Source organism: Carassius auratus, chromosome 10 (assembly GCF_003368295.1).
Source record: "Carassius auratus strain Wakin chromosome 10, ASM336829v1, whole genome shotgun sequence".
In the NCBI taxonomy this organism is placed as follows: domain Eukaryota; kingdom Metazoa; phylum Chordata; class Actinopteri; order Cypriniformes; family Cyprinidae; genus Carassius; species Carassius auratus.
This window is the reverse complement of record NC_039252.1, coordinates 8,235,805-8,379,983: the sequence shown is the minus strand read 5'-3', so window position 1 is coordinate 8,379,983 and position 144,179 is coordinate 8,235,805. Positions and strand designations below refer to the sequence as shown.

The 144,179-nt window shown below is 36.2% G+C and overlaps 6 protein-coding genes across 12 annotated transcripts; 1 reads left to right on the top strand and 5 right to left on the bottom strand.

Moving 5' to 3' along the window:
• Window positions 1-29,766: 29,766 nt before the first annotated feature.
• LOC113109715 (protein turtle homolog A-like) lies at window positions 29,767-59,329 on the bottom strand. Of its 2 annotated transcripts, none has more exons than XM_026273459.1 (22): window positions 59,026-59,329; window positions 53,287-53,371; window positions 52,955-53,149; window positions 44,507-44,656; window positions 43,323-43,474; window positions 42,665-42,782; window positions 41,710-41,851; window positions 41,476-41,621; window positions 41,096-41,238; window positions 40,699-40,839; window positions 39,910-40,026; window positions 39,129-39,279; window positions 38,766-38,877; window positions 38,219-38,406; window positions 37,548-37,765; window positions 37,329-37,413; window positions 37,010-37,177; window positions 36,810-36,846; window positions 34,498-36,705; window positions 32,319-32,476; window positions 31,534-31,700; window positions 29,767-31,384 (listed from the first exon to the last, which is right to left on the bottom strand). In XM_026273459.1, exons 2-21 carry the CDS (start codon window positions 53,342-53,344, stop codon window positions 31,543-31,545), a joined length of 4,845 nt encoding a protein of 1,614 aa, XP_026129244.1. In that variant the 5' UTR covers window positions 53,345-53,371; window positions 59,026-59,329; the 3' UTR covers window positions 29,767-31,384; window positions 31,534-31,542. The 2 variants fall into 2 exon arrangements, with proteins under 2 accessions (XP_026129244.1, XP_026129243.1); XM_026273458.1 differs by having other exon boundaries at window positions 34,498-36,708; window positions 59,026-59,328.
• A 1,084-nt stretch (window positions 59,330-60,413) lies between these two features.
• On the bottom strand, window positions 60,414-62,250 carry LOC113109714 (transmembrane protein 230). 2 transcript variants are annotated; one of them, XM_026273454.1, is made up of 4 exons: window positions 62,022-62,250; window positions 61,525-61,726; window positions 61,323-61,445; window positions 60,414-61,250 (listed from the first exon to the last, which is right to left on the bottom strand). In XM_026273454.1, the coding sequence occupies exons 2-4, from the start codon at window positions 61,621-61,623 to the stop codon at window positions 61,110-61,112; spliced, it is 363 nt and encodes a 120-aa protein (XP_026129239.1). In that variant the 5' UTR covers window positions 61,624-61,726; window positions 62,022-62,250; the 3' UTR covers window positions 60,414-61,109. The 2 variants fall into 2 exon arrangements, with proteins under 2 accessions (XP_026129239.1, XP_026129240.1); XM_026273455.1 differs by lacking the exon at window positions 62,022-62,250 and adding an exon at window positions 61,823-62,010.
• Window positions 62,251-64,845: 2,595 nt separating this feature from the next.
• Window positions 64,846-72,802, top strand: adra1ab (adrenoceptor alpha 1Ab). Its single transcript, XM_026273453.1, has 3 exons — window positions 64,846-64,972; window positions 69,396-70,482; window positions 72,088-72,802. Exons 2-3 carry the CDS (start codon window positions 69,564-69,566, stop codon window positions 72,483-72,485), a joined length of 1,317 nt encoding a protein of 438 aa, XP_026129238.1. The 5' UTR covers window positions 64,846-64,972; window positions 69,396-69,563; the 3' UTR covers window positions 72,486-72,802.
• A 4,363-nt stretch (window positions 72,803-77,165) lies between these two features.
• LOC113109711 (dihydropyrimidinase-related protein 2) lies at window positions 77,166-101,397 on the bottom strand. 3 transcript variants are annotated; one of them, XM_026273451.1, is made up of 15 exons: window positions 100,781-101,397; window positions 100,047-100,313; window positions 91,051-91,139; window positions 90,673-90,857; window positions 89,432-89,596; window positions 89,231-89,292; window positions 87,922-88,002; window positions 87,502-87,570; window positions 85,660-85,780; window positions 85,155-85,311; window positions 83,798-83,939; window positions 83,410-83,580; window positions 80,064-80,243; window positions 79,242-79,407; window positions 77,166-79,110 (listed from the first exon to the last, which is right to left on the bottom strand). In XM_026273451.1, exons 2-15 carry the CDS (start codon window positions 100,296-100,298, stop codon window positions 79,019-79,021), a joined length of 1,932 nt encoding a protein of 643 aa, XP_026129236.1. In that variant the 5' UTR covers window positions 100,299-100,313; window positions 100,781-101,397; the 3' UTR covers window positions 77,166-79,018. The 3 variants fall into 3 exon arrangements, with proteins under 3 accessions (XP_026129236.1, XP_026129235.1, XP_026129237.1); XM_026273450.1 differs by having other exon boundaries at window positions 100,047-101,397; XM_026273452.1 differs by lacking the exons at window positions 100,047-100,313; window positions 100,781-101,397 and adding an exon at window positions 97,534-97,812.
• A 3,055-nt stretch (window positions 101,398-104,452) lies between these two features.
• Window positions 104,453-114,490, bottom strand: LOC113109710 (BCL2/adenovirus E1B 19 kDa protein-interacting protein 3-like). Its single transcript, XM_026273449.1, has 6 exons — window positions 114,335-114,490; window positions 108,589-108,808; window positions 107,828-107,900; window positions 107,637-107,734; window positions 107,335-107,484; window positions 104,453-106,403 (listed from the first exon to the last, which is right to left on the bottom strand). The coding sequence occupies exons 1-6, from the start codon at window positions 114,411-114,413 to the stop codon at window positions 106,355-106,357; spliced, it is 669 nt and encodes a 222-aa protein (XP_026129234.1). The 5' UTR covers window positions 114,414-114,490; the 3' UTR covers window positions 104,453-106,354.
• A 2,025-nt stretch (window positions 114,491-116,515) lies between these two features.
• Window positions 116,516-137,309, bottom strand: LOC113109709 (serine/threonine-protein phosphatase 2A 55 kDa regulatory subunit B alpha isoform). 3 transcript variants are annotated; one of them, XM_026273448.1, is made up of 11 exons: window positions 137,163-137,309; window positions 135,856-135,987; window positions 133,406-133,483; window positions 127,509-127,606; window positions 127,253-127,418; window positions 125,829-125,941; window positions 124,539-124,716; window positions 124,240-124,404; window positions 123,961-124,130; window positions 120,870-120,961; window positions 116,516-117,781 (listed from the first exon to the last, which is right to left on the bottom strand). In XM_026273448.1, exons 2-11 carry the CDS (start codon window positions 135,860-135,862, stop codon window positions 117,502-117,504), a joined length of 1,347 nt encoding a protein of 448 aa, XP_026129233.1. In that variant the 5' UTR covers window positions 135,863-135,987; window positions 137,163-137,309; the 3' UTR covers window positions 116,516-117,501. The 3 variants fall into 3 exon arrangements, with proteins under 3 accessions (XP_026129233.1, XP_026129232.1, XP_026129231.1); XM_026273447.1 differs by having other exon boundaries at window positions 137,061-137,304; XM_026273446.1 differs by lacking the exons at window positions 135,856-135,987; window positions 137,163-137,309 and having other exon boundaries at window positions 133,406-133,526.
• Between the last annotated feature and the right edge of the window lie 6,870 nt (window positions 137,310-144,179).

The window sequence follows — 144,179 nt, the reverse complement described above, 5'->3', positions numbered from 1 at the left end:
TCATAGGAGAAATGGTTTTCACCGGATTCAGCTAATAAATGCCCTGCTGTGATTGGATGCTGGGAGTATTTAAGCTGCAAACACCATCAGAGCCACATTGGCGGTGACTCGACTGTGTTCAGCAGCTTTCAGGTCCCATCTTCAGCCCCAGACCTGATACTTTGTTGAAACCAGTAATTAACGTTGTATCTCTACCTCATATTTTGTGTGCTACTCACTGAAGTGGTTTCCTCTTTTTAGTCTCTTTCTATTACTGTCGCAAGCCAGGCTAAAACTCAGGTCTGGAAAAAAACACATGGGAAAATAAAAACCTCTATGAGGAGAGAAAACAAAACTAGAGCACATAAACAATAAAATAACTAAGAACACCTTACTTGAGGTAGCTAGGAAGGATTTGGAAAACCAAAGCAGGTAGCACGCAGCCAAGATTCAAAAACCAAGTGTGGAACAAAGGGAACAACTCAGCTAAAATACTCTAGGAGAAACAAGGCACAGGTGACCTGGATAATGCTAACAAGAGTAAACAAGGAAGAATTAAGGCAGGTGGGAACACAGGGGACCTCTAGAGGCATGGAGACAAACTACAGGAGGTCAAATGCTGACAATTACACTTTATGATTGAGATTCAAAAGGCAGAAGTGAGTGTTATCTTTAATGAGTATACATCTGTTTTTCATTGGTTTATTTGATGTTTTCTAGTTAAACAGTTATTTCTTTATTTGTGTGGTTAGTAGGGAGGTGGGTGCCATTTATTTTTAATTTGACCTTTTCTCCTGTTTATATTAGTAAGGGAGTTAGCTTACTTTTCTTTTCTTTTTTTTTCTTTTAGTGTAAATAGTTTTGACAAGGAGTAAGACTGATTATGTTTATTGTTTTGGCAATTCCCCCTTCTGTTTTTGATACCCCCTTTTTTTTTGCCTAATTTGTAAATAAAAACTACTTTCTTTAATGAGATAACTATTTGGTTATTGTAAAACGACTCTTGGTCTGGAGATGGGGTGGTTTCATGCTGTTGCATATTAATTTCACCACCATACATTTTTGCTGTTTCATTCCTCCCCTAGACCAATTAGGAAAATGTAACAGCACATTTGGATAGTTTGTGGTTCAGTTTTAGTGACTTAGGAGTCCACTTCACTACTAATAATGTTTCACAGATTTAGGAGCTAGTTTTAGTGCTAAAATGCTTTGTGAAATACTCTTAGAGTAAACATTTAGGAGTCCTATATTTAGAACTGGCACGCCCATTATTTTTAAGATTTTCTCCTTAATTGGTGAGTAATGAGCTACTTAAAGCCTAAAGATGTTTTTTGAATACTAGTCTTTTTTTTCAGTCATCACAGTTGTAAACACAATGGCTTTCATCTTCCATGAGAGGGGTTTGGCATCACGGCGTCTTTGTTTCCAGGCAGAATTCTAAAAAACAAACATGACACACGTCTCCAAGAAATCCTGTAGAATTCAACCAATCAGATGAGGACTTTGAAACTCCGTAAGTGTTTGCAATTTTGAGTACTATATGCATTAGACATTCAGCCAGTGGTCCATGGGAATGACGTACTTTATGGGATAACAAATCTATTTTAATTGTCTTCCAAAACACCTCAAACTAAAAGAACTTCAAACTAACTGAATCCAGCAGGAAACAAAAAGCTGATGTTCTTGGAGTGTCTTTGTCCAACTACTATTATTACAGCAGTGTAATGATTTAGAACTGGACAAATCAAGTACAAGAGTCAAATAAATGAAATATGTTCTCTATCCAACAAAGCAGTTCCCAACAATTTTTCATTTTAGTGTATTTCTGGATGAATTAAAACATTCATTTCTATGAAACTGGCAACTTTTAAAATCATTTTCTCATAAGATCCATAGTGCATTTACAATATACATTTAATCAGTATTTGTGTTCCCTGGGAACCACGACATTGGCATATCTAGCACAAAGCACAGCAGGAACCTATGTGAGAGTGATGTTGCTAAATTCTTGCCCTTACCTTGTCTTTTTCAATTAAAGTCTATCTGGTCCACCACCATCACTGCAGATGGACATAACCTAGCATAACCTTAAAGCCTCACAGCATTACTGAACGCTTTCCAACTAACTGACAAGAATTTTTCTGAGTTATCTGAAGGCTTTAGGGGCCTAACATCTAACCGCTTTGCTTTGTTATTCCTGTAATGGTACAAACTCCCACATTCAGACAAGCAGTGAGGGTGGTGAACTTTACGCTTGATAGCATCTGCTCTTTTCTCCCCTAGAAACCATTTATTCTGGATTAAAGCAAGTTAGAGGAAGCGAGGGCGAGAGTGAGACTTTCATGTAGATGCCTCAAAAGCTGCTTCAGCACACAGAGAAAATCTTCGATGCATATATAGACAAAATATAAATAAAAACAATCTAAAGGGATTTACGAGTGTATCTATGTATATGAATCATAGGTAGGCAAAAGTTGCATAGCTAAAATTATGCAAAAAAATGAAATACAGAGACTTTTCAAAGTTTTTAATATTGAATTAAGCATATTTTCTTTCCCCATTGGCAAATAGTTTTCTGCTTCTTGTTATGTTAACGTCATGTGATTTTATCAAATTTAAAATGAAATCAAGAAAAAGAAAAACTTTATGGTGCTTTTCTTCCCAATATAAGTAATAATGTCTTTTGTTTTCATTTAGCATTAAATGAACACACTTGTTTTATACAGTTTTGAAAGCAGATCATTGCCAAACTAAGAAATATGTCAACAATACGATGAGAAGTTATATTAACGGATAATGCAACAAATATCTTACAGCCTCTTCATCCAAACAGAGAATAAACTGAATAAATTTGATTAAGAATTTCTTGGCTTATGATATCAGTTAGTTCCTGAAGCCAGAATAAACCAAGCTTCACAAACAGGGATTTGATGTGCATTATGAATATTTGGACTCAGTGTCAGATTTTACACATTAACAATAACAATGAGAGTATGATAACAGTATGTGTAACAGAGAGTGTAAACCGCTACAGGAAATAATTACATGCTGATTAGTATTACTCACTCCATACTCATATAATAAGTTAAATATAGACAAATTACTAATTTCATATACATTAATATAATATTAATATAAATTATAGTTCAAAGGTTTGAGGTCACACAAGAAATTAATACATTTATTCAGCAATGATGCATTAAACTGATCAAAGGTGACATTAAACATACAATGCTTCAATTTCTAATAAATGTTATTTATTTTTTTATCAAAATACTCTTTCTATTAATAATAAAAAAAAAAAGTTTCCAAGAACATTAATAATAATAAATGTTTCTTGAACAGCAAATCAGCATATTAGAATGATTTCTGAAAGGTCATGTGACACTGAAGACTGGAGTAATGGTGCAGAAAAATCAGGTTTAAATCACAGGAATAAATGACATTTTAAAATATATTAAAATAGAAAACAGTTGTTTTAAATTCATATTTAATATTTCACTATATATATATATATATATATATAATCTGCTAACATAATATAATCTGCTAACAAAGAAACCTGGAGCTACAATTAGATCTCTATGGACTTGTGTGATTTATTCAAAAACCACTGACTATGACAAGATTATACATCATTACAGCATAACGGCAGATTCCAACTCAAGTCAATGAAAGGAAGCGATGTGGCATGCATGTTATCAAATACAGATCCTGCAAATGCCTAGAAGAACTTCTCTGATTGGAGAAAAGCCAGAGATTTTAGATCCCCTAATAAATGGATTCAACGCCTAATGCATGTGCAGTTCACGTCAGCACTGACCTCTTTATAAAACTCCTACTAATCTCTCTAACGGAATATTGCCCCGTAGAGGTGATATTTTATTACTGAGCTATATTTTTCCAAGGGCCTTTCCTCCCTCAGAGCACTCACCAATTGACTATAAATCAAGCTGGTTTTTCTTGTTCTGAATGCAGAGCCAATTATACAAAGCAGTCATCTTCCTCAAGTTTGAAATGATAAGGGTTTAAACATAGAACCATGCTCAACTCTAGTGTGACTGTGGCAAGAGTCTTGGAATAAAAAGGCTTGTACAAAGCCATTTACAAACAACTGTAGTGAGAAATGAAGCTGTCAGGTATCCACTAACACTGTCTTGAAAGGTTAAAGTCTCAATGCATTCGCTGTCCGCACCATCCCGGGATTGCAAAAACATAAGCTCACGGTGGAGGCGAGAGGCGTGTAAGGTTGATCCAGTGATGGTTGTCGTAAATCTGCAGGGAATTTGCTTTTCTGCCTTTTTTTTTTTTTTTTTTTTTTTTTACTGTGAGGCTGTACAAGACAGTATGCAGTTTTAGACAGTGAATTCCAACCACAGCAATAATACATCTCTGTGCTTGTACAAATTAACTCATCCAATCTCAAGAAACATGTGCATCACAAATAGTGTAAAAGACCATTCTTAGATTATTCTCTAAATATAAAACACAAAAAGCTGCTCGCACCAGTAGCAGCAGCATACTGCTATTCCTTATTCAACAGAGCACAAAAGTGGCCGCCCACATTTTAACAAGCCTTGGTTCCGGAAGGATTTTTTCTCATTCATCTTCCTCCGAGACATAAAAACATTTCAATGAAGAGTTCTAGTCATAAAGCAGACCATCCATCACTGAGATGAGTCACAACAAACTTTGATTTGAAGCAAAAACAAACAAAAAAATGAAATGTGGTTGCTTAATGCCTTTTATGAGGGAATATACTACTTCTCCAATATAAGAATGTGATTGATGTAACAATCAAAAATATAAAGGTAAATGATAATTATAAGATACCATATAATATTTTATAATATCCTGTGTGTGTGTGTGTGTGTGTGAATTATATATATGGGAGGGGTTAACTGACCATTTGCAGGGAGTTTGATTGACAGGCGATCTGACCAATCATAACACTGAATTTGCCATTTTCAGGCAAAGAAACCAGACAGGAGAGTAAATTATCATAGGTGGTCTTAAACTTGTAAAACAGTGTATTGAAATCTGTCTGTGATTGAAATAAGATACCTTCTGATGTTAATTCTGTTTATTTCGCAGTATAACTAGTAAAGATGAAGAGATGATCGGTTCATGTGCCACTTAAACTGAGGCACTACTGTGACTGTCATGACACATTAAATAGCGAAAAATCTGTATTTCTTGAGTGAATTTCTTACAAAATGACAACATTTATAAGCTGACACTTGCATGGTAAAAGTAACCTGCTCTGTCTTGTCTGTCAGTGCGTCCTTCGCTCCACAATGTATTTTAACTGCGTGAGAACTAGTGCTGTCAAAATTAGTGTTTTAACGCAGGAGATTAACATGTACAGTTAACACCATTATTATTATTATTTATTTTATTTTGTTTTTTGAAGACTGAATGGGAAGTTATTTAATTATTATTATTATTATTATTATTTTATGAAGTGGATGCAAGTTCCTAAATAAACCTGCAGTATATTGTCTCTTAATTTCTGGGCACATAGTACATCTCTCTTGGCAATTTATACTTTATCACATAAAATCAGTTTCTCTTTGCAGGTAATGAATAGGTTTTCCTTCGAGAAGCCGACTGCTGTGCTCTATAAACATTGTTTAGCACTGCTAAGCAACATGGGAGGGATGTGGAATGCACTCATCGCCAAACCTCTTCTTCTCAAAAGGCTGTAATCAAATATAAGCGACATCAGATAAAATGTGGACTTCTGAGGGCATGAACAAACAAATGCTTTTTGAAAAATGCATCTGGGGTTCAAAGATATAATTATATTTTCCTTTGTGAGCTATTATGGAACAAGTTGATATAACAACAAGGTGTGAATGATATTAATTTCCACCAAAACTGAGCATTTTGTCTTCATTGTTGCATGTGCACACATTCCTTCACCATTCATAACATAATTGTATCATTATGCAAAATCCACTGTACAAACAATTTGATTTCCACATCAAATTGCTCCCTTGACAGCTCAGACTGCTAAATCTAAATTTGATGTAGCTTTTAGAGCGGTTGGATGGACTGTGACTATTCTCATTCATAGATCATCATGCATGGTGATGTTTATTGTGTTTATCTGCTATTCTATTGGATTATCTCTTATTGAGTTTTTTTGTTAAATATTGTTCACCGTCAGTTATTTGATAACCACACAATACATTTTCGTTAGCATATTTAATCTTTAAATATTTAATGCATTACAAATGTTATCTGTCTTTGAATCCGGAAAGTGTGGCTTACAATATGGTTGCCACATGCTGTGACCAATGAAACAAACATTCTCTTGAATAGGGATTAGAGGATTACTTTTGTTTTGGATCAATAAGAGAGTTGGATTGATCTGTATGAAAAGTTCCGCATATATTAAATCTCATCTATACACAGGGTGATAGGCAGATGTAAAATAGACCTTGATGTGTTAGAACTGTCGATCATGTGTCTCTGTGGTTCTCATTACTGCAGGACACAATAGATCTGAGCTCAGGATTACTCATTTCTGATTAAAAACTTAATAAAAACAGCACGCTTTTCTTAAAACAAGGTTTAAACAAACCTTTTGTGTGTGTGTGTGTGTGTGTGGTTTTAGTTCTGCATACATCTTAACAAAAGAGAAAACAAATTACAAACAACATTTGCAGGTTGGTGTCATTAATAATTTTGCCTGTAAATGCGAAACATATGTTGAAATTCACTTTATTGGTCTCTCAAGATAATCTAACTTTGTGAAAAGTTCTTTGAACTTTTGAATGACTAGGAGCTTCTAGCAGGTTTTAACTGAAGTGCATGCCACTTGTTTGTTTCTGTTTATTAAGTGAAGCCTCTGTCACCTTGATTGACACAGACATCTCTTAACAAATATATTTTGTAATTAGTCTAATTAACAGTTAATGTGGGAGTTGGGGAGTTGTTAAGTGCCAAACCATAAACAAGCTGATGATGAAAACATTTTCTGGTGGTTTTTGAATACCATTAATGTACTATTATAGTTTATGTACTATTATAATTGTTTATTTTTAGGTTTTACATTTTCATTTCAATTTTAATGGTTTTTAATGGGTTTCTTTTTATATGTCTACATAGTTTTATACATTTTCTGTTTTATTTTAAGCTGTTTTAGTACCACAAGTGAATGTTTCCTTGGCAACATTAATGTTTGTTTCATGTAATGTTTACTTAAAGTAACAAAAAAAATGTATCCCTTTCAGTTAACTAGAATAACACTGTTAATGTAATCCTGCTTTTACATTTACAGTGGCTTGCAAAAGGATTCATATAATTTGTTCATGTTTTGTTGCTGCCTTATGTTAAACTGCTTTAAATTACTTTACTCAATCTACATTCTACATACCATAATGACAAAGCAAAAACAGCATTGTCACAACTTCGTAAATGTAATAAGAAAATAAAAAATAACATAAATAAAAAAGTTCACTGCATAAGTATTCATACCCTTAACTCAGCACTTAGCTGAATAACATTTACATCCTCAAAGATTTTGGAGTATGATGCAACAAGCATTTGCCAATTATCTGCCATTCTTCTCCTCATCTCTTCACTTCTCAAGCTGTGTCAGATTGGATGGGGGCAGACACACATTTTCAGGTTTCTTCAGAAATATTTGATTGGGTTCAAGCTCAGGCTGTGGCTGGGCCATTCAAGGACATTCACAGAGTTGTCTATAAGCCACTCTTGCTGTGTTCTTAGGGTCATTGTCCTGTTGGAAAGTGAACCTTCTGCCCAGTCTGAGGTTCTGAATGCTCTGGACTGGGTTTTCATTAAGGCTGTCTCTATATTTTGGTGCACTGAGCATTTCTTCCACTCTGATGAGTCCCTCAGTCTCTGCGCTGACAAACAGACACACAGCATGAGGCTGCTACCAGCACACTTTACTTTTGGGATGCTACTCAGGTGATGAGCAGTTTCAGAGACTGGTTTCCTTCAAACATGATGCTTGGTTCATCAGACCAGAAAATCTTGTTTCTCACAGTCTGAAGGTCCTTTAGGTGTGTTTTTTTTTTTTTGGCCACACCTCCATAAAGCCCAGAGTGGTGGAGCATTGCAGCAATGTTTCTCCACATATGATCATGGAGCTCAACTCGAGTGACCATCAGCTTCTTGGTCAGCTCACTAACCAAAGCCCTTCTCCATCAATTGCTCAGTTTGTACAGGAGATCATCTCTGAAGAGTCCTAAAAGCATCTTAAGCTTAAGTTGATTGTATAGCTCCACTGCTGACAATGGAGCTACAATCAACTTAGGCTTACAATGCTTTTGGGAAACACAGCCCTGGTTTGTTTTAAACTTCGTCCATTACGGTTAACAGACACTACATGCTTCTGTGAACCCTCAGTGGAATAGAAAGTTTTCTGAACTCTTCCCCAGATGTGTGGCTTGATGCAGTCCTGTTTCTGAGCTCTAGAGGCAGGTTTTTCTTTTTCTTTTCTTTTTTTACCACAGGGCTTGGTTTTTGCTCTGATATGCATTTTCAGATGTTAGACCTTTTATTAAGATATGTTTGCCTTTCTAAATCATAAAGCTAAATTTCAACTGTATATATACAGTATTGTTCAAAATAATAGCAGTACAATGTGACTAACCAGAATAATCAAGGTTTTTAGTATATTTTTTATTGCTACGTGGCAAACAAGTTACCAGTAGGTTCAGTAGATTGTCAGAAAACAAACAAGACCCAGCATTCATGATATGCACGCTCTTAAGGCTGTGCAATTGGGCAATTAGTTGAAAGGGGTGTGTTCAAAAAAATAGCAGTGTCTACCTTTGACTGTACAAACTCAAAACTATTTTGTACAAACATTTTTTTTTTTTTTTTCTGGGATTTAGCAATCCTGTGAATCACTAAACTAATATTTAGTTGTATGACCACAGCTTTTTAAAACTGCTTGACATCTGTGTGGCATGGAGTCAACCAACTTGTGGCACCTCTCAGCTGTTATTCCACTCCATGATTCTTTAACAACATTCCACAATTCATTCACATTTCTTGGTTTTGCTTCAGAAACAGCATTTTTGATATCACCCCACAAGTTCTCAATTGGATTAAGGTCTGGAGATTGGGCTGGCCACTCCATAACATTAATTTTGTTGGTTTGGAACCAAGACTTTGGCCGTTTACTAGTGTGTTTTGGGTCATTATCTTGTTGAAACAACCATTTCAAGGGCATGTCCTCTTCAGCATAGGGCAACATGACCTCTTCAAGTATTTTAACATATGCAAACTGATCCATGATCCCTGGTATGCGATAAATAGGCCCAACACCATAGTAGGAGAAACATGCCCATATCATGATGCTTGCACCTCCATGCTTCACTGTCTTCACTGTGTACTGTGGCTTGAATTCAGAGTTTGGGGGTCGTCTCACAAACTGCCTGTGGCCCTTGGACCCAAAAAGAACAATTTTACTCTCATCAGTCCACAAAATGTTCCTCCATTTCTCTTTAGGCCAGTTGATGTGTTCTTTGGCAAATTGTAACCTCTTCTGCACATGCCTTTTTTTTAACAGAGGGACTTTGCGGGGGATTCTTGAAAATAGATTAGCTTCACACAGACGTCTTCTAACTGTCACAGTACTTACAGGTAACTCCAGACTGTCTTTGATCATCCTGGAGGTGATCATTGGCTGAGCCTTTGCCATTCTGGTTATTCTTCTATCCATTTTGATGGTTGTCTTCCGTTTTCTTCCACGTCTCTCTGGTTTTGCTCTCCATTTTAAGGCATTGGAGATCATTTTAGCTGAACAGCCTATAATTTTTTGCACCTCTTTATAGGTTTTCCCCTCTCTAATCAACTTTTTAATCAAAGTACGCTGTTCTTCTGAACAATGTCTTGAACGACCCATTTTCCTCAGCTTTCAAATGCATGTTCAACAAGTGTTGGCTTCATCCTTAAATAGGGGCCCCTGATTCACACCTGTTTCTTCACAAAATTGATGACCTCAGTGATTGAATGCCACACTGCTATTTTTTTGAACACACCCCTTTCAACTAATTGATAAAAAAAAAAAAAAAAAAGAATTGTACTTAAGTACAAAAAAAGTATAGTACAAAAATATAGTACAAATCTAAATCATTAACTTATTCAGGTAACAATTTGGGGCCTAATAAAAGCACAAAGCAATTGATAAGAGAGTCAAATTATTAACATATATACAAACTTTTTTTATGATTATTGCCTCTTAATTGCTCAAGTGACTGCACCATTTTCTCAATCTAAAATGAGCACTAACAAGCATGTTCATGTTGGTATTCAGTGATGCATTCTGTTTTTTGCATATTTATTTATTATTATCAGTTCTTTCCAGATATATTCTGACTGCCAGCTGTGTTTCAGTAAGCACATTAACCAACAGGGGCATGCCACCATCGTGGTTTAAGTAATGATGTAAAAATGTAATGTAATGTGCTTCGACTGACTCATGGATCTCTTACACCCTCAGAATTAGCATTGCAAGTCTACTCTTTACAGCAACTCAGTACACAGTACATAAATTAATGGGCTCCTCAATTCCAGGGAGGATACCATAGTTCGAGAAATAGACACAACAATGATTAGTGATTAGATTAGTTTGTTTCTGGCTACAGTTTTACAAATACATACCTCTTATTAAATTATTAAGTATAATAGTTATTCTCACCGACTTATTGCACTATTTTGCTGAATTAAGAGTACAGTCTGTCCCTGTGAGAACAGTAGCCTATATATGGTATCATCCCATCCTCGTCTAATATTAAACATTCTTTGTGTGATTCCTGGGCACTGGCACAAGAGGTCTGCTTGAGAGCTCATACATCAGCGGGACAAGCCAAAGGAGGATGTTTCAAACACAATGGCAAATAAAATCCTTCACTCAAACCACCAACTCAAACACATCTTTTCCAATGCCCACTTTAGCTAAGTATAAAAAACGTTTTCTCATAACGTCAAATTCTTTTGTTCTTCTAGTGAAAAGCACACTGAGGGAAACATTAATCATGGAGTGGTTTTAGCTCTGTCACTCCAATGTGTTTTTTTATTATATATATATATATATATATATATATATATATATATTATTTCATATTCTATGTGTACAGTTCAGTCTATTACATTACAATCTGTATGCGCTGTGGTTCAATGATGTGACACTTAGCCAATTCAAAGATGCATTAAAATGCTATTCATGCAGACAATGACTTTAATTACATGCTTTGGGTATATGTTTGCACTTGAATTGAATTGGCATACATTTATGGAGATGGAAGAAAAAAATACTCATTATGGATGAAATTCCAGAAAAATTGGCATTAGAACTTCCACAAAAAAAAAAAACCTTGCTGCAGAAAGGAAAGAACAACCTCAATCAGGCATCTCTGGGAGTCTTCTCAGCAAGAAGAACACCACGCGACAAACAGGTTCCACTTCATGGCGTTAGCGTGTCTCTTAGACGGTGCTCTCGCCGAAGTGATGGTGTTCGCTACCTCCTGGGGTAAGTCACCTAGAAACTCAGCATCCCGTCCAGGGACCAGACATGGAGTTTTTCAGAGGTCTGGACGTGGGTGCCAAATGGCTCCCTGTCTCTGAGTCAGTAGATCTCTCCTTAGAGGAATCGGTCAAGGAGGGACTGTCAGAAGGATCACTAGTTTGGGGAACCAGGTGTGACTAGGCCAATACGGTGCCACTAGCAAGACTTGTTCCTTGTCCTCCAGGATTTTGCACAGTGTCTGTGTGAGAAGGCTCACTGGGGGAAACACATATCTGCATAGGTCCCACGGCCAGCTGAGTGCCAGTGTGTCCATGCCAAGTGTTCCCTCGGTCAGGGAGTAGAACATCTGGCAATGAGAGGTCTCTGGAGAAGTAAACAGCTCTACCTGAGCAGCTCCAACACGCTTCCAAATAAGCTAGACCGTCTGGGGATGGAGTGGCTATACTTCTGGGAGCATTACTCGAGACAGCTTGTCTGCTGTCTGGTTGAGAAGGCCAAAATTGTGAACAGCACGAAGTGACCTCAGAACCTTCTGACTCCAAAGGAGATGGCGGTTGCAACATGCAACGGGAGCGCAGACTACCTTGTCGTTGATGTACACAACGGTCGCTGTGTTGTCTGTTCGGACCAGCACGTGCTTACCTCATAAGTGACCTTTAAGATGGTTTAAGACAAGGTTTACTGCCAACAACTCAATTATGTGACAATTTAGTGCCAATGCAGTGGGCCCATCCAAACCCCTGACGATGCATGCTCGTTGTATGTGGCCCCCCAGCCGGTGGTGGTGGAATCCATGTAAACCACAGCATGCCTGGAGATCTGTTCTAGGGGCACCCCTGCCCGGAGGAACATAAGATCTGACCACGGGGTGAGGGTTTGGCGACAGACCGGTGTAACTTGGACCCGGTGAGTGCCGTGCTTCCACGCCCATCTCGGGATTCGGTCATAAAGCCAGTGCTGGAATGCCAAGTCCCTTTGCTTGCATAACTGATCCCGAGACTGTGCTAGTATAAGTCAGTCATCTAGATAGTTGAGGATGCGAACAACTAACTCTCTGAGGGGGGCCAGAGCCCCCTCTGTGACCTTTGTGTAAACACGGGGAGACAGGGAAAGCCTGAAGGGCAGGAGCTTGTACTGATATGCCTGTAATGATGAGCAAACTGCAGAAATTGTTTGTGGCGCGGAAGAGTACGCGTCCTTCAAGTCGATCGCTGCGAACCAATCTCAGGGATGGACGCACCCAAAGATGAGTTTCTGCATCAACATCTTGAACGGTAGTCAATGAAGGGCCCAGTTCAAAACTCGCAGATCCAAGATTGGCTGTAACCCACCACCTTTCTTGGGTACAATGTATCAGCATTGCAAGTATCGCATCCTTTGCCAGTAGGACTGGGATTTCTGGCCGCAGAACAGGGGCATTGGCCGCATTTACTGTAGTGAAGCGGATACCGCAACAAATAGATTCAACGGATAGAAAGGAAAACATTTTAATACTCTCTCATATGTCGTCAGCATTAAGCAAATACATGTTTAAATCATTTAAACAAATCTTTGGCTAATGGCTAATGAACATTTAATTTCACAAACCCTGCAAACTTAGTCAACTCCAGCTGTGAGATCTTGTGAAGTGTGCATTTTTATCTAGCTCATTTTCACTGTCTGCTGTATTTAAAAATAGTGTTACCCTGAAAATATGATTCTTAATGCACATATATATATATATATATATATATATATATATATATATATATATATATATATATATATATATATATAACATATAATTGAACACTTAAAACATTAAAATGTTTTTTTTTTGAAAGTAAATTTTCTTATTGTATAAAACCAGCATAAACATTAAGATTTCTATGAATTTGGCTCCATTTGAACTCAGCACTTTTAATTGATTTATCTTTTTCATTATCTTACACATAATTATTTGTCATTGATGCAGACTCAAATATGATAGTATGTATTTTCATTGCATAGATCCTTGTCAAGCTGGATGATGTGGCCTCTTTAACTTGAGGAGAGTGAATCCTCCATGTGGAGGATGTTGACACACTGTCAAGTAATCAGAAAATGATAACTGCAGGTGCATGACATTTACAAATTTAAACAATTTGAGCTAAAGTCTCAGGGATAATTTGACAGTAAGTGAGTTAAAATGCCAGGAAATTTTCTGCAAAGATTTCATAATGCAAATCTAGGCACTTAAGTTAGTGAAAAATAAATGTAAAAATCTTCTTGTGTGAGAAATCAACTTTGCATCATTACCGGATTAAACTGTGCACTTAATAAATAGGTCAATTTATTTTTCACAAAAAAAATTCACAAAAAATTGCCTTCTGTGTGAATACAAACATGTCCCAGGATTGATTCAGGGATCGATCCCGTGTTGGAGACCTAGTAATATTGACGGGTTCAGTCCTGGAATGAGCTCTGTTTGAACAAAAACCAGAGCCAATGGCGTAAAGGGTGTTTTTTAGTGATGACGCACTATCGTACGACACTCTTACCGGGTGGCATATCAATGTCCGCAACAAAAAAATATGTGCAAACTGTAATAAAGAAGAGATTAGGTTGCTCCTCACTATCTGCGCTGAAGCTGAGATTGTTTGCCTGCTTAAAGGGTTAGTTCATTTAAAAATTCAAATCAGCCCATAAATTACTCACTCTCAAGTCATCCTAGGTGCATTCTTTCAAACAAACCCAGGGTTATAAAAATAAATGTTTTAGATCTTTCCAGCTGTTTAATGGCACTCAGCGGGTGTTGCAGTGCTTCAGTCCAACAGAATTTAAATAAAAAGTCCCTATCCTTAATAAAAAATTTCTCACATGGCTCTGGGGGTTGAACAAAGTCCTCTTGTAGCGAACTGATGCATTTTTGTAAGAAAAAAAAAAACATATTTAAATGTAATAAATGAATTCTAGCTTGCACTCAATGTTGTAAACAAAGCAGTTCCAGGGGAATATAGTATGAGGTCAGATTTCTGCATGCGCTTCTCAGAAGTGACGAAGGCGGAAGCAGAGGGGAGAGATCTAAACAAAACAACGGACACTAATTAGTAGGGCTGTAGTACTCAAGTCTGGACTCGAGACATTTTTCTATCATCTCGGACTTGTCTCGGACTCGTCGGACTTGATTTGGACTCAACAAAGCTGGACTTGATTACAGCTAAATCTACGAATTAGAAGTACAAAATGAGGATTTCCGTGCACTACTGTTGGCACAAGCTCCATTAAAGTGATTATTACGTTTTGAATATAAATATGTCTCTTGCAAATAGGCACCGATTTGCTACAGGAGGCCTTTGTTTACACCACACACGCGCCATTGCTGGCTGTGCTGATTTAAATCTAGCAGTTATTTTGTGTTTGTGTTGCAAGTTTAGTGGCGCAGGTAGTGACGTTTGTCTCCGGCCTATCCGTGATCAACAGAGTTTACATGTCATGTTTTGGTAACGGTACGGTTCACTTGAAACCTCAATCGAAGTGGTACTAAAAAAAGTACCAGGTACTGTACCCAGTGGAAAACCCCCCTAAAGTGAACCGTACCATGAAGTGGAAAAAAGCGCTATCCTTGACATTTTTACCAATTATATACTAGCGGTGACCCACTCCCTGAGAGGTTCTCCCAACCTACACCCCACAGGAAACTGAGAACAATGACACTTACATGATTTTTAAAAAGTGTGAAACTAATCATTGCATCTTCTCATTGTGTAACAGCATGACATCATTAGGTGAGATAACACACACCTAAAGGAATATGTTTATTAGTGTTTTGGCAGCTTTGAAGACTAGAAATTTAAAGAGGAGCTTGTCATTGTCAAGAAATATGCCTTACTACACTAAACATATTTTAGCATCATAAAGTATATATATATACTTATTTTCGACTAATAGAAGGGGTCATGAAAATAAAGAAAACTCTTTGAATGAGAAGGTGTGTCCAATATATATATATATATATTGTGTACCCACACACACACATATGCGCTGCACTACAAAATCACTAAACCTACACATTATTTTCTTCCTTAAAAATTAACTGAATGTGAAATACAATTAGTCGGACAAGTCGACAGGCTTTCTCAGGTGTTCAAAAAATGATGAGAAGTGAGTGCATTGTCATGTTTTTATGGTTCATGTGAAGCAGTTGGCTACTCCCCTTCTTGTTTATTTCAACACGCACATTGTTATATCTCAAAAGGACAGAACTATAAATCCAAGCATCCCAATATATACAAATGCTTATAGCTGTAGGCTATATATTAATTTATAATACCATTTATTTTTCAGTATTTTATTATATTTTACAATTTATTTCCTGTGATGCATTATTACTCCAGTCACATTATCCTTCAGAAATCAGCCTAATATGCTGATTTCCTGCTCAAGAAACATTTCCTTTTATCAATGTTGAAAACGGTTGTGCTGCTTAATATTTTATTTACCGGTATACATTTTTCCCAGACGTTATTTGATTTAACTGACATCTGGTTTCTTAAAGTAAACCAAACTCCCCAGTGCATCACATGAAAGTGTTAATTTTAAGCAAACCCATTTAACTCATTATATTCCTACATATAAAGCTTCTCTGTTTCGACAACAGCCTAACTACTGTCACGCTGCTGACAAATTCAATTTGTGGTATTGCTACTTTAACTTAGTAACTCCTTAACACTGTAAGTTACACACAGACTGAGTGTAAAAATAATCTTTTATTATTTTTCTTCAAAACAGAATGCACTTCACCTCATAACTGACAATGTGATTTAGTGCCTGTAGAAAAGCTTTTCATAATGCATCTTATGTGGGTGAGCTCTATTGTAGTTCCTCTCAGTCTATTTTCATTTCAGTTCAGATTGATAACTCTAATTAGAAAGATGAAAATGGCTAATTAGACGAGACTAGGCAAACATGTCAAGCAGGTAATTGATCATACGAACATGTGGGCCAGTATAGGAAGAAATTAGTTTGACTGACAACTCCATACAAATCTATATGCAAGCTTGGGTAGACATCCAGAATTCGATTTTTCATCTCATAATTCACATTAGGTTGTAAAAAATGTATTTGCATACATATGCGAATATAGACCTGCATTAAACATGCATTCCAGCCCAATGAAGTTGAATCTAGCTAACAGAAATGCTGGTTTGACATCATTCTGACATTTAAAAGACAATTATTTCTCTGGAAAGTAACAGACCAAGTCAACCGATCCTCCTTCTGACCAGCTCTCCAGCCGTTTTTCTGCTTTGATAAATGATTTTATGAGTAGGCATAATGCTGTGATGATGCAGGTCAAATGGCCAAGATGCTTATTTCTTTTAAGAGATATTAATCCTCACATACAGCAAATGAACGTTCTCCAGTTTTCTCTCAAAAAACGAAAATGTTGCTATCCAAGGTGTAAATGATTTTACCTATCCTCAGGCCATCCAAGATACCCATATACCCATATCGAACTAGGTAGATTACTTACAAATTGTTATCCATTACAGATTACAAATTACATGACAAATAGCGTAATCCAAACTGTGATGCTTAATATTAAGATGTTTATTTTAAAATCTTAAACACTTTTTTTTTAAATACACTAATCAACATTTGAAGTGGATCATAACTTTTAATCAGACTTGTCCTAAAACCTAAAACCAACATGCATTCTTGTCTTAGGACAATTTTGATGAACTTTTTTGTTCTACTTCAAATGTTGACTAATGAATTTGTTCATCTGAAGTTGATGCATTGTTGAAACAATTGTTAAGCCTGAAAGAATTTATTTAAATCCAGCGGTCAAATGCTTTGTAGCCACCTGACGGGTCTTTGTGTGAATGTTTTCAAAACTGGAAGACTTTCTGAGTGTATATAGGCTAAGTAGTAGGTTATTTAAGAAAGGAGCATTCAAAAGATGAAAATGAGGAATTAGGGAAAAATCTATATATTATGAATAATTTACTGCTACTTGTGCAAGCAATATTAAATAATGCAATCAATGAAAAAATAACCATAATTACAAGTTTTTTAACATTTTATTTAATTCAATTACAAATACTTTTTGGAATCTGATTATACATTATTCAGATTACATGTAATCAGTGAATACCAATCTTACATCTCTGTTCACCAATGGATCCTCTGCAGTGAATGGGTGCCGTCAGAATGAGAGTCCAAAGAGCTGATAAAAACATCACAGTAATTCTCAAGTAATCCACATTACTCCAGTCCATCAATTGACATTTTGTGAAGTGAAAATCTGCTTGTAAGAAGAAACACCATCATTAAGGCATTTCAACTTTAAACTGTTGGTTCTAGCCAAAATACAAGTCCATAATCCATTACGTTCTCCCAGTGATGGATTATTGTAATGTTTTTAGCAGCTATTTGGACTCTCATTCTGGCACCCAGTCACTAAAGATAATCTACTGATGAGCAAGTGATGTAAAGCTAAATCTGTCCAAATCTGTTCTGATAAACAAAGTTTCTACTTCTAAATCTTGGATGGCCTGAGGATGAGTAAACTGTCAGCAAACTGTCATTTGTGGATAAACTATTCCTTTAAATGGTTCAGTGTAACTCACGCTCAACTGACTGCACCAAAAAGAATTAAATCTTGTTCCTAAAATCAAGGTAACAATGAGGCACTTACAATAATAAGCAAATGGGGCAAATTTTAGAGGATTTAGAAGCAGAAATGTCAAGCGTATCGTTTTATAAAAGCACTTACATTAAGTGTTCTTTTCAAACTTGTTTATTTAAGCTGTGAAACATTATTTTACAGTCATTTTGAGGGTTATTGCATTGTGGAAAACTGGATATGATTTTGCACATACAAGTTTAGTTTTTTTTCACACAAAATTTATGTTAACATGAATATTGTTTACATTTTGTAGCTATACTATTAAACAGTGAGTAATGTAATGTTTACATATCCGCCCCATTCACTTCCATTGTAAGTGTTCCACTGTTACCCAGATTTATGCTTTTTTTTTTATTTTTTAAGAAACATTTTTATTTTTATTTTACATTGACACAAATGCTGCTGATTGACCTTGACTTTTATTAAACCCGGAAAAATCCTTTACTGTACCCATTTGCACATTAAAGGAATAGTTCATGACATAAGGGTGACTACATGACAGATTTCTTTTTGGAAGAACTTTGATCTCTACAAAAAAAGGTAGAATTTTGTAATTGCATTTCAAGTCAGCTTTGCAGATTTATTTTGACACCCAAGACGTTACATGAATTATGCAAAAGTAGCTGAAATATATTTTTCTGACTTACCAGACATTGCACTTCCTCATTCTGCTTCCCCTAACCTTGCCAACCAAGTTTAGGGGTTATGTTAACTAAAGCAGAGCTGATGACTGCAGGCATCTTGGCATCTGACTTCTGCCACCTTTTCCTTTGTTAGCTGCTTTTGTTTGTGCACGTGATTTATTGATCAGCTGAATGGCAAGCTATGTGGGTAAGCAATGTCTGGAACAAGCCAGACTGGCTCCCTAATTTCTAATTTGCACTTTTTTTTATTCATATGGTGGCCCAGTAGTGTAAAACACAGCAAAATCTTCACAAAACAACAAAATCGCCACAACAGAACAAAATTAGCACAACACAACAGAAAAAGCCACAGCACAATGGAAAAAAGCCACAAAACAATGGGGGAAAAAAACACCTAACACAAAAAAATTAGCACAACACAAAGGAAATGGTCCTATGCTTGCACACAAAAATATGAGTTATATTTGCTACCTTTAACTCTATATTTAACATAATATTATCAACCAATAAAATGGCACCGTTTCAATAATAAAAAAATAGAAAAAGAAAATTAGAAAATTAGAAAAAAATTAACTAGGAACGCATTTTTTATGAAAGTCATTGCTACTGTTGGTAAATATTTCTGCAATTTTGCTTCACAGGTCGTTGTTTCTATTCTAGATTCCGTAATGTAATAATATCAAAATAATGGTAAAGGAAATTTGGATTTTTCTTTTTTGCAACAGCGTATATGGCGTCATGTGGGTGAGCGGTTTGATGATGTCAATGTTGTGGATCGAGTGGCTCATGGTGGCAGTGGGGTTTTGGTATGGGCAGGCATACATTATGGCCAACGAACACAAGTGCATTTTATTGATGGCATTTTGAATGCACAGAAATACCTTGATGAGATCCTGAGGCCCATTGTTGTGTCATTCATCCAAGAGCAGCATGATAATGCACGGATCTGTACACAATTCCTGGAAGCTGAAAACATCCCAGTTCTTGCATGGCCAGCATACTCACCCATTGAGCATGTTTGGGATGCTCTGGATCGGCGTTTACAACAGCGTGTTCCAGTTCCTGCCAATATCCAGCCATTGAAGAGGAGTGGACCAACATTCCACAGGCCAAAGTCAACAACCTGATCAAGTCTATGCGAAGAAGATGTGTTGCACTGTGTGAGGCAAATTGTGGTCACACCAGATACTGACTGGTTTCCGGACCCCCATTACAGTAAAACTTCACATTTTAGAGTGTCCTTTTATTGTGGCCAGCCTAAGGCACACTGTGCAATAATCATGCTGTCTAATCAACAATGGCAGATCATGTGTAAGGCTTAGCCTTCCCCTGTCAATGGAGTCGCAAACAAATTAAATCTATGATGTCTTTTGCCACAAAAGTGAAAATGAACAGTGTCGATTGTGGCATCAAATTAAATTCTGCTCATGTTGCACCGTGTTTCATTTTAAAAACGTTTTTTTTGTGCATTTTAACCAATCACACACAATTATGTGTGTGAAAAATGTTCTCATCATAAAACAACAAAGTGCAGATGCACATACAATGTAAGAGATTAATTTCACATTGTATACAGCTACAGTTATTATAACTATATACATTTATTTTTTTTTTTTTTTATTTGAGAGAGAGTGCTTAAACTTGTGATAGATCAAAGTTAGTGATGATGCTATTTTCTATATATATATATATATATATATATATATATATATATATATATATATATATATATATATATATATATAAATGTATTCACTGTTTAAATATCCATGGAAAGGAAACGTTTTAGCCTAAATATTGATTTCTAAGGTTTTCATTAAATTTTAAACGTTAAATACAAATTCAGTCCTATTAAACATATTTTATTAAAGGGGGGGTTTTCACTCAATATCCTGTTAATCTTGAGTACCTATAGAGTAGCCCTGCATCCTTCATAACTCCAAAAAGTCTTTAGTTTTATTATATTCATAAGAGAAAGATAGTCTGTACCGATTTTTCCCGGAAAAACACGACCGGCTGGAGGCGTGACGTGTGGGCGGAGCTAAAGAATCACGAGCGCGAATAGGCTTTTGCGTTGAGAGCGTTTGGAAGCTGTGACAGCTGTGAAGGCTGAAACTGAACGAGAGCAGCAGCAGCAACGACTCACTGCGAGCGGGGCTCGAACCCGGGTCCCCGGCAGGGGAGGCGGATGCACTAACAAGGAGGCAGAGATATTTTAAGCAATTTTACTCACCGCATGCGGTTCCAACACACGATCGTGACCCTTTTTCGTTGGGATTGCATCATCCTTAAGAAATAAACGATGTGCAAATCCGGCGCCAAACTGGGCCTTGTTTGTAAAACAAGCATCTTCGAAATGCAGGGAACAAACAAAAACACTTGCACAACTCCGTTGATGCTCTGTAAAAATAAACTCCATCCACTGGTCCCTTAATGCTGTTTTTTTGGTAATCTGTGCAGGGTTGTCTTGCCCTGGCAACCAAAAACACACTCCTTTTGTGACATTTTGCAACGCTCTCGCTCTGATCAGTGAATGTCTGTGCTCTCAGTGCTCTGCTCTACGGGAGCGCGCGCTCTTCCGGCAGAAGTGCTCTTATAAGGAAATTCCGCTCCATCTAACGTCACACAGAGCCATACTCGAAAAAAACTTTCCGAAACTTGTGACAAACCGGAACCGGATTTTTGTTCCAAAAATACTCCTTCAAACGTACAACTTAATTTTTGAAACTTTGTCCATGTTTAGCATGGGAATCCAACTCTTTAACAGTGTAAAAAACTCAGTATGCATGAAATAGCATTTCACCCCCCCCTTTAACCTACATGACACCCATGTCTGTTTTTAGAATAAAAAGACAGGTTTATGATATTTAATACATTTGGCTGCTTTTAGCCTTACCCTGGAGTTGGTTCACCTTTCACCTATGCTAACCAGCCTCTTGATATGCCACACCTGTGAGGAGGATGCATTATCTCAGCAAAGGAGAAGTGCTCACTAACACAGATTTAGACAGATTTGTGAACAATATTTGAGAGAAATATGTCCTTTGTGTACATAGAAAAAGTCTTAGATCTTTGAGTTCAGCTCATGAAAAATGAAAAGTGTTCCATTTATAATTTTTTTTTTTTTAACTGTTTTTTTGCTGTGTTTTTATTTATTTATTTATTTTTTTGGTACTCTGTGAACAAAATGAGAGCCATTAATGCTGCTGTACCCTATAGTTAACGATTACATTCAGTCTATTTTTTTTCTTTGTATTATTTTAAACAGCAGGCTTAATAATAATCCTTGCAGAATGGATTTTGTTTATAAAGAATATTTAGAGCTATCTGGACAGTTTCAGAAAGCACTTCATGGAGTAAAAGGAAAAGTGCAGCGCTGGGATTTCCTGTCCATTAGCATAACTAGTGACTTTATTTATGATATTATGAAGAAGTCAATTTATCTCATAAGAATATAAGCGTAAGCGAAAGAATAAAAAGAATGCCAGTGATAAAATTAGCCCTTAGCAGAGGAGTTTTGCTTAATGAATAGGCCTACATTACAGAGCTTCCTTCCAGCTATCTTTAAAGAATGTACTGCACTTTGCCTTAAGCAATTACTTTCCCAAGATGCTGCCATCTAGAATTACACTCCAAATTACAGGTATGCATTTGGAGGTTAGAGTGTATCCCATCATTCAACACTGACAAATACAGAGTTAAATTAACAGCTCGGCAGACAACAGCGCCATAAACTCACATCTGCTGCAGTTCTTTTCCTACAGCAAACTCCACTGCCCCATATGCAAATGACTCTGATTATGTAAATGCTTCTAAATATGACAGCTATTCAGTGAGGAGACAATTAAAGTAGCATCGCTTTATGGAATCAAGCTCAATGCAACTGGAGCCAAAACATGAGGGGAACGTTTTACTCTGCGTGGGCCTTCCTGTTATTCAATGCAACGTTCTCTGCATGAGACTATGTTTATGATATTTCACACTATTTATATCACCAAATGAGATTGTGGAAGAAAACATAGGAGAGGTCAGCCAATGTCACTCAAAAAGAGTGGGAAAAGATATGCTGGTGAGAATATTATGATCCTTGGAGCCTTAGTATGCAAGTAGTAACAGACATATATTAGACTGTCCACATAGTTATAAATCAATATAAATATTTTTTTCATATAATACAAACATTCATTGTTTTGTGGAATGTAAATGTTCACCAAAATCTTAATACCAGAGTCAAAGTTAGATGCTGCCAATTAGCTGCTGGTGTTACTGTTTACTGTAGACTTTCTGTAAAGGCAGCCACAGTCAATAATGGTCTCAAATGCATTTGGGTTAACTAGTGAATGTTTGGTTGTAAATATACAGGTTTCTTAATGTGGACAGAGAGGATCTCTGCTGAGAGCTAAAGCTGTTAGTAAACACTGTAAATGTCATTGCAAGCACAAGGGGGAAGTCGTGGCCTAATGGTTAGAGGGTTGGACTCCCAATCAAAGGGTTGTGGGTTCTAGTCTCGGGCCGGACGGAATTGTGGGTGGGGGGAGTGCATGTACAGTTCTCTCTCCACCTTCAATACCACGACTTAGGTGTCCTTGAGCAAGGCATCGAACCCCCAACTGCTCCCCGGGCGCCGCAGCATAAATGGCTGCCCACTGCTCCGGGTGTGTGCTCACAGTGTGTGTGTGTGTGTGTTCACTGCTCTGTGTGTGTGCATTTCGGATGGGTTAAATGCAGAGCACAAATTCTGAGTATGGGTCACCATACTTGGCTGAATGTCACTTCACTTTCACTTTTTCACTTTCAAACAGCTTCACAGACAAGAACACAAGTTTTGCCTTGTGGCTTTGAATTGCAGGGAAGACTGGGGGTTGTCCTCATATCTAGCAAACATATTTATGAATTCTGTTATCCAAAAAAAATTAAGATATCATGTTTTCAGTCTTTGGTGAACATTAAAAATCACACGGACATAGGCTATCAGACAAGCCACTTGCTTACAATAATGAAGGCAGACTTTTACTGAAAGGTTGGAGTATGTGTTCAGATCAATAACTTTTTAAATGTACATGTTGTTTTACTTTACATTTTTTCATTCCATTAAATAAACTGGCTTTAGTAAGGTGTCCTATTGTATAGGCTGCGTTCACACAGCAGTGAAATATGGCTGTCAGTTCAGAGTAGCTACGGCTACATTCATGCAAATTTCGGATCTTCTGTTTATTTTATCCGAGGGTGTTGAATGCAGTGTTACACCAGACTTTGATGTCCAAATGCTGCACTTAAAACTCAGTAAAATGGATTCGAAATCTGCTGCGCATTCATTAAAATTAATATGGATGTCACGGACGTCGCCATTGTGGATATTCAGTCGTTAATGGATGAAAAAATATCAAATATTCATAAAAATGTTACAAATAGGCTGTATTTACATAAAAATGATAACAATATGTTTTTGTATATTTATTGAAAATAAATAAGTATATAAATTGTACAATCGTTAAAAAATATTTTGCCCTTTATATTTCAGAATATTCTAAGAAAATATATGATGTCTAATGTAAACATATATCATATAATTTGAATAAAAATCTGAAAGGAACATACTTTACAATGTTCCAAAAATAAATAAACAAACAAATAACTCAATTCTCTCGTGAAACTCTCTCTCTCTAAACTAAATGTGTGGATATTAAATCTTTATAAATGTTCATCTCTAGTAGGCACATCCACCTTTATATTAAGCCTAATACATTTTGAAATATATTTTGGTAGGCTATATAATGGTTGAACATTTTCAGTTTCAAAAATAGCCTATATTTTATTGAGCTTCACTCTTTCCAAAATAAAAATCTCACGTTATGATAATATCTCGATGTAAAGTCCTATACAATTTATATATATATATATATATATATATATATATATATATATATATATATATATATATATATATATATATATATTTTTTTTTTTTTTTTTTTTTTTTTTTTTTTTTCAAAGGACAAATGAAGACTTTGGACAAAAAAAATGCTAATTGTGTATATTTTAAAGTTAAATTACTTTATCTAATGCACTTTGTCTTTGAGCATTCAAAAGTAAAAGCTCCAATGTCTCCATGTCCTTAACTAAGAAAACTTCTAAGAAAAGAAATTTGCGAATTGACTTGCACCTGAACTTTAAAGGGGACTCAACCCTCTTTTTAGTTGAAGTATACTGTCTAAATACATACACTGCACATGTATTTAGGAGCGACATAATTTCCTCATTATCTTCAGCTGGGATGTTCCTGTGACAACGAAGCACGTGTCCGTCTGTAAATGTCGCTGTTTTACTGTCATAAATGTGTGTTATTGTTGTCAGCGTTACTGTTGCAAATAAACATCAATTTTAAATTTTCTAAAGTTTTTAAAATATACTATGTAATATATATCAAATGTATATTGTTTTTTATGACGGTGTCTATCAGCGAATCTGAACTAGACATTTCTGAGGGAGGGGCTTCATAAAACCAGGAAATTATCAAAGCCTTCATAAGAGAAGGGAAAGAGCGAAGTAGAATAAAGGTAAATTATGTGAAAATTATATATATATATATATAATTTTCAATCGTAAAAAACTGCGAGCTTAGAAAAGAAATGTGCATTGCATTTCAGAGCATTTGTATTGTATGTAAATTATATTTAATAAGAAGATATGACACGATATGAAAAACTCTCTCTCATTTTTAACCAATTTCTAATTATTTCATAACATGTTGTATGCATAGCTGAACACAGTAAATGCACTAGTGAGCATGCACGTGCACGTCTGTAATGAATGTGTATTAGCTACTCCAGGGAACGAGGCACGAGGTCACTCACCATTAAATCAATGACTAAGCGTGCACTGCAACGTCTCAAAACGGGCCTTTACATTGAGATCCCACTCAGAAGATGACAGGGTCCTCTGTCTGAAGCGATATGAATGTAGGACCAAAATAGAGAGAGATGGGAAAGAACAGTACACCCACAGGATGGTACCGTCACTTACTTTTTCGGTTCGCCTGTGTGCCAGTCCCCTGTGGCTACGTGGGGAATGATGGGAGAAGAATGGAGGTGACAGAAAGGACTGCGCCGTTACGCAATATCCATCCTTCGTGTACGCCAGTAGATCTAACATGCGGGGAAGGAATCACGGACAGCACTGGCATGTCAACAGACCGAGAAAACAACAGCGATAATGAGATCTCATTGTTTAGCAACAGGCCAAGATTCTGTAGCGACATATTTCTAGTAGTAATGCATTAAAAAATCTTCCATATTTTTAATTCTCATGTTACTATGAGGGCCTATACTTAAAGAGAGAAGATCAAAGATCAGTATTTTTACTGCTTGTCTCTCCATAAGGGAAGTTGAAGCATAAACTGACTTTTTATCAGATTAAATTATTAATATTACTGACCAAATAAAACTTTCTTTATGCTACATCATTACAAAATGTTGGATTTAATGTAGTGAGCATGTTTTAATTCAATTAGCATAGGTTTTGTGTTTTATTTTGGAACGGATTGGTCATAATATCTGAGCAAGAAAAACTAAAAAGTAAAAATAAATATAGCATTTTTGAGAATTTTATTATTTTACAAAGCCTTCAAAGTAGCACTGTGAAAAGAATCCGTCTGCAAAGGACTGAATGCATAAAAAAAAAAAAAAAATTCAGCCCGTATTTATTTTGGTTTTAATTAGTCTTAATTTGTGCATTCTATTAATTTAGTTGCATAGTCAAAAATCATCTGCAGCTCTCCTGAAAATACAACTTTTTTGGATGGTGAGTAGAGAGAATGTGCTGGAAATAAAGCAAGCGGTTTCTTTTATTGCGCCAGTTAAGCAACAATTTTACAGGTCCTTTGGGAATGAAGCCTAGCTCATTAGCATAAACACAGAGACACCTGTCTGCCACTTCAGGCCATTTTTGTTTATATTTAAGATGATTAATAATAATAATTATTAATATTACTATTATGTGTGAAAAACTTGAAAAACATATTTTCTTTCAAGAGAGCTGATATAACAAGCTGTGTATGAATATATATATATATATATATATATATATATATATATATATATATATATATAAAATGAAGATGGAATAATGTTTATTATCTTTGTTATTATTGACTAAGACATACACTTTCCGTAATAATAATGCGAATGATTGTGCTACTGTAGGACTGAAGAAGAGTGTCCAAAAAACACAAACTGACTTCATAAATTCATAATTTCTCAGTTCCAAATCTGTATAATTTTTTTTTTTTTTGTCACACTACACTTACAGACTGTGAATTTAATTTACCTCTGTTACGAAGTTTCTAATTTCCTATGCCTATCTCAGCATGCACCTGTTCTCACTTCTCAAGATTATGATTGTTACCAAAAATTAAGGTCAACATGAGGCACATTGAATAACCTTTAAATACTTGCTGCGATTTAATATACCAAAGAAAAAAAAGAAATAAATAATGATTTTTAAATCATTGCTTCCTGCAGATTCATTGCAACAGAGCAACTGAAGAGCAACTGACTTTGCTCCAGCAATATACTCACAGACACAGGGCTTTTCTTCATTTATTTATATTCAGTACCAATTCAGTCATGGAACCCTTTGCAGCCAGTCAGGATCTCAATAAGTTATCAGAGGAGGCACTGGATCTGGTAGATCTGTTTCTGTATGTCCGTGAATTGAATAGTCACTGAATGAGGTTTGCTATCAACGGAAACAGACGGACTGTCATCTTCCAGTCCTATTTAATCAGCCAAACCACAGGACACCAAGACCCGGAAGCCCCATACCGGGAGCCAATCTTTTTCAGCTTCAGCTCTACAAAACCTGGGAAGGAGAATATTAACATGCAAGTAACTATATTTGGATTTATAGAGGCACTTTCACAGACTTCCACAAGTCTGGCTCTTGACCAGAGAGTTGCAATAGAGTTGCACTGCAAAGTTCTTCACAGTCTTGAAATAATTAAACATGTCTCTAGATATTCACAGCGTTTCCACCTATGCATTTCTTCATAATTCATTCAGTTTACTCACCATGAAGAGCCACTTGCTGAGGCAATTCTGTATGAATAGTGAATTAAACAAATAAACAAAGGCATGTGTTCAATGACACGCTCACACTATATTTTATGTCTTGCACTATACCATATGCCTACTTGACAATGTGATTTAGAAAGGACCCAAGGCTGCTCAGAAAAGAATAATTGCAATGAGCCATATGGTGAACAGAGCTACATCTCAGCAAACACTGGCATTTTCTCTGCAAGAAAATGAAGTGGACACCGAGTTATTTTTCCTATCAAAAAGTCTGACCTCAATTTACTTTGCTGAACTATAAAATCTGCCTGTACACACTGCCTATATCAGTACTGGCCTGACAGCTTTAAGAATGATTGACATAGTCACACTTAGCCATATAAATCAATCTCTCAGTCTGTGTTGAGACATCATACTAAGATTCCAGCTTTTGTTGCCGTTTCTGTTTGGTCTCTGCATATAAAGTCAAGATCAAATATCACTAGCATAACAGTATTAGAATATATACTATACAACAATTTATAGTACTTTAAGCTTTTGGAATAGCAGGCGTACACACATTTTTTTGTGTGTACTTCATTTTCTCAGAATCACACACATTTGGGAAACGATCAATCTCATTTTAAAGATGCCCCAGATAACTTTGAATGTTCTTGGAGAGAACCTTTCCAGAACATCAGCTAAAGTTGTTAAAACCTTCCAACTGGGAAGAAATTGCAAATAGCACCAGACTTGCTTCAGGTCAAAAATCTGGCTACATGGTACTATTTTTGGATATGACCCGATGACTGCAGTTGCTCATTTTGCCCTAGATGTGTGTGTGGCCAAAGAGGGAAAGAATCAGTTTCCTAAATACTCTGACTGCATTCTCTTTTTGATGCAAACAGAAAGGTCATATATTCTTGTTATCAGAATGATATGTCACAGGGCAATTGGACGGTAATTCGTTTTAGGGCAGAGAAACAAAATGGCAAATGGCCACTTTTATACTGACATTTTGCATTTAGATTAATATGTCAGCAAAAGTAATTGCACGGAAAAGAGCCATCAGCATTACACAGAATTCTAAGTTTAAGTTTTGTGTTCCACTGAAAAGTCAAAGAAAGTCCAAATGGTTACAAGAGGGCAAGTTTCATTTTTTGGTTGAAGAATGTATGAATAGATGAAGTAGCCTTGGCGAACTGTGATATTCCTTTCACAATGAAGCGTTTATACGGCAATTCTGGTGCATGTTTGAAGGAGCGATCTTTAGTCATTATGTGTATGGTTAATTATTAATGTTATATTGTTGCAACTCATGCATACTAATTAAGCCTGCCATATTACACTAAAATTAGAAAAAAAAGAGGGCTAGAAGAATCGGAAACTGACAGAATGTTGGAGGGAAATGCAGTATGTGTGATTTTTGACACATCTCTGCCTTCACCTCAGCTGTGATTAATGCAGCATGTGGAATTGCTGCAAGCTTTAGATAATGATGGAGACTGTGCTCCTTATGTTCAGAACACACGCTAATGTGTCCGCCTGTAACCTGTCAGGATTTCACAGTCCACTCGATCACTAAAAGAGTTCACAAATGGAAAAAGGTCCATATCTTACTGCTCAACAGAGAGAGGAAAAAAAAAGAGAAAGAAATGAACTTTTTGTCCCCACAGCTTACAGCATTCAGAAGAAACATTTTGGTCAGGAAACAATAATCCTTCATGATTAGAAAATGTCAGACTTACGTTTTATATATTAGAAAACAGGTATATAATAAAACTTAAAGGTTTAGAGAATGCTTGCACTGCTTTCAAGATTATTCAGAAAAATAAAGATTATTTGTCAAAGTGCAGCAAATTCTAATGGATATAGAGGAACTCATCTCTGGTTTGGCTTTGTAGTATCTACACAACAACAAAAATCAATGTTTTGTTGTCTTTAATCAATGTATAAATCCACATACCTGAAATAAAATTAATAATCTGATGAAGTAACATTTTAAGTACAAATTGTTTCCTGAAAAGCAATGGGTTGCAAACAACTGGAACAATTCTCATTTCCTACAAAAATGGAGTTCATTTGTACAGTCTTGTTTGAATGGACTTTGATTAAAAAGCCAAAAATATAACAATTAATTACATATACACATATTTGCAAAGATTCTACATTCAGTGAGTAGGCAGTAGATACAGAGACATTTCACACTGGCAGAAAATAAAGATTTCTGTCAAGAAAATCAGGTTTAGCAACCTGAAGCAATAAAACATCCATACAAATCGTAATTGCTTTTAAAAATATAAATGGTTTGTTTTTGTTTTGTTTAATTATTAAAAAGAAAAGCATTTGAACCGAAAAACAAATGTTGGGTTTAAATGTAAACAGTTAAGCTCTGTTAGTTAGCATAACTCTTTATTGTCAGGCTCAGCAGACGGCCAGACCACAGTGTGCTGTGATATGTAATTAACTCCCATAACCTGCAGTGAATTTAATCATTTCCTTCCAGTTGCACTCTAAAAGAGTATCCGCTTATTAGATTCTTCCTAAAAAAAATGACATTGATGCAGATAATAAACTGATTTTATAAGATTTCTTTCTCATTAAATGGCTCAGACGTCATCGTCAGACACTAAGGCTCATTAAAACACACAAAAACATGAGCTAGGCAACATTACAAACTCGGAAACAAGAAGGCTGCACACCATTAACAAAAATGAAAAAAAATCTAAAACTGCAATACAAAACATTCAACTGGAGGTTAAAGGGTTAAATCTTCAAAGGGTTTTTATTGATCGTCAGTCTGTCAAGGACTAGTGATCAGTGTGCATTTTTCTTATTCTCTGTGAATATCAGTGTGAAATTTACATGAATGGTGTCATTGGGATTGTAGCGTGTATGAGGTAGGTACGAGTGGGTATAGGGAGGACCAATGATTGTCAAGAAAACTGCAGTTGCTGCCAAAGCACTACTTCAATCACAATTTTCAGTGAAACGAGATTCATGGAGGAATTTAAATGCAACTCCAATTCGCTTGACAACTTGAAGGTAGCTACAAATCATACTTTTCAACGTCCTGCTTCGCACAATAAAATATTCCTGTAACCAAGCATAAAAGAGCTTTGATGAGGTTTCCAAATCATAGTGTGCACTTACTGTCAAAACAGGAATTACAGAACAATCAAAAGCCTCTGCAAAAATCAACTTTGAAAGGGGGGGATCACTGAGACAGCTTGAACATTTTTATTTCAACTTCGGTTTCATCAGCAACAGCAGGGTGCAGAAAGCAAAGTCCTTGATTACTTATTCCCTCTTTGATTTGCATCTCCAGCACATAATGTAAACTCTTTAAATGACAGTTTTCTTCATTGTGCTTTGGCTCATCCATCAGATAATGTCATTTCCATTAGCTGGCCAGAGCAGTGTGTGTTCTTAGGTTGTATTGTGCTTGAGTGGTCCACAGACATCCAATTAATAGAGACACCCAGTGTCCCGTCTCATGCTGGCCATTCAGATGCGCGTTGATGGCAATCATGCTGTGTCCAATCTAGGTTTGAGAACATACTAACATTTGGCTGCAGTCTTGTCAAACAAATCTAATCATCTTAAGTGTTTCAACACAATTTCTGACTACTTAAGCGTATAAAAGCTCAAATGAAAACAGCACAGGCTAATCAGCATGAATGGTGTACTTACTCTCCTTCATCAGAAAAGCACAGTGTCGGGTTCTGGGTCTGGGAATGACGTGAAGCTCTTCCGAATCTCTCGAGGAAGGAGTGATTCTTGCTCGCAGTGAGGAGGAAGAACACTGGGAAGTTCAAAGAGTGGAACAGATCCCTTCAAACCAGCCGGAGGGTAAAGACCTCGGGTCAAAAAGACAATGGAAATGAATGAAACCAAAAAGAGCAGAATGCCTTGAATACACTATAGTCAAGACCCTTTGAACTGGTCTTCATAATGTAACTATTACAGTCCTAATCCATTCAAAAAGTGGTGTATTGTTAATGTATCATGATTACCATACTCATAAACCATGGTATTTGAATGGTACACCAAGGTATGTTTAAAAAACACCATGATAACACCATGGTACATGTCCGTAAAACCATGGTATTGCCAATGTAATATCACCAACAAAAAATAAAAATAAAATAAATAAAAAATGTTTTAATGTGGGTCAAATTGACCCAAACACAATAGGAGGGCCATACAACCTAATTGGAATTACTGAGAAAATGATGGTCTGATTTAGTAATTAATCTCCTGCTAAAATGTATCGAAGGATAACAGTAATAACATATCAACCACAGTTAAATTTTTGGCATTTAGGCGCAGGAAAATTTGAAATAGATATCACAATAACAATAAACCATCATGCAACAGTGAAGGAACAGGTTTTCTTGGTATCCCTAAAGATACTATTTCACAACCGTAAGACATTTTTGCTGAGCTACAATATACAGAGCAAGTATTTCTCTTACCTTTTTGTTTCAGGTCTAAATCTGGCTTTCCATAATCCTTAGTAGAGCCGATCTTCTTCTCTTGGTTCTGTAGACCTGACACTTTGGGGTCCACAGGATGCATTGCGACGTAAGCTGAATCCCACTCATAACTCTCATCCACAGAGCCTCTTCTAGATCTAAAGTCAGAAGATTAAGGAATGTGACATATAGTTAAGTCTAATGTGGATAACTTAAATCAGGGATCTCCAACCCTGCTCCTGAAGAGCTACTGTCCCGCAGACTTCTGCTGCGTTCAAGTGCTCCTGGGACGTTTGTACTTACAAGATGTATTAAAGTCACTTTGGTCACTTTTCTACATAAAATTTTTTTTTTTTTTACTCTACATCTAAATAATGATAAATAAAGAATGTACATCTTTATTCTGTTTTTATTCAATTTATGAAGGTGATGTAAATAGATTCATATATTCTATGGTAATTATACAATATTATAATATTTTGCATATATAACTTGTATAGTCTTATTTTACATTACAAAAATCCTTGAGGCTTAAAGAAAATGAAGAGATTCCCGCTCTTAATAACGACTTTGTGGTGGCGTTCATATGCATTCAACTCGTGAATATGATCTATTCAACAAGACTTAAACGCACCATTCATTTCCAACCCTGCTTCAACACACCTGCTTGTATTTATCAAAAAGCCCAATGATATTCTCCAATGATAGGTAATACAGACCCTCATATCTCCCAATAATAAGAGAAACTCTGCTCTGAACATCTTTAATAGCTCAATCAGGTGTGTTTGACTGGGGCTGGAGTTGAAATCTGTGGGATGGTAGATCTCCAGAAACAGGGTTGAAGTCCCCTACCTTAAATAAAAGACAATATAGTATTCCAAAAAAAAAAAAAAAAAAACTATTGTATTATCAGAGCAGTTGCCAAACATGGTATTACCTTTGGGGCTGGCAAAATGAATCGATGCATCTTAAATCGAGAAATGATTGAGCATGAATGAGTCGATTCTGAGCTTAGTTTTGAACAGCAGATGGGACTGCATGCTTTAGAAACAGCTGTACTCTGCTTGTTTCCAAATCCTTACGCACACTTGAATCTAAAATAATCATTCATAAAATTCAAAAAGGTTGACGCGAATTACACAGGTGTTCACAGTGGGCTGTTTACATTAATCTCATGTCATGAAAGCATTCTGAGCTGATGTGAAATACACGACTCCACCAGGGGGGCAGGGTTTCATATTATTTTGAAGCATCCCTGGGCTCCAATGTCAATGGACCCCCACCTGCTGTTAGCATTCCATTGACTCCCATTCATTTTTGCGTCACTTTGACAGCAATTAAAGACTCCATTTGTCTATTCATTATTTCTAAAGAAACACGAAAATGTATAAAAGGCCCCATTACCTTGTATCTTACGTTGTGGCCCCGTAGAAGCAGTTTTTGTAAAAAAATAGGCAAACGATTGCGTCATAACCTGCGACTCTCTGTCGCACAGTAGATAAATTACCGTATGGACAGGAGGAGAAGCTCGCAGACAATCTTTTACTGTCTATGAGGCTATCGGGGGGATGTGGAGACATGAAGTCAAGGGAGAAGCCCATAGAGAGTCCATAAAGGAACTGGACAAAATTATTCGACAACGTCTGCAAGATTCGGTGGGTGATTCAGATTTCTCTTGGCACAGCTATTAGAAGACTTACAGGTTGCTCACGTGACATTTACGTCATCAAGTTCAGTTTGAGTCTGCGCAGTACGCTCGACCCCCAGGAAGTGCTTGCTTATAATTGACTTCAATTGTCTCCGTTGAATCCAATGGAGTCGCTGTGTCCATTTCTTTTACTGTCTATGGACTCCACCAAATGCATGGGGACTCTTTAGCACTCTTCTTCGTGACCATTTAAGTGAGAAGATAAAAACTAGATTAAAGCGCCATCTGCTGTAAAAATCTAAGCTCAGAATGGATTCCAGACAGAATAGCAATGCATTCAGAAGATTTCAGAATCGATCCATGATTTTCCACCCTAATTACCATAGTATACACAAAACATGGTATATACAAACACATGGCAAAGAGTATCCATAGTACTTTTTGTAAGACGATCAATCATAATAATCAATTGAAATCATTATAAACAGCTTAAGATAAATATATGGAAAGGCAAAGAAGAGCCAGTTGTACCTTTCATGCCGTTCAGGCTCCTGTAGAACTGACTCATCTCTGTCACTGTCCTCTATGGTCTCTGGAGAGCTTGTCAGAGGAGGGCTGAGAGAGAACTGCCTGTTGTTAGGGGCATCCATGCTGCCTCTGCCACTGCTTTGGCTTGCATAACTTCTGTAACTTCCCTCTCTGGAACTCTTCTTGTATCTGTTCATTTCCACATCAACCTCCTGCCCATCTTCATCCTCTCTACCCCCCTCTTGGCTTTGGCTCTGTCTTCCAGATGGCAAGGCTGGTAGAGAGGGGCAATAAGGCCGAGGCCAGCTAGAACCCCCTGTTGATAAGGCAGCATGAGTGCTATGTCCCAACACTAGCTTTTTGCGGAACTGTGAGTTATTCCTCGAGTCATCATATGATTTAGAATCCTGATGATGGGGGTCTTTTGTTTGACCTTCTAAAGCCACAGATGAATCTGTTTGCAAACTAGGACTACTTTTAGGCTTATCTGCAACTGAGTTGGGTCTGCATGCAAAGGGGGGTGTCGTAGGATCTCGACCAAGTGTCAGCGAGTCTATCCAGGCATCAGGGGGCAAAAAATGGTCCTTGTATAATTTTGAGTCTAAACTTTGGGTGCTCTTGTGGCGATTACAGTTGTTTAATCCCAGACCCTTTGTTTTCCGAGGCATTGTTCCAGAGACATTGATTTGAGATACAGTTTTGCTCGACCATTTGTTTAACGTCTGCTGCTTCCTTAAACTTGCATGTCCTGACTCTACTGATCTATCTTTTACAATATCTGATAATCTGGGTCGGTCATAATCTAAAGTCTCATAACTGTGATCTGAGCCCAGCATGGACCTTGAATATGGAGATTTGCTCTCAAGATCAGGGCCATCTACACTCATCTCTGAATAAACACTAGTTGGATTTACCTGTCTAGTGCTTCTTTCTATGGTCTGCCTCTGCTGATTGTCTGACGATGAATAAATACAAGGGGCAAAATAATGTTGACTTCTGCTTGAGGTCCTCTGGCCTTTTTGCCCTTCAACATTTTTGGTATTTTCCAATTTGTAGATTAAGGGTTCATGCATTACACGACCAAGACTTGACTCAACAGGAGTTCTGCTTCGTCTTCGGTCCCAAGTTTGTGATTTTTGGTGGTCCCCTCTGTCTAGACTACGAGACCTTTGGTAGTTAGATCTCTGGATGGAATAGTAACCTTGTTGATTCTGCCTATACTTGGTATCCTTTCCATGAGAGGTATGTAGGGGCACCAAGCTTGCAGAAGAAATCTTGTGTCTTTCTTCCCATGGAATGCAAGAGGCAGCTCTTCCCTTCAACATGCTGGCATTCTCAGATAAAAGGCTTTGTCTAATGGCTTGGTAGTTACCCTGAGGAGTTGAGGTTTCTTGGAATTTCCAGATTCTTCCATACTCATCATCTGTTTGTTCATGACTATATGGATTTCGATCACCAGTGTACTTGCGTAGTTCCTTTTCAAGTTCCTCTCTCTCACGAGCTAAAGATAAACAGCGACTTAGGTTTCCTTGTTCCCTCTCATGCTCCATCTGCAAAACCAGGGTACTGGCTGTAGAGTGTTTGGTACCTTGTTTTACTGACTGCCGACCAAGAGTACTTTCTGAATGAGGATAGAGAAAAGAGCCACTACAATCTGATGAGGGACTTGTCTGGTCTGGTTCATTCAAGAACTCTTGCTCCAGAATGGGCATGTAATGGCCGTTCAACGAGAGGTGCTTAGCCATAACCCGTGTTCTGCTGGAAGAAGGGATATCTGATGCGAAAGGTGGAAGTTCCACAGAAAGGACAAAAGGTGGCTTTTGTCTTTCATTCCTGTAGGATCTCAAAGACTGGGATTTCTGGATTCTGCAGCTCCTGTTTCCTTCTGATGGCTGATGGGAGTTTTGACTTGGGTTTCTACTGATCTGAGAACTGACAATACTGGCGCCTTCACAAGAATCAACGTTAAAGCGTCCGTCAAGACCTCGGTGGATGAACTCCACAGAGGACACAGGAGCAAGTGATGCCCGTTGGAGATGGCTCTCAGGGAGGGAATGGTGGGATGGAGGGTGAGCTTGAGGCAGGAGATGTTGCCGCTGGGCATGACAATCACTGTGACTAGACTTTTCAAGGGAGGAGTGATTGGAAGAAGAGGAAGTGTAGGAGAGAGGACGAGCTGGTAGGAGCCTTTGGTTCAGGGTGTTGTTAGGGCTGCTAAGATCAAGGATAGGAATTTAGTACATTACAAAATGGTTGCAACAAATAGGAATTTTGGGCAATGAAAAAGGGTTTCATGAGACGGGTGGTGAACTTACTTCTCAGAAGGGTTATTATTTATTGTGGGAGGGAGATCTGAAAGTAGGGAACCAATATTACATTGGAATGAGTGTCAAGATAAATGATCATGCATGAAAAATAACAATATGAGGTAAAGGACTGAGAGCATCTTCAAAGATGGATACATTAAGGCAGATTGTTAGACAGTTCTAAGCAGTTCAAAGTGTTGTTTCTTTACCCTTGACATTCTGCCTACGCCTTCGGTTCTTTTTATGAAAAATGAAACAGACTATTGCCAGGGTCAGGATAAGAGCGAAACAAAGGAGTCCTACACCACCCATAACACCAGCCATTAGCCGGTCAGGAAAGTCCAGGAGGCGGGAACTGGCTGGGCGCATATTCATTCCTGCGGAACGCAAAGAACGGCTTTAATGGTTGGGTATGTTAAATACTTAGAGATTTTTGTATAAGTATAGCTTAGAGTAATACATTCTAACAATTTTTTAAGGAAATATTAGAGGGAGGTGATTAGAACATGAGATGTATGAAGCACTAACCGATGGTTGAGACACTGATTGATGGACTGGGCATGCTCAGCTGATCTCCATGTTGAGAGAGAAGCCTCAGTTCATACTTGCAATCCTTTAGAGAGTGATACATCGTGAGAAAAATGACAAAATAAGGATGAAAGCAAAGGAAGAAAGGGCTGCATTTATCAAATATGACAAGCTGACTGATTCGTGAAAATCTAAGATCATGTCTTTGAGAACATTTACCTTACATAACCCTGGAAGAAAGATTTGACTCTCAACTGGGCTAATGTTCTCTTTCAGATTAATCCATTCCCCTCCTTCAAGGCGTGACTGTATGACAAAACTGTCAATGTTAGGAGAATGGGACTGAGGCACTGACCACCACAGAAGAATTCCCTCTGAACTCTTATTTATTGAGAGATTTGTAGGTGGTTCCAGCTTAACCACAACAGGATGTGAATCTGTAAAATCAAATATTAAATGAGAGACTGAAATGAGCAGCTTGCTTTTATTCAATTATTCACAGTGTGTAGCATAAATACAGATGGTTTCAGATTGAAGTAGCCAGCACACAGACTAAGTGTTTTAAAGACCCAATTAAATCAAAATTTGATTTCTGTGGCTTTTAGACTATGTCTATTAGCTTTGAGGCCATCTATATGCTAGTACATTCACAGAAAATGACAGTAATGAATTAAAATTGATTAAACTGATAAGATAATCAAATTTAAATGTACATGCTTTCTCTTCTTTCAATGTACAATAGTTTGTTTAATAAAATGCCATCCTCCTAATATCCCATGTCACTTAATAGCAACAAAATGTAACAAATTATGGTTCATGGCCATGAAAACTAGGTTCATAAAACAATTTCATAGGGTCTTGAAAGTTTCTTGTGCATATCTAATGCTTACCAAGAGTTGTGATGGTGATGATCTCACTGAAGGGCCCAGTGCCAATTTTATTTTGGGCCATAACACTGAACTGGTACTCAGTAGCAGGAATAAGATTGGTGACTATCAGACTGTTCTCAGTGGAGACGTCTGGGAAGGACAACCACTCTTGCTTTTCTTCTTTCCTTTCTGCTGTCCCCTGCTTATACCTGAAAAAAGGTATTATTATTATTAATTTTTTTAATTGTTAAGACAGGCTTAAACCATCCAGTGAAAATTAGCAACATCACTACTAACACTCATTTTTTCAGTAGAATAAAATTAGCTAAAAATAGCAATGCTGCATGACAAAATATTAAAAAAAAATTCAGGTGGGTTATTTGTGCATCTTCTTGAGATTTGCATTGTGTATGCAGCTTTGTGATTCTGCTTTGCATTGTTTTGCATTTAGAGTAAATTTATTAGATAAATACTGTTCTTATTATAAAAAAATATATAATCTGACAGACTACAATTTCCAAAATACTTAAGATTTACAGAGACAAACTCTAACAAGACAGACACCAACCAGACAGTGAATTTCTGGGCATATCCTCCATCAAAGCCAGCTACCCAGGAAACATTGGCCTGGTTCATTCCTGGGATCACAGATACCGATGACACTGCATGTGGACTTGTACCTGTGAATCAGAAGGAAACAAGTTATGTGTGACATATGTCGTGTGATACATGAGGTGTGACAGCAAGTTGCAAATTCAATCTAGAGGAAGACTACTCAACTATCTCAGGAGCCACTAGACAATATTTCCTTTAGCCCCTTTAGGGCTTTTATTTAGCTAAAATTCAAGCCCAAAATGAACACAGAAGATGTCTGCTGTTACAGTAAACATCACAAGTGTGGTAGTAATGATCTAGATGCTTCAAGTCTTACCCAGCACAAGGACTGTTGTTCTGACAGATACAGTGGCTACTCGGTTGGTGGAGCTGCACTCCCATTCCCCCTGGTGGTCTTTACTGAGAGGACGCAGAAGGAGGGAGCCATTCGCTGCTACAGTGAACAGTGAGCGAGAGACTGTGCCAACCTAAGAGGAGCAGTGCCATAATAAAGCATATAATGAGATTAAACACCAATTTTAATTAAAACTTGATTTCCTGCTGTAAGGGGATGCATTATAATATTTGGAGAAAATGAAAAATATTTGTGCACAGGACTAATGCTTTTTTTTATTATTATGTTAATCAGCACAATTTTACACAATAAGCAGTTGTAAACTATTGCAGCTGAGTATTACACCTCATAACAGTACAGGAATGTTTTGGGTTAAATATGTGTTTAGCTCAGTCAACAACATCTGTGGTTTGCTGTTAACCATAGAAAATAATTTTTAATTGTCCCCTAGTTTGAAAGAACAAACATAAAACATGTATGGTAAGACACTTTCAATGGAAGTCTATGGAGTATTTAAAACAGTCAAGTCAAGTCACCTTTATTTATATAGTGCTTTAAACAAAAAAGATTGCGGCAAAGCAACTGAACAGTACAGTGTCCTAAAACGGTAAAATAAAATTATATTATATGGTATTTTTTTAATAGAATTATTGTTAGTTATAACCAAACCATGTTGTTTGTGATACAAAATATGGTAGAATACCATCACTTTGACAAATGAACCAAGAATTTAAATGTAAAGGCACAATATAATGACTTTTACCTTTTTCCAGCTGACTTTTGGAGCCGGATTACCATCCATCTGACATGGAATAACAAGCATGCCCCCAACATCCTGTCTGTACTCCTTACGAGGTGACACTTTCAATGATGGAGGATCCTAAAAGATGAAAACACTTATATTATGGCTTGAAAATTCACATTAACCATAACTAATTGTATTTCCTTCACATTCCATCACTTCTTCCCCACAACATTCCATCACGAATATCTGTTATATATGGCAGCTGTTTCTGCCACTGAATAAAAATAAAAAAGTAACTTTTTGTCTTACAATTCTGACTTTTTATATGTTTATATCTCACAAGTCTGACTTTATAACCCAGAATTGTGAACTTTAATTTTTAAGAAAAAAGCCAGTCTTGTTTGCCTTCAGAACTGGACTTTTTTTCAATTTGCAATTGATCTCACAACTGTGAGAAAAAAGTCAGAATTTCGAGTTTGTATCTCACAATTTATTTCTTGTAAATTTAAATTTAAGACTTTATTTCTTGCAATCGGGAGTTTTAATCATGCTTTTCTAAGAAAAAGTCAGATTTGTGAGTTTGTATCTCATATTTGTGAGAAAAAAAAGAACAACGAAATTTTGAGATGAAAAATCTGAATTACCTTTTTTTTAATTCTGTGGCAAAAATGGTCTTCCATAGTTATAAACATTTGTAATTTTACATATTTTATTATCTTTATCGCTATTTTTACATATTTTTACAAATAATTATTTACAGAAAACAAAAGAAAAAAAATGAAATGGCAACACTCTGTAAAGTCCCACCTGTAGTAAAACGGTGGTGGGCTCAGACTGTCCCATTGTCCCGAAGCTATTGTAGGGAGTACACGTGTATACACCTGCAGCATCATCATTAGCTGTCGCTATGATTATAGAGCCTTCTGAAGTCAGTGTCCATCCAGGATACTGTTGAAAGAAATTCACAGTTATTCTGAGTGTTTTCTGAAATAATGCTCTTTGGAAAGATGTGAGGTTGCGTCATCAAGAGAGGGGTATAAGTGTAAGCACAACATGGTGTCACCGAATTAAAATCAATATGTCAAGCATTAGTAGCAAAGAAAAAGCACTCAGGAAAGCACTTAGAAGTAGCAGTGTACAAACTGTGCGTATGAAATGTTAAAAAAGTTTTTTGAATGGATAGTGAGAAAAGTAAGTTACCCACCATGCCTAAATCGAGTGGTTGGTCGTCTTTGATCCAGTCGACATGTGATAATGGTGGTTCAGCTCTGACAGGACACGCTATGATGCCCCTCATGCCAGTGGGGAGGAAGGTCAAGGAGGGCATCTTCATCACCTGTGCTGGGTCTGTGAAAGAAGATATTGATTATTTTATTTTTTTATGCTTATTATAGCTTCATTTATATGATGTATATGTATATATATATATATATATATGTATATATCTCATGTATATACAAATTTGAAAATAAATGTGGTTGAAACTAGTGTTGTTTCTTGTTTATCTCGGAGTAGTGTGTGAAATTTATACCAGTGTAGGAAAAGGCAAATTCAATATTTCCATTTTGCAGTATTGACTCTTACGCTGCACAGTGAGGGTGGCTGAGGCAGACGGGGAGACGGGAAGTCCATTAGTGGGCATGCAGGTGTAGTTCCCAGAATCATCTGGAGTCAAACGCGATATGAGAAGTGTACCGTCCACTATGATCTTAACACGAGACTTCAGAGATCTAAATCAAACACACAGGAAAACTGCATAAGCTACATGTTCCCTGTAAATAATACGGTGGAGGTTCACAGTTTTAGAAGAGAACTCACTCAATGTGATAAATATCTTCTCCTTGTCTCTGCCACACATAGGTCATGTTGGGTGGATCAGCTTCAGCCTGGCACTTCAAATTGGCATCCTGGGACATGTTGAGCACAGTGTCCGTTGGAGGAATTATGATCACTGGAGGGCCTATTGTTAAAAAAAAAAATTCCATAATGCAGAAATATGAATAATACGTTTCACTTGCTTTTCCTTGTAAATAAAAATAAATAAATAAATAAATAAATAGCAAATTCTTTAGAATGAAATAATAAAATGGAAATAATATACTTTAAAAAGAATACACATGTGCAAAGTAAATATAGTGTTTTCAGAAACTTAAATGCATTTTATTTACAATTAAATAGAAATGTATTCCATTTAACTTTAAATTAAAAACAATTATTTAAACTTTTGAGGATTTTTTTTGACACCCAGGACTTACATGCATCTTTATATGTAATTTCATTATTACTCTATTGTCTTTGAAATGTGGTTAAAGTACTAGAAAATTAAGTGTGCTTAAAAGTAATGTCATAGACACCACCACTAGGTGGCGCCATTCAATCAGAAAAGTTTCTAATTTTCATGTAGAATATTATGGCATGAGCCAGGGGTTTCAAAACCATTTCAACTAGTGTGAAAATTGTCCCCCTTCCATTTTTTAGGGGGCAATAACCATATTTTAAGACAAAAAACAGAAAGCATCTGCCAAAGTTAAAAGCAAGTCGATCCAATACATGTGCAATCTGCATCAGTAATTCTAAAATAGCTTGCATTCACATACTTTACTTACAAATTAGTTATGAATAATAGACATTATACCATCTAATAAATATTCAAGAGCAAGACTGATAAGGTTTATAATGGTCTCCTCAATACCTCTCAAATCATTTCAATTACCTAACCTCAGCAATACAGATAATCATCCTAAATGAGGAGAAAACATCAGTACCGACTTACCAATGACTTTGAGCTTTGTGAGGTGAGTCACATTTCCTTCAGTGTTGGAGGCTTGACACTGATACTTGCCTGATGTCTCTCTGCTTACAGCATGGAAAGATAAACTTCCATCCATGATCTATAGGATCCAAATGAGAGATATGAAGTGTGTGAAAAGAGAGTGGAGGATAAATGTATTCTAGATCTGAATCCTCAATTGCATTGGTGAATCTGATGAAGCCAATTCATGTCTGTTAGCTTGTCTACGACAGACTTCGTACTTCCGCTCAATTTCAGTTCGCTTCTGTACTCTGTCTACAAAGCAAAGCGAAGTAGCAGAGTTAGGTTATACCAGACTTACATGTCTGTTAGCTTTAAGGTCAAAGTGATTACAGCCCCAAAGTTGACAAAACAAACTTCTTCCTTTTCCAGGAAAATGGATTAAAATTGCTTATTATTAATATTGTTTGGAGGGGTGTATACATATTTTGTCCACTCAAATGCTCTCCAAAATGAGCACTTGCAAGTACTAAATCAGTATTTTTCCAGCTGTGTGGTGAACTAAATGTTATTGTCTGTTTAAAAAAGGACAAGCACTTTGATATGTCCCACCCAACTTTACGTGGGAAATATATCTACACAGGGAAGATAATAATTTTTTAAATAACTAACAGCCCACCTTTACTTTGCTTTGAGGATTTATAGGTCGCCCATGTTTAGACCAGGTTATTGTAGGCCGGGGATTTCCCTGAGCTGCACACTTCAGGGTTACTGATCGCCCTGCAAACACTTCAACTCCAGGAGGGGAGGTCTCCGTAAACACAGGAGGCGCTAGACACAGGAGGAAGCAAAGAAAACTCAAATCATGATCTCAAATAAACTGAATAGATCATTTACAATCTAAAGAGCAGTTCATCAGCGAGTTATTCTTCATCTTGGAGAGTTACTGACAAAAAGACATTAGGTTTTGAATTACATACTCTAGTTAAACATTGTAAATATAAATCTACACTACTGTTTAACAGTTTTAGATCTGTAAGATTTTTTTATGATTTTGAAAAAAGTTTTAGAGAAATATACACTGCCATTCAAAATATTATTTTCTAACAATATACGTCTTTACTATCACTTTTTATCAATTCAGTTACACATCCTTTCTGAATAAAAGTATTTCTCTCAAAGTTTCCAAAAAATATTAAGCAGCACAACTGTTCCCAACACTGATAATAAATCAGCAAAACAGAATGATGTCTGAAGGATCACGTGACACTTTCATCAGTTATGGCTGATGAAAATTCAGATTTTCATAACACAAATAAATTACATTTTAAAGTATATTAAAATACAAAACCATTATTTTAAATTGCACTGTATATACCTTGTCATGAGTAGCGTACTGCATTGAATGCTTAAGTTGTTTTATTTACTTTACTTTAGTGAAAGCCACAGTGGAGTCCAGCCACGCTTGCAAGATGCTCTTTCTGCTTGGCGTCCTGTGGCTCAAAGAACTGACGAGTTGAAAACTGAACCTAATATCAGCACAGACCTCAAGTGGCTTCTGTAATCTGGCCAACAATGAGTCTGAGTGTCAGAAAATGGCCTAAAGGTGTGGCCGACAGAGACAGAGCGTACTCTTGAACAGGTGCATGAGGTAACAGGTGCATGTATTCATTCATTGTTCACTGCATGTTTGAATGGAGTCCTGTTTGAGTTGGAGACTGTGGGATGAGTATAATGGCATTGTCTCACTGATCTTACATAAAGAGAATTGCTGTTATGGTTCTAATTCAGACTACAGGTAAAATTGGATATCTTTTCTTTCTATAAATAATTCAGGTCTCCTCGTTGGATGGTGAGTCTCACCTGTAACGGAGAGTAGAGTCCAGCTCCCGCTGCTGCCAGTATCATCTGTGGTTTTGTCTAGCGGGAGGATTCGGCACTCATACCAGCCTTCGTCCTCCGGGAGAAGCCCCCTCATCTGCAGGGATGTTCCCCTGATGAGTGACACTCGACCTGGACACGATCAGAAGAGGGGAAGGGTCACAAATAACAAACATGAACAAAACTCACAAGAAGTGCATATTGCAGATGAATTTTCTAATATTGATTTAAAATCCACATGAGCACTCATGGGTTTGTACAAAAAAACGCATATCTGTTGCAGACTGCATATTTTTCAATGATCATATATATACTTTATTTGCATAATTCAACAAGCTACAAGAAAACAAGTTCATATAAACATGTAAATATGAAGTGCGTACATTGATAAATGTATTTTTTGAGTATTATTAGTATTTTTCTATATTAGTATTATTATTACTATATTAGTTTTATTTTTATATTATTATGCGCAAATGTAACTTAAGTTAACAATTTTAATCTCAATTTGTGAGTTTATACAAAACAAATGCAAAGTGTATATATGCTGCAGATATAAATGATTAAATTGTAATTAATTGTAACATGCTTCACACTTAAAAACATTTAATTATATTTAAAATATTACGGTATTGTTTTAGAAGTATATTTAAATTCTTTTGCTTTTAGTTTTAATCTTTTTTTCATACATAATGTCCATTTAAATTCAGTTTAAATGTTAATTAAAAAGTAATAATTAGAACAATTAAAATACATTGAGTTTGTATAAATGAAATATGTTTAAGTCAGACTTTTTCAGAACATTTTTAAATCAATAATGCAACAAAATATACTTGAATTTTTCATTTAAATATAAATTAATATAAATTCTAAAATACAAATTGTATATTTAAGTGTCATGCTGTACATTTCAGAGTCCATTATACTATTTAGTTTAGTTGGAGAAGGCACAGATAGATCTTTTTATCTCTCAGTTGCCAGGTGACTGCACCCCTGTAGCGACGGTGTTTGCTGACTCACCCCTCCCTCCTCTTTCGTCTCTCTCTCCCTGTCTTTATCTCTCTTTCATTCAGTGAAAAAAGCTTTTCAAAGACTCGCTTGTTTCTCAGACTCTCGAGTCATTTAAAGAGACCAGCGGTCAAAATCTCCACCACAGAAGCCACATCAAAGATCAAATGAACTCAAAACTGAAAATCCATCATCTGCAAACACGTGTGCGGTCGAAGCATGGAGTATAGCTATGATGTGTTTATGAAAATAGGCGGTGACAGTAATCATTAACCAAGCTCCCAAGAGGAGTGACTGTGGAAACAGAGCTCAGGCTGCGATAACAGCTGAGAGCATCACGGTCCATCCGCCCCTGTTTATTTTAAGCACATGAAAGCTGGAGGTCACGGAAATAGGGACACGGACACCATCATCCCTGGGGATTTGGGCTATACAACCTGTTCCTGTCCAGCCCAGACACCCAGGGCACAATCCAGCACTAAAATGTTGCCATGGTCACTCCTGCCAGTGGTTTGGATTTGAATTTAGTTGCCGTGGTGACAGGGATTAAAATCAGTTCGGGGCGGGGTTTACGAGGGATTTAAACTCTCAAGTTACTGGACACTCCTGGAAAAAAGCTGAAGAGAAAGTAATCTGTTTAGATTTGAAATGTCAGACCTGCTATAGTAAGAGGGAAATCACTGAGATCTCTCTAGTGTTTCTCCAAAAGATCAGTGAGATTAAATGAGAGCAAACTGAGACTTCTGTTCAATCTTCTGCTTCACAGATCTGTCTCCAGAAATAGGTTCCTTCTAATTATTATAAGTTACAATAAACACAACCTCTGCATTAAAACCACTCCTTTTCATGGTAAAACATGTACTTGATTTTTAAAAGTTAAAGGGTTACTTTACCCAATAATTACAATTCTGTCATTAATTACTCTCCCTTGTGTTGTTCCAAACCTGTAAGACCTTTATTAAGATGTTTTTGATGAAATCTGAGAGCTCTCTGACCCTGCATAGACAGCAAAGGTACTACCATCATCAAAGCACAGAAACTTGGTATGGACATATAATTTTATGAAGTTATATGATAATACATGTATCTGCAAAGAAAACAATGATGATGACTTTTTCAACAAGTCTTCTCCACATTACCCTGACCCCATTTCGGAGAGTACCACATCGCATGTTGTGATGAACAGTGATTACATGCAGACCAAAGGAGAAACATCTAGACCAATGTGATGCAAATCAAATGTAGAGAACTTAATTTCAGATCTGTGAAATAAAAACTCAGCAATAAAACTGCCCTTTGGGTATATTTTATGAGGAAAAACATAAGTAAATGAACCTTAGACATGAAAGTTAATGCCCATTTATGAATAACTAACCATCTATAGTTATTCTAATACATTAAAGCACAAAAAGCAACTTCTGTCTGTCTCCACCTGTTTCTAGTGCAGCAAAGATTTATCTAAAGTCTTCACACGCAAGTACAAACTCACTTGTTTATGACTGACTAACCATTTCCCACAGCAGCTGACAAACAAACGCTCATTCTGTTGCTTAGTCGACGGCGAATCAAATCTCCGGGGAAACTGTTATTAGACTCCTTAACATATGAAGTAACATGTGCTGTCATTTGTATCAACTTACTTCATCGTGTTATACCAGGTTTTTGCAAGAAGAATTACAATTATTTCAAGTGTTTTACAGCTGTTCAATCATGTTTTAAAACAAACTTAGGAATATTTAGAAAGAATGCCTTCAGTATAGTATAACACAGTTATAACACTTTTAAACTAATTATTATGACTATTATAAATCAAAGAGTAGATGAGCTCATGAAGGAAATACAAGAAAGTAGAACAGTTGAAATAAAATTACCTTGAAGAAACACATAGAATAGGAAAGATGTAAAATGGGAATTCTAAGAAGCAGTGCTGGAGAGAGCAAAATACCTCAAAGGCACAAACATATACTTGAAAGAGAGAGAGAGAGAGAGAGAGAGAGGAGAGATAGCTTATATTTGTTATGATAAATTAAACACACATCCACAATATAAATTAATCGGGGGTGACAGGGATTAAAAAATAGGGTTTTGACTAGAGGAAATCGGATGAAATTAAGTAAAATTTTCAATTAAGCAAAAAAAAAAAAAAAAAATCGTATATAAATATATGCGTGTGTTTGTGTGTCTGACAGTATTAATCAAGTTACCTAGGAAAGGATTAAAATGAGCTCATATGAATATGTGTAGCTTTAGGAATAAACTTTCCGAAATAACTGATGTTTTGATTACAACTAATATTTATGTTTCAGCAGTAACAGAAACACATGTTGATCAATCTCAATGATCAACAATCTCAGATGATGTAGTAAATATAAATGGTTATAATATTTACAGGAAAGAAAGAAATAGATATGGTGGAAGGGTTGCCATATATATTAAAAATCATATTCCAGCAAAGATAAGACGAGATTTAATGCCTGTAGATATAGGGGCTTTGTGGTTACAACAAGTACCGTTACCATTTGTCAAAACATTGTTTGTTGGTTGCTGCTATAGACCACCATGTGCAAACAGTTGTTATTTAAGTGGATTGTGTGATATGATTGATCATGTGTGTGATACTGGAAATGAAACCACAATTAAATTTGTCTGTTAAGAGTGTGCCTGTTGAACAGGTAGAGGAAATCAGACTTCTTGGAGTTACGCTAGACAGTATACTGAAGTTGTCAAAACAGATAGAATATATGGAAATAGTTATGGGAAGAGGTCTATCAGTTATTAAGAGATGTGCAAAGTTTTTACCACAGTATTGCATCCCTTACAAGTAACGGAAGTTACATAATCAGATTACTTTTTTCAAGTAACTAGTAAATTAACGCATTACTTTTTAATTTACAAGAAAATATCTGAGTTTCTTTTTTACTTTGACTTCCCATTTATTGACTGATAAATCTCCTCTCCCCATATTTGGAGAAATTGGAAGTACAGAGGCGTTGTGTGTGCTGTGTGAACATGATGTAGTTCTAGACTAAATGTGAATGTGCATTATTCATCCCACTCAAAAAAAAAAAGTATTCATCACAATGAATTAAAACAAATACAAACTCAGAAAATGATGGAAACCTGCAATAACTGAATATGTTAAATGACACAAATTTATCTAATCCACTGATCTATAATATAGAACCGGATTCCTCAAGACGTCATGAAAGTGAAGCCGCCGCGCCGCCATATTGTTAATTCCTAGTGTGCGAAAACGTTCTATTGAATTAATCGGAAACTGTATGATTTTAATGAGAAAACATCACCTAACAAGTCAGCGTTTATTAATATAAAGTATCTCTGTACATTATTACAATGCAAACACCCTAGGCTTGTAAACGGTTATTTTTTTAAATTTGGGGATTTTCTCCTACTTATTAAAAAGATACGTTCATTACAGTAGCGAACATCATGAACATGATAAACATCAGACGGACATGACCTCAAAATATAAAAACAAACGACAAAGTGCTCATTCTGAAATCGGAATTTATTCAGAGAAATAACTGAATAAATAAAGCTTTATATTCAAGATAGTAAGTTAAGCTTTTCATTTCACTATAGAGCAATATTAACAACATTATTGTATTATGCACTGTAATGTATTGAAATCCATTACATGTTTATTAATAAGTAAAATGATGTTAAATATTTCATGGCACAGTGTAGAGTAAATTGTTGATTTTTATGTTCTGAATGAATTTTGGGTTTGTATGAATAGGTTTTATTTAAGAATGGCCACTAATTTGAAAGTGGCTATAATGATCCAAATTATCGAATATATAGTTACACTCAAGTGATCACATCCACCTGTTCCTGTTCAAAAAGGTTGGTTCAAAGTTTGAAGGTTTGCTAGTTGAAGGTTATATTCAATTTAAGTCTTTGACTTAAGGCTATGAAACCTGGAGCCTAAATCCTATCCGCTGCCTTGTATCCAGAGACATTGTGTCACGTCTTGGCGTAGTTTCCAAGGTAGAGACTCTCCAGTTTCATCTCAGGAAAGGGAGGATTGGGTTTCACACCATAGTCATTAGCTGTATTCTTTTATTGTGTTTCAAGACACTGTTATCTTTTGAAATTTGAATCACCGCGATGGGCTACTGGGAAGGTGCTTGGTTTGATCGGACCAATGGCCTTTCAAGATAGCATGCTGCTAGTTAGAAAGAGTTTTGACTCAATTGAGTTTTTGAATGCTGATAGATGAGGGGGATGGGGGTAATTTGGAACAGAGAGCATCAGTAAAAAGTCCACTGATGGTCACACTTTTCACTGCAATCTATAGATCGCTACTACTTCACTACCAATGTTGCAAACTAGATTCTATTTAGGTAAGATATATATACACCATCACAAACCCTAAATGTGCCTGACTTTGTGGCATATAACAACTGTGACATATCACTATGAGCTCCAGAGTGGACACATGAGACACTATTTAGCCTAAGGTGACGAAATTCACACCAAGCTCACCCTTCACCTCTTCCCATGCTGCACCTGCCCCCCTCACTGCACAAAAAGTCCCAGGTTCAGACCTTTTGTTTCTCTTCTTTGTTTCTCATCACGTAAAACGACAGTTGTGACGCCCTCTAACCTTTATTGGGTTGTTGGTTTACGTGAGGCCATTCATTCCTTCTTTCAGTTCACAAGGAAGGAATGTGAATAAAATCAATATTTATTGGTGTTCAGTCTCGGAAACCACTGAAAATGCTACTGCAAAATGCTAGCACAAGCTAAAAGATGTGAATCCACTATTAACCAAAGATTTATGAACAGACTCTAGCACAAATAAATAGACATTATTTGTCGCACAAGTAAACAAATTTGTGCATAAACCATTATTTGTTGAATTAGTTAAAAAAAAAAAAAAAAAAAGAATTTGGTGGGTAATCCATTGCTTGCAACAAATTAACAAATAAACAATTGTTTAGTGCAAGACTCAATTAATTTGTTCATAAACTGTTGCTTGTTAAATTAATCAATTTTGCTTACATTATCATTTGTTTGTCCAAGAAAACAAACTTGTTTATAAACCACTGTGAATACACTTACCTATTGCATGTCGTGCAAGAACTGAAATTGGCTTATTAAGCATAGCAAATTCACATAAAAATGTTGTTTGTTGTTTATATTAACCGTTGCATATTTCAGAGGCAAACAAATTAAATTGTTTATTTTTGAACAAAAAAAATGCATGATTTGTGTATGATCTGTTGCTTGTCGCACAAGTAAATAAATGAGCTTACAAAGCATTGTGAAAATTCACTTAAAAAATATTGCCTGATGTAGATGTAAAGTTTGTGCGTGTAGTGTTGTGTTGCTCAAGTAAACAGATTCACCAAACTTTTCTTTCATGTACAAGTAAATAAATTAGCTTAAAAAGCCATCTAGATTCACTTAAAAATGTACTGCAAATTCATTTAAAAAACATTGCTTGTTGCAAATTTGCAAACAAATTTGTGTATTGCAAGTAAACAAATTCACTTATTAACTGTTGCTTGGTCATAAGTAAAGAAATTTGTATATTAAATTTTACTTGTAAACAAATTCGTACTTCTTTACACATTGCCACATAGACCATTGTTTGGTGCATGAGAAAATTAATTTGGCAATGAACCATGCTATAAGTTAACTTAACCAGTTATTGCTGATGGGTTCAGTAGGTTTGCATTCCATCACCCAGGCAACATCGTGATGAACAGGCGCAGTGCTGTCTTTGAGAATTAGTTTAATTGCGTAAAGACGCACTGTGCTCACGCATAAACTGCAGGGCTGAATCTGTCGTCCGCTCACTGCCTGGAAGGTGAGGCTCATCCATGCACAGAAAATTAGCAGTGCAACCAAGATAGCCTGTTTCTTTCTGAATTAGAGCCATTGCATTTTTTTAAATATGGGGAGGGAGTATCTTAAACCTATTGAAAGGCTATATTCCCCATAGACACTCTTTGTATTCCAGCTCCCAAAGACACAATAGGGACTTCAGCAGAGAGAGGGGGAGAAACTAGCAAGTCCCACAAGCACACAAAAGAGCAGAGTTTCTGTAAGCTGAGACAAGCTATGACCGAAATGGCACTCAGGAGAACGAATTACGAAAGAGGTGAGAGATACTGCATTGTCCATAGTTGGATGTGGTTTACAACATGGCAGTCCACACTTACAATGTAACTTCCATTTAAATTTACATTTAGTTAATCTGCAGACGTTTATCATACTTGACGATATACACAGTCCATACTTGGCAAGCTTTTCGAGAAAGCCCTATACCTGTCCCAACTGTCCTAACAGTGTAGGCGTTTAAATCCAAGACCAAAATGTAAATAAAATCTGTTGAAATAGTTTTCAGTTCATTGTAATAAAATTGAGCTGCAAATACTAACCAATTTCAATTAACAAAAAGCTGTATCCACATTTTGAGGTCAACCCTGTTACTGCATGATTTTTTTCAATAATACAAAAAAGAAGAAGAAAAAAACGTGTGGCATGAAAAATACCCCAAAAATAACATTATTTGAACTACTTTTACAGCAGGATGGGAAAACAAATACATGATCTCTTTCAATATCCTCAATATTCTCTGCATTTGTCAAGGTCAATTTAAAAAATAAATAATTAGGGATAAAAAAATGAGTAAGAATGAAATAATAATCATGTATTTTTCTTTAATTTATGGTACAAATAAATTAAGCAAATACAGCAAATCACAATCTAATCCAAAATTAGACATCCTTGACTGAGCAACAGCTTAATTTAGGCTTAATTTGCAACCCTGCTATTTATTATCAATTCATAATTTTTATTCAAATTTGTTTCATTTATTTATTTTTAATTTCATTTTAATACATCTGGTAACCCTTTATTTTAAGGACCAATTCTCACTACTGTCCAGTATTTAAAGTAAAGTCTGTCCTGTCTTCTTTTGTCCGGAATTATGACTGTTACCCTGTGTGTTAGACCCTCTTCATATTTGTGGATTACAACTAGAAGAATTTGTTTATGATTTCATAGTGCCTTCGTCTCTCTAACAGCGCTGTGTGTCAACAACTAGCTAATTGCTTATCAGCATGCATATTACTAGCATATTGTTTATTAGTATTTATAAAGCACACACTAATGGCATATTCGGCAGGACCATATTTTAGATCCCTTAATCTGCCCCATACCTAAATTTAACAACTACTGTTTTAATAGTTAATATTGGCAAATTAGGAGTTTATTAAAGGAAAACTAAAGTGTTCCTTTACATTTTATTTTTGATGCAATAAAAATTCCAACACTTGTATTTATTATCCATTTATAATTTCTTATCCAATTTTACTTGATTTTTACGTGTTAAAATACAACCCTTCATGTGCATAAGGTTGTTGACCCCTGTGTTTAGGCACTCACCGTCGTAGTTGGGATGCACCCTGGGATCGTGCACTCCAAACTGGATGAGGATGGGGATATCATAGCCCTGACGCACCCACTCTATGACATGCTGAGGAGCAGAGCTGCCCTCATCCAGGGCTGGAAGACTGCATGTCAACACTGCAGTGTCCCCTCTTTTGGCACGGACTTGGACTTCAGATGCACTTGTGTGATCTTATATTAGGAGAAAATATGTGGAAATCTTGTAAAAAAGAATAAAAACTATACATATATATTTAAACTAATGAGTAATAAAAAGAAGAAGGTTGCTGTGTATATCAATTGTAAAGTAATTACTGTATAATACTCACTGATTAGGGACAGAACTGCAACAATGACTTCCAACAGAGGAGGTTTCTTCAGTAGCATGATGGGTATTCATACAGATTCACATACCTGAAGAACATCAAACATACAAGATCAAACGACAGGCAAACAAACCTCAACCACAGAAAGCATTATGCCAAACACGACCTAGTGGATATGAGCTAAACCATATATAGTATGTCACAAACACATCCACCCCATCTTTTGCTTTGTGCCTGTTCCAGTAATCTCAGAACATACAGGAGGATTATATTATATTATGGGATCTCATGTACACATTGTATTGTATATTCACAGTAAGCTCAACAACATCTCTGAATCGATCTAATTCGTGGTGAAATGAGTTTGACTCATAAGCAATGAGTGAAACTTCAGGCTGGCATCTGATGTCTTAAACTCATGAGAGAATGCTCCTGAGTTTTCCAGCCGTAAATGTGATTAAATTCACTGTAACTACCAAAAGCCTCTGTCATTTATTACATATCTATGCAAAATTTAACATTTGCATTATGACTAGAGGTGGGCATAGATTAATTTTTTTAATCTAGATTATTCTCACTGTGATCTTGAAATTAATCTAGATTAAAATGGCTCATTCGAATTCGGCCGAAGGCATTCAGAATATGTTACACCCAAATAAAATTGACAAACAGTAAATCTTTGAGAAGGGGTTTATCAAGCTAGGTGGTGCATTAGAAAAGGGCTCATCTCCTGTTTCCAAAATGCATCACAAAGTTCTTGAAAAATCTGTAAACTAAATCCACGTTGCACAAGGTGCAAACAACCTTACGCCTGTTTCACACCAATGTTTAAGTTTTTTTCAAGTTTGTAGGTGTCAAGGTACAGAAACCAAATAATTAAATGTAAAATAGCACTGGATAGTTTTCAATGTAAAATATACAATCAAACCTACATTTATTCAGACACCTTCAACATTTCTCACATTTTTACAGTTTTGCTATATATATCAAAAATTATATCTGGTTTCTGAATAGTTTTTGGTTTGACTGTTAAAACTACAAAAATAGTCAGTCAAGAGCAGTGAATGATTTTCATTTTCATTTTGTTGGATTAACATTACAGCAGCCAGTAGCTAAATTAGGCGCGGTCCCTTTTAGAGACGATGAATGCATCCCATATAATACACATCCCATTTTTTTTCTCAACTGCTTACTTTAATTTAAGAAATAACCGACAGTTTTTTCGAGCATAATTTCCAAGGTGGATATTTTGACATATTTTGTATGTAGTTGTCGGCACAAGAGCAAAAATAAGCAAATTCGATGTTCAAGTGTTTTGAGGCGCCTTTCTCTGCGCGAGCCCTGAAGAACACTGTGAGTACTGAATTGGGCTCTTTCACATCTTTTTGTTTGTTCAAACTGTGATTTTTATTTGTTCAGGTGCAGGAGGGACTTCCAGGAGAACTTCGCAGAAGAGAGCTCGGTTCAGTGTCGCTGTCCGTGATACGCGGCTCTCTCTCTCGTACGCACCTAACACGACACGCGCTACTCTGTTCAGCTTTTCCGTGTCTTGTGTTTGGATGCTTTAATGTTTAAATCGACAAGCGGTAAGGCTTAATAACAGGTGAAAAAGATACGCTTTCATGACGATGCGCAGCTGTTCTGAGCGTCTTTTTAGGCTGGCCTCAACCAGTCGGTTATATAAAATATCAAGCTGAAAGTCATCATACCTTGCTTAGTATAGACCCAGCTCCCAACCCAACTTTGAGAATAGATTAACGGCGATATTTTTTTTTTATCGCCCGATAAGAGTCTCGCGTTAACGCAGCACGTTAACGCCGATAATGGCCCACCACTAATTATGACCTAATTCCACTACAAAGCCCTTTGTTTTAAAATCTCAATTATATATCCCATATCTAAATAGCACACTATATATAGTGAATATTACTGAATAAATTTACTGAATATTGTAAGAGACAGAAAACGACATTTTACAACAGAAATCATTACAATTAACGCTAGTTACGTAAACAGATTACTTTTTCAAGTAACTAGTAAAGTAACACAATACTTTTACATTTACAAGAAAATATCTGAGCTACTTTTTTCAAATAAGTATCACAAGTTACTTAGTTTTCAAATGTATTCCCTGACAGATCTCCTGTCCCCATGTTGAGAGAAACTGTGAGGCGAAGAGGTAGACGCACTTCCTTCAGCCCAAATCTTATTAATAGCACTTGCCAAAAATATAACTTCTGGGGGATTTGTTATTAAAATTAAATAAGTAAACCAAGCTCAGATGACAAAAAAGTAACGCAAAAGTAATGTAATGCATTACTTTCCATAAAAAGTTAGCAAGTAACGCAATTAGTTACTTTTTTTATTGAGAATTACTATATCGTAATGCATTACTGTTAAAAGTAACTTTCCCAAACACTGTTCAGGACCCTGGTGTCAATTCTTGACATGTCATGTTAGCTACTCGTATATAGATACTGATCTACTTAACCTGTGTAATGATGATATTACAAATGTGAATACCATCAACAATGATCATGTGGGTAGACAGGAAGTTGTGAGATCGGTGTAAATATGCCCTCAGTGAATGCCGAATTGTTGCATGTCTCCAGTAAATCATTAACACAGCAAGAAGCAATAGGTCTGTGGGGTGCCACTGGAAATACTAAAGCGTGTGACTTGTGCAAAGGGTAAGGCTAGCGCTCCACTTAGTTCACTGTGAGCCTGTGCGCTACACACCAGCACACAATGCAAACGCCTGCTCATTACCCTCCCGCGCAACGAGAGACAGCTATTCTTGAAGGATCCTGCAATGGGTCCCAGGACAATCCCACAGGTCACAGGTTTCTCACCGCACACCCGGCTACTTTGTTAGCATCTATTCAGCCATTCAGAGAACATGTGGTACAAAATCATGAGAACTTGAGTAATTAAGTCGAATTTTTGTACAAATTCAATGCATCAGCTCTATGGGATGCTGATAAACCTGTTTCTCTGAGAAAAGCTGGTAGGTTAGTGCTCTGTTACTGTTTGCCGTGTGTTCCCACAGCTAATGTTCTAGCAAGGTTTCCTCAACGTTTTTTGACTAGCATTCAAGTTGCTATTTACTACTTGTTTCAAAACATTTAGAGAACACTCAGAAGTAACATTCCCAAAATGTTTGCTAAAGGACAAAATTAAACATGCTGTTTTCTAGGCTATAAGGTTCTAATAACTAAAACTAAATGGTCATTTTAAACATTCACACAGACTGAGAAATAATGTTTTCAATCTTAACACCATCCCAGCTAGACCAAAGTCCTACATAAATTACTAAGCACACAAAGGCTGTCTTTCTGATTTACTGTTGTAGCGCCAGTAAAATCCTATTTCTTAACCTTCAAGGGCAAGGGTTACAGCACTTGATCATTATAAATCTCTTCTAACCAGGAAGCAAATGTTGAATTATACCATTTTCTGTCTTCAAATGACACCAAACTGGGACCGTATTGTGGGATATGCTAATTCGAGGCACTGAAAGAGTTCAATTTGGCAGTCCATTCATTCTTGGGGTTTACAAAGGACAGGCTGAACTCGTGTCAGTCTATAAATCTGGCTGTGATGAGAAGGAACTGGGCTAAATGGAGTGTGAAAGCTAAATATAGACAATTCGTTACAAGCTTGAGCTTAATGCAAAAGATCACCGGTCTTTCAATTATTCACATCTGACCTATTCTGCATTCAAGTAAAAAAGGACGACTATGAAACTCAGAAACGTTTTCAAAAATCTTTACTGCAGAACTCTACTCTATACGATACCTGCTTTAAATCTGTAAATTCCCAATTTATAATATTGAGTCACTGTATATTCTATTTCACTTGATGAATGTAAAAGGAGATTCTTCATGTTGACTTTAAATGAGGCCAAAGATGTAACAAAACCTCACATAATTGTGCTCCTCTGAGATGTGGCAAAGCAATAAACTAACCTGAGAAAACATAGTAAAGGATGAAACAAACAAGAAAAATCCCCACTAGCAACCTGCAACTATTTACTCTTCCAAAGCTTTTAAAACAGAAGTCGCGTCATACTGTGAAAGCGAGTCCTACTTTACAAACGCATTTGTTCACTAGAGCAAACAAACAGCTCATCTACAGCAGCTGGACCTGAAACTCAGAGGCTCAGAGCAGATTCCCTGCTGACGTGATCGCGGCTACACCGGAGCTCACGGATTTCATCAGCCAAATGGACTGGCCATTGATTTGTAGAGGTCAGAAAAGTTAACCGACTTTCCTTTTTTTACGAAAACTTAAAAAATACCCTTTTAATGAACTCAACAGATGATGCAGCCAGATGTGCACTTAAACATCCAAACACATTTTAGAAGGATAATAGAGATTTAGCTGCTATAGCTGGATTGCTTTAGTCAATTATAAACGTGTTAATCTTAAAAAATAATCATAATAATATAAATGAAAGGAATGAGATCACGGTTTGTTTAAGGAAAAACATGCAGTCAACCCAGGAGTTGACCATGAATTTGTCAGTCCTTAACCAACATGCAAATTCCTGCAGTGGTACAAACACAAACAAAACTAAGTGACGGAAATAAGAACGTACAAATTCAAAAGTGTCAAACCCCTTAAAAAATGTCTTCAGACGTTTGGTGAGGAGAGAAAGTGCCATGTCCACGATTGTGCTGATTACAGATTATCCACTGATAATAATTTAACACCATTGCATATGCATGCATCATAATCCATACATCGCATGGGGGTGTGCATGAATGCTCACTGATTCATGACAGCTGGGATCAGACACACTCTCGGTGTAATCCAGGATAATCTGGATTCAGTGAGCCTGGAAAAAGTGACCGATTAATATCACTGTAAATAAGAGCGATGTCCTTACATTCACTGTGGTGTACTGCGAATTTGACTACCTTACACACGACTGACTCAGGATGTACACGTGAGTCACACTGGGCTAACATCTGACCAAAAGGAAAATCCATTGTCACAACCATTGTTTACACTCAATAAGGGCTGTTTACACTCACTTAGGGAAGTTTGATCAATGAAGGCTTAATGAACTTCAATAATGGCAATACAATAAGAGTTAAATAATAAAAAATAATAACAAGATTAAATGTCCAAATACAGGACTGAATTCAGTTTGATTGGGACAGTTTTTGCCATGGAAATGACTGGGGAAAAGTGTCCCAATCAACCTGAATTCACCTCTATGTTGTACTGTAGATGAACAGGTCAGAAACTACAACATCTACAACATCCTGCCAGCCTCTGCTGGGTAGATACTGGAAATTTTCCTCAACCTGCCCCCACAAATCCACTTGGACCCCTTGCAGGGGCAATTAAAAACCCTTTCATTCGTCCTCACTGAAAGGCCACTGACAGTCAACGGTTAGATAAATCCCCCAGTACTCAAACAAACAGAAAAAAAAAAAAAAAAAAATGCCATTATCTTTGGATCAATAGAGCCAAATGAGCATACAAATGTAATTGCTTACTTTATACTACTTAACTTTGGCCAATGAACATGATCCTGTGCGTTATGATATGGAAAACTTTTTGATCTAAATGTTCCTTCTTTCCAACCTGGTCTATCTTAAAGAACGAAACTTGTAAGTCAAGTCAAGTCACCTTTATTTATATAGCGCTTTAAACAAAATACATTGCGTCAAAGCAACTGAACCACATTCATTAGGAAAACAGTCTGAGTAAACTGTTGTTAATACTCACCGGTATCACTTCATCTATCAGCTGTGGTAAGGAGCGCTGTTTTGCGTTGAAGACGGAAAAATACCAGGATGAGAATTATTCCAAAGTAAGAATTTATACTCTCTCAGCGTTAATTCCATATCACAATCCGTTCTCAAGGACAACTTCAAACATTTTGCCAGAGATATGTCGGTTGTCTCTTGTTTCTATGAATGTAGTGAGGAGAACGAAGCGCATAAACTTTGTCTCTATGGTAGGTGTGCGCTCGCGCATCAGCGCACCTCTCGCGTTGAGTTCACTCACTCCTCCCGCTGCTGTTTCACCAAACTAATGCAAACACGGACGCGCATGCGCAGAGCGCACACGGAGAAACAAATGGACCAGTGCACACATTAACACATAATCAGCTGTCACGTCTAAAGAAAGAATCGGTTTAGTAACACAGTTACACTTAATATGTTAAATGTTTTAACAGTCGCACGACAAATTACATTGAATAAAGAAAAACGTTTTATTCATCAGCATTTTTTTTTTTTTACAGCGTAGTGTTTCACTATAACTCTGACCTACTAATAAAGAGCAGAGGTGTGTCCGATGTTGTACTTTGGTCAAGATTCTAAACTTGTTTGTCATCTGGGCACACGGAAATCTCTCGTGAGACTGCAAAACAGCAGTAAACTAGTGATCTATGACGTCTCCAACAAGAGCTGGCACAGAATGTGGTGTGTGGATAAAATGATAGCTTAAGTTAAAGTTTGCCATGGGTGTTGCCATGAATTTCAGTCCAGCTAAACCATAGTATTCAAGTGTTGTATTGTCCAATACAAACACGTACTATAGTCTATTATGCTTTAATATCTTCTTAACAAAAATTATTACTAATATTATTTATCATCACGGTAAATAATACCAGTAGCCTAATGATTAATTGTTATAGCCCTAGTATAAATTAGGCAACTATGCCGTAAGTGTTTTCAAAGTTTTTCTTGACTTTTTAACTCTTATTGATATGAGTCACATGTAGTTGGTCCAACACTTTCAATTACTGCCCACTGGAGGGCAGTGAGTTTCTTGTGTTTTCTCTTCAGGACAGGGAGCGTCTCTGGCTGTTGGAACACTACCCTGTTGCATATTTCACAGTATATACTTTATGATACTATGTGAAACAGTACTATGCGTTATGCACAAATGCACGTTCCAATCAGCAGTATGCTGCTAACCCTTCGTCTGCTACAATAATAAATAAAGAAATACAAATAAATCAATACAGAATTAAATCAATACAAATAGATATCAAAAAATGTTTACTTCTCATAGCCTTTAGTGGATCTCAAAATATAACTTTTTGTTCATTCAAAAAATAAGAAGCGCAAGAAGGCGAACATTAATATTTGCTTCAAACACTTTCATGAAAATTAATAAAACCAGTTTATTCCACAAAAACAATACTGCATAGCAACTAAACTAGCAGTCAAACGTTTGGACACAACTGCTCAGACCAGTGATATGACACTTCAATATAATGCTAAGGTCATTAAAATTACAAAATAACAAATATGCAAGTGTGGGAACACAAATAAAAGTCTATGATGAAAAAAAATTTTTTTCCCAAAGTGGACGTAAGCTGTTTTCTGTTCATTAGTCGCTGTAGGGAAATAACGAAAAGTTTAACAAAGTGCAGTCAACTCTGAAACTTTAGTAAACACTCTTATGGGAAAAATAATGTGGATACTGAGGACTTCAAGAGGTGCATCCTGGGATACCTGTGTCCAAACATTTGACTGATAGTGTATATACAGTACATAACTGGCTTCATTACAGATAAATACATTTTCAAACTTTTAAAACAATACTTTTTCAAGTTTTATCAAAGCTACGAAAATACCAGCATATTTCTCATTGGCCTTTCATGTATTCAGCTAAAAAAAAAATATATTTTTTGCTTAATATTGCACTTCTGTTTTCTTTTGGTAAAATAAAGATAGCTTGATACGGTCTCTCCTAGAGAAACTCAGAGTAAAAAGAGAATTAAAGTCTAAAGGCAAATCATGCAACATCTGCAGAAAACACATCAAAGTCACAGCATTCGGTATGACCAGATCCGTTCAGTCATCAAAGTCCGGGATGTCCTCGTAAGAATAACCACGGTGACCCTTGGAAGCATGATAAGCAATCCGCAGGTGATAGATTCCGGGAAGAAAGATCAGTATGCCGATGATGAGAACAGGAATCGTGCGTTCTGGGTACTAGAACAAGACCATACATTACTTGCTAACATACTGAGAGATATTTGCATTACTGCAGTTTTGTTTACTCACCACGACATTAATGTATCCTGCCAAAAGAAGGGATCCAACAACTATCAATACAGAGCCAACAAGAAAGAGGAAGGTTGCCAGCGCAATAGCCTTGTAGGGTACTTTAGGTGGCGTTTTCTTAAACTATAAAACAGTGTTTATTAATTTATGCTACAAACAATATAATACAAATGAACTATTTTCTTGCATCAGTGTTCCTCACCTGTAGATCAATGTAGCCTTCATCACTATCAGCCAGCCTGGAGTATTTCGCCTTATCGTTTGGAGCAGCACTGGCTGTGTTGTTTTGACTTGCCATCATGATGATGTTTTAGCTTATTGGCACATGAAGATGATGAAAAGCAAGCAAACTAACGTTACACCGTGATTACCTGAGAGTGCATCCGCTTTTGATTTGGTTTATTCTGGAAACCAGAGAGAAAGTTTTTAGGCTATAATAACTTAAAACACAGTACATACATTGCTACTAGTGCAGCAAAACTCATGATGTCTTCTATTACTTTAAGACTGTCACGTTTACGGTCTAAATGCCAGTCCACGTTTTAGTTGATAACATCCTGGTGATAGTCTGTGTCAAGAGAAGTAATTCTTTAATAGATGCTATTTTATATTTAGATAACACACCCAAGAGGTTATTTATACAAACTGAGTCATATATTGTTTCTGATGGTGAGTTTATAGAAGCGTTTGTTTACTCACCAGCTCGTCCTTTTTAAGAAATAACATTTCACTAAGTGACAAACAAAAAGGGGACGCGGGGTAATTTGATGCCGTTTCGAGCCGACTGAGTTGATTTTTAACGGCTAACGTTACTTAGTACTTGCACCCCACTACGAAAACTTCGCTTTCTTTCCCTTGAAAACACATCTCATTCTCGTGTGGACATTGTTTACTTCCTTATTCCCATTCCAACATTCCTCTTCTTTATTTAATTTTTTTTGGCATACCCCACTTACCAGTACATTACTGCCATCTGCTGGTGAGTCGGATCACAAACACTTTCCTTAACACTTTCCTTGTTCCTTCCTGCCACAAAAGAGTCAAAAGCCCAAGCAGCGCTGCGTGTTCAGCTCCCCTGCTAGCAGCTCCAGCATCATGCTGCCCATAGAAAACAGAAGCATATATATATATATATATATATATATATATATATATATATATATATATATATATATATATATATATATATATATATATATATATATATATATATATATATATATATATATAGTCTTGCTGAACTTGCTAAACTCATTCTTCTCTGAACCAACAGGAAAAGTGAAAATATTAAGAGGAAGCTGTAACTAACTGGTAAAGCAGGAAAACACTTCAAACTCTTCCAATAATTTCCTGATAATTTTTAAATATGGCATTTGGTAACTTTTGATTATTATTATTATTATTTTATTTAATAAACTGCTTCTGAAATGCTTTGGACTGGTTTTGTAACTAACCTGAGTGCCATTGATCTTCACAGGAGTGGAATTTGCTTTTTCAATATGTGGTGAAGTAAGAAGCCTGGAAAAATTATGAAAAATCAACAACAACAACAACAAAAACATTAATCAGAAATTGCTTGTGACATATATTTCCCGCAAGAACAATAACTAAACTGGCTGTGGGTGTGAAGATTATATATTATACCTGAACACATTTATTATTATATTAATACAGTGCGAATATAAACACGTACTGGTATTTTTGCTCATTCTAATATTATGTAATGGATCCATTGGACCGCATGTGCTTTCTACAGGCCAAGACACCTTTCAGGTGCTAAACCTCATTCCCCTGATCTGTTGTTTGTAAAGCGTCTAAGCGAAGATTCATTCCTTCCTCTATATTCTTTATGGTTTGTGCAACTGCTGATGTTGGCTGGCTTCCAGAGTAACCCTACAACTAAACAATAAAGGAGCCTTAACATTCGCAGCACGTCTTGAGACTGCGGCTTTGAGGCAAGTGCTTCAATAGCTTAAATATTAAAGGGAGGAGATGGATGCCAAGGCATTCAAAATCAGTGCAAGCAATCTGTCATGCTTGCATTAAACTTCTGCATAAAGTTCTGCATCCAGCACTGCGGGGGGGAATGTGAAGAACATGAGAAAGAAAGCAAACAATAGATGGACAGTGTTCACTGTATTGATTTAAGGACACTAAAGCTCATAGACACATGATCGTGCATGAATAAGCCTTCTATGATGGACATGTAGCCAAACAAAAAGAGAACAAAGGGGATGCATATGTTCTTCATTCCTTTGTATTTGGAGGATTTTTTTTTTTTATGAAAATGAATTATTTGTTATTCAGAAAGTCTTCTGTTGAATACAAAAGTAGATGTTTGGATGAATGTTAATGCTGCTCTTTTTCATACAATGGAAGTGGATGGGAGATGTCAACTCCTAAAGAACACCATCACATTTACATGACACCTAATTTGTGTTCCCATGCAGTGACAATAGAGGCACATAACTTTTGAAGAGCTGGAGGACTTTGTTCTTTTCATAGATTAAGGGCATGGATTATTGTGGTAATAGTAATGAAACAAATCATGATGATGGATCTTTGAGAGAAAGCAATGGACAGTTAGAGAAACGCAAAGCGACATTCACAGCCACAAGTGGACAAGCCATTTCATAAAACATAAATCATTTATTTTCTTTAGCCGTGATATTCACTTTCATTACCAAAGCTGACCTTCAGGGACATCAAGGATCAGTGCTATTGAAGTGCACCATTCTCCACTGACTGTTCATGAAGAAACTAATTGTGTTCAGAAAGCTTCATCAAACCAACAAAAAGAAGACCTAAATCCTAAGAGGCTCAAAAAGCACTTAAGTTTTAAAATGCACATGGATCACTGACATTTATTATTATTATTATTATTATTATTATTATTATTATTATTATTATTATTATTATTATAGTTCAGATAGATTGATCATTAAAAATGCACTTAATTCAAACAATCACTTAAATAAAACATGAATAAACATTCTGAATTAAAATTCACTTTGATCATCTTTGGCAAACTAATTTGCATAATAGCAAGAAATGTTTCACCTGAAGTCTCAAATTCTTGAAAAAAAAAAGAATGTTGTCAAAACTATCATTTATTATAATTTATTAAATATGTGAGGCAAATTTCCATTATAAATATTTATATATATATTTAATATGTCTGTATTGAATGTGTCAGAAATAGCCTACAATGTTAATGTCTGTTCATACACTAATGTTTGAAAACATTTTAATTAATGATTTCATTGTATACTCATCTTTTAAAAGTGAACTTCAAGTATTTTCGCACTTAAAGTTTTAGAATACTTTTTTGTGGAAATTACTAGGTTATCTGTTTGTTTTTGCTTAAATACTTCATGATATGAGTATTTCTAAGAACCTGCTTCGTTTTTTTTATAAGAGTCGTTTTTTAATAATCTTTAAGTGAATGTTTATGTGTGTGTGTGTGTGTGTGTGTGAGAGAGAGAGAGAGAGAGAGAGAGAGAGAGAGAGAGAGAAGGTCGAAGTGAGTAGCCTATGAGATGTTTGCACACACACTGTTGCGTCCCATCAGATTCCTCATCAGACTCGTGTTATTTATTTTATTTTTTTCTCTCAAAACTCAGACGCTTTTACAGATGTTGCTCCGAACGGTAAGTGCAATTTAATTTGAGACGGATATTTATTCAGAGTGAAGAAAACACCCGCGAATTGTTTGTTTGATTGATTGAATGAATAATTGCGAACGAGATATGCGATTGTGGTAGGCTAGAAGAACCGGTGACTGAAATTGTATCCATTTGTTTAGCTCAATTACTGTTCAGTGTGAACAGCTGGTAGAACTAGCAGGCTACTCGTGTTGTCACAACTGTAATGTCTCAGTCAGGTTTTGAGTTAAATGTTCAGTCACAGTCACACAAATGCTTCCTCGTGCAGTGGTTTTGATGTATGAAAACGACACGTTTCTTAACTCTTTTAATCCCCATATTATTCTAGCTGTGTGAGAGCATTTCGCTCACAAAACTGCATCTGAAAAGGAGTTATTCCTGGTCTCATAATTAAAGACGGTGAGAAATTCCAAAGTAGCTCAATATGATGAAAAGAAAGTTGCAAACAAAACTATTTTCTAGTATCAGAAGTAAACCAACTATGCATAGGCTATTTATTTTTACTGTTACTGTGTTGCATTTAATGTAAAATATTTGTGATTTTCATAATGTGAATGAATCTGTTCATTCAAAGCTTGGATCACAAATACAAGTACAGTATTTACTGACATGTCTTGTGATAATGACTTATTTTACTACAACATTAATAATAGAGCATATAGCCAATGTATTACTCTGTTTTATGGCGCTTTAACATCATCTTTTGGAGACAGCAACTGGAATTAAACAGATATGGTCATGTGATCAGAATTGTGACCCTGGACCAAAACCAGATTTATAACAGTCTGAAAGCTGAATAAATAAGCTTTCCATCGATGTATGGTTCGTTATGATGGGACAATATTTGGCTGAGATACAGTATTTGGAAATCTGAAATCTGAGGGTGCAAAAAATCTATACATTGAAAAAAACTGCCTTTGAATTTGTCCAAATGAATTCCTTAGCAATGCTAATCAGTAGTCAAAAATGAAGTTTTTATATATTTATGGTAAGAAATTCACAAAATATTTTAATGTAACAGGATCTTTGCTTAATATCCTAATGATATTTACCATGAAATACATTTTTGACAATTGCTACAAATATCCTTGTGCTACTTATGACTATGTGTTACTTTTGTGGTCCAAGGTCACACACACATACGCACACACACACACACACACACACGCACACGCACACTCTTGTGACAACTTCCCATTTAAATGCCTTTGATTCTAACAAAAATAACACAGGAAGGCTTTTGGTCATAATATTTTGTCAAACATTACACTGTATAATGATATAATATAATCATTATCCTTAAGATCCCCTCTCATTTGATAGACAGACTGAGAGTCAGCACAATCCTGATTAAAACAAAACATGACTTTTGTTTAATCAGACATTTTATGGTTTGAATGTATTCACCTAGGTTATATTTGTAAGCACAGGGCATATTAACTTCCATGTTGCCATGGTTTGTTGAAATATTGCTCTTGCCAAGACATTATAGATGTCAGTGTTGCTGTGTATAAATCTTTAAATATATTTCCCCAAGCTTTGCTTAATTAGCTTAAAAGCTTTTTTTTCTGTATGATTTCTGGCAACACATCTTAAATGGCTTTTTCCTAAGGTTTTTGGAACAGGTGCTTAGTGAAATACATATATTTTGTCCTGTATATGAGCTCCTGCAGTTGGTTCATTACACCATATTGACGAAAAGATCTGTCCTAAATTGCTTTTGTGGACTGAGGCGCCTAAACATCCGCAGGACGTGACTGCTAAACTGAAACAGTAACGTGAAGAAACGGGCACTTTTCCATCTTATTACTTATTGCAGAGGGGTTAAGACTCAACTGCTTGGAGCTAAAAACATAAATGGTTCACAGCCAGATATTTAGACATTTTTATGATAATATATATAGGCCTATTTGATCTGAATTGTGAGACTTTGATAAGTAAGTGCCTCAAAATAATAAATACAACTTTCAATTGTGATCATTCATCTGGTTCCTTCTAATGAATCAGTCTGAACAGAACACAATGGCTGAATTCAGAATTGCATCCTAGCACACTGCTCTTACTATTTCTGCCATATGAATAAATGGAATGAAACCGATGCCTCCGTCTAAATTGAACGCATAAACCACAAACTGAAAAAAATCACATACTGTAGGTATTGAATAAGACACATAACTGTTACTGTTTGGAAAGCAATGCTAAAATACTTCAAACTTAAATCACTGTAGATATTTGAGTCATTCTATAATTAGGGGTACGTCATGATGTCCATGGACTCTATTATCAATTTTATACATTTTTAATAACTTTTGTTTATATATTTTATTGATGTATATATATCTTGCAAAAAATGGCATTTGCTGTTTTTGTTTTGTCCGATTTGGTAAATGTGAGTTTTTTTTTTTTTTTCTGTATATATTTCTTATAAATATTTGACCAAAATAATCATTCAATTATGAGAAAGGTGTTTTAAGAAATGTTTTGCTCATTCATCTTCATTAAATCATCCATTTTGTATATGTCCGGAAATCAGTGTCAACTGTGTTACTCCCTATAAAACCCCCTATAAATCAGCATTGGTTTGTTCCAAAGTCACATGTCCAACATCACCTGATCTATTTTCCTTTTTCTGAGGGAAATGTGAAGACAGTGTGGAAAGTCATAACTTCTCCACTTCAGTATTTGATCTTTATTATTGTCTACACATAGAGTAGATTAATTGACCGTAAACTGTGATGTTCTGGTGAACTTGCATCACATATGAAGAGAAAGAGTATAAAAACAGAAGTTAATGAAGGTCATGTACTAACTATTCCATGGTCAGCAGTTTGCACAAGGCTTACCTTACCTGTCAACCGTGTTACCCATTAACGGTAACACAGTTGACAAGGATTAACACAGTTGACAATATTGGCAGTTTAGTCACAATTTATGCTCCAACTGAGTGTTGTTGGTAAAATAAATATTCACAAACTATTTTCATTACACAGAATCTCCATAGGAATTGCCTAAAACCATGGAAAATAATGGATAAACTTAACTAATCTATCACAGCCACACTTTCTATGAACTATATATCCATATTATTATATACATATTATATTCACATATGTCAAGGGTTAAAAAGCATTCATAATTCCTAATGATTGACATAAACCTATATGATGTTATTGTATAGTCCTTACAACTTGAACTGGCATGATGCATTAGAAAACGTCATTTACCTTCGTAATAAAATAGATTTATTTATTTATTTACGTTATAATATATATTATTATAATGTGTGTGTGTTTAGAATGCTTTATGGATACTAAGTTCATTCTTACCTGTCAACTGTGTTACTTTTTCAGCTGTGTTATGGATGGTTTTTATGTTATAAATCTTTTAAATGTGAACTAATCCGTCAGAAAAAAAGATGAAGATATCGAGATGGATGACTTTGGTAAGGATGGTGAATAACACTAAATTCAGCCTACTGTGGATTTATGTTAAAGAAAAGTATCATCCTTCATGATAGCATCCCAATGTACACCCATTAAGAAGCTCCAATTCATATTTTCAAATCGGTTAGATAATCTCAAAAACTCCGGGAATAGACTCAAAAACTTTCAAACAAATGTGTAATCAAGTACGTGGGACTTCATTCATGTTTCATTTGACACAACATGTGTCTGTAACACACTTTACAAAATAATTAATCAAATGTTAATTTTAATTAACATATTTAAAAAGTCATTAGCGCTTAAGCTTGCCAAACAATTTATTTAGCACATTATATTATTCAACCACCTAATTTATTTATCAAAAAAGAATACTGATTTTCTGACTTTTTGGCTGTCAAGAAATGTACCCCTAAATATAGAATGACTCATTTATTAATTGTTGATATGTCAAGATGTAGGTAAAGATACATATCCACAGGGTTGCATTAAAAAAGTAAAAAATAAAATAAAATAAATCAAACTTTAGAAAAATAGCATTCTTTTTCATAAATCATACATCATATAGGTCATGGACTGATTCATTCAAATTTGTTTGTGAATCAGTCTAAATTCAATTTAGTTATTGAATGAATCATGGATTAAATCATCCAGACAACTCACTCTCTCACTGAACTGGATCATTCACTCACTGAACCACAGGTTATTTAGCTCGACTCAATTCAACAACTTTTACTGTTTTATTTGTACTTCTGGAAAGCAATGGTACAATTTGTATTCATTAAGATTAGGGCTAGGGTAAAAAAAAAAAACACACAAAAAAATAAACACATTGGAATAAAAAAATACTGTATGGGGAAAATAAATAACATTGTTAATTTAGCATGCTAGCATACACCAATTCCCACAGTGGCCTTTGGTCCTGCCAGAAACGGTGCTTATACTTTTTCTTTTCTTTTCTTTTTAAGGTTGCAATATCACAACAACTATGATGGCTAATGGCTGATATCAAAAGAGATCCCTGAGAAGATGAAATGTGAGTTTCAAGTGTTTTAAAGCGTGACACTACTAGCTTGTGTTGAAACCACAAACATATTAAAAGTCATGGATGGTTATTACTAGATCTTAACATAGAGATGACCAACGTGCTTCCAGCAGAAGATAACATAAATTTAACCTTTTTCCCTGAGACCTGTCCCAACTGTACTGCGATAGCTGCGTTTGACATAGACATCACCAAGACGCTGGCTCTGGGCCTGGTGCTGGTGCTCTTTATAATATTCGGTGTGATGGGGAACATCCTGGTCATCCTCTCTGTGGTGTGCCATCGCCACCTCCGTTCCGTGACGCATTATTTTATCGCCAATCTGGCTGTTGCAGACCTGCTTCTGAGCTCCGTGGTCCTCCCGTTCTCTGCTGCATCTGAAGCCTTGGGCCGTTGGGTGTTCGGCCGTCCTTTGTGTAACGCCTGGACTGCTCTTGATGTGCTGTGCTGCACGGCATCCATCCTCAGCCTCTGCATGATCTCTGTGGATCGCTGCATGGCCGTCAGTTACCCGCTGCGGTACCCTTCCTTGGCTACCGGTCGAAGGGCACTGGCTGTAGTGGCAGCTCTATGGGCTCTTTCGGCTGCCATCTCCGTCGGTCCACTGTTCGGATGGAGGGAGCCCATGCCGGAGGACGAGTCGGTGTGTAGAGTGAACGAAGAGCCAGGATATGCCATCTTCTCTGCCGCATGCTCCTTCTACTTGCCGTTGGCAGTGATTTTGGCAATGTACTGCAGGGTTTATGTGGTGGCCTGGCAGAAGACTCGTTCTATGAGTAAAGGCAGGCAGACGAATGGGTTAACTGAGCACGGAGTGACCCTGCGGATCCACTGTCGCAACGCCCAGCAGGCCGCCGGGAAGGAGGCAGCGGCACGCTCGAAGAACTCACACTTCGCCTTCATGCGTCTGCTTAAGTTCTCACAGGAGAAGAAGGCGGCCAAGACTCTGGGGATTGTGGTGGGATGTTTCGTCCTCTGCTGGCTGCCTTTTTTCCTAGTGCTGCCCATAAGTGAGTATAAAATAAATGATTGTGTGAACACATAGCAAAGCCCATCCAAAAATAAAATTAATCTGTTCTAAATATTATATTATACATTTACCTATTAATTTATAAATGTACAATATTTATTTGTTAATATGGTTTCATTTAATGGAGTCACACCACATAACATTTTCAAAGATGAACTAACATTGTTTTTGTTATAAAAGAATCAATGATGTAATATTTTCAGTGACTTTTTGTTTTGTTTTGCTTTTTGTATTATATTTTGTGTTTTGTTTTTTATTTTATTTAGTTGTTTTGTTTGTTTTTTTCTTTGTATTTGGTCACGCTACACATCTTTGATTTTTCCCCAAAATATCAAGCAGTTTGTTTAAATACATTTGTTTTTTAGTAAAAAGTAATAAAAATAATGGCAAATTATTTAAGGTTTGTTTGTGAAAGTACAAATGAAATTTTAGAGATAACTAGTTTGAAAGCTACAAAACAAAAAAAGCTTGTTTTGTTTTGCTTCTCTTTTTTGTTTGTTTTTTTTCAACATTTTGCTGACACCACACAATTTTTCTTTAATTGTATTTATATACATACACACACACACAAACACACACACACACATATATATATATATATATATATATATATATATATATATATATATATATATATATATATATATATAATTTTTTATATTAGTTTTGTTTTTCTTCAAAATAAAGATGATAAATGATTATGCCAAATACGAGATGAGTTTTAAGTTACCGCAGAGGGGAGATTATCATAAATATCAACAGGCACAAATTAATATCTTAAATTTGGGTCTGTTCCTCATATAAATCTGCATAAGTGTCATTTTAGCTGTTTCCTCCTCATTCATTTGAATTGCTCAGAAAACAGCCAGAAGAAAAAAAATCTGAATTGTATCCACATGGGGGTGAGTAAACAATGACCGGATTTTGTTGAAACTGCAATAACTCAAAGAACATACTTCTCTGAATCTTTTGTCATTTTAAATGAGGCTTATGAGTGCACACACTGTTTTCCAGTGAAACATTAAATTCATTTTCTGTTGTTTATGCTCACCCATGTTTACAAACGACCCAGTGTTCTCCCACAATATGCCTATGTGCGTAAACAGCATTGACATAATCCTTGCTGGGCCTTTTAGATTGCATTTAAATGAGCTTGTTTACAACAACAGAATGAATTATGAAAGAAAGATAAAGTATTGCACTCTGTTTCAACCTAGAGACGAGGCTTTTATATGCTAAACAGCAGCCCTAGTTCAGAAAACCATCTCTTGTAAGGATTCCACATGTGTTTGCAGGCAATTCATTTGAGCTTTCATTGAATGTTTGATGGAAATGCAGCTTAATTTATCAGCCTGTGTGTTTAGTAATTGGACAGCTAAGATTCTATGAGTCAGTCAGTCATTTTTGCACTGAATTGAAAGCTTTCAAAATACTGGAGGAAATGCACAGATCAAAGCAAAGCCTTTGGAAATATGAAACATCCAAAACCATTTGACCCTCCGTCTTGAGGTGATCCTTATGAATGACGGAGATATCTTGCTGCATGTAGTAATTACATTTTTTCATTCTTTCTGTGTCTCCAAAGGCTCCATCTTCCCGTCCCACAGACCCCCGGACACTGTCTTTAAAATTACTTTCTGGCTGGGCTACTTCAACAGCTGCCTCAACCCCATCATCTACCCGTGCTTCAGTCAGGAGTTCAAGAAGGCCTTCCTGAACGTTCTCCGTGGCCACTGCCTCAGCAGAACGCACAGGACCTGGAGCCCTCCGGCCTCTGCACGAGACCCTGTGCATGGCCCCAAATCTGCACAGTGTTTCCCATCTACATCTACTGACTCCGGGAAGCCTACTACTGCATCACTTGTCACTAATAAGAACTCATATACTGCACATAGCAGCAGTGCTCTGAATGCACCTGAAACATCTCTGACAATGAAAGTTCATCAGGTTTCCATATGCAAGATGGACGGTGAGGCTGTGTGAAATGATTTAAAAAGAATATATTTGTATTCAGTTTTTTAAAAGAGTTTACAAAGCCACTGTGGAATGGAACAAAAATGACCGGGGATCTAGTTAGTTGTCGTACACAGCAGCACCACCATGTGGCAACGTCTATGACATGCATCTGCACTTTAGTGAAGTTTAGCTGTGAAGATTCACAATCTGGAGTGTAACAATTCTGCTTGGTAATGAAATAACTGTGGACAGAGTTATTTGACTTGTGCAAATACAAATAGACAAATTTTTCATGTGTTTTGCATATTTTAAATTACACATTGCATTGTATTGTGTCAGTTGAATGAAATACAACAGTATTATTAAAATGTTATGTTAAAAAATATACTTTTTTAATTTATAAATGTATAATATTCATTTATAAATATGGTTACAAATTTATGGAGCCGCACCACATTACATTTTCTAACCTGAACTAACATTGTTTTGGTCTTAAAATGATCAATTATGTCATATTTTCAGTGATCATTTGTTTTGAATTTTGTTTTAGCGTTATGTTTTGTTTTTTAGGTTTTTATTTATTTACACTACAGAACTTATCTTTTCCCCTAAAATATTAAGCTATTTTATATATACATAACTTTAGTTTTTAGTAAACAATGATAGTATATAATGGCACATTATTTAAGGTTTGATTGTGAAAGTTCAAATGAGCTTTTTCTACATTTTGGTATATATATATATATATATATATATATATATATATATACGTATATATATATATATATATATATATATATATATATACATATATATATATATATATATACATATATATATATATATATATATATATATATATATATATATATATATATATATATATACAGTATATGATTCAGATATCACATCTCGTGATATATGATAAATTTAATGTTATGTTAACAGACTATGAAAGGATTCCGTGTAAGATCTCCACTTAATTCTGGTGCATTCTAATTCTTGATGCATTATTATTTATTATACAAATTGTACAAATGGCTGCAATTTAAGAACCGAGAAGAAAACAATTATTTTCTTACTTTTATTAGCTTTTCTTGTTTGTAACATCACCTTCCAAGGGGTTTCGACACATTTTCAATAGCAAGCAAACATCCTCAAACAGCACAGCCAACAGAATAAACACCAGCACACGACAAGTTCACTTCTGGAGAGGTGAAAGAGAGGAATTGGGATTATAAATCACTGGCAGTCTCAAACTGAACAATCTTTCAGTTCCCATCTGCATTTTACATAGATTACATACCACGCATAGAAGAACATTCAAGCGTACATAGCAAAATGTGTGTAGTGTTAGTGCCAACAGCTGCTCTGGGATCAGAGGAAACGCTTAAGGCATGTTTCATTTGAACTCTTGCATATGCTCATATGACCGACAAGGAAAATACATGGAAACCTCACATAGGACAATTCTGTTCTCAATTTATGCCATATCTTCATACCAACTTCAATGAGATAAAACATCTTCACATTTTTGACTTTTAATGAAAATTAAACAAATCATTAAATTTAAATCTGAGAAGCACAAATCTTATTTATACAAAAACAAAGTAAACAAATTGTAAAAAAAAAAAAGAAGAAGAAAAAAATGAGTAAGACTGGTTTTCACTGAATTTATCTTGAATTAAATGTATTACCTTAACTTTTTGATTCTGTTTTCCATCTTATTAAGGTTTTTTTTTCTTTCAAAAGACAAAAATACCAATAAAGAAGAAAATCGTCTCTCAAACCATCAGCATGCACTTCAGAATGTGCCACCATGCAAGAACGGCGGGAAAGGACGGAGTCTTTTTTTAACAGTGGGTACTGTATATGGTTTGTGTTACACTGTAATCACATCTTAGCTGAAATGATCCAGTCATTCAGTGTTGTTTTAATAGCAGCAGGCCCAGAAGGGTTGCTAAGGGAATGCTTCCGATGTGTAACATGTTGCCATGACAAATAAAAGACTTAGATCCTGTTGTCTAGCAGGGAAAGTTGTCATAGGAACAGAGGTAAAGCAATGAGGTCAGCAAGAAATGACCGAGAAACAGGAAGAAAGAAAACAATCATAACCGTCATGAGGTGATAGACTCTATGGGGCCTGCAGCAGCCATTGAGACGAATTAATCATTATAACTTCACGCCACCCTCCTCCGTTTGAGAGGCACATTCTGACAGCACAAAGATGATAAGACTTTCTCTTGCTGTAGTTTCGCTTAACTCACGATTTTTTAAACGAACCTAAAATACATGACCAAAGCTAATTTAGAATGGAACATTTGAGTGAGTACAGGGTGGTCTGTAAGAAATTATCACTTTTATTTTGAATTAAATGCATTTTTCTCACCCCATTAATACAGGCTTACACAAGAAAGAAAGAAAGAAAGAAAGAAAGGCCCTAAATTCTGTGACAAGGGAAGTCTGCTTTTATTAATATTGCGACATATTTACTATAGAACAAGATTTTGATTTATTTGTGTTTCTTTTCAGAGTACATTTCCAAGAGCACCCTCTCGAAGAGGACATGTTAGTGGGTAAAAATATATGTGAAGAAAAAAATATTGAAATACTTTTGTGTTCACTTGCTAAATGTAGTGCCCCTTCGCAAAAAGCCTATTGCATTTCTATTGAAATTCTTCACTAGCTCTTAACATATCTGCTTTTGCGCAAAAGATTACGTTCACTCGTAGAACTCCGGCTTGCAAAACCATCGAAATGTAGTTTGTCTTCCCACCGCATGTCATCAACATTAACATGTTTTGTTTCTCTGGGTAACACAAACATTTTGCAAGAGAACCCAGACACATTAAAAGGGTCCTATTATGCTCTTTTACAAAGTCTTGGTGTATAGAACAGGCTCTCATAATAGGTTGTTTGAAAAAAACATTATTCTTCACATATTTTACATTATTACTACACTTCTCTCCCACATGAACGGCTCGAAGAGTTCCTGCATCAAATGAAAGCTTGCAATCTGAAATAAGAAATGTGTATGATTGGTCAGCTGGGCCAGTGTGTTGTGATTGGTCAGCTGGGCCAGTGTGTTGTGATTGGTCAGCTGAATCAAATCTATTTGATTGCTATTTAAACCCCGATGATAGTAACCACTCTAAGTTTGTCTGCTTTGGGAAAGCTAGTGTGTCTCCCACATAGTGATAACACTCTTTGCCTTCTCTAGTGCAGCTCAACCAGGTCTCATCCGATTTGTTGGTATTTGTGATATCACAAATCCCAGAAAATATGCATTGTAGTCCAAACGAGTCGTTCGTTGTAGTTTTTGAAAAGTGATGTCCGTTAAATTAAATGTCTCCTTTTGAAGTGGACTTTTAGCTTTGTAACTTTGCAGATGTTTTTTTTTTTTTTATGCTTAAACAGCAACAATTACCAACTAACTAAAGTTGAAAAGGTGAAAAAGCATAGTAGGACCCCTTCAAAACATAGGCCTATAGTTAAATTACTAAAGTTTTGCAAGTGAACGCAGATGTTTTCAGAACAACGCAAAGTTTTCAGAAGAATGTTTTGTGTGTTAACACTAAGTTTCTCTGGGGAACGCAAAAATATATATATAATAATAATAACAATAATTAATAAAATCTAATAAAATTGTGAGAGAACTTTTGAAATATAGTTTCTCCTCCAACCACGTCTGACTAAACGTACGTTTTACAAGCGAATGCAAAGTTTCTCTGGGAAAGGCGGAAATTCAAAAGCACTGACATCCCCATCTCAAGTTTTTCCCCCCAACAGAAAGTCCATTTAGCAGCTCCATATCCTCAGTTTGGAACAGTCAGCTGTGTGTCTTCCAGTACACAGTAAGTATACAACAACCAAGCAGCATTAAACATTTAAGTTTAAACCCTGTCAGCGCTGGAATGAATCAGAGCTTGTGTGTGTGTGTGTGTGTGTGTGTGTGTGTATTTCTCTGTTGAGTCACAGAGGAAAAGGCAAGCAATGGAGAATGATGATACCGGCCAAGATTTTGCCGATGTGCATGAGGGAAAAGAAAACAGCTGGAGGACGGGTTTACTAAATGAAAAACAGACTAGCCTATACAAAAAAAAGTCCAGCCATTGCTAATCCATAGTGAGATTTAAGCAAGGCACATTAAAACCAGTTAATGTCTTTTTATTAACATTTTTACTTTCTATCATCCCTTCTTTGTCTGAGCTGAACATAAGCTATAGCACCAGCCACAAAATGTGGATTATCATTACTTACATATATCTAACTAATCTATAATGTACTTATAAGCAGATAAAACACTTCAAACATCTTTCTCCTAACAGCAAAATAATTAAAAATATTGATGACTAATCTGGTACTACACTGTTATTTGTCCAATCAAATGCTTTCTAGAAAGACTGTGTCCCTCCCCCAATACCAAACAACCAACTTGTGTTACTAACTAAATTACATACCTAAAGCCTGGTTCTTTCAAAAAAGAGATGATCCTTTCAGTGTTTCTAGTCCAAACTTCTTGTTTCAAAAGGAAATGCGTCAAACACGGAAGAAAACTGATACTGTGCTAGCTGTATTAGCTAACCTAGATTACTAGCTTTTTAAGACGTTTTTTTTTTAGGTTGGAAGAAGCTTGAAAGAAAAACAGATACAAAATTATAAACTCTCATTCATTCTTTGATAAAATAAAATAACACCACAAATACATGGAGCTGCCACAGGTGCAGTTGCTGAAAATCACCTTTAACTTATAACGTTTATTTTTATAATACTATTACAGTATGTTGCATTTTACTACGTCACTAAAATGGATTTTGACATTAAAAATGGCGCTGTGATAACTCATTCTTTTAAAAGCCTTTCAAAAGCACTATGACGAGTCAAGAGAAAAATCTGGCACCTTTGTATCGGTTAACCGGCTATTTTACTTTTAACAGCCTTTGAGTTGTTTTGAACAAAAAACATGAACAAGCTCTTGTAGAAGTACTCAACATGATCAGCACATCTCAGGCACAGCTTGGAGTTAAAGTTACAAAAGACACATTAGCATGAGGTCTGCGATACTACATTAGTTGACATAGAAACTAGCGGCATAGTCACTCCGTCAAATCTCAAAACTTACATGGCACATTTGTATAGCGCTGCAACCAAACTTACAGAAACAACCATCTGGGGGTTTGACTGTCAGCCCAAAGTTTACTTAGAATGCGTGGAGCCCAGTTTTTCTTATCATGTGTAACTCTTTAAACTTAGCTCACGCATGAGTTTTTTTTTTTTTGCACTTTTTTTGCACTAATTACTTTGTCCACAAGGTGGCAACATGCCAAGTTTTAAATTCTACTCCACATGTGTCGTGCGGCTATTTTTGTGCACGCTATGAAATTAAATAAACGTTGAAAGGCATATGTTCGGCTGTAAACATTCGGCAAGTGTTTGCGTTAAGACTTAAGTATACTTTGGGCTTTAGTGCATCAGGAAATCGCTGCTAATTTCACGAAGTTACATTCACGTTGTTGTTTAAAAGTGACGTAACGGCATTTCCTCTAGCTAACTTTTGGAAGCTAAAAAGAAATTGTAACTTTTTAACTCACAACTCAGACTTCTTTCGACAGTTCTGACACAAATTAAAAAATCTTCATTAGCTAAACAGCTCACTTTTTTGCATGACCAAATACAAACGTGTCTTTATCCTCTTCTTAAATTTTACATATTACAGCAGCTTTCGCAAATGCCAATTTGATGCCAAAACAGAGGAGGTTTTCACCCAAAACCATCTGCGGTCCTCTCTTATTTTCTCCAACTTTACTAAGCTATTTGTTTTTAAATGCGGTTTCTTCTTCAGTAACATTAACAGTGTTACCTAAATATCTCTAGTTGTGAAACAACACATGGTTTTTAATCAGCGACCACTGGAAAAGCTTTCTTTTATTGACTGGTACAGAAATTATCGCACTGAATGCCACGGAAAGGGCATGGGCGGAATACGGTCAGGTGTTCATACTGATGTAAACTGAATGTTTGAGTAAAAAACATAATAAAAGATTCCCAAAAATTACAACATTCCTAATATAATAGACTTTTAGCCACAATGACACAAGAAAGCCTGTACTCTAACCCTTACCTTATTAATAAGTAACAATGATAAACAGCTTCTCTAATACACGCACTTGATCCCTCTGATTTCAAAAAGCAAATAAAGTTAAATACAAAAATGATAACATGACTTGTGGTGGGTAGAAAGTACAGTATAAAAATCATACAATCAGAAGTGCTCAAATGTGGATGTTACATTTATTCCTTCTCTCTTCACACGAGGCAAATACTTTGTTTTGTTGTTTGTTATTTTTCTCTATAGATGTCTCCTTTAGGAAGTGGTGCACGGTTGGGAAAAGAAAAACAATGGAATCGGGCGAGAGCTCAGGGGTTGGGAGACTAGGGAGTGGAGAATCATAGGCCCTGTGGAGGGTTCTTGATGTGACACTGTGGCCTCAGCAAACACCTCCATTGTAGACATCCCTCCCCCCCAACCCCCTATTTTCCTTTTGACTGGAGGAGGGCGTCTAGCCCAGGCTGGTGATGTTGGCCCTGCCACCAGGGGGCGCAACGATGCGCTGAGTGTTACGACGGGGGATGTTGTCATCAATCTGAGAGCCTGAAATAAGACAAATCAAAAGGAAATCAATCCTATGGTGTATAAATATTTAAACATGATGACAAAGTTCCAGACAAGTGATCAAAACGAATGTATTTTTTGGTTTATTTCGATTTTTGCTAAGTGCTCACCGGAGAGGCTGAAGCCGGACTGGTGCAGGTTGCGGACCGGTTGAGCGGGCTGCTTGGCAGGAGAGGTTTTGGCAGAGGAAGCAGGAGTCACAGCTTTGGGCGTCACTGAGACTTCACAGACCGGCCCATCGTAGAGACCCCGCGGGACGCCCCTCAGTTCAGCAAGCTACAAAACAACAGTGTATGATACTGTAAATAAAACACAGCAAATCTGATAACCTCAAACATTTATGAATCTACAGTTAAACACTAGTGAAGAAAACAGGCATGACATTTTAATTTATGAATAAGTATATTTACAGAATAAATGTGCCATCTATTTATTTATTTATGAAAAATACATATGTATATTTTTTAATCAGTATTCTATAAAACCAACAATAAAAACAATTACATATAATGAACAAAAGATATACAGCAGAAATACTCATAATAACAGTAATAAACAAAAATAAAAGTAATTCAAAACATAATATAACATAACATATATTCAAACATAATATTCAGTACAATAATACTTGTAAAAACACTAATTGATTGTATGTGTGTGTGGGACATATATATATATATATATATATATATAATTATTATTATTATTATTATTATACACACACACACACAAAATATTCTTCACTAAAACTAATAAAAAAATTAAAAATACTAATAATAAGATTCTATACAAATCATATTGTAATACACAAAATATATCAGCTAAAAATACTAGTAATAATAATCAATAACAAAATATGGTCACTAATGGATTGTTTATCCAGAAATTTCAGAAAAGCTGAGGAAATAAAGTAGGTTGAATCTATAACTCACCCTGCTGCGAGCCTTTATCCTCTTGTAGACATAGTCAGGGAAGGGTTTGCGGGTCACGTAGCGGCCGGACCCCTCAGTGGTGTGGAGGTTCCCCTCCTCCAGCACGATCTTTCCCTGGCTGATGACCACCAGAGGCGCCCCACGCACCTCAGTGCCCTCGAAGATGTTGTACTCCACCGCCTGGAAAACAAGAAGCAACAACATCACACTAACAACACAGAACAAGAACAACCTCCTGCTGATTTACAAACATTCCCAACATGTAGCATTTTAGAAGCAAGAAATCATTACACAAACAATCCAAATCCCTTCCACATACTGAAGCATGATGTTCCAGTTGAAATAGAAGTGATGTTGCATGTTGGGAATCATTATTGATCCTTTCAGACAGCTATTTAAACAATATGTCAGGACCCATACCAGTTTAGAAATACAGTGCAAAGAAAACAAGGAATGCTGGAAATAAGATGGCACGAACGAGGGAGGAAGTATATTAAAGTTTACAGGGTGTGTGTGCTGGCAAAAGAGTGACCACCCTTTTAAATGCTACTGGCACTTTGCTAAAAGCAATACAGTTCGTCCCACAAGACCTAAAAACAGCAGCAGAGTCTGATAATCCACACACACATGCTAACACACCTACACCACAGTTCTGAATAAAAAACTGTTTTCTTAATCAGGACTTTTGTTTTGTTTCCTAGGAACATTTTCTAGACATAAAAAAAAAAATATATATATATATAAATTGACTTGAGAAGCGGAATCGTGTAAATATTAAGACATAGAAGTTTCTCACACTCGCCAAAGCTGTTTATTTGATTATATATTTATATATAATCAAATATATATACAGTATATATATATATACAGTATATATACAGTAAAAAGTAATATTAAGAAATATTATTGTAATGTCATTCCACCAGTCTTCAGTGTCATAATTGCTTTGCTGTTGTTGAATGTTTTAGTGGACACAGTGTTACATTCTTCTGTAATAATGTAAAATATTTACTGCAAGTTTGATCCATTTAATGCATCCTTGTTTAATAAAAGTAAAAGGTTCTTTTAAAAACTCTTAGTGACCTCACACTTTTGAACAGAAGTGTATCGTCAGTGATTATATATTAAATAAATTAAAAAAAATATATATTTGTTGAAATAACATTTTTTTTTGTCTAAAGCATAATTCTTACAATATTTAGTGAGGTTTATGCTTATAATAAAGGGGACAAAACTGTTTGTATATGTGATTTAAAAAAGCCCAGATACATATTTTAATAAGTCCAGATACATATTTAAAAAAAACAAGTATATTTTTTATTATTCATTATTATACATTGCATTACTTATTATAAATTGATTATTATTATATAATCTAAATAGCTTTAAAAATAAATATATAAAATTATAAATTACATAAATGAGTTAATTAGTAATGCTATTATTAATTATAAATGTAAATAATAACTGTAATGTGTATTAAAATTATTTGTATATATGTATTATTTACATATAATGACAGAATTTTAATTTTGGGTGAACCATCCCTTTAAGATATTTGCAACAAATCTCTTAAAAAGGTGATTCACCCAAAATAAAAATTATGTCATTAAAGGGTTAGTTCACCCAAAAATCAAAATAATGTTATTAATAACTGTTAATAACACAGTTTAAGATATTTTAGATTTAGTCCGAGAGCTCTCAGTCCCTCCATTGAAACTGTGTGTACGGTATACTGTCCATGTCCAGAAAGGTAAGAAAAACATCATCAAAATATTCTCATTCTCGAGTCATGAACTGTTTCTGTCAGATGCGTCCGATCTGAGAACCGAGGAGCTGATGATACTGCGCATGTGTGATTCAGCGTGAAGCAGACTGACACACAGAGCGTCTGAACTGAACTGATTCTTTTGGTGATTGATTCTGAACTGATTCTGTGATAGTGTTATGAGCGCAGGTAAACCGAAGGCTTGAATCAAGGGCAATCATCGCCAATGACGTCATTACGTCGAGCGCAAAAGAACCGGTGAACCGTTTTCTTCAACCGGTTTATTGAATCGAACTGTCCAAAAAAACTACTGGTGATCCGAACACCAATGCAACCGGTTCTTGACTCGAGAACGAGTCAATCCTTTGTTCGTTATCTGGCTCGGCTCGGTGTTCATCTTCAGTTCTCTCTTCACAGCAGTTCAGTCAGTGTACTGTTTGAGTCAATGAATTACTCCGGGATATTGGTTTGTTTGAACTCAGAGGGAGTGTCAGCCACATTAAAAAAGTTAACAGCTTAAGTCATTTGTGGATTAATGCGTATTGGAGACGTGAAACTTTTAAAACGATTCAGTTCGATTTGGTGAACTGGTTCAAGAAGATCCGTTTACATCGAATGATTCGTTCGTGAACCGGATATCATACACTGCAGTGAACTCTCTCACAACAGACACGGAAGAGAAGACAATGATGAATAAAGTCGTAGTTTTTGTTATTTTTGGACCAAAATGTATTTTAGATGCTTCAATAAGTTCTAACTGACCCTCTGATGTCACATGGACTACTTTAATGATTTTTTTCTCACCTTTCTGGACATGGACAGTATACCGTACACACAGCTTCAATGGAGGGACTGAGAGCTCTCGGACTAAATCTAAAATATCTTTAACTGTGTTCCGAAGATAAACGGAGGTCTCACAGGTTTAGAAAAACATGAGGGTGAGTTAATAATGACATAATTTAGATTATTGGGTGAACTTACCCTTTAATTACTCACCCTCATGTCGTTCCAAACCCGCAAGACCTTCGTTCATCTTTGTCACAAATAAATATATTTTTAAGGCCCAGAAAGGAAGTAAGGACATTGCTAAAATAGTCCCTATAACTTCTTAAAACTAAGACTGAACTGCTTACGCCACTGCTTACATCACACCTTTAATATTTAAATTATATTAATACATTATTTAGGATATTTATCTAACACACTTTTGCTTATAAACTAATCTTTAGACATGAAGTTAAACAAAATCCACCAAACAAAAGAATACAACTCTTGAAAGCCAGTGTGTTATAATCTCACAAACACAAAGAGAAGACATTAAAAAAAGATCCTCATGGTTGTGTGTTGTGTGCACTGTTACGCCTCCAAAGCAGGAGGGAACCATCAATTACCCAGCAGAGCTGAGAATGACATCACTCGCATGAGTAACACAACCCACACCCAACATTCGGTCAGAAGAGCCAGAGTGCTCTGGTCAGGACTGCAACCACCTTCACAAGAACACATCTTTCCTCAATGGTAACTACACCGAGGGACGTAAATCACATAAACACCAATGAATCCCGCACACGAACTCACCAGATTGTGGCTCTTCGCTGAGATGATCTTCGTGACATCAGGGTCCCACAGAACCAGATCGGCGTCTGAACCCACGGCGATGCGGCCCTTGCGTGGGTACAAGTTGAAGATCTTAGCGGCGTTGGTGCTGGTGACGGCCACAAACTGATTTTCGTCCATTTTTCCAGTTACCTATGAACGAGGGGGACCGCCGGGAGAGATGACAGTTTGTCTCGGTTGTGTTTGTGTTCACTTGAGTGTGCTTGTCTGTTCGGCTGGGACTATTTAGACTCACATGACCACTGACTGATTTTGTTTACATGACTGAAGGAAGTGTAGATGCTGCACTGTTGCAGCTTGTGATTTAATGGCTCTCCTTATTATTTGCATACTAGTATTTCTGCCTCACCACACATTTGTCCCAGATGATGGACATCCGTTCTTCAGTGCCGTTGGTTCCTTCGGGGATGAGGGTGAAGTCGTCTTTGCCCACAGCTCTCTGGGCGGTGTTAAAGGTGCAGTGAGCGCTTCCTGTCACCTGCAGATCTCCACTGAAGCAGGAAGTGGGAGAGGAGTAAGTTTCAAGTTGGGACCAAATGATTGAGTCTATTCTACAAACATTTATATTTATCCACTTAGCGAACCCTTTTCACAATAGTGTCCTCTTTAAATGAAATAATCTCAGAGCAAACACGTTCTAAAATCCAATGTTTTAAATTCACACTGTTTTGGCCCTAAAAGTGCCTCAGATTTAATAATAATAATAATAATAATAATAATAATAATAATAATAATAATGTATTAAATGATTTATCCATTGGATATCTGGATATTGTTATTATTAGTAGTAGTAGCATAATAAATTGGTAAAAATAAATTAAATACTAAAAATATTATGATCATATAATATTTTTTAGTACAAAACATTATTATTATTATTTTTGCCTTTCAATTGATACTAATAACTACTACTACTACTACTATTGAGAATAATTATTTATATTATATTAATATTGCTGATATAAATACATACAAAAATGCAATAATTTTATTATGTAGTTAAATTGCTTTCTAATAAAATACTATAATAATCATTACAATAATACAATTAATAATGTTAATAATATACTGCATTTTATATATATATATATATATATATATATATATATATATATATATATATATATATATATATATATATATATATATATATCATTTGAAATAATAATAACAATTAAAAATGATGATAATAATAGTTATGTTGGTAATTAAAAACAAAACAATTATTTCCTCAATCTATTTCATTTCTTACAATATTATGTTATATATATTATTTGATAAATATAATGTAATAAATAACAATTCTAATAATAATAATAATAGTTAATTTCTAATAAAACCCAAAACAAAACAATAACTTCTTCAATTTAGTCATTATTAATTTTTCACTTTAAATATTATTTCATGGTAATAATACTTGTATTATTATTTTTTACTAAACGCATCTTTATAAATAAAATGTACTGCAGACTTCTAGTCAACTCCTAAAGTTAAAGCCACCCTTCAGTTCACTTTGAAGTCATTTGAGGTAATATGGATCACACACACATTAGCCACTTCTTGTATTTATTATTATTTTTTTTTATTAACTGCTCTCAGACCCCACAAATGAACCAGTTTTATTTCTTATGATACACTAATTACAGGGCTCCACCACCGTAGCAAATCAAATCAGTGATGCATGCTACAAATAAACAGCATACTACCATGATAGCAGTGAGTTGAGATAGTCCGGTGTGGTGGGATCCGGACTCAAGGGTGGAGACGTGACGTAGGCGGCGGCCTTGGCCCAGTTCTTGCTCCAATAGTGTGAGCCGTCCGTACCAAGACTAGCTGTGATTGGCTCTCCATACACAACGGTGCCTAAATGGTTCAAAGATACCGAATTAGGAATAGGCATATATCATTTCACTGTAATTCCCTTGCCCTGATTCTGGAGCCCGACCACTATGATGTCATTTCTTGCTGTCGAGCCAAGAACAGCTGAGTCATAGATGCTGTATTATTATATTTTTTTTGCAGGACTGCAATGCATCGCAGTTCATAAAACCTGCCTCGCTTGTCCAGACTTAATAATAATACCTCATTTTAATGGAATTAGATCAAACCGCCTCAGAATGTTCTTCCGTGGTGGTAATTCAACCTTAAATGTTTCCACTAGGTTTGGTTCCATTGAAGTCTCGCCATATTGAAAATGGAGTTGGGTCCCACCTTTCTTCCTGGCCTGGGCGATGACATCAGCGGCACTCTTGCTCATCACTTTGGTGATGTAAAGAGGGCAGTTGGTCTGATTGGCCACTGTTACGGAGCGGTTCACTGCCTCCGCCTCCACCTAAACGATCAATACGGCCAAGTCAGCACACATTTTCTTGGAAAAACTTGGGAAAACGGACGACTTTTCCCAGAATTCCCTGCCATTTACAGTCTTGTTCAAAATAATAGCAGTACAATGTGACTAACCAGAATAATCAAGGTTTTTCGTATATTTTTTATTGCTACGTGGCAAACAAGTTACCAGTAGGTTCAGTAGATTCTCAGAAAACAAATGAGACCCAGCATTCATGATATGCTCGCTCTTAAGGCTGTGCAATTGGGCAATTAGTTGAATTAGTTGAAAGGGTTGTGTTCAAAAAAATAGCAGTGTGGCATTCAGTCACTGAGGTCATCAATTTTGTGAAGAAACAGGTGTGAATCAGGTGGCCCCTATTTAAGGATGAAGCCAACACTTGTTGAACATGCATTTGAAAGCTGAGGAAAATGGGTCGTTCAAGACATTGTTCAGAAGAACAGCGTACTTTGATTAAAAAGTTGATTAGAGAGGGGAAAACCTATAAAGAGGTGCAAAAAATGATAGGCTGTTCAGCTAAAATGATCTCCAATGCCTTAAAATGGAGAGCAAAACCAGAGAGACGTGGAAGAAAACGGAAGACAACCATCAAAATGGATAGAAGAATAACCAGAATGGCAAAGGCTCAGCCAATGATCACCTCCAGGATGATCAAAGACAGTCTGGAGTTACCTGTAAGTACTGTGACAGTTAGAAGACGTCTGTGTGAAGCTAATCTATTTTCAAGAATCCCCCGCAAAGTCCCTCTGTTAAAAAAAAGGCATGTGCAGAAGAGGTTACAATTTGCCAAAGAACACATCAACTGGCCTAAAGAGAAATGGAGGAACATTTTGTGGACTGATGAGAGTAAAATTGTTCTTTTTGGGTCCAAGGGCCACAGGCAGTTTGTGAGACGACCCCCAAACTCTGAATTCAAGCCACAGTACACAGTGAAGACAGTGAAGCATGGAGGTGCAAGCATCATGATATGGGCATGTTTCTCCTACTATGGTGTTGGGCCTATTTATCGCATACCAGGGATCATGGATCAGTTTGCATATGTTAAAATACTTGAAGAGGTCATGTTGCCCTATGCTGAAGAGGACATGCCCTTGAAATGGTTGTTTCAACAAGACAATGACCCAAAACACACTAGTAAACGGGCAAAGTCTTGGTTCCAAACCAACAAAATTAATGTTATGGAGTGGCCAGCCCAATCTCCAGACCTTAATCCAATTGAGAACTTGTGGGGTGATATCAAAAATGCTGTTTCTGAAGCAAAACCAAGAAATGTGAATGAATTGTGGAATGTTGTTAAAGAATCATGGAGTGGAATAACAGCTGAGAGGTGCCACAAGTTGGTTGACTCCATGCCACACAGATGTCAAGCAGTTTTAAAAAACTGTGGTCATACAACTAAATATTAGTTTAGTGATTCACAGGATTGCTAAATCCCAGAAAAAAAAAATGTTTGTACAAAATAGTTTTGAGTTTGTACAGTCAAAGGTAGACACTGCTATTTTTTTGAACACACCCCTTTCAACTAATTGCCCAATTGCACAGCCTTAAGAGCGTGCATATCATGAATGCTGGGTCTTGTTTGTTTTCTGACAATCTACTGAACCTACTGGTAACTTGTTTGCCACGTAGCAATAAAAAATATACTAAAAACCTTGATTATTCTGGTTAGTCACATTGTACTGCTATTATTTTGAACAATACTGTACCTCCTCTGGATGACTGAGGACATGTCCCTCTGGTCCAGTGATCCCCAACTCCAAAACCCTGCGCTGCTCCTGTTGAAAGAAAGACGAGCAGCAAACGAGTAGCATGAGATCGCTGAATCTTTCAGTAATGATGTCATAGTCTCAATATATACTGTACATTTTGGAAATGTCTTCATTACAAAGAGTTTGCTTATCTTGATCATGACAAATACACATGACCGTGAGCCAAAAGTCATCTGCAATGAATTATATCAGCCTCACATAGGAATATTTGCGTTGGTTTTGCTTGCCAGTATAAAGTCTGAGCGTTGGTTGTGGAGCATGTGTTTTGATTTAACATCTCCAAACGGTTTATTGTTGATAATAACTCTGAGTAATGGAGCTCAGTGCTGGACGGTGCAGCCTGGCTGAAGATCTGACCTCGGCTATGATGTCTCCGTTCTCAGCGTGGACCTGAGCGATGGCCCCGAGGTCCCGGATGACGCTGAACACTTCGTAGATCTGCACATAAACACACAGTTGAAGTCACACAAATGCTGACACTCAGAAAGGAATGGCAAATGGCGGATCATGGTTAAAACAGATGCAACGATCACTGGCAGACTATTCAAGCATCATCTGTTTATAAATTGCCAAGGGACTCTGTTAAGATTTCCTAACTTTTCCTGTTCTTTTTTTTTTTTTTTTTTGGCACAGTTGTCATTAGTAATTACAACTTAACCTCCCAAGCCCCCAGAAACTTGGTACAGTGCCACCTTAAAGTGGTACCATGGTTCTGTGATGTTAACAGATGGCAGAATTTTTTTAAAAAACATTTTGACTGCCAAATTCAATGTTTCACAAATACGAATTAAGGTATTCTCTGGGAGAAATCATGTTTTATTTTTAGATACACTGAAGTACAATACTGATATATACTTACCAAAAACAAAAACAGCTGTTTAAATATGGTAAATATAAAAATATGGTACTACTACTGTAGTTTTTATGGTCAGGTTTTTCCACAAAAAAAAAAAAAAAATCTAATGAAATGTCTAAATGAATGGCCAAAGTAATGAATGGAGTTGCTAGTCAGGATTCCTTTTCAGAAAATAAATGCTGCATTAAATTGCAAACAAAGAAAGAAAGAAAGTACTTAAAATTACCATGGTGCATGTCTAAAACCTTGGAAATCACATGATATTTTGTGAGTGCACAGGAAGGCAAAGTCACGATACATTGCAAAATAAATAAATACATAGGTAACACTTTATTTTACAGTGTCCTTGTTACACATTATGTACTTACTATTTTAATAACAATAAATTATGCACAATGTAATTAGCCCTAAGCCAAACCCTAATTCTAAAGGGTGCTAGGTTAGAGCGAGCTCTTGTACTTTTACAAACCCTAACCCTAAAGTAAGTACATGTAGTCAATTAATATTATTCAGTACCTAAATGTATAATATATATATATATATATATATATATATATATATATATATATATATATATATATATATATACAATACAATTTAAATATTTATAAAATATATTTATTTTGTATATAAATATATAAAGTATTTTAAGGACCATTTAAATATTCTGCATTATTGTTCCAAAAAACATACTTAATTTTACTAATTTTTTTTTTAGGTTAAATATGACCTGGGTTTGTTTTTGGCAGGTTTCAAGAGACTAATCGTAAGATACATGTAAGAAGGTAGAAAGCATGGAGGAAGCCATACCTGGGAATCAGTGAGCTGGAACACATCTTTGTAAGCCAGGTAGACGAGGAAAGAGTTAACGCCTGCACACAAAGCCGGGGATGAAATTAGAGAGGGCAATGAATGAGCCGTGAGACATCAGTGAAACAGCGCAGAAGCAGAATTCCTGAGCGATGCAGTATTCTCCAGCTCTAGCAGATACAGATGTTGACAGTGGTTTACCGTGATCTTTGACGAGTGCCTCCATCTCCTCTTGAACACCCTTGTGCCATTCGGTGATGTCCACGTGAAGAGAATAGTCACAGCACGCTTTGCTGTCCGCCCATTCGCGCCACTGATTGAAGGCCGACATCAGACTCGTCCCGGGTTCAGAAACCACATGATCAACTGTTCACACACACAAACACACACAGCGGTTAGGCAGATATTAAAGAGCTCCTACGGATTAATAAGTACTCTGAAATGAGGGCGACGGAGAAGTTAAAACAGTCTTGTGCTATTTTAAGCACACTGTCTCCATCCTGTCTGCACTGCTGTCAGGCACGGACGATGACGGCTGCATCATCAACAATACAGGTGACTCAGCAAAACAATACAGCTTTCAGAGCACATAGGAAAAGGCGACAGTTCATGAAAAGCTGCTCTAATAATAGCTTAAAGGAATAGTTCACCTAAAAATTTTAATTGGTAACCAGTCAGTTGCTGGTAGCCATTGACATCCTATATTATGTAGGGCCCAATGAAATCTGTTTTATTTATTAAAAACGTACCACCTTAATTTCTTAATTAAGCAATTTATGAAAAGTAAAAAAATAAATAAAAAAAAGGCCCTATGAATTGTTTTTTTTCTCCATCAAATTCAAAGTTTTTTTTTTTTTTTTTTAACCAAATTCTGCTTTTAAATAATTTTCTGGATTCAATTTTAATTGCTTCGTTAACTATTAATAATCCAAACATCTCTAATCAACTGATTTTATTTAAAATATATATATATATATATATATATATATATATATATATATATATATATATATATATATATATATATATATATATATATTTATTATTATTTGTGGGTTTTATTTTTATTTTTTTAATACTGTGTTTGGTATTTTCCAAACAATACATTTTTCAGCTAAATAAATTCAGATAAAAAAAAAAAAAACAATCTTGAAATTATTTATTTAAAAATATAGTATTTAATAACAGTAGTCCATTAACTTTAACAACGTTTTTGAAAGATTGCCAACTCCAGGAAGCGTTTTAGCTAAAATATGTATTGTATGTATGGAAATTACATTTTTAATTTTAATACGGGGTATGGTCATTGTGCTACTTTGGGGGCTACTTTAGATTGTTGATATGCTAGATACTGGGTGGTTGATATGCAAACAGCAGCTAGCCCTGGCTCAGTTTCTTCAGTTTCAACAAACTCATCACACTAAGCACAGCTGGATGCATACTGATCATGGTGGTTCCTCCGGCCAGCGCAGCGCGGGTGCCTTGATAGAAGTCATCGGCAGCAGTCATGCCCCTGTCAGGCATCTGGAAGCGTGTGTGCACGTCAATGCCACCCGGCATCACCATGCGCCCATGAGCATCGATGGTTTTCACCCCGCCAGGCACTATCAGATTCTCTCCGATCTGCCTGTGAGTGAAATATAAAAAATAAATATGAGTTATACAATCTGAGCAATCTAAATTTAATTTTAGGGGACAAATTTCAAGGGCTATTTCATTATCTCTTCATGTATCATCTGATATAAAGGCATATTATGCACACATTAACCTTAAAATCTTACTACTAAAGAAACAGTTCAGCTAATATATTTTACACTCACTTGATCAGGCCATCTTCCATATAGATGTCGGCACAGAACGACTGATCATCGTTCACAATCTTCCCCCCTTTAATCAAGAGACGGTCACTCTGCAACACCAGATAATAGTCGCTTTAGTATCCTATTGCAGTACAAGTGCAAATTGTCTGTTCACCTTAAATATAGACATTAAATATAGACGTTTCGTGAATATAGATTCAAGTAAAATAGAAAATCCATCCAGAAACCTGTAAATCAGAGCTTCTAGCTACTGTATATTATTTTAGCTTCTAGCTTCACTACAGCATCACCCACATTCTTCATAAGCGGCATCAGTGGATTCTCTGGTCTTTGCTATTAAAAACAGATGTTCACCATGGAACATTTATCTGTCACCGCACTACAGTGTGCTCAACTGAACCTGGAAGACAATGATTCACCCTTACTATCTGAGCTGATTGCTATTTCTACTATAATGTGTACTGCATTAGAGAATGGGGTTTTGATACATCTCAGTTACTCAAGTCTTTCAAAGCTGTTCATCAAACTTATTCATTCATCAATTTGATCAATTCATTCAGTCACCATTTCTATAGGTTAATCAGATAATATTTTCTGTTATGAGTGAGTTACCGAATAATACACTCAACTAATTTGATAAAACACAAGACCTAAAAACCCATTGAGACTTATTAATTTTATGCATATTTAAAGGTAACCTATTATGCCCCTTTTTACAAGCTGTAATATAAGTCTAGGTTGTCCCAAGAATGTGTCTGTGAAGTTTCAGCTCAAAACACTCCACAGTTCATTTATTAAATAATTTGGAAATGCCTATTTTGGGTGGAAGCAGAAACATGCTGTCACATTTTCTTGATTGGTATGCACCGGGGACATGATTATACCACTTAAACACGGAAAAAGTCAGATTTTCATGACATGTCACCTTTTACAAATATACTGAAAAGCATCATATAATTGTGCCATTATTATATCCTTGTTGTGAACAAGACTGACTCACATGCTGAACTGAAGAAACTAATGCAGATAATAATTTTAATGTATTAATTGTTTAATTCATTCACAAACAAGATTCTGTGAAGGGGATGTGCTTGTTAAATAGGTCCAGCCCACTGAAATGCTACTTTACACACCAAACCCCAATTCTACTGGTTTGCACTACAATAAAGGCAGGAAAGCAATCACACTTCAATGAATGAAAAATATGAGACAGTACAAAGAAGTGACCAAGAATTAATTGTTACTTATTAACTTGTGTATTATTTACTAAATATATATAATAGTTTTATTGTAAATAAATGTTTATTGATTTATTTACAAACTAAATATATTTTATTTTATAAAATGTTTATATTTTTTTCTTTAGGTGTTTATTTACTTATTTATTTATTACTACCCAAAGATATTTAAATAAATATTAATAATAAATCATTTAATACACAAACAAGTGAAAACACATCTCTTCCATCTACACTTGACCCTCTAACACTAGCGCTCTCTATTATATTTCTATTTTATCTACTTGTTTTCTATTTATTTATTAAAAGACTTGACCCTCTTGACTACGGTTTTTCATCTTGTTTAAAAAAGGACCCTCTAACACCAGCGTTCTCTATTTGTTTATACATGTATATATTTATATTTATTTATTTGCTTTATCGCTACAGGAAATAAATGTCAATATTTATAATAAAATGCTCACCTTTCTGTAGTAATTTAATAAATAATTAGCAAACAAGCGATCATCTTTATATAGAACAAAATACTGTCTCATTCAGTGAAGGGAATGTGTTTGTTTAATTGATTCAACCAATAAAATGCTTCTTCACAACATGGTCCCAAATGCTATTGACTTGTGCTATATTCAGGCTTCAGAGGCATGAAAGTCTCATGCTTCAGTGAATGAAAAACAAGAAAGAATGGAAAAAAGTTCCAAAACACTCATCGGGTTATCTTAATGTCAAAACTTGTCCTCGGAAACATGTTTCCTCAATTTGTACGCTTTATTCAAGTTCCAAGCAATAAGTGAATTAGACGAAAATAGTATCTTTCGATCGTTCCCAACAGCATCATGCAGTATGCAGGCTAAAGTTGGCTAGACAACCCTGGTACAGACCCTTCCGCCACCACCCAGGAATCTCTTTACATTCAGGGCCCCAGAAGAACGGCCATTTTTCTGAAAGGGGAGCGGTGGAATAATTCCGGTCACAAGGCCCTCTGCACCGCACGGGGACAAAGGCAGCTCTGTCTGCGTTTCTGCCTCTTTGCGTGCTTGTTGGCAACCCAGCAACATGAGGCCCTGGGTGGCTTCCCAAGCCCTGCCCTGATTCACTTAGCGATGAAAGCAAATACTCCAGTGACCTGACATCTCCTACTACACATCCCACAACAAGAAAAACAACCCAACTGAACCCAAACAGGGCCTCATTTGCTCTCATATACCTTAAATCTTTCAATTTATAGAAAAACCAACACCAGCTTCTACAGAGGACGAATGCTTTCTACTTTCCAGGTCCAGATCTTTGCCGAGGGGCTTCTGGGACCAGGCGAGTGGCTTTGGCGGTTGGCCACACTCAACAGCTGCTTTATAACATGCATTACATAACCCAGGCAATCACAGCCATCCATTTCCTCTGTCTGCATGCACAAGCCGACCAATCGGAGCCATCGATGCTGAGCAAAGGCATTATGACATTGTCAGAAAGGTTGCAATGTTAATTAGAGGAAATGTGGACTCCATGACCTGATCTGGAGCTCGTTTTGGATCTTTTCCAAAGTGCTGGATGCTTAGTGCATGAGAGCACTGACAGGAAGTCTTCAGGTCAGCATGTTTATTTTACTGCACGCACATAAATGATAATGGAAGTTTAAACAGGCAGTTTAGTGTCCATGAACATCAAACCATAAAGGACGTCACATTTGAGATCTGAAGCTAATTTGCGCGTAATAATAATCCATATTGACCAACTTCCAGGCTTTGGGTTAAACCGCTCGCAATTCCATCCCTCAGTCGTTTAGAAACGGATTTAGCTGAGCCGGATTCTAGCTGCCAGGTCGATCCGTTTATGATCCTCTTAAAGGAAAGCCGAAAGTGTGGCTTGACTGTTTGCGTGCTTGGTGCCTTTTTCCCCTCTGAGGCACAAACGTAGCCGTTATGAATGGAAATCTTGTATGTTGTGAGGAAACACACTCCTGGCAGACTGCTTGATACGAGTCAGAGAGGAGATTGGGAGAGGCACAACAGCAGGTCAGCAGTCATTCTGGGACAGATCACTGGGTTGCACTGGAGCTGCTGCGGTTGCCATGGAAACCAGACAACTAGACTCAGGAGGGTTTTTTTTATTCAGAATTTTACACTGTATTACAATCGAAAACTACAGAAACATGCAAAGGATTATGTAATTTTATTTTTTTATAAATATTTAATTCCTTAAACATTTTTGTTTATTTAAGAATTAATTTGTTTGTTTTTGTTTTTATATTCATTTCTTATATAAGTTTATCTATACATTACATTTTTTACTTAAATTTATTGAATAAAGATCATATTTAATTTTATTTATAATATTTATTTACTTAAATAAATTAAATTACTTACTTTATTTACTTTCCTAATGTAAATTACCACACATGATGATGAATGTTTAAAATAAAACTTTGATCTTTCATAACATGTATCAAATAATTGTATAATTAATATAAGTAAATAATTAACTGACTAACGCAAAATATATAAATAAAAAAAACTTTCATCTGTTAAGTAAATAAATTAATAAATACTGTAAATAATTAATTAAATATTAATTTATTTACCTAATACAAATAATAGTTTATCTTAAATATATATTCATTTATTAAAAATGACATTTTATTTTAATAAATATTTCCTTTATTAAAGCGATTTAAGTTCCACAGAAAGATAGTAAAAATTTCCCTTAGTAAATAAATAACAAATTACTTGAGTAATTAATAAAAGAGTACTAAATGAATATATAATAATAAATTAATACATATTGTAAATACATACATATTACATTCACATACTTGCATATTATTAACAAATATGTATACAAAATAAAACTAATAGTTATAACTTATAATTGTAATAAATGTTTGTGTTAACTTTTGCTTTTCTTAAATAATTATTTATTAAATTACTACTATATTTAAAATACATTTTTATTATTATTTCTGTAGTTATTAAATAATTGAGTAAAGTGAACATAAATTAATTAATTAATTAATTCCCATTTTTATGTAAACATTTTCTCTAGGTAAATGATTATTGAAACACTACAGAAAATTATACATATTTTCTTTTATTAATTTGTAATATTTCTGTAGTAATTAAATAATCGAGTAAAAGAGAAAATAAATGACTGAATGAATAATTAAATCAATTACATAAATATTAAAACTATTATCTTTGTTTAGTAAATAAATAAACATTGAATAATAATATTTCAAAAAAACAAAAAAAAAACAACAACACTTGTTTACATTTTTTTTAGTTCTCTATTTACTTATGATTTTCTTTTCTTTTAATCTTTTAGATCTTACTGACACAGAAAGCAGATGTAATAAGTGGTGACATAACAACGCCTGTCAGTGATTAACATGAAAACAAGTGAATTTGACAATACAGTCAAAGAATGTATGAACATAAAGATTCTTCTCTGATATCTGACCTCATAACTACAGCTGAAAGTGACCAGGCAGGGGGAGAACATTCATCTTCTCAAGAAGGTGTCACCCTCCTCCGTCTGTCTGTGCAGCTGACCAATGCAGCTGGTCCACCCCGACCCACCCATCAACCACCCCAGCGCCCTCCAGCCGACCAGCCATGCTGCCATATGCTTGTGTGTCAACTAAGTCTGGGTCTATATATGACCTGGGTCTATTTAAATCACAGGAAATACAGATCTAAGATGGACAGTCCATCAATTGTTCATAAATATCCTCTCTACGAACAATTCACCTAATTGTGCTGAAGCTTTCAGGAGGACAGAGTTTATGCATGAGGTCTTTGGGTCACATTGTGCTTGGGAGGTCTCTGCATGAATTCCACTACAGTCCAAGGGGCGATGACTGACGGGGCCAAGCTGTGACTACAGCTAGAACGGACGCAACAAGTAAAAATCGACCGAGCGACCTCTGCGCTATTTGATGTCAATCAACAGATCCGTTTGGAAGTGAGTCAAATTCCATTCCCATTACTTTCCCAGACATCCATGTGCCATAGACGCAACACTAAATAGGCCACTGTAAAAAAACGCCACTGTAATAGGGGTGTGGCACACACATACACACACACACACACACACACACACACACACACAGCTTTAGGCAACCCTACAAGCATTTCTCTCAGATAGCTCATTCTTCTTGCTTATTTTTCCTTGCCACCATCTAAATGTATTCTCAGCTGCACATTTTAGTCTTTTTTAATCTTTTTTTTGCATGCGATCCTGCACGTGCTACTCTGTGACTGGCCTATCTCCAACCTCTTAGATCTTACTGAGAGCTGGATGCGGTTTCCTTGACATGCTGGATGGAAACCACAGCCCACCTACTTCTCATTCAACATCGCTTAGGGAATCTGAAAGGGTGTCCTAATGCTCTCGCCCAAACCTCAACCCAAAGAGCTTCCTTTGAAAAGAAACAAAGGCACACCCGCCATCAGCCGAGCCGAGTGGGAGCTCCATTCGACCGTCTCCGAACAGCTATTTCCAGCATGGTTTACTCTAAAACAGATCAAATTAGGTGCATTGTGATGTCATGTGGATATGTCATAATCAGATGGGTGGGGAAGCATGATGATGTCTGTTCTATTGTGACAATCATTTCAATACAAGGCTTGAGCAAATGCACAAATATATAGAAGTATGGGGCATTAAGCTATTATAAATCAAACCTACAGGCTTGAGGAAGGAAATCTGCTCATTTTCCCCTTGGTTTGCAATGCGTTTTTCCATGATCCACGTTGTGTTCGCGTCAGTCACAATCGGTCAGACAGTTGCTCTCTCATAACTGCTTGATTTAATGCATCTACTAAACACACGTTAGAACGTAATGGTTTATTCGCTACACATTGTCTCGCTTGACGCGAGCGACGCGACGTAAGCAGAAAAACAGCTTCATTAATTAAATAAGGAGCGTTCCGGTTTTGTAGCGTCGCGGTTGGAGATGGGGCGTGAATTTCATAAGAGTCCTAGAACGCAATGCCATGCTGCAGTACTGCTTCAAGACATAAATCAAACACCCTGACAGCTTAATTTCGCTAAAACATCACAAGTATACCGGCTCCAAGCACCTGAGCAACGCAATGTAACGTAGCTACGCGGAGCAGGGGATCAGCGAGCGTTGCGTTTAGATCAGCCTTCGCGCAAACCAAATAGCTGCATTTATTATCACAATATTTAAACTACTTCTAAACATGCTTTAAACTTAGTAAATAATCAAAGAAGATATTCCATAACTCACGGTTATGCGGGGAATATTCTTCTTGCCCTGATAGCCAGACATCTTCTTTATGCTCTATTCCCTTTGATGAACCGTTATCACTGTGATAATGGATGCAACGCTCTGTTTGGGAGGGGAAATGGCTTGGTTTAAGACCTTTAGGGATTAGGAGGCGAACGGAGGAGGTTAAAGCGCTAGAAATGTAGAGGACAAAGGACCTGTGCCCAATATCTCCTCTCCACTGATGCACCTAGTCCACCCAGAGAGTCTGAGACAAAACGAGAGATTTTCACAGCGGAGAGCAGCGCGCATGCGCACAACCCCGCCCTGGATAGCCAGCAGCTCCTCCTCTGAGTCCACAGAGGCTGACCAATGATTCAGACAATGGGTTTAATGGCACACACCGATCAGAGTTTGCAAACCAAAACTGTGCGATGAATAATAAACATAATTTGTATGCAAACGATTATGCAGATTAATAAGAGTGTCAATGACATGGCACTTTCTTTTCTGGACTAATTGATAAAAAAAAAAAAATGGATTTACTGAGATTAACAATGATTTCACACACACACACACACACACACACACACACACACACACACACACACACACACACACACACACACATACACAAATTTAAGGCAGATATATCTTAGGGAAATGTAGATGTACATAATATATTATTCAATATGTATTCTATTATATATATATATATATATATATATATATATATATATATATATATATATATATATATATATATATATATATATATATAGATTGATAGATATAGATATATAGATCTTCGTTATATTATTCATTGTTCAGGATATATGTATAAATTATCTTACAGTATTATTTAATTCTAAACAAACTAAAAAATATCAACACAGTCAATAAGAAAATAATATTCAAATAGATTAATACGATAGATCAACTAATATAAAAAAAAATGTTTATGCAAAGGCTTGTAACCCTAAGAAAACGTCTTGATATTCATGATGCAAGCATTTTTGTCAAATCATTTTTCCTTTGAGTATTATGTTTGAAAATAAGTGGTTCGATAAGTTGTATGCACAGTTATCAAATAAATGTGACTTAAAGACTTTTAAACTTGAAAGAAGTCACTTGAGTGGTAATAAAACAATTTATGTTTGCAGGTTTTAGCTCTAGGAATTTGTAATACCACACATAATGCCTTCTTAAAGTTAATCTTTTGCCCCAGACATTACTTTATTAATATGCAAACACTACAGCTCAATATCCGGGTCCTTCTGGCTGCTTTGGGCTCAGTGCAGCAGACCTAAACATGCTATTGATCTCTGCAGTCATTAAGGCCTATCAGTGAAGAGAGAAAAAAAGCATAAGAGTGGCTTTAAATCACACTTGCCAAACATAGAACATTTTCCTGTTTGGTATGCTGTGTGACAGAGCGTTTTCTTGACTACAGGATCATGTTACCATGTATAAATGCACTGAATCATATCATCTGACAACATTCAGTGAAAAGGCTATATAATTTTCTCCTCTTAAATGAAAAAGGAGGGTAATTCTGAATATAATTCTGAGTGGAGGTGATTCTGAGTCATATGATCTTTTTAACAGGTCCCAAGTTATTGCTCTTAAAGCCCCATTGGGGCGTACTTCAATCAAAGCTCAGCATCACTGTCAGTGTAGCTATGGTTACCGCATCCAGATACCAAGGCCCACACATACTGCCTCTTGAATTATTGGGCTCTTAGGAACAACTGGACTCTAAAAAATCTTACTGAATGTTTTAATCATCATTATTTTTAAGGTTTGTACACTTCTTTTTTTTTTTTTTTAAACAAAAAAAAAAATTACCTGTTGCTAGAAGGGCTGCATTTTATTTCTAAATAAATTACTGGTAGTTCTAAACTTTGTTATGTATAACATGAAAGACGTTTTATGTATAATTTACCTTTTATTCTGTGAGAACAGCAAATATTCAAGGCTTAATATAATTCATAATTTTATTCAACTTCAACAAGAAATATTGCAGTCAGCTATTAGCACAAAATAAACCCAGATGGTGACCACATTTTGTAACATCCTAAAGGGACATATTTTATGATAATAATCACCTCACTGTACATTATCTCACATATTTCTACATACTCAATAAATAGACATGGAGTTGAAATTATTCTGTCATATGAGACCACAGAGAGATACAACTATGAAACTAGCAGTTTAACAGATAGATTGCTAGGTAAAGAGTCAGCTATAAAGTTTGGATGTTATTATACACAAATATTTGACAACAACATTGTGACTGACTGATCAGAATCAAGTATTTAGCACATTATTAGCTGTGTATTATGGACTGCAAATTAACAGAACATTAAAAAAAAAAATTATATTATATATATATGATCACTACAATAAAGCTTTTTGTCTGGTTGATTGTTATTATAAGCAAAAGAGGCTGCATCTGAATGAAGATTGCTTTATGCACCAGTGTTAATGTTTCCACCCACATGACTGTGCACAATCCCTGCAGCTCTTACCTCGTCGTTTAGGTTCTGCAGAATCTCTTTTCCAGTACTTCTCCTGATCTCCACCTTTCGTGGTTTGGTGATATCCTTCTGCCTCTCGATCACTCGACTTTTCCCTGAGGACAGCGAGTCAAAGTCCAGCGTCTTGTTCTCCGCCGAACCCTCCACTGGGCAGAACATGCCACAGAATTTCTGCCGTGGCTGGTTGGGGCTGGAGCTCCCCATGTTCTGGAAGAACGCAGGCACATCTCCGGCAGCAGACATTTCTCTCAGTGAATACTGTCAGATGGATGCAAAGGCACGTAAACCTCCGGCTAGAGAGCTCTGTGGACACTAAATGTTAGCTTCCCCATTGGGAGGCGAGACACAACATTGCAAGTGAGGCGAGGAGGCTCCTATAGATGTTAGAGAAATCTTAAAGGAATACTAACGGAATGTAAACATTTAAATGAAGTGACATAATAAAAACAAAACATTTTTGACTGCATGAGTCGCCAAAACAATACATTTTATTATCCACAACATTCAGCCCTGAGTATTAATATACAATTAGTCGCAAAACCATTTAGAAAAGATGCCTACTCATGTTGAACAATCTGCTGAACAATACAATAACACGAAGAATGAATGCAAATAAACGTGGACCGTGCAAATGATGTTGTTATTAAACGATACCCATCAGGATTTGATAGTATTATATCTACTGAAGCGATGACAAACATTCAGAGAAAATCCAGAGATGTTACCGTATAGACGTGAGACCGACGGAGGATGAGGTGACGCTCTGCTGGAGAGAGGAGAGGAGAAACAGCGGAAGTGATGCGGAGTTTTGAGGGTTAACGATGTAATGTGTCCATATCTGAGGGCTTTTTCCCCGGATGAATTGTCACTTACTGCCTATTGTGAGATACCTTTGTTAGCATTCGCTCTGTGTGTTTAAGGAACACGCTGTGGATGTGGAACACAAAGAGAAATGTATGGTCGGCGTAGTCGCAGAATAGATAATGACTCTTAATTTTTATTATTTTAATTTTAGTCGTCGCCCCGTTGATAGTTGAAGTGCCACGCCCATGCAGGTTAAAGTTAAGGGCGCTGTCCGTTCAGCACCACGCGCCGGAGCATAGGAACGACTCACTGTACATGATCGGGGTTATGAGTGGAAGTTCACACAGGACCCGTTCCTATCTCCGTCTGAGCTATTTTTATACACACATGTCAGATGGGCGTACAGTAGCCTATATGTACAGTATTTGACCGTTTAAAGAAGGGGAATTTAACGACTCAATTTTTGTTTTCTGGATTATTTTGGTAGTTATGAGGAAAAATATGTTTTGTGAAATGTGACTATCCACATTATGAGACAATTTGAGGAAAAAAAAGTACACACACACACACACACACACACACATATACATATATATATATATATATATATATATATATATATATGTGTGTGTGTGTGTGTATGTATGTATATACACACACACAGACACACAAAACAAAACAACCTATAAAATAAAATAAAAAACAAAAAATAATTGTATATTTTAAAACAGACAACTTAAAACAGACACTTTTGTCTTTAATTTTTTTTATATTTATATATACATATGCAGTATACACACACACACACACACACACACACACGCACACGCATATAGGCAATAGCCTAATTTTAGTAGGCCAAAATATATTAGCCAAACTATATTAGCAGTTCATCAATTCTGTTCGAACAAAATGTTAAATGTGATTCAGTGAGTCAGTAACTGATTCAAGGTGTGTTGTTGTTGTTGTTGTTGTTTTTTGAGCTGGTGAAAAGAACCGTCTCAAAATAATCAGTCGTTCAGAAATCGGAATCCTGGTCACGTTGTAGCGCTATGTTTTGAATCATTGGAAAGATCGGACACAAGATTAATTAGCTCTGGAGTCGGTCTGCACTGAAGAACGGCTGACATCATTCGTTTTAATGAGACATAAAAAAAAAGTCATTCGTTTTTACTTTACAAAGAAGAACCATTAAAGAGATTAATTAAAAAGAATCCAAGCACAAGAGTAATTCGTTGGGTAATCTAGTTATTCTGAGAATATTGAATACAGAGTTCATTTTGAAGTAAAAAAAAAAGCTAAGAAGTTTTGCTATTATTATTATTATTATTATTATTTTTCATTTGGCATTGTTTGCTGCCTATGTTTATAAACAAATATTAGGCGGTGGAACATTTCTCACTGGAGACTCGCGCTCTGTGTGCTTCTCCAAAGCAGCCTCACAGTAACAGCTCCAAAAGCCCAGTTTCCATAACAACAACATGTTTCCCCTCACCCGAGCTCCCTGTCTCTGAGGCTGCTGGACCGAGGGGGAGAACGTGAGAAAGACAGTTTGTGCCACAAAAGGAACAAAAGATCAACCCGTTTCATTCATTTCTCAGACTTGCATACATAAAACTGACGCTGCAAAGAGAGAACTTTAGAGACGTTTCCAAGCCACTTCCCTGGTTAACAGAAGTCATTATGTGGCTTAGATAATGGCATTGTTTTGGAGCACAACACACACACACACACACACACACACGCAAGCATGCATACTTCAGTCATCATTGACTACGGAACCTCAGAACACCTGTTTCAGCCAATCACAAGACGGGAAAATCAAGCACAGCTCCTCCCACTTCAGCCTATGCGGTAGAATATGGGACTCAAAGGAATTCCAGCCAAATGTACACACAAAGTTGCTAAATGTGACAAATGATTTAGAACATTTAATCTCGTATACTTCTGACTGGTGTATAGCTGTGTGAACATGGCACACTTGGATAAAATAAGATGCAATTAATTATGGAAAAACAACATGCCGATCCACTGTATTGTGATCTAATTTGCATGGCTGTGCTCAGTATGAAAACGCCCTGCAGGTTGCAGCAACTGCTGACTCATCAATCATTTGGCTTCTGCAATGCTATTTAAAAGCGCTGAGAAACCTGACAGCGGCAAACTGTTGGGGAAAAAAGATGTGTAGTTGTAGGCAACAGTATCCATAAACAGACACCACAACGTTTTGGAATACAAATAATGTCGTTCCTCACCCAGTCGTGTTGAGTCAGAATGAGGCACACACCCTTCATTTCCTCTCTGCGCCACTAGAGGGCAGTTGCGTATCGCTTTTAGACTGGTTTACTATTAATTAAATTAAAACCAGGTGAACGCACAAAGGAAATTTAGCCGTTTTAGTGTCGGTAAAATTGGTTTAAGCCTCTTAGCTCTGGGAAAATAATGCGCGTGGCGCCCCTCGAGGATATAGGCCTATAAAGCACAAATGAATTTGTGCAGAAAATCAATGCATGAAGTGGATTCAATAGTAATAGCTTTTCTGCAGGTTGCTGCAAAACCAATCAAAGGACAGATGAAGCATTTCAGCCACAGATATCATATAACTGGCCTTAACTCTCAGTGATTTACCATAAGGAGCTTCAGCAAGAGACTGTGAAAAATTGACTAAAACAATGACAGAGCACAAATATGACAAGCATTTCATATTCACAGTAAAGATGAGGGCATGAACTTGTGCAAGAAACATGAGTCAGATGTAAGGTGGGTCAGAGAGTTGCCAGATTGATCCAAATTCATGTTTAGGAGGAGCCTGGGCTGGTTAACCCTCACAAGTCCATGAGAAATTAAGTCACAGATGTTCCGACAACAGGCTCAGAGTGTATACTGTAGAGCAGGAGAAGATCTGACCCCAGGTCGAATTCCCAGACATTCCCAGCTCGGAGGATCAAATATAGGCTAATGCTGTGTTCTGAGTGGTTGCTAGTATATTGGTGGATGCTTATATACTGTTAAAAAAGGTAACCTTTAAAGGTACAATGCATTATAAAGTGTTATTAAATGGTAAACAATTATTCATAATGTGCATTTTAATACATTAGATCATGTTGTAAGTAATTATAAGCACATTTAAAATGCTTAGTGTAACAAAGAGTTGATAAGTGTAATATGGTTACAATTATTATAATGTATTATAAGGTGTATTACAAGTCATAATTCATGCATTAAAACTACTTTTATAATGCATTCGAAGTAGGCTTGTAAAAAACAAACAAACATGATTAGGTACTGAACAAGTCATAGTGATGCTAAAAAAATAAAATAAAAAAATTCCAATAAAATTTTATTTTTATTTAAATAAAATTGACAAAAATAAAAATATTTACATGAAACTTAAACTTTTTTTTTTTAGGTAAAATTAACAAAATTCTGTTAATAAACCGGGTTAAAAACATGGTTGCTGAATATATTTTGAGCAGATATATTTGATAAATATTGATCAGATTGGAAATGTCCACAAAGAGTGAAAAGATTGTTTGGAGACAACGGGAGACAAAACAACAACAACAAAATAAATAACTAAATAAAAATGCAGATTGTTCTTTAAGATTTTAATTTGAAAACTTTTCTCATTGTCCAACAGGGGAGGAAAAAAAAGGTCTGTCAAATCAATAAACTTACAATTAATGCAATCATCGCATTTAAGTCTAAAGTAAAGTATCTCCACAAAGGAGTTGTCTTTGTGAGAAAGAAAAAACTAAAACCTTTAACTATCATGTACCTTCTCTTCTAGTCTGCCTTGATTGTTCAAGACTTTAAAAAAAAATCCAAAGCATAAGAGAAACCATCTAAAACTCATGTTCACCAAGATGGCGCAGAACAACAAAAAGAACGAGCTTGTGGCACAAAACACGCACATGATGACAGGAAATGACAACAGGACGCCGTATCAAACATGATGAAGGAAACGAGGCACAAAGTTCATAAGAGTTGAGCTCTCAGTTGGTTTTGGCAGCTGTGTGCGAGGAGAAGTATAGATCCTCAGATAGACCAAAGGAACGTGTGCACGCATCCAAAATACACTTACAAAGAGACAAAAACACAGCTGGACTTAAAGATAATTCACCCTAAATGAAACCCTGTTCCCAAAGATGGATGTTCATGTCCAGGATAGCATAGTTACCTGTGGTGCTGGAGTGTTAGTGTTCACTAAATGTGTGTGACTGTTACTGTGTAAGTGTGTTTGAATAGTATCTCACACAATAATTCAAATTCTGCCTTCATTACTCACACTTTTGGAGATATTTTGAAAGATGCCCAAGCTGCTCTTTTCCAGTTTATCTCTATTAGCTTCAGCTGTATGGAAAAGAGCAGCACAGTTGTTGTTCAAAGCTTCCCACTTTCCTAGAAATTGAAAATGCAATAAATCAGTACGAGATGAGAAGTTTGAGAGTGTACAACAAAATTCCAGAAAGTCTGACACAGCTACGATGGCATGATAAAACACCGAAGCCAGATTCTCTCAGCTCTGAATGTTAATGGTAAATAGTGCAGTATTGCAAAGTAGGCTATGCCTAGTAAGAAATCACTAGGTCCTGATATGTATGTGAAGGAAACTAACAAAACACAACACAACAATCACAGAGAAACAGATAAAACAAGAACTTTTTTTTTCATACAGAGATCCGTCAGCCCCATCAGACTGGTTTTTAATCTATGCTCATGAGATGATATATATATATATATATATATATAAAGAGAAACAGGTGTTGTCTCTGTCAGGGTTGTGTAAAAGATTATGCAAAACTTGGTATAAAATTGCATGTGATTCAGTCATAAACATATAATGTCCGAGTTATTACATTTTCCATCCTCACCAAACGTGTTTGGGGTCTACGCAGAGCCCTATCCTTCCCAAAACACTTCCAAGTCCATCATCCTGGCGTTCCGCTCTTGAAGTCAATAAAATAACTAAATTGGTAGCATTTGTAGAAATAAATAAAATCTTAGCTAGCGCTTAGGCTTGCTCGTATAACTTAAATATTTTGGTTGATTCTATTTTGAGGGAAAAACTAGGGGAGATTCTTTATCAGCTTTTTGGTCGTGTGATTGGACCAAAACGGGGATGTTTTTTGCCTCCTAGCTGAATCGAGCTAGTGTGGAGCTAGCATGTGTGCATTTGGTTTCATGCAATGCTCCAAATACTTCCAAAATGAAATAGTAGTACAAAGGGGGTGTTAGGACATTCAAAACTGGAAAATAGATACAGACAATGGAAACATGAAAGAAAAGGGCCTTAACTGAGGAGAAGTTTATCACTTCACTTCCCAAAATGGAAAGGCTACTTTAAGGAATTACTTATAAAAACAAAATGGGAGAAATGTTGCAGAAAAGACTAAAAGGGGTAGAAATGGGCAGCAGGGAGCTTCTTCGTACAAACTGCAACGTTCTCCCTGATCCACCTGGGCCATGCTTGAGGCACTTGATCGGATCCGTGTTCAAATGGAGCTTGCAGGGGGAGTTGTCAGCCTTTTCCCAATATAGACCCTGTTTTAGAGATACAAGACAAAAGAAAGATAGATGAAAAAGTCAGACACTTCATGTGTGGAATATTGCACTGTTGTTCAAGGAATAGTTCACCCAAAAATACACATTTAGTCATAATAATAATAAAATAAAATAAATAAATAAATAATAATAATAAAAAATAAATAAAAATAAAAACTCTTACAAGTTTAAAACGACATGAGGGTATAGAATCCTGATCCCGCAGTATTGCGAGATATAAAGTCTTACTTTTTTTTAATCTCACAATTGCAAGTTTATTTCTCCGAACTGCAAGTTTACATCATGCGGTCCTGAGAAAAAAAGTGGAATTGTGTGATAAAAAGGTCACAATAGCCCTTTTTTTTTGTGGAAGAAACAGCTTCCATATGAGGTTAAGTAAATGATGACTAAATTTGAACTGTGAAATCGCAGCCTGTACTCCCAATGGACTCCATCATGGCGGCGCTCATCGGGTACTAAAGAAAAAGGAGTTTATTGTGCGTTTTTGAGGCCTTTTGTAGTAAGTAACATGCCCTTCAAGAAGATTCAGAAATACTGTATTTATAAATTTTGAGTACATGAATGACCAAGCAAATTTGTATGTCTGACTGGAAAATTCTGAATTTTAGACACAGGAAGTTCCTAGCTATTGATTTCAAACACAGTGGAAACACTGATCTATGATTTATAATAATCATATAATAAATTTATAATCTACATAAAAAGATCAGGGAAAAGAAATTAAGTCTATAATGAATTATAATTAATAATTTTGCAAGTTATTTACAATCATTTTAAAGGCATGATGTAGGAAACATCAAGTTATTTGCTTAACTGTCACGGTTTGCTTTTTGTACTCCCAAAATGTAGCACTTAAAGGCAGCATAAACTACATGTGTGAAGTGTGGTTGTGTTTTAGGAAGGTGTCTACCCGAGACCCAGGACCAGGATGTGGGACAGAAGCAGCGAGGGGATAAACACTTTGAGGAACTCGGCAGAGAAGATGCCTCCTTTCTTCATGGCTCCAGACTTCCTCATACTGAGAGTCACAGAACGCCGCGGGTGCCGGAAATGAAACTCCCTGTCAGAAAGATAAATCTACCAGTCATCACAACAGCATCTTACCAAACTTACCAGATTAAAAAAAAAAAAAAAGAAAAAAAAGAAAAGAAAACAGACATAAAAAATGAATACAATCTATAATAGTAGTTAACAGTAATCACTAGTGCTTACTTGGGCGGAATATTCTCAGGTCTACTTGACCAGTCTGCGACCCAGTCTGAATCCTTCATCAAGATATCATCGTCTCTGATCTCCTCCATGACTTCCTCCTGAGTGGACACAGACACACACCCAAACACAAGCACAGACAGGTCATGAAGATAAGCCTGAGTACATTCCAGAAATTAGAAGAGCCACAGTACCTGACTGTCCCTCCTCATGTCCACGTCAAAAATGATCTGGCCTTCATCCTGAGGACTGGGAGGTCGAGGAGGGCTGTGGGACACAGCAGTTTGAAGTAAGCTAAGAATTGTCATTAAAATGACTTTTGTATGTCTTCAGAATATCATTTTATAATCATTTGTTGCCATTTTAGTCCTAACAGCTTTCATTGTATGGAAAAGAGCAGCTTGGGGATTCTGCTAAATATCTCCTTTTGTGTTTTCCAGCACAAAGACATTCATACAGGTTTAGAACGGAAGTTTTCATTTCTGTGTGAACAGTGCTTGGGAGAACATTAGTCTGTGTACATATGAAAGAGGAACAATGTATTCCTACAGTAAACTTTGAGTGAGATGAGGGTTATTATGGCCGTATCCTATCAGCATGAGGCCAGTGTGACCATGTGTAATTTGGCATGGATGTTTACAGCACTGCTCTCTATCTATGAAGTCATTAAACTCAAGCTGTGGTCTCAGGTGACATTTGCAGATGATATATATATACACAACATCTTAAAGGGATAGTTCACCCAAAAATGCCAATTGTGTCTTGTGTCCTTTCATGTTGTATGTTTTCTTCATTCCACTTATTGCTCATAAATGCTTAGCATGTGTTAAGTTTGATTGATATATATATATATATATATATATATATATATATATATATATATATATATATATATATATATATATATATATATATATATATATATATATATATATGACATAAATATGGTGTTTACCTGTCGCATGAGGAGTTACTGCGGCTGGATTCATGCTGGGCATCTAGCAGGATTTTTTCCATGTCTCCATTGTGGATTGAAGATGACGAGGGAACATGTTCCAGCCCCCCCACCATCCCATCATCCTCCTCTACTATCTGGGCTAAAGGGGGCGGCACTGAGGCAGCGGAGGAAGAGAGAGATGTGGCATTTTTGTTCATCTCCAGCTCTACCCATGACCCTAAATGATATATCACATAACAATCACAATAATAATGAAGATTATAAAATTACAATTCCTTATTTAATTATTTTTATGTAAAAAAAAAGAAAATAATAATAATGTTTTTATTTATGCAACAATATGAATGGATCAAATCACACAGAACCTACTATTTTGGTTCTTATTTCACCACAAAATCAAAAGATGAAAAAAAAAAAAAAAGACCTGTCAAAGTCTTCCTTGGACTTCCATAAAAAGATAAATAAATAAATAAATAAATAAATAAATTCTATATATATATATATATATATATATATATATATATATATATATAGCTATGCATTTAATTTATAAAGATCCAGGATACAGTAAAAATAAATAAAATAAATAATTAATAAAAAAAGGCCATCAATTACAAATGCAAAATGTCAGGTTGATTTTGGCAAAGAAAATCTGAAAGGGAAATATACTTTAAATGGTCCAGAAAAGTATGAAAGACGTTGTCAGAATAGTCCATCTGCCGTCAGTGGTTCAACCGTAATGTTATGAAGCGAAGAGAGTGCCACAAGGATGCACTATTTTCTCTCAAATCAAAGCATAAAATATACGTAGAAACAGTGCATCCTTGTGACACTGCTAACACAGAAGAGCGTAGGCAGTTTGAGTGATGTGGAGCGACACAGATGAGACTGTTTACAAAAATGATTGAATAAAGTCATTATTTTTCTTTTATTCCATAACTTCACGGTTGAACTACTGATGGACTATTCTGACGATGTCTTTCATACTTTTCTGGACCTGACACTGTTATTTATTTGGCAGTCTATTGGACAGTCACAAGCTTCTCAGTTTTCATCCATAATATCTTAAATTCTGTCCTGAAGACAAACTAAGCTTTTACAGGTTTGGAATAACATGGGGGTAAGTGATTAATGACAATTTTCATCTTGGGGTGGAGTATTCCTTTAATGTTCTTTAATGTAATATCTAATTTTGAGGGGAAATGTGACCTGGTAATGATACTGCATCTAATGTATCCACCATTCATTCAGTAAGGCCCTGAGACAGACCGAGGCAGACAGTGGGATTTCCCTGTAAATCGTTGGTGGTCTGGCTCACCTTCTATTTACTGTGTGGTGAACAGGCAGTAAATGCCTCCCTCTCAGACTAATTACAAGCTCACTGATATATGAGTCACACCTGACCTGACTGCTGCATGCTCTACGTGAGTGTGAGCAGGGACGCACTCCTGAACGCATGGCCTGATCAACACAAACACACAGACTCCTTTTATCCGTCAGTCAGGGACGAGCACTAAGCTTCCCGTGTTCCCCTTGCACCCTAAATCTGCTGTGCCGTCTCATCAGAAACATCTGTGTTATCGCACAGTCAATCCTCTGTTTACCACCGGCTCAACACACCGCTCTGGTTCCCCAGTGCATGCTGCCGACCAAACAGGATGATCAACTGGTGCTGGACGAGGAATACCCCCCTCACCATGTAGAGAGCTTTGAGTGATTCGAAAAATCAGAAATCGCTATTATAAATATAATGAATTATTATTATTATTATTATTATTGAGTATAAATGGAATGCCTTGCAGGCCACTTTCAGGAAAACAAAAAGAGGAAGATAAAGAAGGTCCACATGACTTCCTGGGGTTGAGCAAACATAGATAATGTGACAAGGGCCTGCTTTGACTCTACTGGGATCTTCTCATAAGTATGGCTGAGCATGCATGTCTCTGCCCTGTCCTGAGGGGGAAACGTGTGCATTTGGCTGCGCTAGAGACTGACCTTTGTCTCGATCCACTGACACAAACAGTGTTGCTGTGGCAGCAGGCAAGCTGAACGTTCTGGCCAACGGTGGAACATTACTTTGGTTGTCATCAGGGAATATATAGAGATCAAAAGATCAGATGATAGTATTACTGAGGCTCATTTAAGAAACGCTAAAGCATCACGGCTGCAAAGTGATCAATGTGTGGATCTGGAAGACAAATAAGCTATTGGGTGAATCTTACAAAAATAGGCCATATTCAACCTTTAAAAAAATAAATAAAAATAAATAAAATAAAATAAAAGACAAAAAATAAGTCTGGACATGTTGCTATATTTTTTTTGTATTTCTTATATTACATTTTTATTTTCTTATCTTTTACTTTTATGAATTCTTATTACATATTCAGTAAAATACTATATTAATACAGAAAAAATCAAGTAAGATTTCTTTTTTTTTTTTAAAGAAGCCTCTTACGGTTTTATGTAATTTATTCCTGTGACAGCATATCGGATTATTGTTAAATTAAATACTATAAATGTTGTAAATGGGTGTTTTACTTTGAAAATTGCTTGTTTTATTTTTGTTATTATTTTTCTTCATGATTATTATTTTACTTTCGTTTATGTAAAGCACTCTGAATTACCATTGTGTACGAAATGTGCTATATAAATAAACTTGCCTTGCCTCACTTAACTTTTTTTGAAACATTATTATTATTAGTATTATTCAGGTTCTTTGATGGATATAAAGTCCAAAAGAAGCATTTATTAGATAAATAAATCTTTGGAAACATCATCAATTTACTGTCAGTTCTAATAAAGTCTCCATGTTGAATAAAATTATTCAATTAATTAAAACAAACAAACAAACTTACAATTTACATTTATATTTTATTTATCTTTAAATGAAAATTATGAAAAATAATAAGACACCCTGAGGCATATGCAAATTATTTTTACAAATGTAAAACACACACACACACAAACACACAAACACACATTAAAAAATATTATATTTAAAAGCCATCATTTATGCTAAAACTGCTGATTACCAAACTACATTTGTTTATTCAGAACAAATACAGAACATTATCAACTTTGAATTAAAACCAAAAAAATATGACCTAGTCAGACCGGACATGGTCTTGACAGGTTTTGAGAGATGTGTTGTATTAGATCTTTGGCTGTGGGCAAAGTCCTTTCACACGTCCTCCAGCTAGCACTCATCATGTCTAGTACACAGCCGGGCGCATCCAAATTGTCAAACAAACACTGTTAAGCTGAGCCCATATTTGCCCATCTGTTACACTGAAAGAACCTGGCCAACATTAAGTTGTCATTTCACTTTCCCTAGAGAATCTCTCAAATTCACAAGTTAGCACTAGTGCATGAGAAAGCTGTGGTCATCAAATCACTGCATTGAGATCTGGCCAAGGATGTCAGCCTCATCTGTGGGAAACCAAGAGTTTTATGAGATAATGGGGCCATCGTGCTGATGATGAAACCGTCTCAAAATCTAGTGAATGAGAAAAAACCAACGACCACAGAATTCATTCTGGAAATAAAATCTCTTTAAACCAGGGTTATGTGCTGAGTGAAAAGCCATTGTGTGACTAAGACTCTGTGTTATTTTAGTAACATTAATTCTACTAAACTAAAATAATATACATAATAATATATGATCATAGTTTTGCAACATTTTAAATAAATTATTTTTATATTTTGTATTTTAATTTATTTAAAGTTTTAACAATTTTGTTGTAAGTTAGATATATTAAAAATTTATATATATATTTTTATTAAGTTTCAGTTTTTAGGTTTAGTCTACTTTAGCATTTCATCAAAACAAAACTGAGAAATAACTGCTATTTTAATTTTAGTTAGTTTTTATTTCAAGGAAAGAAAATGTTTTTATTGCTTTAGTTGATAACCCTGTAAAAATAATACTTAACAATAAAACGTAATAACAATATAAATAATATGTACAGGCTTATATAAAAGTATATACAACATTTTATTGCTTTCTAATACCCTTGATCATTAAAAAGCATAATTTTACCACTTTCCATTATCTTTTCCTTTAAGAATTAAACGAAAAGATAATTAATTTGATTTGTTTAGCTGTTAAGCCTTTTGGGCGTCAATTTGAGCAACCTCTTCATATATGAAATGAAAGATAGGAACATCAGATATGCAAATGAAGTTTTCTGCATGAGCCAATATCTCCGTGCATTTTCCACCAGCCTTCCTCTGAGTTAGCTACCTTACATGAAGCAGACTGCTGCTACTTCACGATCTCAAAATATCATGACTCACCGCCCTAAACTCACACTCCCAATTTTATTTCCTGGCTTTCTGTCTTACACTTTCCACACGTAGACCGGACCACTTTCTCTGCTGCTACAAATAGAATTACGAATACTACTATGGTGAAAGCGCAGCTCATGAATATTAATTATTTTCTACTGACACTTCTACTTTAACTTCCCTGCACATTTTGGTCACGTAGCCAAATTTATATTCATGATGCGAGTCTTTACCATTAGGTAATTGGCCAGTTTACTAACGTTCGCCGCTCAATGTCTGCCTTTCAGCCAATCAGTAAGGATTATTGGCTCACTACTAATTAATATTCAGGATTCTAGCCTTTTCCATAGTAGAATTTATTAACTGGCGTCCTGAACAAGGGTCAACAGCTGTGAGGACTAGTGACGCTTAACTAGCTTCAGCGCGCACGTAGCTTACATTAGTATCGTTTGTTTACAGTGAATGGCAGTTTAAGTACACTGCCCAAAATATGTGGTCTTAATATTTAGACAGCGAGATTTAGCTGTCTGCTCTTCGCATTTCAGAAAGCATAACGTTACCAGGAATTTCAACAAGATCTAACGTTATAACTGTAACTTTAGACCATATTTAGGAATTTTCTCTATTTTTAACCAAAAATTGTATATATAATGACTAATTAACTGATATGGATTTTAAATAGCAGGCTGACAAATAATGTTTTTTTTTTTTTTTTTTTTTTTTAGCAAATCCACACATATTGTATGATAATGAACTATTTGTCTGGCTATAAAGGTTAAGGGTTACTTTTTCGCATAGAAGTTATTTTTAAAAGCATTTCACACGGGTTTTCGTCTACTACGCCGATTAAGCTTTAGTTAATTACAAGTTCAATCTAAGAGTGAGAGGCCGATTTGTAGATCAGTTTGTTTGCATCTTCGCAATTTACACAAAGACCTTATTTGCTGCCACATGTCGTGCATTGCATGTCAAAGAGATATGAACAAAAAAATATTTATTCTTTGAGCCTCTTCTTATAAACACACCGGACAAACACGGGTATGTGTCACATATCTATTACACGAATAAAAATGGGGTTTCAAGCATCCACAATCTCCATTATCGAGTTGCTCTAGTTCTCGCCTTGTTGACATCGGCTTAGGCCAGCCTTCTGAAAACGTATAGTCATACTATTGGTTTACGTTTAAAGTCAATCACTTTTTAAGACCCGCCTCAATACACAACCTCAACGGCCATTGGACAGAACGCTTGTCAATAAACATGACGAAATATATGACAGAAAACCCCGCCCTCCTTATGGCAAAGAAATGTTGACTGGAACTAAAAAAAGAGCATTTTACATGAAGTAAAATAATTAAAAAGTATAAAAAAATATAAATACAGCCAAGTCAAAGGCGTATATAACAGATTTTATAGATGTCAGTGCAATACAGCGAGGTGCTCCGGCTGTACATACCGTTTAACCCAGGCTCTCCGTTGTTGTCTACTGGAGCAGTAGCGTCGGACATCGTGGCTCTGTGTTGGGCGTCTTGCATAAGACTGTCTGTAAGCACCGCACGAACACACTCAGCGCACGCACGCGCACGCACGCACGCAGGCACGCAGGCACACACGCACGCACATTTGGCCCAGCGCTCATGCATAACGGAGCCTGATCACGGATCGGGCGCTATGTGGAGGCGTGCTTTTAAGTTCGTTAATAACTGTTTTCAGTGGCTGACCTCAGAACTGTTGGGAGCGCAGGTTTCCTGCAGCGCTAACATGACGCAAACGTGTTCATATCTGATAACAAAGACACTAACATTACGTAATGGACTCAGTCTGCTTATTTATAAAAAACGCACGTGTATTATGAACGAAGTCTGTCAAAAACTAAAATGACGTATGGCAAGCCTATTTAACATATATTTCTTAAAACAAATATATATTGTTGTTGCTGATACGTTTTTAATTACATGCAAGCCATCCAATAAGGATCACTATCTTTTCTATTTCATTAGTAACTTTGCATTTGAATGTTTTGTATGTTTTACTTTAGGGCCGTTTCATAGTCAATGCGAGGGACGTGAGCGTCACGCTCCCTTTCATAGTGAACGCAAGCGTCACAGGTGATGCGTGTATGCAGTACACCGCTCACGCAACAGGGGGTAGTAGAGTCGGGTGATATTAGTAGAGTCGGGTCGCGTGATATTCAGATCACAATGGCAACTGAAGAGGAGTGTATTCTGTTGCTGATGAACTATTGTGTAAATGTGGATGAATATGTATAAGTTCGCATAATTTTTCCTCTTCGCCCGCCATTGTATTCAAACCTTCTTCTTCTGTAAACACAATATACTTGAATTAACGTACAATACTTGCAATGTCACCCCCAACAACAACACATAGTATTGCGTGAATCGGCGCGTCGCGTATCAAAAACTAGGACGACACATTTGGCTATGCACCGACGCATAATGGCGGCCGAAGCGTAACGATGCGTAGCCTCGGGGACGCGTATGTGTACAGATGTGTTTACTATGAAACGGCCCTTAGTCACTTCTCCAAATGTACCCCGATAATGGTAAAAATTGCAAAGTTTAGCCATTGAATTTTATGTGAATATATATACATATATATATGTGTATGTATATATATATATATATATATATATATATATATACTAAATTGGCTGATGATTGAATTAAGGTAGAAAGCTATGCATGGACGATTTGTTAAAAATTTGATAAACAGTTTAAATTTACAAAACAGATAAGGTTACTGTTATTATGATTTTCATCTGAACAGTTAAGTCCTCATTCTGACCATAGTATTTTATATATATATATATAATAAAATAAAATAAAATAAAATAAAATAAAAGATTGTTTTCATGAAACATTTCATGAAAACAAATAAAAACACTATTATCCATGCCAGGCCAGTAGTAAACAATGGCACTTTGTAAAGAAACTAAACATGCCTGCACATACAGCTAGAGACATGTAATATGCATGACATCACCTTTTTCACAAATGTTGGTTTTTATAGTTCACACAGAGACGATAATTGGCATTTTCATTTCACTTTGACACCATTTTTTTTTAAGTTTGCATCTTCAGGCCCTCGAAACATTTAAATGAACAGCCAAAACCTATTATTTTCTAAAAAACGTGTTGTATAAAAGCTCCCTGTGACAATTAAAATAATAAGCAAAATAAATAATATAATTTAAATAAATAATATTTAATTATTAAATAATAATAAAAATAATTACTAAAATAATTTTTTGTAAACCTTCAATTGGCACTAATGACTAATGGAAATGATAAAATAGCTATCCATACATCCCTGGCATGTTGTGGACATATTTCTGCCCTTACCATGCAGTTTTTTTGTTTTGTTTAATCCGGTATTAAAAAGAACCGATCAATGTTGTTAATCTGTAGTGATTTTATAAATCTGAGAGTGGATATTAAGCTCCAAAATCCTTGAAGCAATGTTTAAAATTATCATATATGCAAATGGTCAACAGAACATCCCTCATGGTTCTCAAAAGCCTTTAATATCCTATATTAGTTTGACGTCACGCTCAAAAAGCATTTCAATTTTGCCGCAGGCATGCTTTGTAAATACAAAGAAGAGGACATGACTCTTGTTTAATTGTTTGTTCCGTTTATAAATACCATTTTGATATCATAATCTCTATAATCTTTCTCAACTTGTAACTCTTGAGATAGAGAGAGTGAAGGCAGAAATTGGACATGGATCACAAAGGAAAATAAACCCTGCAAGCCTGAATGACTCGTACATGAGCAAGCAGTCCAACTGGAGTTTATGTGCTTGAACAAGTGTAGATGTTAAACTACTACAGCAAACACGGCAATGCCGTCTGTGCCACAAAAAAAAAAAAAAGGAAAGAAGAAAAGGAAAAGCTCTTTGGGCCGCTGTGATGGTGAGTGTGTGGATATCTGAAAGGAAACAGCCAAAACCTTTTGTAGCTGTAATGGAGTGTAATGGGACAGTATGAAATGTTATTAGTAGTGAGCTAAAATAAAAGAAAGAAAGAGAAACACTTATTCTTGAAACAGAATAAAAACAAACTAAACAACTTGGCAGTTTCTCTGAGAAGGTTAAAAAAAGGTTACAATGGCACAAAATACATAGGGAGGATTAAAGGACACAGGGACACATACACATTAGTTCAAATTAGTTTTTATACAGACAACTTGGAAAAAAAAAACAAAGCCAAAAAAAATGAAACAAAAGAAAAAGAAAAAGGCGCATGGTTGAAATCTGTCAGATTGCCGCCCATTTTGTCCCTGGGCTTTGACTTGTGGGTAAAGGGATGGTGGGTACAGACAGGTTGGCACAACATCACCAGAGCAAGGCGCGTGTCATGGTGCCACAGAGGCCGAGGCCAGGGTGCACTCTTCTCCAGACCAGTTTGAACCAGTTTACTCAGTATTGGCAGATGCTAGTTGGTTCGACTAGTTCATTCTGTCCTGGAGTAGGCCAAGGTTGGTTATGTGATGATGGTGGCTATCACAGAAATGATTTTTGCTAGTTCTTTTTTTTCAATTTCACATAGAGAGAGAGAGAGAGAGAGAGGTTCGGAGGTTTTCTTTCCCCATGACGACAGTTTTAGTTCACTTTTTCCTGGAAGATGTAGAGGTTGTTGGTGGTTGCCACGGCGATGATATTTTCCTGCGGGTGCCAGGCGGTGTGTAGGATCTTCTTGTTGAAGTCCAGGCTGTCCACGCTGATCTCATCCTTCTTTCGCTTGCCACCCGCACAAACCCTGCGCGGCTTCAGGACCTGCCGGGGCTTGCAGCTCTCGCGCGAAGCCTCCAGGGTGACGTCCCGCCGCTGGCTGCGGTCCAACATTCGGAAGAAGTTGTTGTAGGATCCAGTCATTACCACACTAGGACAAAAGAAGAGTTACAGTACCGTTAATAAACCTCACTGTAAACATGATTGGAATTTGACCGGTAAAAGACAAATTGTACGTTAAAAATTTCAAAAGAACAGCATCTCTTTTATTATTTTGCAATGAATGTCACTTTTGATCATTTAAATGCATATTCCTATCTATAATGAGACATTTTAGGTAATTTTACCATACAATACTGTTAAATGTCCAATTTTTAGAACTGAAAAAGTACTAATTAGTTTAGAACTTAGCAACAAAATGTAAATAATAGACATTATCGGAATCCCAGTTATCATTTGATGCTTCTACATTGAAATAAGTATCTTTCATTTTTACCTTTTTTCCAATTATGTACACTAGTGTTTTGATGTAAAAAGTTTAAGTTTATGAAACACTTAAAAAACACTAAGTTAAATTATCACACACACACACACACATATATACATATATAAATAAAAGACTGCTATTGAATTTTTATGTTAAGCCATGCATCAATCCGATACTCTGTATCAGTTCAGATAAGATTGGTTTTTGGAAGAAATTGTATTGTAGCATCCATATTTTTTTATAAAAAAAAAAAAAAGAAAAAAAAAAGTAAAATTCACATAGAAACTTTTGCTTTTTGCTGCCTAGGGGTGAGAACCTACACTGGCATCACGGTTCGATTCAATTACCAATTATCATATCATTGACTCGGTTCGATTCACTATCACAATGCATTGTCAATGCACTGCATCCTCTATTTTCAATTGTACCTCACATGTATAGCCTACAATTTTGTCATTAAATACCAGCAGTCAGATATAGGAACTGTACCTTTAAATGTACTTGCTTAAAGAAAACATGCTTCTTGAATGCATGATTTTTCTCTGAGCTGGGTCTACCTTTGCACTCACAGGCATTAACAGCTCAGGGTGAAAATTGCTGATGTGGTTTCTCAAGTTAGTGGTATTACCATTGATCGGCTTTTAAAGTAGTTGGAGCATTTTTAATTACTTGCACTTGCGTCTCACCTCTCTCGCTATTGTATGCTACCACGAAAAAGCACGCATGTGACAAATTATGTCAGAACATTACAATTGGTTATGGTCTATTAGTAAACAGTTACCGAATCGTCCTCGTCTGCACTGCTATGCATCGTAGAAACGATTAATTTCAACATCCCTAGTGCTGCTTCAGCTAGTTCTAGGCTAGTAATGGGAAAACTGCAGATTTCTGGGAATAGAACAGGATGGTTGGCTAGTAGTCCAAATATAGGCATGACTGAAGTTGGTGACTAGTTGAGGAAGAGTGTGTTCAATAGCACTAATGTGCCTTCATGACATGCTAACCCAATCTTCCACTGCCATTGACCAGCATTCAGTCTGTCTGAGAGTGATTAGAGGTTCCCTCCAGATAAGAGCCAGTCTGGGCCCCAACGGAGTCACGCAGTTACAGCAGCTGGCCTAAATGTGGACTGCCACCTTACTGACTGACGGTCAGCTTTTAAATCTCTGGAAGTGTGTCTTAAAGTGAAAATTATACTTTATTACAGACATACCAACATCTTGAATTCGTCATATAACTATACACGGTGGTATAATGCTTGCTTCTACATTTTACCCTTCTGTATTTTCTCAAAACACGTAAACAAAACAATAAAGCTAACTTGATAGAACTGGAAATATTTCTGTACTCTCCTAATTAGTCATACTTTATTTGCAGCTATAGTATAATTAAGCTAAAATAGCTATTAGTAACAGCCTTTTAAATGTTTGGGGTTGGTAACATTAAAAAAAAAAAAAAAAATACTTTTTTTGAAGTGTTTTATGCTCACAAAAGACTATTTAAGAAGACAGTAAAAACAATATTGTAAAAATATTATCAGTTTAAAATAGCCATTTTGTACTTAATATATTTGCAGAGGTAATTTATTCCTGATCCAAATCTGGATTTTCAGCATAATTACTCCAGTCTTCAGTGCTCTTTCAGAAATCATTTTAATAATCTGATTTGTTGCTCAGGACACATTTCTTATTATTATCAATGTTGAAAAAAGCTTGGCTACTTAAAATTGTGATATGTTACTCAAGATTCTTGGATGAATATAAAGTTCAACTAAAAAATTGTGAGTATCATTACAAAGCTCAAAATGTTTGACAGTAATACAGAGCAATACCTGTACGTGAATCTTGACTTCTGATTTGGTGGGGAAAAAAAACAGTTTAATTTTGCTGGAAACAAGTAGTTTAGAAGTGGAATAAGAACAGAGTACCGTTTTTACTCTGCTGGTAAATGCAACGTCAATGCTTCTAGACCCTCTAGACCTATATTTTGCTGACACTTACATGAGTCTGAGAGCATAAGCTAGTGGTATTTCATGGGGCTTGGTAGACAGGAAGACGTGAGGCATTTTGACATTTTTTGGGTGAATTTGTCCATTTAAACAATACTTCAGAGAGAGCTTAATATTTGCACACGCTCTGAAGCGCGAAACTTTTGTCCTTTGGCACTTACTGTAAATGTTTAAACTGACAAAGCTTAAATGAGTTTAGATTAAAAATGGATATCAACATGCTGTTCAGGTTTAACCTGTCAGTACCCGTGTGATGACGGAATAAATGAGTGCTCATATTCCAGCATTCGGCATTCACTAAGAACAAGAATGCATGGTTTGTTCACGGTTTTTATTTTTTTCCACCACTGTTATTGTAATGTTTGGGAAGCTAGAATGCGCATGCATAAACAGAAAAATATATTAGCTGAACCCTGTTTGTTTTACGTGTTATTTATAGCAAATCATATTACAGATGCTTTGTCAGATTTAAGTTGAACCACGTTCCCAGCGTGTGGCGAACCGTGTGCCATCCCTATTAGACAACATACAAAACTACCAAATTTTGCTTTATGGATGACAACTTGAGATTGCAAAATATATTGTAGAATCTGTGATTTTCTGTAAAGCTGCTTGGCAGCAATTTGCGTCATGAAAAGCGCTATTCAAATAAACTTGAATTGAATTGAAATTACTTTTAAGAGTTTAAATTTAGAACACTCTTTTATTATGGAAATTATATAATTCAGGTGGGTGAAGTCTAACCTGTCATTTCCGTTCCAGCAGCATTCGAATTTATCGAAGATGCAGTCGTTCTCATAAAGAGAGCACAACTTACTCCTGAGGTACTCATGGACCTGTGGAAGACAAACACACAACACTATGATCTCCAGTAATAGTATCAGAGGCAATGAATCAACCTGATGCTGAAGTACAGAAAAATGACTAATAATCCATGATGACCTCATCCAAGCCATCAATGTTAATCAGAAATATCTGGGTGGGTCAAGATACTCCCAACCGGTTGAGGCAAAACTGCTGACTTGTAGGATCAACCTTCATCCTACACTTTTAAATAGTGCAGGTGGCGCCCCCTAATGTTGACTAAAGTAGTCTTTTCATACATATACTGGAATTTTCTGTTTTAATTTTCTATTAAGAGTGCTGAATGAGTGACAGCAAAACAAACAGACTAATTTTCCATAGATTTTACTATGAGTTTTTATAATGGGGTTTTTCAATTCATGAGTAAAATAAGGCTACGTTCACACTGCAGGCTGAAACGACCCAATTCCGATTTTTTTGCCCCTATTTTTTTGCCACAGATCCGATTTTTCCAATGTGACCCAGGCCACTTGGGTATGTGGTCCTAATTCCGATACATATCCAATCTTTTGAAATGCGACCTCCGTCTGAACGGCCAGGCCACATGTATCCGACCCGTACGTCATTGATACGGTACAAATGTCATAATTCTGCATTGAAGTAGGCGGGAACGAGAAGAGCCACTCACATCAGTATCCCACCACTCCTGGCTGCGACTCCGCACCCACACGTTTCTCTGTACCGAAGTTGCTAACGCTCTGCTCCACAAAACGCCATGGCCAAAAACCTTGCTCTCCTCCTTTTTAATTTTCTTCTTAAAACGAGAATATTGTAATTGTGCTGGCTTTGTTGGGAAAATAACTTTAATATTACAAAAAGAGCTCTGCTGTTGACTACAATGTTGTTGACTACACTGTTGTTGACATCCATGTTTAATGTTAGCTACTTCCTCAAACAACGTCGTTCACCGTTGAGTACTCTTCTGCGCATGCGGGTCACTTCTGGGTAATTTCACGTTCACACAGGAGATCACAAAAGGTCGCATTTAATTGGAAATGTGAACGGCCTTGCAAAAAATCAAATTTTTTAAAAAAAATCGGAATTGAGCATTAAGCCATGCAGTGTGAACGTAGCCTAAGAGTTGTGGGAAACGTAACCTGATGATGTTGTAAAACAAAATAAACACATATGCTTATTACAAACATAATTGAAAAAAAATGGACATAACTTTCAAAATATTTACCACATTACATTATATTACATATAACAATTTATTATAAATTTTGATGGGGAAACAGTTGGCTGCTTATTATTTTTGTTGAAACAGTGATAGTTTCTTCTTTTTTTTTTTAACCAATACAATTTTTTTTCCAGATTTCTTTAATGACGTTTGTGTGTGTGTATAAGAGAGACTGTCTGTCTCTGCGTGTGTGTGTGTGTCCATCCATACATACATGGATATTTGAATGACATCCATTTTACATTTTATATATTTTTTTTAAATCAGACTCCTGTTGAGGTTCAGTAATTTTAATTTAATGGCAATGATAATGTTATAGGTCAGTTACTGAAATACCTTACTTTCAAAAATGTCACGTCAGTTAATTCATTGGTATTTAAATGGATAGTTCACCCCAAAAGCAAACAAAAAATAAATAAATTCTGTCTACAATTACCCACCCTCATGTCATTCCAAGCCCGTGAGATCACAAATTAAGTTGATTTTGATGGAATCTCAGAGGTCTATGACCCTCCCATAGACAGAGAGGATATTACCACGATCAACAGACAAAAATGTATTAAGAACATCAGTAAAATAGTCCATAAGATATCAGGAGTTCTACCAAAATTTCACGAAGTTACAAGAATACATTTTGTGCGCAAAGAAAACAATAAAAAATGTTGCTGAACGTAATCATTGCCGTTTAAGTTCAGTAGACAGCGCGCACATGCTGAACGTAAACTATGTTCTTTACTTTGATTACATTCTGTGGTATTCTCCAAAATGGCAGAAGACAGTTACCTTGGGGAGGAGAACTTTTGAATAAATTGCTGTTATTGTTTTCTTTGCAAACAAAAAAGTATTCTCATAGCTTCGTAAAATTACGGTTGAACCTATTTTACAGATGTCCTTGCTACATCTATGCGTGTTGATCATGGTAATATCCTTGTTGTCTATGGAAGGTCGGAGAGCTCTCAGATTTAGGGATGTTCATATACCGTTTAACTGTTTACCCAAAGTAAGAATTTTAACTGAACTTTTAACAACTTTTAATTTAAAGTGGTCTTAGTACACAACATAACTACAGAAGAGTCAAGTTTTAAATAGGAAAAATATTGAAACTCTTTGGTCATTTTTGACAGAGATGCTAACGGTCTAATCAAATTCAATGATCTATGCTAAGCTGCAGCTAAAGTGCTACCAGTCCCACAGATTGGCTGAAAGGATTCGAAAACGATTAAACTCAAATGTTTAATTCTAGGGGATGTATGGAAATGACATGAGGGGGAGTAATTAATGACAATTAAAAATTTTGGTTGAACTAGCCCTTTAACAAATAGAATCATCTTTTGCTTCAAACAAAGTCTGCCTCTTTAGACAAGGCATAGTACACAATTGCAAAATCCCTAAATTTAAATTATTTACATTTTCAGGTGACTTTTCACTTTAATGCTTTTTTATTATTATGGAAATATGAAATTATTATAATTGTTTTTATTATTAAATTATATATAAAAAAACTGCTAGTGGATGGTGATAAATGTCTTAAATCATTAATTTCATGATTTATGATTCAGTCATTTATTCATTTGCCTGGTTTAAACAGGCGATTCATTCAGGAATTAAGTAAATGTTTATGAATGGGCTATTAAATCATTGGGTCACCCATTCATTCAAAAATTGTGCATTGCTTGAAAAAAAGCACTACAGCTCTGCTGTGGCTTTATAGGTAATATTTCAATTGGAAAAACTGAGCAAAAAACTAATGAAATTAAGATTGCTAGCTGCTCTGTCCATTTATTAACTCACCTGGTAGGTCTCAACGGGTCGATTCTCCATGTTGAGATCCCAGATTTTGACAGACAGGTAGTCTCGGGTCATCATGTAGCGGCCGTTGTGACTGAACTTCACGTCTGAGATGGAGGAGATGATTTCAGAAAAGAAAGAGCGGTTGCTGGGGTCCTCAGGTTCTTCGAACACTAGACAAAGCAGAGGAGGAACAAACACCTTTATACGACGAACACGACATCACAGTATACACTATTGGAATAAGTGGCATATATGACGCAGCCAGCACATATAACTCACATTTAGAGTGCTTGTCACAAAGTGCTGATGCACGCATGTCACACAGGCGGATGGTGCCTTTGCTGCTGCTGTAGACAAACGTGTTACATTGGTGAGGGTGGAACTCTGCAGCTGTGATCACCTCCGTCAGCTCCTCCATGTTGGCTGGTTTAATGTCCACAATGTCTGATGCAGACTTAAAGCCACATAACACACTAAGAGGTGACAGGAGACATTTCAACATGACATTCACGACCCAAATCAACAACAATGCTCCTTTATATCCTCCAAAATAATGCATGTTTCCCTTTATAGGATACTGAAGCTGCGGTCAGTGATCTCTAAGTGCCACAGGTTGATGCGCAAGTCGTCTGCAGACAGATAGGTCTCGTTGTCACTGTTGACCGAGATGGAGTTGATGTGGTAGGTGTGGGCGTTGGCAAAGACCCGCCGTGGACTGGCCTCCACCATGAGATCCATAGGCCTGAATACTGGCACCTGCACAAAGAGGCCAAAAACAATCACTTTTATGAATATATAACAGTCATTAAACATTATATATTATATAACAGAACAAAAACACAAATTGAGAGCAAATACATATTACCTTTCACAATTTGGGGTTAGTAATTTTTTTTTTTTTTAAATGCTTCTCTTTTGAATCTTCTATTTAACTTAATATCATCAGTTTCCAAAAAATGTATAGCAGCACGACTTTTCTACACTGATCAAATTTGTTAAGCAGCAAATCAGCATATTATAATGATTTCTGAAGGATCACGTGACACTGAAAACTGGAGTAATGGTTGCTGATACAGCTCTCAAATTGTAATAACGATTGCTTTTACTGTGTTTTATATAAAAAAAATAATAATAACAACAATTACTAAACCCAAATGTTTGAATGGTAGCATAAATGCATAAAACCAGTTCTAATATTCAATACTAATGTTCTTGAGTAAGGCTGTGACCATAAATTGATTAGTGGATTGATTCTGAGATCATCCGAATGCATGGCGATTCTCTCTGGAATCGATTCGAGCTTGGATTTAGAACAGCAGTTGGCGCTCTAATCTAGCTTTTATCCACTCATTCAAATGCTCATAAAGAAGAGTACTGAAGAGCACTTGTGCATTCGGTTGAGTTGTTTAATTTCACGTCAGCTCAGAACGCTTTTGTAACGAACGATTCATGTAAACAGCCCACTGTGAACACCCTTGTAATTCGATTAAATCGTATCGAATTTTATGAATGATTATTTTAGGTACAAAGATTTGGACAAGGATTTGGAAACACACAGAGTAAGGCTGTTTCTAAAGAATGCAGTCCCATTTGCTGTTCAAAACTAAGCTCAGAATCGACTCAAGAAAGAATCGCGATTGACTCTGATCTCTGAATCATTGCTGAATCATTTCTCCATTTACGATGCATCAATTTATTCTCCCAGCCCTGTTCTTGAGTGTTTGTTTTTTTAACACCAAGCCAGTTTCTGTGGCTGTTTTTAAGCAAATAATTTTTCTTCTATGGAATTATACCAGATTTGTATCTAATTTGCTATACACTCTATAGTTATGTTTGGTTTTGTGTTCTTAAATGCGTGCGTGACTCACCCGTAGAGTTGTGATGGTAGCAGCATCTCTGTAGCGCCCATCCTCCTCTTTAAGATTGTATCCCTCTGGTCTCTTGTCACGTTCACTGATCTTCCACAACTTTATAGTTTTATCTGCAATCAAAAGTACAGCATAATGTCACCTTCTAATGTGGGATCTGCCCTCTGACTCATGCTAAAAATAATCGTGAGAGCCACAAAAAAATAAACCAAGCCTATTTCCATTAGCAACAAGAGGCAGTTCGACTGGTGTAACAAATCAAGTTGACAGTTCACCAAATTTTGAAAACATCTGGAAATTTTTCCCACATCTAATCTGAACTCTATCCCACACAATTCGTCCTCCAGTGTGCACTCATTCTATTCAAGTCTTAAATACACACCGGTTGCATAACACGTCGGAGAGTTCATATTTTTAGACAGCATGGAGACCAATCAGTGAGTCAGGAAAAATTTGGAGAATTTGCAGAGCTCACATCAACTCATGGAAGTTATTAAATGCATTTCCAGTTGAAAACAGCGATTTGGCATTTACTGTATAGTAAGTATGAATCAGTCTGTACAGTGCTGCACTTTTAAAGCCATAGAACCTAAAGAATTAACCTCAAAGATTAAGTAATCGTTTAACATTTCAATTCCAAAGTGATTAAACAAATGATAAGAATAAAATTACAATAAATTATACATTATTTTGTGATACATGACAGCAATTTTACAGTTTACAGAGAATGAAAAGAATTAGAATTAAAGAATTAAGGCTTAATATAAAATAATAAATACAAGATTTGTTTTGCTAATTGAGTATTTTTTTTTAAATATGTTTTTGTGAACCATAGAAATGTAAAACCTTGGAATTATCTGCATCTGGTAGCTATTCTCAGCAAATACTCATAGACAATAAATTTGTAAATAATTTAACATGCACTTAAAAAAAAAAAAAAAAAAATTTATATATATATATATATATATATATATATATATATATATATATATATATATATATATATATTTTTTTTTTTTTTTTTTTTAAGTTACATATTAGATTTTTAGAGAGAATTTTAGAAACAGGTTTGAGCTTTTTTAATTATTAATTGGATACATCTATATTTGAAGGATTTAAGAATGAGATTTCTTCATCTGGCTTTTTTCAAATTACAAATAACTTTTTAGAATTTTTAGAATCCGTTTTATTTTCAGTTCGATTATAAATAGCATTTTTTGGGGAGAGTTTTAAAATGATAAGATTTTATTTTGTTTTCCTTTTAACTATAAATGACACAATCTGGCATTTTTGATCTAACAAACCATTATAGAACCCCCAGCATTTCTATTATGAACTCCTAGAGTTCAAGGTTCACATCACATACTCATCTCCATCCTTCAGTAAAATAAAGAGACTCCACAGAGCCCCACTGCTCTACTAACCATTTGTGGACAACAAAAATTGTGCAGCATTCTTTTGTGGTAGCCAGCGGATCTTGTTAATCTTTTCCTCGATTTCCAAGCTCTTCAGGTAGTCAAACTCAGGCTCGTGGCTCTGAAATGTGCTGTAAACATTGTATTCACTACGGAACTGTGACTGACTCTTGTTCTGCAAAAAGAAAAGCACATATTTGTGAGAAAGACATAAGTGGGAATGAAAGCGGATATAATGTTACTATGAAACGTCTGGATCCTTCACCTCAGTCTCTTGCTGGAAGATGACAACTCGGCCGCCTTTATCCCCTGTGGCTAGCAGCTCCCCTGAGTGGTTGAACTCCACAGTAGAGATGATGTCGGCTGTAGGATGGGCAGAAACAGAAACATCCGTCAGATTTCCTCCACCCTCGTCCCCCCAAAAGATACATAGAATTAATCCATCTCAACAGCCACTGGGATCTTGCCAAAAACACCCTCCGCTGTCATAATTTAATGTGCGATTCCTTCAACCATGTTTAGCCTCAAAAGTCACTTGACTGAGTCAACAAGATGAATCTTTAAATAAGAAGGCACCGTGGCATGCAGATCTGTAACCCAGATTCCTGACAAAAGATATGCTTCTGAGACGACGGGCTGTAGACTGACTCAGAGCAGTTTAACCCTTTATAAACCAGTAGAGCAGAAGAAAGCAGGAGAAAAGAAGAATGCAATGGCCCTTTGTTTAAGTCTGACCTCCCTGGGGTACAAAACTGAAACGAAGGTCACTGAATCAGGCCAGGAGACTTTGATAAGAGGCATGTAAAATACAAAGAGGAGACTTGAGGTGAAGATCTTTTACAGCTAAAAATCACAGGCAGTAGGGCTGGGACATATTTTAAATATTTAAGATATTTACTGTGAAATATGACTGGGTGTAAAAATATATCGTGTCGCAATACAAAAATGCAAGAAAACGACAAAATGTATTGTGTAAAGTTCACCGAAAATGAAAGTCTAGACATTTCATTTAGGATTTTATTTAAACAAAAACACGAATAAACTAAATAATGAACGTTTTAAATGTATGTTGTCTGGAAGAGGGACTGCGAGCATTTGTGTCTAACATATTTCTGTATTTTTGGTCAAAAAGAACCATAAACATTTTTATTCTGGTTAATGAATGCTAGTTTTTGTTAACTGTTTATTGTATGTTCACACCAGACATATATATATATATATATATATATATATATATATGTATGTATGTATGTCCATTTTTATATATATAAATATATATATATATATATATATATATATATATATATATATATATATATATATATATATATATATATAAAAATGGACATACATACATATACATATATATATATATATATATATATATATATATATATATATATACACACATATATATATACACACACACACACACACACACTGATATTACTATTATTTTGATTGTTGATAGCAGCATCTCTGTAGCCATGCTAATAAAATACAACTACCACTACAACTGATTTGAATTGTTCTCTATGCTCCAGGCTTATAACAAACAGCTAAATCAATGCTCTCTTCTATTGTCTGATTAAATGGACGTGTCAAGAAGCTCTTCACTGATTGGCTTGCGCAAGAACATGTCAGGTGAATTTTCTGCCAATCAGACTTGATTGAGGCGAATATCATGCATTTGCAATTAGGGATGGGTACCGAAACCTGGTATTAAAATGGCCCCAGAGCTAAATTATGAAAGACCATAGTATCAGTAAGATCTGACGGTATCGGTTCTGCTTTCGGTACTGGAGGGGGAAAAAATGTATGTACTATGTATTTTTGCTAAACAATGTTATCGTTATTTTATCTCACCAAACATTTCTAATGTGCGATCATATTAAGACGTTTGTCTGTGAGATCTGCGAGATCTCTCATGCGATGCGGAGGCTGTCTGTCAGTCACAAACACACACCACAACAAGAACGAGCGTGGCGCACACACACACATAAGGGGTTGTTCACATATCGCGTCTTTTGTGTACTCAAGTTCGTTATTTCTAATGTAGGCGAGCGGTATGCGCGCTCATAATGGAAGCGACGCGGTCGCGACGCGCACGCGGTGCGACAAGCTCGTTTTTTCCAGGCGCGTCCGCACCGCATCGAGTTAAAAACATCGAAACTTTTCAGAATGAAGCAAGCGCACCGCAAGTCATGTAGCTTCCTCACCTTTTCCGTAACAACGCTGAAAGCTCAGCCAAGATGAAAGAACAGCTGATAGCTGTATGTGGATTTTTTAATTAAAACTGCAAGCAGTTTTTAGTGCTGCAAATCCATTTATCCATTGCTGAAATTTCCGCACCTTCATGGAGAGAGAAGGTCATGGTTGCTTAGCAAAGGCAGACTCCCCAGGAGCGCAAGTGCCCGAAGGCTTTGGGGGGAAAAAATCAGAAAGCAGCGTACCTAGCGTTTTCCACGCATTTTTAGATGTGATAGGTGAATGGCCCCTTACAGTATGAAAACTCCTGCTTAATACAAAGAGTGACGATGGTAGAGACAGCGTTCTTAAGTGTGGTTAAACTTCACTAGAGTTGATGCAGACAACGGTGGTTGTCATAAGTGCAACAAAATTTTTACATGTAAGGGTGAAAACACAAGCAATCTGTCAAAGCATCTGTGGCGAGTGGGTCGGGGCCGAGAGGCGTGGGAACGAGGGGTGGGGCGCAGGTGTAGCTCATCTCCAATCACTACACCTGGCCTCACTCCTCGTTCCCACGCCTCTCGGCCCCGCCCCACTCGCCACATACCCCCATCGCCCCTCGCAGGCCGGGGGGTACCCTCGAGACTGCGCTCTACTCCCCCCCCCACCCCCCCCCTCCCTCCCTCTGGGGGGGACCGCTCACGGGGACCTGCAGGAACCTGGGGGTAGGACAGACGAGGCGAGAGAAAAGGAGATGGAAGGAGGAGCGACAAGGACGAGAGAGGGGAGAGAGGAAAAAAAAAAAAAAAAAATCCGGTTCCCAGAAGCACTGCTGCTCGGCCCTCCACCAGCTGGGTGATCTCCTCCGCGGTGCTTTGCGGTGGCACTGGACGGCCCTCGGCGGACGGCGCGACACTCCTCCGCCGCCCTATGGACGGCGACGGCTCCTCCGGTTTTGGGCAGCGGCAGGAGTCCCCCGTTCCCTGCCCCTCCGGATTCCGTCACGGAGGCGGCAGGCTCCGGCCCCCTGGCGAACGGCGCCGACTCCTCCGCTCCCTCACGGACGGCAGCCGCCCCTCCTTGTCGTGGGCGGTCGGCAGCGAGCTCGCCCGTCCCCGGCAACTCGCTCCAGCCCACCGCCTCGAGCGTCAATGGCGGCACGTACCTCGCCAGCTCGAGGGCACCGCGGATTCACCACAGCGGCGAGGGATCTTCAGCAGCGCATCCCTCCTTCTCCCGGGTTTCGGCACCACTGTAACAATATTCCCTTTGTAATCATCGGGAAGAAGGAGGCGGGAACCGGCGCACAATCAAAAAGCATTTTAATAATTAATAAATAAATACAAAACGGCGCACCAGCCCCTCACGGACGACTGGTGCGCACAAATAAAAGCCAAAACATAAAATAATGTCCCAGGCCTGGTCCTCTCTCGTCCTTCACGGTCGTCGCTCCAGTTTTATATCCTTCCATCTCCTACGTGGGACTCAAAACCGGCGGTGGGGCGCAGGTGTAGCTCATCTCCAATCACTACACCTGGCCTCACTCCTCGTTCCCACGCCTCTCGGCCCCGCCCCACTCACCACAGCATCTTTCAAGTGCATTATGTGCAGACAGAGAAATGCAAAATTTTCGACTGCCTAACACAACACAAAGTAACACAACACAAAGTACCGAGAAGAATACTGTTAAAGTACCGGACCGTTAAGAAGTATCGGTAAGAGTAGTAATACCGTAAAACCTTAACGATACCCATCCCTATTTGCAATATCAGCTGACACAGGAAAAAATAAACACTATAATACTGGCCTTTAACCAATGTCGTACCTAGGGATGTTCATTTTAACCAGTTAACCGTTAAACGACCATGAATAATTTTGACCGATTAATACAATCACTTAAACGGTTTTAAAAAGTTATTTATTTTCAGTAATTTATCAAAAGATTTAAAAAAGGTTTGCTGTATGGTTAAAACATACGGTATATTGCGATACACTACGATATTGTAAGCAAGGCGATATATTAGGATATTTCTTATTTTAGGAATAGAATATTTTGTAATGAAAGCTGTCATTAAAAACACACCACCATATGCAAACCTGCAATAAATACATAAAAATTGTTTAACCAGAACACAGTGAGATCTGCATTTGCAATAAATAGTCCTTGTAACATTCAACATTATTGAACCACTTTTTGTATTGTATGAGTAACGGGGGATAAATTCAAGTTCTTGCAGGATCCTTTAGTTAAATTTATTTTTATAAAAAGACCACCCTGCTTTAAAGGTTTACAGTTTCAGTGTACAATTGTGTCTCAAAATTAATACAGATATTGAACCTTTCCACTTGGATTTACAGGTTTTATGTTTACATTTAGTCATTTAGCAGATGCTTTTATACAAAGCGATTTACAAATGAGGACAATGGAAGCAATCAAAATCAACAAAAGAGCAATGATATATAAGTGCTATAACAAGTCTCAGTTAGCTTAAATGCAGAACATGTAGCAAGGGCTTTTAAATAATATAATGAAAAAGAAAACAGAAAGAATAGAAAAAGAATAGAGCAAGCTAGTGTTATTTATTTATTTTTTCAAGAATATAATTGGAATAGTGAGTGCTAAGAGTGCTAAAGGGGGTCAAATAAAGATGGATGAGATTGGTTTTAAGCCGATTCTTGAAGCTAAGGACTCAGCTGCTTGGATTGAGTTAAACAGGTCATTCCACCAGTAGGGAACATTTTATTTAAAAGTCCGTAAAAGTGACTTCTTTGGGATGGCACAATCAAGCGACGTTCACTTGAAGAACGCAAGCTTCTAGAGGGCGCATAAGTATTAAGTATTTCCGTTTTTATTTATTTTCCACATGGAATCGCCGAAACCGCGACGCGAGCCCCGCACAAACTGCACAAAACACCCCCAAAATGAAAGAAAGCTGCAGTCGCGGGTGACCCTCCCGCCTTTTGCGCCCCACGCGAGCCTCTTTGAAAGGCAAGCAGTGGAACCGAGGCAGAGCGAGTGCCATAGTCCTGCAGTAGACGTTACCACAAAAGCCCAAATGACGACACACTTCATCTTTGTACACTGAAACATGAACTGGGACAATTCTTTCACCTCCATTAGTAGCAGCGAACTACATTAACGCAATCATTAGTGGCGTGCTCTAATGCTATTTCCTGTCACTCAAGATTTGTACAGAGATGAAGACTGCCATCTAGCGGTCGGGAAATAAACAAAACTGCCATTAATCTTGTATGGTTTTTTTTTACATCGATATTCCGTTGAGAATCGATACAGTATCGCCAAACAAAATATCGCAATACTCACATGTATCGATATTTTCTTACACCCCTATATCAAACAAAAGTTAGTATTTTTAAATGGGTCACAAACACTAATCCTTTCTAATGTAATTAAATTCTAATTTAAAATAATCTTGTCGGTTAAGGGTTAATAATCGGTTAACGAGCGTCTTTGTCGTATAAGAAAAATAACCAAAATGATCATCCCTTGTTGTACAAAATCGTGGATCACTGAGTGGTAAACACCCTTTCACCTCCTTTTAAATCTACACAACACATAAATCATAAAGACTGATTTAAGCTATGCCACCAAGCCCTCTATGTTGAATAAAAGTTATGCTAGACAAAATTAATTACTAAAATTTCTGTATAGGCCTAACCAATAACAATGCGAGAATCACAATCAAACTCAGAGATCAAGATCCAGACTTATGAAACGGAGCCATTAGAATATTTCACAGTGAGGCTAATATAGGCAGGTCTGCCTTTAGATGTTTATAAGCTATCATAAAAATCTATTTGCCAGTGGAGAAAAGAGGATGGTTTTTACTTCTGAATCAGTTGCACTCTATAGTGTCTATATTTTCACTGGGGACACACTAATGTCTTTTGCACACTTTTGACTCTCCACATAAAGTCTGGTCCATAGATTATATTCTGACAGGAACTCACCTTCAGCTACGTCATCATCGATCGCACCTTTCACTTGTGAAAAGCACCACTGCACATCGTTTCCCCCGCCTCCGGCTCCTGAAACCACAAAACGCCAGTTACACTTTGTTACAGGCCACATATGTGACACTGGAGCACAAAACCAGTCTTACGTCACTGGGTATATTTTTAGCAATTGGCGCCAAAAAAAAAAAAAACATTGTATGGGTTAAATTTATGCTGGTTTTGTGGAATTATGGTCATTAGGAAAATTTAATTGACTGTCATATTTGATTAAAGCACGAAATGAGCACGGATAAACATCAGAAAATAATTTATTTAAACCGTGGAACACATCTGCGTTCTGATTGGTCAGATTGCCTGTCAATCAAGCTCTTTGTGAATGTCAAATTTGCTGACATTCTGTTGTATTGGATTTGATTTAAAAATCATCATTCCGTATGACAACAAACAAAACAAAAAAATACAAGAGTAGCACTACAAGAAAGATGCACAGCAGGAATTCACAGTAGGAAATAAGGCAGCACATTCTAATTTGACTACAATTTGCCCTTTCATCACACAAATAAGAAAACAATGAAAACACTGTCTACAATCGCAATAATCCATATCATATTTAAATGACAGCTCTTGCATCAGTTTTTAATGAGTGAGGAGAAACAGGCCGAGGCAACTCCCGAGTGGCCGTTTAAGGCAACGCCAAACTGGTTGGGTTTGTTCACGAGACAAGTGACTACAGGAGACCCAATAAGAGGAAGAACAACCGCCCTAGTATGAGTTAAAAAGCTAGCAGAGGTGAAAAGTATTTGAGTAACAGTACTTCAATACTATACTTGAGTATCATTTCTGAGAAGTTTTTACTTTACTAGAGTTCTTTTAAAACCAATACGAGGGAACAAATTATTATATTGAGCGCACAATTTACTTAAAACCATGTTCTGTGTTTGGCCCAGTGTTTCATTTTGTTCGGCTTCGACCAAGAATTTTAATTTAGGTAGATCCATAGTAATCCAAATTTCATTTAAATTTAAAAAGTCATGTCATAGGTCATCAGGACGTTTCCAAAGATTTAAAAATAAAACGGTACTTTTCTTTATGCCAATATTAACTAGCAATCCAGGCAATCATTATTTTATAGTAAATACAATCAAGGCAGCATTTTTTGAAATTATTCAAACTTACTAATTATTCACTTGGCTACATAGAGAGAGAGACGTTTGAGTACATTTCTGAAAGTATCTTCTATTTTTTATCTACATACGTTTAGTAGTCAGAAATAAACGTATATATAGTGCTGTCAAATGATTAATTACAATTAACTGCATCCAAAATGAAAGGTTTCGTTTCGTAATATGTTTGTGTACTTATTATCTATATATAAATACACACACACACATGTGTATTTTTCAGAAATATATGTTATGTTTATGTATTCATTTCTAATATAAATTATATGAATATAAATATGGACATGTAAACATTTAAATATTTTCAAAATATATACTGTATATGCATTTGTTAATATATACATAAATATACACAGAACACACATTATGCAAACAAAAACTTATTTTGAATTAGATTAATCGCAATTAATGGTTTGAATGCATAGATATACGATGCATACACACACTCAAAAACACATTACACTATATATATATATTTGTGTGTGTGTGTGTGTGTAAAACAAGTCATTAACCCTATAATCGACAATAATTGTGTCTGTGGAGGGTTGATTTATTTTCTATTTTTCCCAATCAGTGCCAAGTGAATCCTCCCACCCCGTAGATAAACGACTGATCTGTCCGATTCTGTTCTTGAAAGAAGTCCGATGTACTAAAATCTCATAACCAGCATCATATTGAGGATGTTCATCGCAGGATGGTGGTGGTTTTAGCGGTCTTAAGTCCCGGAGGGAAGGGCGCAGCGGTTTGACTTCACATGACTCTGCAGATGCCGGTTAAAGTTCGCTACTTCAATAGAGACAGTTTAAAGTGGCCGAGATAAGCACATTTATACATCAGGCCAGGTGATGCACATACCCAGAAAAAGAGAAGCGGTACACGTTACCCAGTGTCCATTCATTTTTACAACCGATATCACGTCACTTAGCCCAACCGCGCATCCCGCTAAGAAACGATGAGTGGGTTTAGGTTTAGCTCATCACTAAAACACCCTGCGCTCGGGGTCACTCGTGACCACAGAGAAGCCCATTTACTCAAATGATAGTCACATTGTGAATAAAGCCCGACCCAAATGAGTTTAGCCGATTTGCTGGCTAACTGGAGGGAAACGAGGCAGCTAAGTTGCTAGGCTACTGTCAGTGGCTCAGTAATGCTGATGATGGCTTCAGTTGAACCGCTGCGCTCAATTTAACAAATAGCTATTGCTATAATAGAATATAATTCATACAATCTTTGATTGAGAAGCTCATAAATTTGCCAAGTTACCTGCCATGGCGAGAGTGGCGATGTCGGACCCTAGTCTTGATCAGCAGTGTGAAGGCAGCGACCAGAGCAAGAGTTCCAAGAGAGTCACCGGAAATGCAGTTTTTCAAAATAAAAGCGCTTGGACGTGATAGTCTGAAAAAAAAAATGAAACAGAAATGCAATTAATAACATAAAACTAGATCTATTATTAATAGTGAGTGCTTATCAAATTAACAGCTAGGTAATCCCGAATTCCAAGAATTAGTGAAGCAAGTTAACACAGAAAAAACAAACTGACAAAAGTCCTTCTGTGTTTCTCCTGCAAGAAAGTGATTCCATTAATTATTCTGCAAATCTTTGGAGCACCAAAGTGACCATTCATCAAAGTGCATATTATCCATCCTAAATTCTATGTGATATTAGTAATTTTCAATACTATTTACCTTAGATAGGGTGAATAGATTGGGACGCAGGGTATATCTTCACAATGCAATCTTTCTGGAAATCTGTACTGTCTACTGTACTGGTGTATTCATCCACTTTATTTAATATTGCTGATGTTTTTGCAGCCAGTGGGGCTAATACATTATTTATCTTATAAAATTATTAGTGGTAAACACTACTGAAATATTGATACTGGTGAAGGTAAAAGATGACAAAGAGCTTCATATGACAGGCATCTCTAGAGTTTAGTTTTGATTGCCCATTTTATTATATCTAATGATGTTTGATGCATAAAGATGCATGATGTGCCAACATTAGATGTTCCACTTAATTCTACATACATATACATATATATATGGTCATCATACATTTTGAAAACATTACATTTCTACATAAATCAATCTTCCTTAAATCTATAAATTATTAATAAATGATATTATGATTTTGAAACCTAAAGTTAGTGCAGTTTATTTAGATTATTAATAAATAGCTCATGTACCATATAAAACGGGGCTACGCCATTTTGAAATAAAATATTTATGTTCCATTACATAAAAAAATTACATTGTTTTGTTATTTGTCTTTATTTTACATTATTTTGTCACATTTTCAATAAAGTAGACTGAGATAATTCTCTATAGTATTTATACTTAAAATGTAGGCATATTAAAACTGATAACAATGTGTATATTACACTTTTTTAAAAGCTTAGCTTAATCTAGCTGTATTTTGAAGGAAAATTCCGCTTTCGGGCCCGCTATTACGTCACTTCCGGCTCTTACCTTCGCTTGCTGCTGCTAATTTTTGGTAACAGAACTGTCCAGATAACTTTGCCGGGTTTATTTTATTGCAAGCAGCTCGTCTGGGAATGGAGGAAGACGGACCTCAGAAAGACGCTCTGTTCTGTAGTCCTTTCGTTTACGCCTAAATCTTCAGATCCTACAGCTTTCTTCCTGCAGCCCACACTGCTCACAGCTCCATCCTCCTACACTTCTCTGTTCTCTCAACATTCAACATGGCGCAACCCCGCCCTGTGGTGATGTCATCGGCACGGGCCATTCAGCACTGGATGTTGGGGGGTAATGACATAACTACAATTTTTTGATTTTTCATGGCTGTGCGTGCGGCTATGAAATTACCTATACTATCATAATGTGGTTGAATATTTGCATATATTATATATTTTAATATTATATATCTGTAGATAGATAGATAGATAGATAGATAGATAGATAGATAGATAGATAGATAGATAGATAGATAGATAGATATACAGGCATCTGTGTGTGTAACATACATAATATAAATATAGAATAATATAAATATTTTAACAATTTTACACTAATATTTAAAAGACCAAAGACTGTCAAAAACAACATTTTTTGCATTAAAAATATACACTCTGGATCACATACAATTAACAAGTTTAAATATATGTGATACTTCAGGAGATCAGGGATTCCCATTAACATTAGCTTTAATTACTAAACAAGCTCAATTACACCCGCTAACAAAACATTATTATTATTATTATTATTATTGTTATCACACCCAGAATAAGTATAAGCAACTCTAATACATCTCTTTTTATTATGTAAGTATGCATGACGCTGTAGGCTAAAAGCCAGTTGTACAGTAATAAAGCATTTCTTCAGTTCCGAGAGACATAGGCAATTGGTCCAAAAATAAAAATAAAAATACCTTCACAGAGAAATAGATTTTTAATGATTTTAAACTGTATGTATATATAGATATGTATATATGATATTATGTATAGATATATAGGCAACTATATGCACATGTAATTAAGGTTAGGATTAAGTTTTGGTTTAGGATTGCATGTAATTATGCATATTTTATTATACATGTAACATATAATAAGGATACTAAGTGTTACAAAAGAAAAACGTCTGTAAACAAGGTGAAGGAGAGTCAGTCATAGTGTGCGAAATGACTTTTTGGCCTTTGACCTGTACCTCAGGTTAAAAATAGGCTGTGCTGCCGTTCTGTGAAACAAGTCATAAAATGTCGTGAAAAATAAAGTAATAATACATTTTATACAAAACTTAGTTCATAAGCAATAGATTGCAGGCATATGTGACACATATGACTAATTGAGCTCTTTCCATTCAGAACATCTTTTAAATCACATATCAGCTTACATATGGACACGAGATTACAAAGAATAAAAGATTAGAGATTCCCGCTGCATGCCAAAACAGCGATTAGGGGACGGCACATTCTGAAGGATGTTCTGGTAAACATAACAAGGATACGGTAACATACGGTAACAGATGGTTGCATTGGCCATCCAACAGACTTACTGGCAGGGCTGCTCAAAAACTCCTAACAAATGTGTACAGCACGGCTGGAATGGAAAAAAACTAGCAGCAGGTGGCAGTCTTTCACCATGGAAATACTACGGTATTGATCCACCCTTGCTGAACAGTGAGCAGATTTCTCTCGCAGACCATAAACTATTGCATTATTTCCTCAAAACTGATTTTGGATCACTCTAATTGGATAAGCGCTGCCAATACCGGCCTTATGAGAGTAGAAAAGCATTAGATGTAACCAGGAAGAAGGGCATCATTATTTCGCCTTCTCAATGTGATGGCGGCTGAAATCTAATACACTCACTACTGATATTTCCAATAGGCTTAGCACTGAAGTTTAAAGATATGAGAAAAACAGCCAGGGTGCTACCACCAGACTATAGAGGGCAGTGCATTTGGCATGCAGATGCTGTTGAATCGGTCTCTGTTGTTGACAGACTTTTGAAGGAGGGCGGTTTAATTACAGTGTGAAGAGGCACGCTCACACACGAGTGCCAGACGTCCAGGACACTCGGGCTGCCAGGGCTCTGAACTTGACCACTGCAGTCATCCATTCCAGAGAGAAGCTCCCTTCCACTGAGGAATATCTGCTCTGATTGCCCTTGCTGCAGTGTGCCAGAGCCGGGCTTTTTGTAAACAGCCCTGAAACATTTCATGTGGCGGGTTTCAGAGAGATGAGATGAGCACCCGTGAGCTTTTTAAATGAGCACTTTCACTACTGATAGCCTTTAGCCTTCAGTGCCAATCGAGGTTATCGGGGTTTTGCATTTTCAACAGAGAGCAAGACATGAAATGATTGCTATGACAACACAACTCATGACTGTATAACTCTGTTACATAGCTGGTCGTGTGATGCATGTGAAGCACAATCAATCAATCAATAAATCAATCAATTGAATGAATCAATATCTATCTATTAGGGCTGTCAAATGATTAATCGCATCAATTTTTTTTTACTTTTTACATAATATATGTGTGTGTACTGTGTATATTTATTATTTATATATACATACACACATGCATATTTCTGAAAACGATGTTATGTTTGTATATTACATGTAAAAAAATGAATATACACTGTATGTGTGTGTAATATATATATATATATATATATATATATATATATATATATATATATATATATATATATATATATATATATATATATATATATATATATATACGCAGGACACACACATTTATTATGTAAACAAAATCTTTTATTTTGGATGCAATTAATCACAATTATTTGTTATCTATCAATCTGTCTGTCTATCTATCTATCTATCTATCTATCTATCTATCTATCTATCTATCTATCTATCTATCTATCTATCTATCTATCTATCTATCTATCTATCTATCTATCTATCTATCTATCCATCCATAAATAATAATTATAATAATAATAATAATTAATTAATGAAATAATAATTTATTAAGGATGTGATAAAAGTGACCTAATATATTGCAAAAAAATAAATAAAACCCAATACATTTTTTTTTTCTGTACTTTTTGTTGATTTTCATTCATCAAAGAATCCTGCAAGAAAATGTGTCACAGTTTCCACCAAAATATTAAGCAACAACTGCATTATTCATATAATAATTAACATGTCTTGAGCAGCGAATCAGCATATTAGAATGATTTCTGAAGGATCACGTGACACTGAAGACTGGAGGAATGATGCTGAAAATGATGCTGTATCACTGGAATAAATTGCAATGTTAAAATGTATCATAGAAAACAGTTATTTCATATTGTAATAATAATATTGCACAATGTTGCTGTCATTTTTGATCAACTAAATGCAGCCTTGGTGAATGTAAAAGACAAAAACATTTCTCTAGAACAAAAAAGTAATTAGCAAAAAAAAAAAAAAAAAAGTGGCACTGAGGCAGTCTTTTATTTATGAAGAATCAAAAGAGGCATCAAAGAAGAAACAGTTTAAAGGTCCACTCAGTAATTAATTCCTCATTAAAAGGTTTTCCCCTACAGAAATGAAAAAGCACTTTGTAAAACATGTTACTTGCATTATGAAAACTCATAAAAGCAGATTTGTGTTGCGCAGAGTGGGTCCTCTTATGGGGGCAGACATGCTGAGATCACATGATGAGATGGCTTTATCTAATAATACATGAATCAAATATATGAATCATGTATTACTATTACTATAGAATATCTAACTGAAAACTGTGATGCTTTTGTATTACAACATTTTGTTTTGTATATCAGTTCCATGATCACGTTTTAAAACCAATCTTCATTTTAGACTTGGATAATAACCCTGGTTTCAGTGAGAGATGCTCATCACGGTCCACATCTACAAGTGTCACGCACAGAAAGATGCTCATCTACACAGTGTGTTGCTGTTGGCTGTGTGTTTGTGGAACTCATTTGGTGATAAGAATGTCCTTCTTTCATTAGCTTCATTAGCACGCCAGATGCCATTTAGATCACAATGAACTCAAGTCTGGTTTTAATGAAGTAAACAATCCTATAATTGAGTAATGGTTTAACTGGTTTATCTCGAGAAAGTTTGAAGCTGCGTCCACATTAATCTAGATATATTTGAGAAGCAGCGTTTGTAAGTGTTCTCCACCGACACGTCTGAAATCGTTTAAATCATCTTGATGCATGCGCATAAAAATTCATAAAAGCTCACGGAGATGATACAGAGAGACCAGATGTAATAAAGTTCTCATACAATACGTCTGTTTTTAGCAAAATATCCCACCACTCACTGGTTTAAATGTATTTATATCCTCTGTGGAAGGTGTATGACTTTAAAATTTCAGACTTTCACGACTTTATTTCCATGACAGAATGGCCGTATGTTCATTTTTGGATGGACTGTCCCTTTAAATTTCAGAATTAAAGATTCTTAAGAAAATTATGATTAATAAACAATGAAAAATTACACGACAGCCAGTGGAAACGGGCGTATCCAGTGAAACGCTATCCTTGTAAGGTTCCTCGGAGGATATGGAGATGTGGGGTCTTGTGGCCCTTCATTATTTCTCATTAAGGCCTGTCTATGAGGACCATTAAGCAGACAAAAAGATAATCACCTCCCTGGAGTACTGACCTCTTTATGCTTCTGTTTAGGGTTAAACAGAACAGCCACCTCGATTGTAGTGTGGTCCACTTCCACAAAAACCATCCACAGTAGTGAGTCTGGACTCAGACACATCATTAATTTTGTTTACGAGAAGACCAGCACTTCCTCCGAGCTCGCAGCCTGTGTGAAAACAGATAAATTGGCTTTTACATGTAACAGTGAAGATCACCGAGGTGAGTTTCCCGATTAAATGATCAAAACGGATATGACAAATCTGAAAGTATTATATGGTTTGTCACCAGCAGGTGTTTAATTAGAGAGCTACAACTTGACATCTGGTATGGCTATTATGCGATATGTAAACATACAGTCATCATAATGGCGCTATATTGGTAACAAAGCGCCATGTGTTTTTTGACATTCTAATTAGCGAGCACCTGCATGGTTTATTCAGTATGATTCTAGTATATAATATATGGAAGCATTTCATAATACGTTGTAGATTTATGGGGAAAATAGATGTTCCTTTTTAAAGTATCCAATCTAAATAACTCAAAGCATTTATGTCAACAGAGAGCACTGAACAAAGAGATGTCAGGTATAGATAACGCCGCTGCTGGCATGTACCACTCCGACGTGCGTCACTTCATATTTTAAGATGTGATTCATCGCCTCCACCTCTTCACCTCCCTTTTCATTTCGGCTCCTCTGTGTCAGTTTGGCCTCAGGGCTCGGCAGGAGAGCAGCCCTTGATCGTTTTACCTTCACAGGATTTTCCTTCTTTAACATCAGTTTCCCGCAGCTCATTACAAGGGCTGTACTTTGCTGTCTCGAGGGGCTGAGTGGAGTTTCCAGAAGGCCTATTAGCGCAAGCCTCCCCCCTCAGTTTTTAAGCGCATTCACTGGTATATTTCACCCGTTTTCAATATTCTAGTATGGCTAATAATCTCGGAATACCACATTCTGTATTAATACAGTAGTTACCTTGGTTTACCTTGGGTTTGACACAGGCAAAACCCCTCATATCAGACCGCACAGACACTTGAATAATAATATGCATCAGCTGACAATGATGCATAGCTGTTATTTACATTCATATGTAATTGAATTAGGTGTTATTTAGGAGGAATGGTACTGGAAAAACCTTTTCTCCCAAATATGTTGCACTAAAATTATTTTAACTTCTCATTGGCCATCTGAAGAGGCAAATGCAGTTACAATCAGAGAGCTAAACTAAAATTCAAACTCAAATGAGAGGACTTAGAACTAAAGTAAAGTGAAAAGCAAACTCTGAATGTTGGGTTTAAAAAGTAAAAAAAAAAAAAAAGTCTACATAGAGATAGTTATGTGGATTGAGAGACAGACTAACTGATTGATATACAGTTAATAAGTTGGAAACATGGACAGATAAATAGGCAGGCAGATAGATACAGTTAATTAGTTGGTTGGTTGTAATCAATCAATCTGACATAAAGATTGATTGACTGACTGACTGACTGACTTAGTTAGAAAGATAGCTAGAAATTGGCTAGGTAATTGTTAGTTGGACAGATGACAAAGACAGGGTTAGTTAGTTAGTTAGATAGCTAGAAGTTAGCTAGTTAATTGTTAGTTGGACAGATGGACAAAGACAGGGTTAGTTAGTTGGTTAGCTAGTTGGACATATGGACACATACATAGACAGTTAGTTAGTTGGCGGAAGGACATAAAGACTGACTGACTGATTGATTGACAGAAAGACAGTTGGTTAGTTAGTTGGACATATGGACACATACATAGACAGTTATTTAGTTAGTTAGTTAGTTGAAAATGTTGACAGATTAACACAGACAGACAGTTAGTTAGCTAGATAATAAGTTGGACAGACTGACAAAAAAAAAAAAAAAAAAAAAAAAAATAGACAGACAGACAAATAAATCCAATAAATTATATAATTGAATATAAAGTACTGGTGGAATAAACTGCAAGAAACTGTGTATCACATTCTTGAAAACTGATAGATGATTCTCCTGCACACACTCACTGACAAAAGGAACTGAGATGCATTTACTTTAATGCCTTTGGCAGACGGTTTTTATCCAAAGCCACTTCACTTGCATTGAAGGTATAGATTTAATCCACTCAAACATTCCCCAGGCATCAAACCCATGTTTTGTGGTGCTGTATGCCTCAGGCTGTTTGAGATGCATTTCTTTAACAGAACTAAAGCCAGTAAGGGACAAAAGAAGGTCGGAGTCAGCATATTTTAGTACAGGTTGTATGCAACATTGTATCTTCACAAAATTTGGAGGCACAGATAGCCTTCAAGGGTTTCTAAGTTTTATTTTTTTATTTTTTATTATTAATTTATGGAACAGCATGCAAAAAATGTCCTTACTACCCGACACATTTCACACCTGCCTCTCTGACAGCCATAGACTTTGTAAACAACCACATCAAAGAATCTGACCACTATTTTTTTGTCAGTCGGAAAGATTTGATCTCCCTGTCATTTCAAATTTAA

Excerpts from the sequence above, each read along its gene's own strand:
- adra1ab (XM_026273453.1), top strand. The coding sequence starts at position 69,564 with ATGACCAACGTGCTTCCAGCAGAAGATAACATAAATTTAACCTTTTTC. Across the intron at positions 70,483-72,087 it reads TTTCCTAGTGCTGCCCATAA|GCTCCATCTTCCCGTCCCAC; the intron begins GTGAGTATAAAA and ends GTGTCTCCAAAG.
- LOC113109709 (XM_026273446.1), bottom strand. The coding sequence starts at position 133,526 with ATGTGGCCTGTAACAAAGTGTAACTGGCGTTTTGTGGTTTCAGGAGCC. Across the intron at positions 125,942-127,252 it reads ATTTTTGTTGTCCACAAATG|ATAAAACTATAAAGTTGTGG; the intron begins GTTAGTAGAGCA and ends TTTTGATTGCAG. Across the intron at positions 124,131-124,239 it reads TTGTGACAAGCACTCTAAAT|TGTTCGAAGAACCTGAGGAC; the intron begins GTGAGTTATATG and ends TGCTTTGTCTAG.
- LOC113109711 (XM_026273450.1), bottom strand. The coding sequence starts at position 100,298 with ATGTCTGCTGCCGGAGATGTGCCTGCGTTCTTCCAGAACATGGGGAGC. Across the intron at positions 88,003-89,230 it reads TCCAGCTCACTGATTCCCAG|ATCTACGAAGTGTTCAGCGT; the intron begins GTATGGCTTCCT and ends GTTTATGTGCAG. Across the intron at positions 85,312-85,659 it reads CGCCCAGGCCAGGAAGAAAG|GCACCGTTGTGTATGGAGAG; the intron begins GTGGGACCCAAC and ends TGAACCATTTAG.
- LOC113109715 (XM_026273458.1), bottom strand. The coding sequence starts at position 53,344 with ATGCTACTGAAGAAACCTCCTCTGTTGGAAGTCATTGTTGCAGTTCTG. Across the intron at positions 42,783-43,322 it reads ATCCTCAAAGCAAAGTAAAG|ATCATGGATGGAAGTTTATC; the intron begins GTGGGCTGTTAG and ends TGGATCCTATAG. Across the intron at positions 36,709-36,809 it reads AATAATAACCCTTCTGAGAA|CAGCCCTAACAACACCCTGA; the intron begins GTAAGTTCACCA and ends CCTTGATCTTAG.
- LOC113109710 (XM_026273449.1), bottom strand. The coding sequence starts at position 114,413 with ATGCAAGACGCCCAACACAGAGCCACGATGTCCGACGCTACTGCTCCA. Across the intron at positions 107,485-107,636 it reads CCTGAGAATATTCCGCCCAA|GGAGTTTCATTTCCGGCACC; the intron begins GTAAGCACTAGT and ends TCTTTCTGACAG. Across the intron at positions 106,404-107,334 it reads ATCCTGGTCCTGGGTCTCGG|GGTCTATATTGGGAAAAGGC; the intron begins GTAGACACCTTC and ends TCTCTAAAACAG.
- LOC113109714 (XM_026273454.1), bottom strand. The coding sequence starts at position 61,623 with ATGATGGCAAGTCAAAACAACACAGCCAGTGCTGCTCCAAACGATAAG. Across the intron at positions 61,446-61,524 it reads AAGGCTACATTGATCTACAG|TTTAAGAAAACGCCACCTAA; the intron begins GTGAGGAACACT and ends ACTGTTTTATAG. Across the intron at positions 61,251-61,322 it reads CAGGATACATTAATGTCGTG|TACCCAGAACGCACGATTCC; the intron begins GTGAGTAAACAA and ends GTCTTGTTCTAG.